A 112560-nucleotide genomic window follows, 5' to 3' on the forward strand; every position below is an offset into this window, starting at 1 on the left:
GCTCTCCTTCAGTGTGCTCCTGTTTCATTGTTCCATCACCATATCTCTGATGTTTTTTTCTTTTGAATCCTCCCTCTCTTTTCTCTCGCTCTTGTTCTCTGTTTTCCATCCATGTGTGTCAGTTTTCATGTTGTCTTTTTTTTTTTTTTTTGATACGCTGCTCTCTCCTCTTGGCTAAAACCCTCATATTTTTAGCCATGCTAGCAACATGGCTCCCACGGATGGCAATCTCAGTCTGTCCCTTGGTTGGTTGGTTGGTTTACCCCTTTGGCCAGACTGAAATTTCTCAACACTTATTATATGGATTGATAATGAAATTCTGTGTAGACTTTCATGACCCGCAGAGAATGAATCCTACCGATTTTGGTCATCCCTTGACTTTTCGTCTGGCGCCATCAGTCGGATGACATTATTGGTTTTTAGTGGTATGTCTCAACAACTATGGGATGGATTGCCATTAAGTTTGGTCCAGATATCTATGGCGCTCAGAGGATGAATCTGAATGGCTTGTGATCCACTGACTTTTCCTATAGTGCTCACAGCAATTCAAAATTTTCACTTGTGCGATGGAGTCGCACAAATTCATGGTTCCCAGATGGAGTATTTCACTGACTTTGATGATTCTCTGACTTTTCCTCAAACGCTACCATTAACATTTTGTGGTTTGCACTGAAATCTCTTGATGGATTGCTCCGAAATTCGATTGAATCTTTAAGATCAGTTGTAATAACTTCAGCGCCAGAACCTCGTCCAATTCTTTGGTTTATGACCACATGCCTGTCAGTAATAAGTGAGAATAGGAGAGAGGATGGGGAATACAGTGCATATGGACAGCGCAGGAAACAAGGGTCCAGTTTCCAGTGTCACAAATTTCCGGCAGACCTTTGCGGACACGGGCAGATGAAAAATTGATGCCACATAGACCTTCGGTGCAAAATTAATTGGCCTTTAGATATTTTAGCATTTAGTTCCCAGGACCACTTTGCCTAAGTACAGCATATCAGAGCAACGAGCTACGGCTTTTTCCCACTTCTTCTCCGAGTCTCTCTTTCACATGTCTTTTCTCTCTCTAATCACACCTCTCTTACCTCACTGCTTCCCCCTTTGTCCTCATCCCTCTCCTTCCTCCTTGGCTTTCCCTATCTTTCATTACTCAGCACTATGCAAAAACGGATTGTTCACTTCCATTTCTTATCATATCTACTGTAGGTAGCTCTGTCTGGTTGGTCAGCTTTCTGACAACCTTGCTGCTCTCTCCCTCTCCGTCTTCCTCTCTGGGCCCTAGTCCCTTTCATTCATCAATCCCCTCCAACAATTCGGTTTCCAGCCACCTTCTCCTCCCCCGTCAGCTCTTCTCTCTCTCTGTTTGGTCTCTCAGGCTTGCTCTAATTTCTTGGGTTTTCTTTCGTTCCTCCAGCACTGCTCTAAATGGTCAGAAATAGCTTTTTATAGGAGGCCTCAATAATTTTCATTTACATTTCAGGGAGGCTTTTTAACCTTTTCCAAAGCTTTAAAAATGCAATAGCTGGAGTGACTTTACAACAAGAGGCCAGTTAATACTCATTTACTCAAATGCTGTAATTTAGTATATTTTTAAGTACTTAAATTTTATGCAAGTTTATTCTTGACCACTACATTTATCTGATGGCTGCAGTTACTATTTAATACGGTGGACATAAAGATTTTACATGCGAAACACAGGATGAGATCATAAAATAATCATTAAATAATCTATGGATGTGGATTTATCAACCCAAGAGTACATCTAAAATTAATACGGATATTTAAAATGCTATTTACACATGAATGCAGTTATAATGATGAAATAAAAAGTTATAATAATGATTAATTTACCATTTGTCACTGGGTTTAAAGTGTTACAAGTCTGACCTTCTTGTCTACATTAGTGGGTGATTCAGTCTGGATGCTGTGCCTGTTAAACTGATGCTGTGCCTCACACTCAGAAAATTCTTTTTCCAGTTTAACAAGTCATTAAACCTCATATTCAAATGACATTAAAACTGTGTCTATGTTAGATAGAGTGAAGGACTGCAGCAAGAACTCCAATTTTCTGCAAAGCAGTTTCATTTATTTCGTGTATTGCCTCCAAAGGTGTAAAGGTGCAATAATCTCCACTTACTGCTACGTTTTTATTTTTGAAACCGAATAAGATTTGAAGACTTAGTACCAGCCTAAATAGCATGCTAAAATAGATATTCTTTGCCATCCGCTAGCTCCTGTTTTGCACCCTCCCTTCCCTTTTCTTTTTCATTTTGTTGTGGCACTTCTTCATTTTTTATTCTCCCTTCTCTTTTCTGGAAAGCTGGTAGTTTTAGCTCTCGCTCAATGTCCCATGAGGAAAGCCTTGATATCATATGTCTGACACACATTTTTTACCTCACAACAAGGCTCTGATTCCCTGATGTCTCTCAGCTGCCTCAGCACAGACAAATAAGCGCAAGCACACGCACACTACCAAGTCCGTTTTCAATTTAAAGTCACCTCATTATTCTGCAATTGATATTCACTCGAAGTGAAACCAAAAACAAACGGCAACTTCATGTTGCTTTTTGTTTTCTAGATGGCAATTTCTAGATGTGAAACTTTCATTTAAAGTTCAATTTTGTACAGTTTTGTTTTTGCATCATTTTCAGATCAGTGGTGCAGGAGATATTAAGACCTGTATGTAAAATCTGCAGAGTAAGTAGTTACCACAGCTGTAAAATAAATGTAATGAAGTAAAATGTAGAAGATTTCCGTGTGAAATGTAGCGGACTAGAAGTATAAAGTAGCAAGTAAAGTAGAATTACCTGAAAAATTGTACTTATGTGGGTTATGTGAACAAATGTATGTTAAATTACTTTAAGATTAGATGTTTCCTTGGTGTTTCTACAGTTCGCTGTTGACTGGTCAATTTTATTTAATCCTTTATTTGAGCAGTCTCACTGAGATTGTGACCTCTTTTTCAAGAGAGACCTGTGTGCAAGAATATACACATACAGTTGAAATATGGACAGACACAGAAAAATCACACACACACACACACACACGCGTTAGAGCAGATTTACATTAAGTAAAGCAATTACAAGTGAAATTGCAATTACTTGAGCATAGTCTTTTGAGATCCTCCAGTGAAATGAGAGTTTTCACTCTGCTCCATACAAATGGAATAAGCAGCAGAGTAGCTGAACACAGTTGTCCCAAGCTCAGTTAGTACATGTGGTACAGCTATACTGTGACCTGATATTGTAAGTATTGTGTTTATATGAGGCCAGAGAGCAGAATGAATGAGGCAGTTTCTGAAGTAGAGCCTATATACGTATGTATATATATCTGCACTCTCTTTCTCTCTCTCTCTCTATTTATATATATATATATATATAGAGAGAGAGAGAGTACCTATATATATGTGCCAAAAGCCAATTTTGACCTTCAGTTTGCTTGTCAGCTGTTCCTCGTGGGACTTGAAAGTGAGTCTAGTCAATCCCCCTGTCAATTTGAGCATCGTCCCTCTCGCCGTTTGTTTCGTTCTGTGTGGAGCTGTCCAGAATGTAGTGGTGCTGAAAATCCTGAAACAGCACACAAAGCCAACCAGGAGCCACCAGGGGCAGATCTGTTATCTTGCTCGGCTTGTACTTGAATACAGCGCTGCATCACTGATGCTCTGAAGTGGCTTCTCTTGGCTCTCACGGGTGATGGCAAGAGCAGAAGAGTGTATAATTTATCATATGAAGGGTTGTTGTCCATTGACGGTGTCTATATTGCAGATGTGCGCTCATAACTGGTCTGCATTTAGGGTTTGACTTATAGATCAGTTTCAAGAACAGCTTCAAGGGGCTGAATTAAACCGACGTTTAACATCATCCTGCCTTAAGGAACTGCAGTAACAAAATCATTTCATAATTTGTATTTCAATTGATTTTTTTTAACACTGTTATATTTAAATGGTTCAAGCATATTGATTGAATATCAGTTCTTTGCAGTTTTAGCAAAACAACACTTAAAGTCTTCGTAGCGTTGCATCAAGGCTGCCTTGTTTAGAATAACTGACAATTTTAAAGTTCTGCGCATAACAAGCAGTGCAATGTTTTTTTGTTTTGGTTTTTTTTTTTCATTTTTAGAGCCTTAGCAGTAGAGATGCTAAAGTTGTCCTGACAAAAGTGCTAGAATGGAAATATGGAGTCACTGAAGTCGAAAGATATATCCTTCAGGGAGCATGAATTTGTTGGGCAAATTTCATGACGATCTGCTTGTTAGAGTGCAAGATTATGTCCCTAAGCTATAATTTTGGATGAAGATGTCACTAAGAACTTGTTCACAGTGTCCAAAATGTTCAATCGTTCAATGATCAATGTTGTCCATGGAAATCCTTGCCCAACAGATTTTGATATTTTTTGTGTTAAACGGTGTCATTTTTGCCTGATGGTTGTGCTAAGCTAAAGGTCAGGAAATCCCCAACTACACAAGGATTCATTCTCTGGAGACTTTGAATAAACATGCCAAGTTTCACGAAAAAAAAAAACTGCATCGGAGTTGTCCAAAATTTTGGACATACAAATGAGAAGATGGACAGAAAGACCAGTTGATATCGTCATCTTTAGGTCCCTCTGCTACAAAAATTGTCACAGTAGTGCTTTCCTTAAGAGCATACTCCATTATAGTATAATACTACCTGCCATAGTACGGTTTATATGAGTCAAGTACGGATATGTTTCACATGTCTGAGGGTTCAGTCATCTTAGGGCAAATCTCGAGTTAAATAGCAGGTCTGAAGTCTGGCGAGAGTGTGGAAGCTGAAAATTAATGGCACCAGTGGGTTTGTTTATACATGAGGTGTGATTAGTATGTCATCATGCAGTGAGAGTTGGAAGTACGGCATGTCTGGAGCTGAAGCAGTCTGTTCCCATAGAGATCAGAGTTTGTTAGAGCGTGATAAGAATCCCTGGACACTTCCAAGGAAGGAACTTACTACTTACAAACTTCTTCTTCCGTAGTTTTTCTCTGTCTCTGTTTTGATCATGTCTTCTCCTCCTTCCTCCCCCCATGCAGTGTCTCTCTGGGAATGATGATGTTGACACTGGTGCCCCCCTCTCTGTCGCCATGACGATGCCGTTCAGCCCCCTGTCCAGCGACGAGGAGCAACAAAGGATGCTGGGAAACAATCGACATCTCTATCCAGGGGCAGAGGACGAGGAGGAGGAGGAGGAAGAAGAGGAGGAGGAAATGGAAGAAGATGAGCGTGATGAGGACGGGGAGGAGGAGGAGAACGGGGAGCTGGAGGGGGAGGAGGAAGATGATGAAGAGGAGATGGTGGAGGAGGTCAGGCGAGGAGGCCTGTTAAGGGGGGGCAGAGGTGAAGGACACAGACAGTCAGGTAAGCTGGCTGCACGACCCAGCGGGGACAGACAGATCCGGCCAGGGAACCCGGGACACGCGGCTAACCCCTATTCATCCAACCCTGGACCCACACACCAACAGCCAGCCAATCAGATACAGCAGCAGCAGCAGAGGAGGCTGAAGGAGCGCAGCGCCAGCTCGGTGCCATCTGAGGACGCCCACATCGCCATGATGGTGTTTCGCATCGGGATCCCGGACATAAAGCAAACGGTCAGTGCTGTCTCTGCACACACCCACAGAATCTGACAACGTCATGGCAACAAACCCAGAAAGGTTAAGTGCCCAAACACAAAGGGTCCTAATCCATCCAGATCTTGCCCCGTTAGTTTGAACACCTCAGCTTTTCTGCTGACACAGATATAACCAGCTCGACCAGTTGGAGGTATTAATTCCACCATTTAAAGAATGAAACTTCTTTGTGTGTCATATAGGTGCCTGCTTCCTGTACACTCTTAAAATTAGGTCATTTATACAAAGCCCTGTCCAATATTTGCTGCTTTTCAAAATATTGCCTGTATGCATCAATTTAATTACTTGCATCAGTCAGTGTTGTGCTTAAAAAAAATAGTTTGACATTTTGGTAAATACGCTTCTTCATTTATGGCGGAGAGAAAGTCGAGAATATCATACGTCCAAAGTCAGCATCTGGTTAGCTTAGCTTAGCATAAAGACTGGAAACAGGGGGAAACAGCTAGCCTGGATTGGATATTGTTTGTTTAATCCCACCCAGATCTTGCTGGTGGCCAAAGAAAGGCTAACTGTTTCCCCCTGTTTCCCCCATGTTTCCAGTCTATGTGCTAAGCTAAGCTCGTCTAACTCTTGGTGAGAAAGTGAATTAAAACATTTCCCAAAATGTCAAATTGTCCCTTTAACATACAATGTGTTCTGGTACTCGCAGATCATTTTTGTTACCCTGTAGAAGATTAGCTGGTGTAGAACATGAGTTGGTGGGTACATTTCTTGTTAGAGCGTCAAATGCCTTAGTCCAAAGTACATCTGAAACACTGAAGGAGAAACTTTAATCTTCACTTTAAAGATGTCCCAGCAAGAGAGCCATCGTGACACCTTCCCCTCAGGTTTTCTGTAAAACATTTATTCCTCCACCATGACACAATATAATGTGAGCCCTAGGACTCTGAAGAGTGTTATTAGGTGGGAGGGAGCCATGTTTGGCGGCTATGCCCCTGGGCCCATCCATCGTGTAAGGCAGCATGTGTGGTCAGTTCAGTCAAAACCTGAAAAGTGCCGTGCTCCAGAAACACCACAAACCTCCTTGGGTTGGGCGTATGATGTCGATTAGATTCTCTCTCTCTCTTCTTCGCTGCATCACCAGCGGAAAACTGAGCGGAGCGCAAATGCGTGTCAGCAGAGTGGCTGATCCGAGAGGGCGAGCGGGACTTTCAAGGTGACCCGGCTCCGGAGAGAAAGGGAGAGACAGCGAGAGACGGAGCCAAATTGCATACAAGAGCAATCACGATGAGGGTATATGGGCAAGAATTTGATTTAAAAAAAGAAACACTACAAGCAGGAAAGGATTTAGAGGGAGGGAAGTTAAAGTGAAGAGGAGGGGGTAAAAAAGGGGGAAGAGCCGCCTCTGGCGTAATGTTGCAAAAGAGCTTTTAAATGGTGCGATAAAGCATGCCATGAAAAGCCCTTTGCGGTGTGACTGGTTTTAAGAGGGCTGTCCAGAATCACGATAGACCGATCCGCCATCGCTCTCCATTTCCCTGATGCGGTCTTACATCACATCAGCGCAAAGCTTCCATCAGAAGGGTGTCGAAATTGGCTTCTCGGGCCGGAGATGGAGCTGCCTCCATGTACAGTCGCCGTTCTCCCACACTTAAAAGAAAATGAGGCAGTTGCCAGACGCCCAGGCAGTGGTAGTTTCTCTCTCTCTCTGTTTTCCAATTTGTGTTTTTCTGATGAGTGATAATGTTGAAGAGAATCACGACCATAAACTCAATTGTACTGATAATTGAATTATGAAGAGCAGAGAATCAGGGCAACACGGGAGAAGAAAAGAGGGAGAAGAGAGTGTGCATCATTGCCAGATTAAAGCATTTGTGTTCGACAATCAGAAGGCAGAGCTCCTCAGATATTAGCTGTCTGTCCTCTTTATTCCTTTCTATTAAGCGATCGAGGCCTCTGTGATGTGTCGGCTTTATAAATCATCAGCAGGAATAAAACTGCAAATGAAATAAATGTATTTGTGAGTGCCTGTGTGTATGCGTGTCCATATTTTATATTTACCATCCCAGCGCACTATAAATGCCTCACTCGATGCTTCTTCCTCCCTCTTGCTGCCGTGTGATTTATTATTGATCTTTGCATGGGTGTTTTAAGCAGTGTGTGTGTGTGTGTGTGTTTGTGTTTGTGTGTGTGTGTGTGTGCATGTGTGTGCATGTGTGTGTGGATACACACACACTTGATTCAGTGCTTGATTCAGTGTGTTAAAATCCAATCATAAATGATTCACTGCTCCCTATTTATTCTAACAAATCGGCATCAAAGTTTAATTGTAAAAAGAGGGGAATGCTCACTCAAAGCCCTCGGGGTTAAAACCTCCGAAATTGCTCGATAGTACCATAAAACACGCAGCGGTAGAGTGTGGCACATGGAGATGAGTGCAGAAAAGAGACAGAAAAAGGTGACAGAGGTAGATGAAAGAAAGAAAGAAAATCGAGGTACAGGTAAATGAAGGCAGACAGAGATAGAAGTTGATCAAAGCAGATAGAAGGTAGCCGAGAAAGAGAGATTCAAAGATAAACAGTGGATGGCGGAGTTAGACGGAGACAGATCCAGATGGATGAGGGGAAGCAGACAGAAATAAATAAAAGCGGAATGAGACAGACAGGGTTCTGTTGCTGATTGAGAGTGGCTTTTTAAGTTGCCTGTAAGTTGTATTTCATGTTGATCTTCATTATATTTAGAATGTACCATGTTCACACCTCCTAAAAATTGTAAATATTGACTTTTTTTTTAACTTTTTAAACTAAATTTGAACCTTGCCAAGCGGAAGAAGTCCCGCAAAACAGCATTTACACTGTGAAACAATGAGAATCCCCATACGAAACCCACCAAGTGTCTCCTATGAAGTACGGTGCTCCACATGAACTGGAATAGTCAGCACAGTGTTAATTCCTCCTCATCACTTGAACTGCAGAAATCGAGACCCTCCTGGACTGTCCTGTGCCACGCCGAAAAAGAAATTCAGAGTTAAAAGAGAATTTGTTATTGTTGTGGTAGGACAAAATTCACCTCTCTCTCCGAGTCTTTTAACAGGGCAGCAAAGAGGTGAAAATTAAAAGATGAAGATATATATAATAATGTAATAATAATAATATAAAGAATATATGTCTTTAAAATACTTAGAGGCTGAGGTTTTTGCCTTACAAGCCAATATTTATTAACTATATTTGTATTCTTTTCACAGCTCAAACGTTTTTAATCTGAATGTTCTCAAGTACAGACCTTGTCCCAATGCCTCTATTTGTGGACTCAGGAGTGACAAGTGCTGTATAATCATATTCATTAGACTGGCTGACAGATGAGGACGACACTGACGGGCCGATATGCAATTTAAACTAAAACGTGCTATAATGATGGGACACATCCTTTAACTGTTGGGTATTTTCTTAATTTTCCTTCCTTGGTTGACATGTCTGAATTTATTAGCTAGATGAACTCACACACTCAACATTAATAATGAGAAAGATCTTCCAAACGTCTTGCCAAAATGTACTGACTGGTGCATATTGTCTTGCTCCCGAAGGTCATGAGAGTTATAACCCACCGTCCCTCCGACATTTACTGTCTCCCTCTCTCCCACTCTGTCCCGACTCAACCTCCTCAGGCCATTTTTTCGCTCACCGTCTCTCATTCGCACCCTGTTCTTTCAGAATAAAATCCCTTTGATCTTCCTCTTTTTCTCGGCTTCGTCTCCCGCCCTCTCTCGTCCCCCTCCCCTTCCTCACTGGTGTCGGGTAATATCCTTTTACACTCCCAGTACATTAGGTTTGTTCTACACGTCAGCTAATTCAGCTTCAATAAACTCTAATTGCTCGTTAATCGTGTTGTAATGAGATGAGGGAGTGACTGTAGCACGCAAATGCAAATGTTATGAATTGAGGGAGGAGGATTTTGAGTGACGAAGGAGCACCCACATGCAGGAATGTCACAAACACACACACAAACACTAGTAATTTGTATTGCTAGCTACCTTTTTTGACAGAAATTCTGCTCTGTAATGTTGGATATTCATCAATCAGTGTTGTGCATCTCTGGAATGATGCATTTGATGCCGTTTGATTGCAGATTTACCTACGCTAATTCACTGTGATACAGCAATTTATGTTATGTTTCCATTGGGATATAAGGTTGGATTTAAACCTCAGACAGAGTAAATGGCACCTGGTTATTAGAGCCTGAACTATATGTTTTAGTGCTGATACTAATATTTGAAAAAATTAAAGACAAAAGAAACTTGATAACGATATATCAGTTACATTTTTTTTGAACGTTAAAATGCATTTTTTTAAACTTTAAAGACATTTTATAACCAAACGTTTTTGGCAAAGGTTCATAGTTCATAGCATAGGTTCACAGTTTTTCAAGTGTGTCTTAAAACAATACTCAGGTTCCCATTTGAACAATGAAACAGGTTTAGCTCGCTGTAATCAGTTCCTCCTTTTCATAGTGGCCATTAAAAGACCCCCCGTCAGTGCACTTTCGAATTCAACAGTCCTGGTTTTGCGCGAAGATTAATTTAAAAGTTCATCTGAACCTAAAATGAGGCTTCTGCAGTCTGCGATAATCAAATCAAGTGGGTATCTTGGGTGGGTGTCTTTTTAGTACAAAATTCCCTCTTTGTCTTTCCCAGGACAAAGTTTCTTTGCTGAGCTGCAGTGGAAGAACAGTAAGAAAAACCGGGAACCTTCCACCAAAAAGTCACTTTTGAAGACATCCCCTTAATTTGAACTGGAGGCAGGATGAAACCTGTTTCAATGTTCATATGGGCACCCGACTACTGTTTTAAGACACACTTAAAAATGAATGACTCTATCTTTTAAGTAAGCGTTGGGATAAAGATCTGATCAGATGTGACGTGAAGATGTCTGACGCAGGACTTTTTTTGTCACAGAGAAAAAAAGAAGGGCACTCGTTGAAGTGAGGAAGCCTTCTCAATATGTGCACGATTACAGGCACGTCATGGCAGGTGGAAAACAGATTAACGCCTTGGACTGGCTGCTACTCTGGATTGCAACGCATATCGAGTCCAAGCCTTTTTCCGTGTTCCTCGTGCCATTAAGTGCCTTTATTAGGCAGATGGACTCACTTTTCTGCAATCCATTACTCTCTTTTGGGGATTACCGGATATTTTTTGGGTATGGCGGTTGCTAATTCCCTTGGACCTTTGTCAAGAGGTCTGTGTTTGTCGCTTTGTTACATTTACGCAGAGCACTCAGAGAAAACACGTGTTGATAGCCCTGCCTCCCCTCGCTGGGATTTACCTTTGCTGCTTTAAAACTACTGGGGAGCTCTCTCTAACGTCACTGTCAATCCAGGCTGCGATGCTGGTGCTCCGACGCTGACAGAAAGAGTGAGAGATCTGCGTGTACTATCAGTTTGTCACTGCCACTACGTTTGTCAGGAGGGGATTTTTGGCCATTGCTGCACGTAGACGAAATCTGGGCTTTAGTAATTAGTTGTTACAGGTCAAGGAGAGGCTTAGTTGGATGTATTCCATGGTCTCATGCTGGCCAGAGAGACAGATCAGGGCGCTGTGTTGAAAGCACCCTGATTTTTTTTTTTTTTGAAATGTAAGAATCGACGTCCTGTCCCATTTTATCTGCCAAAGTTTAAGGCACTTCAGGTCGAAGAAAACTTACTATACAACCCTCAGTGTCCCCACTAGGCATAATTTTGGTGATTTGCGGGTCAGATTTCTAGAAATGGGGCAACATCTGGTTGAAATGTTTTTTAGAGGTTCAAGGGACATACAGCTGTTCTTTCAACGACATTTGCACGACTACATAACGCTAGTGACCTGCTTCACATTGGGATATTGTCTTTGAAATGCTTTTAATGTAATGTACTCTTCAATATACTCTGTAAAAACCCCTTTTAGCTAAATGTAGCCCAGTTTTAACACAGATATCCAAACATCTTTTGACCTGCAAATCACAGACTCAGCGATTACTGGGTAGTGACACTCAGTGCTGGAAAGTAACTTAGTGCATTTACTCAAGAACTGTATTTAAGTACAATTTAGAGATACTTTACTTCAATATGTCCATTTTATGCTACTCCAGTAAGGGAAATGTTGTATGTTTTATTCCACTAACTTTATTTGACAGCTATAGTTACTAGTTACTTTGCTAATTATGATTTTACATACAAAAATTTTGCTGCATTGTTATGAATTAAACCACCCAGCAGAATGTAAAGTCATTAAAATTTGCTCCACCTTGACTATCCACATTACAATGCTGCTGACAAGTTAATGCAACAGTAATGATAATCCTTTGATATAATATATATGAACATTTATCATTCTGCACAATGAGTACTTTTAGTTTTGACAATTCAAGCACATCTTGCTGCCTATAATCTGTATCTCTACTCAGGTAAAATTTTGACTTTTACTTGCATCAGAGCATTTCACACTTTAGTGTTGCCATTCGTGCTTAAAAGAAGTATCTGAATACTGATGAGTGTGATTCCTGGGTTTATTTTGGTCGTGGACCTCGATGCTCTGCAATGATCCCTCCTCTAACACTGGTGGATGATGGAAAAGGCACCGGTCCATTAACTCACTTATGTGCTCAGCGACAGTCAGATCTGTGTATCACAGGTTGTTGATATGATCCTGTCGCAGCAGGAGGTCAAGGCAGTTTTGTTTGCAGGTTTATTACATTGTCGAACTCGTGCACATGCAGTCAAGTTAGCATTTGCCTGCCAGGCGCATTAAACAGCATGAAACAAATGAGTTTTATCTCTGCTGTTTGACTTGAGCTGAATTCTTGCAAACTCTGAAGTATAAGCAGCAGCCCCCGAGGCAGGATTTGGCCTCACAAAGACTCGCACGCTGAGACACACATGCACGCAAGGACACACAGTCTTATATTCCACTGCCTAGTCAGGGTACGTGAACTACTCAGGCTACAAGACACAGACAGAGTCCACCACAACGCTCTACAGCAGTGTTAATGAAAGGTGAACAGAGGGACTGACATAATAGAGAGGGGAGTATGGGAGAGAGAGAGAAAGATGACGGAGAAAATGGAGAAAGAGAGCACAAGGCAGAGACGGGATGACAGAAATGATTAAAAGAAATTAATTTGCTCTTCTTATGAACTAGTGAAGAGAGAAAGAAGGTGGCTGGAGCGGTTAAGAGCCAGTGATAGAGAAAGAAGAAGAGCGAGATATGGAGAAGAGAGAGAAGTGGGCTTAAATGACTACATGGCTGGCGTGTGTGTGTGTGTGTGTGTGTGTGTGTGTGTGTGTGTGTGTGTGTGTGTGTGTGTGTGTGTGTGTGTGTGTGTGTGTGTGTGTGTGTGTGTGTGTGTGTCTGTGTGTCTGTGTGTGTCTGTGTGTGTGTGTGTGTGCGTGTGCGTGTGTGTTTTTTTGGTGGGGGGTTATTTCCCCATAGATCTCATTAAAGGCTTCTAGTCCCCGTGCAGTTGGCCTGAAGAAAAAGGCCAGAGGGAAAGAGACAGCGAGAGCTAGCGACAGAGAGAGGAAAGAGAGAGAGAGACTCTTATTTCTGCATAGATAAGTGACGGAGCTGTTACAGAAAGATGGAGCGAGAGCGGGAAGGAGGAGGGAGAATAAGGTAGAGATAGGCAGGGGAAGATAAAGAGCAGCATGGACAGAGGGAGTGGGCGTATGTGAGTGGGAAAGTGTGATCACAGCTTTAGGAGGCAAGACAATTTTTGGTCTGCATAATGATAAAACCACAAGAGAAACAGAGTGGCTTAAATTTAATGTAAAAACTGAAAATCCTCTGAAAGCCACAAGTTACTTAAAGCTTTGACATTGACTGCATTTAGATGCTCTAGTATCTATGTTTCAGTATCATCGTTGCAGTATCCAGTGATGTGAGAAGTAAAAGTAGCAATAGCACAATGTAAAAATACCCTGTTACAAGGTAAATTCCTACACTCGAAAGCTTATTCAAGTAAAAGTAGGTAAGTATTATCAGCTAAATATACTTCGGGTATGAAAAGTATTTATCGTGCAGACAATGGCTGATGAAAAAAGTTTAAAGTCATATCCCAAATGCAATCAAAACCAGGATAAGACTCAGGCCAGCACGCTAACGTGCACGTACATGTGCTCATAGTGGCTTATATGATCGCAAGTTGTTCTGTGGGTTTGTTCTGTTTCCACTAAATGAAACTGGTGCGCTGGATGGATGCTTTCAGGAAAGTACCTCTGTGCACATTGAGTTAAACACCAGAAGACAAACAGCAGCGGGCACCACCTCTACCTGTCTGTTACCTAATGAATATTTTAGTCAGTGTGATTTCCAGTAGCAAGCTGTGGCAAAGACGGATAAATGCTTTGGCTGGGTGAAAGTGTTAATCCCGGTTTATCTTATTTCACCAAAAATACAGCAGCGGTGGAAAGTGCATTTGCTCAAGTACTGCGCACTCTTTTTGTTGTACTTGAATATTTCCATTTCTTTTCCTACTTTTTACCTCTTCTCCACTACATTTCAGAGGGAAATATTATACTTTTTATCTGACTGATACAAAAGTTACTTTTCATGTTAAATATATACATATATATTCATATAAGATTTTATAAATGTTGCATTGCTAAAGAAGAAACCACCAAAAGAAAGATTTCCCCTCCAGACATCTTTGATGGTTTTATTTAAATAACTGTTTGAGACCCAAAGAAACCACATTGTCCAATATTTCATATAAAAAGGAAAGATTAGAGAAAAGTAAACAGTGTCGCTTTCTCCTCTGATATACTGTATCACTGATAGGGGGCCTCTCTCTGCAGAGTACTTCTACTTTTGATACTTAAAGTACATTTAGCTGATAATACTTCTGTACTTTTGTTTAAGTAGGATTTCGAATGTAGCACTTTTAGTTGTAATGGAGTATTTTTACAATGCTACACTTCTACTTTTACTGAAGAAAGGTATCCGATGCTTTGTAAATTACCCAGACTGCACCAATGAGCCAGAGTGCTCGCATGGGCAAGCAATAATTCAAGAGGAAAAAAACATCTTGACGTTCATATCTTTATACCGTGGCACTGAAACAATATTGTCACCGAACATAGACATTATACAAGCCAAGAGTTGGCATTTATCCTCAACAATTCACACGCAAAGCGCACCACTGGAGGCTAAGTTGCAAGGCTGTCTGTGGCTATAATAGCTGTGATTTTAGTAAAGCACAGTGTACAGGCTGTACTGTTGAATTAGTAACAGTACAAAAATGTTAGTAATATGCGGTGAACTAGTGGGAAAACCATCTGTTCACAGAGCCAGGTTGCGTTTATTTCGAAGGGCAGATCAGGAGGATGAATCCGTGATGAGCCCTCAGTGGCTGGCCAGTTAGAAGCTGGAGGATCAGTCATATTCCTGGAGGTATATGGATCAATAAGCAGCATGGCTGCCTCAGTGAAATCTCCAACTCTCGAAAAGCACCTGAGGCCGTAAGCAAAGTTGTTACACAGATTTGAATCTCCGTTATTTTATAACAATTATTAGTCTTTTATAATGGTGCAGGTCGACGGTGGGAATATTGCTCCTGCGTGATAACTGGATCCTTAACCTTCATCCTCTCCTGCTGCGATTGTGATTCACTTCAGAGTGTTTGCTCGCATCGTTTGATGGGACTATAGGTGCAGTGTGTAGGCTTGTGTGTGCAACTGTGTGCGCGCGCGTGTGTGCGTGAAACCTAATCTAATAACAACAGACACACCTCTTCATCCTCTTTCACCCTCATACTCAGAATCTTAGACATTCCCCTCCCTTTTACTCTGCTCTCTTTAGCCACGCCACTGTAACACACATACACACACAAAAAACCCCATTCACACTGATGCAAACTCTCACACACGGGCACATGCGCACCCTCCTAGTACCCCATCTCCTAGGGAACACAGGGATGTCTCTATGGCAACAAGCAGCTTGCTCCACTAATGAACCGGTTGCCGTGGCGACCGGGTTGGCTGTGCGCGAATGGAGACAGTGAATAAAATAGAGGGAGAAAATGTTAGGTTACTCCTCTGCACAAAACCCCCGTGAAGGGTTTTATCTCTTTCTTTGTAGGACACACACACACACACACACACACACACACACACACACACACACACACACACACACACACACACACACACACACACACACACACACACACACACACAAACAGAAACACACAGAGAAATGTGTGTCTATGTGTCTGAAGAGATTAAGATGAGCGACAATGATTGAGTGAATTTTCTGGGTCAGAATAAGTGTTGGCTGGAGACAAGAGCCTGTGCAGTAATGCAGTAAGAGGCAGGGATCCCTGCAGCCGGCTCTACCCTGCAAGGGCCAGCCTCGCTGCTGCTGCCTCAAGGTCAGAGAACGACCCAACTCCACTTTGGGCAAGAAGAGGTAGAGAGAGGTAGAAAGAGAAAGACAGAGAGAGAGAGAGAGCAGTGCAAAAAACCTTACGTCAGCCATCTGCGTATGTTCCACTCTGCTGACTGAGCCCCTGAACCATAATACATTTGGCCATTCACGACCCCACCGGAAACACTTCAAGCTGCACTTACCTGCCATTCATATTCTGGCCGCTAACTGAGGCCGCCGGGAATCAACCCCTTTTTACTCCGGCGCTGTCTCCCCCTGCTGGCCCAGAGGGGGGGCAGCCTCCGCGTGCCTCCTTCAGCCAGTCCAGTGAGAGCACCCACTGCCGCAGGACTGTACTCTAGGACTCTCCAAGGGGTCCCAAGATAACTTTCAGGGGATACAAGAGGATTAATGGGAACGGAAATTAGAAAAAAATATTGTTCTGCTACACAAAAATTATAATCTCTTTTTTTTTTTCCCAACAGAAAAGGTCAGTATTGGTTGTAGTTTCACCCTTTCATGCATCTATCAATTATTCAAATGACAGTTAAATGACAAAAGTACCAATACAGCAATGTATAAATACTCAATTACAAGTAAATGTCCTGCGTCGAAAATAGTACTGGTTCTATAGAAAAATGGCTCCCGTCAATATGTATCAGTAACATTATTAGATTGCTAATACTGACACATTGATGCGTAAGCAGGAATTTAATGTTGTAGCTGGTTGAGTGGGAGCTAGTTTTAACTACTTAATTGTAAGGTATGTTAGTCCAGTGGTTCTCATACTAGGAGTCGGGCCCCTCGAAAGGGTCATAAAATAAATCTGAGGGCTCATTCGTTGATTAATGGGAGAGGAAAACAAAGAAGCAAAAAAGTAAATAAAAATAAAAAACTAAATTCTGTTACATGTGCTTGTATTCATATTTTGACTTTAATCTTTGTTTTTTATACAATATATGAATAATTTTACTTCTTTGGGACTTTTCGTTTTAATGAAACCATCTGAAAATTTAGTGGAGACATCAATCTTTGGTGGAACTATTGACAGCTCATAGGCATCTTAAACATGACCAGGGGCCAGAACAAGATACTGCTTTTTTGTGAGACGTCACAAGCCAAAAATGTTGGGAAACATTGGTTTAATCTTTAACAATGTCTTGTATTTTATAAACTTCTCATATGCGTTTCATCTGAAATCAAATGTGAAAAGTAACTATTAGCTGTAGCTGTAAAATAAGTGGAGTAAAACGTATGATATTTCCTTCTGAAATGTAGTAGAAATACTCCGGTAAAGTCACAGATGGTCTGGCCCCCCAAAAATATTACACATCATTTCACCCCATATGTGGCAGATTGAAGCTTCAGGCTCTGAGGCAGATCCCTGTTTAAAAGTTTAAGCATCTAGTTTAAGAATATTTGTGGGTTTTTCACAATTTATGCATTCATGAAAACAGCCCTTGCAGCTGTTTTCCAGCTGTTTATTTTCCTGTGATTCCTTTTGGCTATTTCTTAGTCTAGATTATATAAAAGTGACCAGTGTTTTTTCTACTGTCTAGATTCGTGTGTATGAGGAAGCGGCATCTTCATCATAACGTCAGCTCTGAAATCCCCGTTTTATGAACCTATTATTACTTATTACACGTCTTTGACATTACATTTGTTGCCTTTCTATTCCATTGCTTATGATGTCAATTTATTTCCCGTGAACCACAACTGTTTTTAAGGCTGTTCACATGTTAAGATGTTTATTAATTTAAGTTAAGGTCATTTTACTTCCTTGACATTTAGAGGTTCTCAGTTAATCAATAACAGTTGCTTTATGAACTGAAACTGAGCTAATGACTCCTCCTTCAATATCTCCTGCAGAAGTGTTTGCGGTTTAACCCCGACGCCACAGTGTGGAAGGCCAAGCAGCAGGTGCTGTGCTCCCTTACCGAATCACTGCGGGACGTCCTGAACTATGGTCTGTTCCAGCCGGCCACAGACGGCCACGATGCCAAGTTCTTGGAGGAGGAGAGGCTGCTCAGAGAGTACCCACAGTCCTTCGAGAAAGGGGTACCATATTTGGAGGTACTATTTCAGTCTTTCTTTGTCACGGTTGTAAGACACGGTACAATTTAGTCCGAACGTCCTCAAGATGTCACTGTTATTCATTCATGCACCGGTTAAAACAGGCTCAGATATGATGGCTTCTTCCTTGGAAGTTTAAAACATAAGTGTATTTTTAGGGTCGCCACAGAAGTTAAATTTTGCTGTTAAAATGACCTTAAAACATCAACCTTTTTGCCCTGCTGGGAAGTCATTTAAGTTAGACGAGGTAACAAAAGGCTCGGCTTATGAATGAAGTGTCATACACACTTCTTAGAGGAGCATAACAGAACTGTTCAGCTCCCCTGCTCTGTCTTTACGTGTTACACTCTCTAATCTCCTACCCAGTCTGTACGGTCACCTTCTTTTCATGCCACATTACGACCCGGCGGAGGCTCTGAACCATCTTTAAAATGCTGTAAAGCCAGACCGTTTCTTTCACACTTCTTGTCGTCAGTGAAGTAGAAGAGGATCTAGGCCAAAAGCTAAGAGAATTGAGGACAAAGGCCCTCTGTGTTAGGATTAACTCTTTGTTTCCTCGCTCTTTTTGTTTCTCTTAGTTTCGATACAAGACCAGGGTGTACAAACAGACCAATCTAGATGAGAAGCAACTGGCCAAACTGCACACTAAGGTATGAAACCCATCTTCCTGATATGGTGTGAGCCATGTGTGACGCGGCACAGTGTGAGTGAATGAAAACGGTGGTGTAGAGTATGCATGTTTGTGTAGGTGTATACATGAGTGTCTGCCACTAAGGATGCATTTATCTGTGCATATTCTCCATTCACTCTCAGTGGGCTTGGCTGTACTGCAGTGTATTATACTGTACTACGCTTCTGTACTATTGCTGAGCAGTTTGCTGCACTGTACTGTAATGTACTTGGTACAGTATTTCAGCTGTTTCCTGTAAAAAAGTTAGACGAACAAACCGACGATATAAAACAAACAACCAAACAAACAGTTCCACCTCGTATCTCAAAATAATATTTCACATTATGCCATTATGGACACACTTTTCGAGTTTTCTATAATTCACTGGGATTACAAGTCAGTAACCTGTATCGCAATTTGTTAGCCCACTGTCATTGTATGCATCCAATCCAAAGGCCAACACAAACACGAATGCGTTAACTATATATATAGTATATATATGTAAATTTGTTCCCTTCAGATGTAACATAAACCTAATCCACTTTGCTTCATAATTCTCCTTTTTCTTGGTTCTTGAGTTCAGTCTGTTCTCTTTAATGCAGCAGCACTCTTCTCTCCAAATGTAGGCCAGCCTAAAGAAGTTTATGGATTATATCCAAACCAGCGCCGTGGACAAGATGGCCAAGTTCTTAGACAAGGGCCTCGATCCCAACTACCAGGACGCTGACACCGGCGGTAAGGAGCGCCAAAGAACCTCCGTATTGCTGTTTAGGGTTTACCTCAGCGCCACTCACTTCCTACAAAGAGCCATCTTTCTGTCTGTCATCTCTCCATAATAATACTAGACTATACTTGTGTTGTCTTTATTTGACAGAGTAATTTACAAAGTGCCGTGCAAGTCAAAATGAGCGGGATAAACGAGTTCAAATGATTGAACAAAAAATAAGCAATTAAAACCTCATCTATACAGCATTACTTTACCAACAGTCAAAACGAAACTCTTTGGGCTTGTTTTCGCCAACGAGCAGCAGCCATGTTGACCAAAATTTCAATATGCTACAATAAAACAAGTTGGACCGAATGACAAAAGGTTTCGATTTTAAAACTGGCTCTCAGTTTGAGGAATCGGGACAGCGTAGCTTCTTTATCAAAAGAATTGCTCGCAAATGGCCAACAGATTGTTTAAAGTCTGCAAATGAGACACTGCATTTTGTGGAACCAAATTTAAAAAAAAAAAAAAAAATCTAAAGCCTCTTTAGAAGTTTTTGGTCTTTGACAGTAGTTAAGCTATTTAAATAAACAAATCATCATGTAAAAGTAAAATTATTTAGGAAATAGTCTGAAGTTGAGGTCTGGGTTGATAATGATTGAACTTCTCCATCCTTCCACGTACGGTGTAATGTACATACATCTATCTACTCATCTATAAAGTTTGGATGTCTTCCTCAATCTCTCCGTCAGTTCACTGAGTTGTCCTGTTTGACCATGATGCCATCTCAGATAATGACCCCTCACACATAGTCATACTGTAGCATCGGACATACAGTATAAATGTGTATTTGAGATTCGACATCCCCAGGTGGCTAAATTCGCACACCTGCGTCCAGCATCTATGTGATTTGCGGCTTCGCCGTATAAACTTGACCTTTAAACTCTCTGCAAACAAAAAAACCTCCCCCTCTGTTTTCTGCCCTCAGCTCTGCGGTATGTTGTTCTAACACTGTGTCAAGGATCTGAGCCAGCGCTGGTCGCAGTTTGGTGGCTTTTCTCAGATCCTGTTATTGCTTGGGGGGTGGGGGGGGCGCAGCAGACGGCTCATTTACAGTTTGAGTGTGCTGCTCTGTGTCAGTCCAGCCACTCTGGGAGCAATAGTCAAATCACAAAACAGCCTGTCATCACGGGTGTGAAACACACTTCCACTGCGGAGCGCCGGGGGGCAACAGAGAGCCCTAATGAGCCCCCCCCCCCTTCACTAACATCCTGCACTCACATCATATGGGGAGGAGCGCATACGAACCCTACTCCTGAAAATGATTACTGATTAGACAGGTTTTGATACTTTCTCTATTTCTGTACTAAGTTTTGATGTTATCAACAAACAGGTGTGGTAACATCTGTTAAATAGGTGTGAAAAAATACCCGATCATTTATATAAGGAGGGCAAAATTAATTTATTTCATTAGATGAGGGGTTTTCTAAGTCTGACACTGTCTTTTGCCCATATATATTTACATTTTGGCAAAATGGCAGCGTTAAAAGTGTGCTGAATTAGTTCTTACCAATCACTTTGGTACTGAAGAAAAAACTTAAAAACATGATGATTCTCAGGCAAGTTCTGCAGTTGTAATTAGTATCTTTTTTACTGATTTGTGGGTGTTTATTTCTGATGGAGATAATGGAAGAAAGTACCCCGATAAAGTCAACCCCCCCCCATTAACACATCTTAGGATCCGCGTGTTAAAAAGCTGTTTAGTATCACCCAAAAATCTCCAGAAAATGTCATCTATGGCTTCCTTATGGCCTCCGATGGTTTCCCCTGCTTTTTTTGAATCTGAGGGCGTATTAAGGTGCTCTGAGGGTTAGTCCATGAACCACAAATGCGTTAGGTCTGTGTGGGCAGGGTGAAGAGGTGATCTTTGGAAAAACATTCTGTTCTGTGGTCTTAGGACTGAGATATCCCCACCATTGTTTACACTTTCTACTTACACCCGACCTGTCCGTCTCTCTAAAAACTCTCTCTCTCTCTCTCCATGCTTTGCAGAGGGCTCACACTAAGTGCCTTTGATGAGACATGAAATAATTCTGCCACATTCGGCGTGGCTCCTGTTGGGAGGGGCTCACTTCCATCTCTGCCAAAGGAACCTCTAAATTTGTTTTGCCTGACATTCTGGCAGAAATTAATCAGAGATTAATCAAGATGTCTCTTTTTAAGCCTAAAAGAGTGATTGACCTGGAAGACAAACTCTTTCAAATTAGATGAATAATTTATTATTTTTTGTGGAGCTTAATATGATGGATTTCTGTCTCATCTGGAAGGAGAAGGCTGCTTTTCTGCAGGGATGCAAATTAGGTGCAAACAACCCAGCTGCGACTTTGAAACGCCTACTCCAGAACAATCCCTCCGACCGTTAAAAAACTCTTATCTGAAACTCTGTGTGTGTGTCCTCCAGAGACTCCTCTGTCCCTGGCGGTGCAGTGTGAGCCGGGTGGGGGTGAGGCCATCCGGGTCCTTGTGGAGGGAGGGGCTCATATTGACTTCCGCGCCAAAGACGGGCTCACACCGCTCCACAAGGCTGTTCGAGGCCACCGCCATACAGCCCTGCTGGTAAGCATTCACACACGTCGTTGTCCTTTTATAGAAATGCTGTTATCTAACCATGACAAGTAATGAGTTTCCACTGTCATGCCATAAAAGGAGAAAAACCAACCTACACCAGAGAATATGTATCTGCAAGATGGATATGTGCCATGGAACTGATACAGTATTATCCTCATTTGTGTTACCGTGTAAGTAAACAAGCTGAAGACAGAATGAACAGACCCTCCCACTCAGCAATCTACACCAACCCACACACAAAATGCGCTAGGACAAAAAATCTATTCTTCTATTCAAGCAGAGAGAAATAAAGATATTCAAATTCAGATAACCTGGTTTTAAAGGCGTGCGGTAAATTTACATTTTAGGCATCTGTCCAGATTTTCAGCTCCCAAGAATACAGGTACCTGTGGAGAGGAAAGTCATTCAGGGGGGGAGATAATTGCATGTGTTACTTTGGCGGAGCCCATGTTTTTCACAAAGGAAAGAAACAGCTGCGAAACTGCATAAAGATTTACAGCGGACTCTGATTGAACACGTAATTCTCTCTAGCCCGGGGTGTTGCATGACCCCTCTGAACCCCTGGCTACGTGTTCCCATCCTGATTTAAAATTCCATGAATATTCCTCGACTCGGTGTCGGAAACCACCTTAAGATATTTTTCCCTCCTGTTTTTCTATTGTTGTGTTTTTGGCTCACAAAAATCATCATTCATTTACTGCATTGCAATGGTTGCATAGTCTATCAAACTCCCTAAATGTTATCATCACTACTAGTTTTTGAAAAAGGACCCATACATGAGGTCTGCCTTTTCCTCTGTGCCGTCCTGCAGGTCCTGCTGTCTCTGGGTGCGTCTCCAGACTATAAGGACCGGAGAGGGCTGACGCCTCTCTACCACACTGTGCTGACAGGGGGCGACACCTCCTGCTGCGAAACACTGCTTTACCACCACGCCAAGCTGGGCATCAGGGATGAGAACGGCTGGGACGAGACACATCAGGTACGTTTGTGTATGTGCGTGTCTAGAGTTTGATTCCCTTCAGACCTGAATGGAATCCTCATAGGGTCTGTAAAAGGATTTTTCATAGATTACGCATAAAAAATAAGAAAATATTACAGTACAATTTGTACAGTTCACAATAAATTAATGCAAATGACGATCACAGTTGTATTTTTTTTTACTGTCTCCCATGTGCCCTGTGTGCAGTTAATTCAACACTAAATCAACAGCAAAGCTTTCTCTTAGAGGATGCTTTCAAACTAAAGGGGTCAGTGGCCCAGTTTGTGTCTATTTCGGGGTTGTGATATGAAAGCGCCGGCAAAAAGTCCTGCCTTGGGGTGTCTGGGGTTTGTAGTCTCTGCTGTTTGTCTTGTTTGTATTGCACCAGTGTACTCTGTGTTCCAGTGTCTGCGTGTGTACAGCGTCTGTCCCTACGTCAAAAAACCACTCATGCCATGAAACACTACACCTGTCATCCTTTATCTCGGACACCTTTCACCCTTCATCCCACCCATCCTGCTTCCGTGGCCTCATATTCCAGCGGTGAAGTGGATAGGTGAGGCCGGGAGAAATAAAAATAAAGGTATCAGCCTCTTCATCTCAGTGTGATCACCCACACTTCATCAGTATCTTTCTCTTCAGCTCTCCTAGCCACTCTTGGCCTCTATCTTATACTGTCTGTGTGAGTGTGTTGAGTTTAACACTGATATTGAGATTTTGGTGCTTTGATTCACCAAAGCCTATATTTTACACTTTTATAATACACAATATATATAAAATATATATATATATATATATATTCTCATGCAAAACATTCCCGCCAAAAACTCCCCCTACTAAAATTCATACAAATGAAATTCCTTTTGATCGGCGGTCAGCCAGATTTCTTTATTGCATTTAAGCCCTGAAATGAAAGCCAGCTGAACAGGATTGAAGAGTTTTTTCAGTTTCATATGCACATACTGTAATACTGATGCAACCAGCTAAGCCCAGTTAGGTGAACACTGTCTGCACTATACCACGACACTTTGGAGTTTCTCATCACACTTACACCATGACTGCGTATCAAAGGATAAAAAGGGAGGCCTGTGCTGAAATCATTTTCCTCCCCTTGAAAATGTGTTTGTGGTCCACCAGTGGCTTACCTGATAGTGTAGCGTGAAACAGAAGTATTTTTGCCATAATTACTCGCAGTCTGATATACCTTACACACTGATTTAGGTCACTTGTTAAGCTGTTGGTCTGAAATATATTTGAGCTGTGCCAATGTGTGATTTTAATGGACAACGGCCAGCCAATCAGAGATGAGGGTTTAGTGTGGCCATAGTATAACTCATAATCTAATTAGATTAAAAGATAAAACACCTATGAAAAGCAAGAAAACTGTAACGTGTGTATAGTTTTGATAACCAGCGTGTGAAGTTACCAAATGTGCCTGTGTGTGTGTGTGTGTGTGTCCATACGACGATTATAATTGTTCTAACTGTTATTATTGTTATCAGTGGCTCTCACTTGTGTTCTCTCACTGTTTTCTGGCCCTCTGAGTTTGGAGGTGGTGTTAATTAAACGTGGTGTCACTTTATAACTGTCACCTTGTTCCTCTCTCCGTGACACTGTCTCTTCTTCATCCTTGTTTGCTTCTCCGCCTCTCCGTGCTCTTTATTAAACAACCTCATAAATCCTTCCACCTCTACTCCTCTGTACACCCTGTTCTTTTCACCTCAATCTCTTTTTCCTTTGTTGGTAAATGTTTTGCCTTTTCCACATCCTCCTGCCCCCTCTCTCTCTATTCCCGTTTCTTCTTCATGATCATCAGGCCTGTCAGAATGGTAACTCACAGCATCTGGAGCACCTCCTCTTCTATGGGGCGGATTCCTCCTCCCAGAATGCCTCTGGAAACACTGCCTTGCACATCTGTGCTCTATACAACAAGGTACACACTTTTTGTAGAGATAAAACATCAGCTTCCATAGATTGGAGCAACTTGAATCACCTCATGTCTTTGAATATACAGTATAAGAAGGTAAAACCCACAAAATTCCATATATAACGTCCCAACCAACCCCAGCCCCAGCTTCTTCCCCCCCTTACCACCCTGAGTATCAAAACCTCCTCTGCTGGGCCTCGCAAAGCTTCTCTGCTCAAGCTGTGAGGAGACGCAACTGAACAACTTGAACATGAATGATGTTTACCATGTTGAATAATTTACCCATGAATTCAGGTTCCGCATCCTGCACCTTAAAACGCTCTTCCTCCTAAAGTCCTGTCAAAATGTATGTACCTTCTTAGTGAGACAGATAAACTGTAGAGCAGTTTCAAAGGGTTGCTTTGAATCAGAATCTAAATCTACATGTTTACCTGAAGCTGAAGTATTAATAATAGCATATGATTTTAACTTGCTACCAAGACAACAAGAAGCAGAACTGGGCTAAATAGTTTGAGAAAATAAAGCATTTTTCATGGAAAATATTTGATTAGCATTAGTTAGCATATTTTCAATAATATTGTAGCACAAGGAATATGTCAAAAGAAGGAACAGAGTTTTACACTCTCTAAAGCCAATGCATACATTTGAACAAATTACATGCATTACTATTACTTTACAATTACTACAATAAGCAGTAATTATGGGATTTATATTTTACGATAAATGTACATTAATCAACGTTGTTTGTTGCAGGAAAGCTGTGCACGAATTCTGCTCTACAGGGGAGCAAATAAAGACACAAAGAATAACAGTGGGCAGACCCCCTTTCAGGTAATGGCTGAGTGCCTGGCTAGGTAATTATGTGAGTTGGGTGGTTGTATGGTTCAGTGTTTTATTAAGTTAACGTAGCAGAAAGTGCCAGGGTCTAATTTCACTTTAAACCATTATTGCGCTGCGATGCACACACAGGTCCCAGGTGGCAGGAGTGCGTGTGACCCCTTAATCTGGATACATTAACTCTGTCAGTGCAGAAAAAGCCAGCTGGGACAATCTGTTGTGTGCGTTTGTTTGTGTATAAGAGAGAGAACACAAGAGAGGAGATGACAGGGGAAAAGCATTCAAATTTGCTATGATGTGCACTGACCTGCATCATTTTTTTCTTAAAAAAGCATTTGTGCAGAAAGAATGCTAAAACATATTTTCATGTGAGAGAACTCGCACGTTTTTGTTGGATTATTCTGTTTCAAGGAAACTGCAAATCCGTTTGCCTTTGACTTCGTAGTTCTTAATACCCTTTAACCTGGATGACTGAGAATCTCCAAAGACTGGAATATTATACTTGCATCAAGGGAATGATCTGTCGTTTTTTTTTTTTAATTAATTTAAATGTAAACAGGCCAAAGCCATAAAGCTCATTTCTTTGCAAGTTTATATCCTACAAAACTGTGTATTCTTCATGAATGTGATTTAAAATATAAGGAGGCATAATGCTTCAGTAACAGCTACTTAATTACAACAGAAATATGAACCTATTTCTGCCACCCTTGCATTTTGTGCATTCATTTGCCATATTGCTGTATCGAAAATGTATGTGTGTGTGTGTGTGTGTGTATCTGTGTGTTTTTATCAGGTGGCTGTCATGTCTGGCCACTTTGAGCTGGGGGAAATTATCAAAAACCACCGGGATACAGATGTGGGTAAGTGGCTGAGGTGTGGTCTGAATTTTTCACACCAGTTTGGACGTGTGTAATGTTCTGTAATGTTCCTACATACTCTAGCAGCGTGTTAGAAAAAGTTTGGAGGGAAAACATAAAGAAATGCAGATTAAAACATGCTGGAAGATGTGTAAAATAAGAGCAGTGACACAAAGACAAACTGTCACAAAGAAAATCTGCTTTCACACTCACTGTTCCCCCTCTGTCTGTCCCATCTCTCCTCACCCCCCAGTTCCTTTTGTGGAGTCTCCAAAGTACGCTCCCCAGAGGCGGGAGAGCGGCCGGACGCTAACAATACCCCACCCTCATCCCTTCCTGCGGGCAAACAGTGACAGCAGCATGAACCTGCCAGACTGGATGGCAGTGCCCAACGCCCCGGGGACCAATATCGTCTCTGTGCAGGTGTGTGTGTGTGTAAGCGAAAGATGAGGTTCCGAGTTTAAATCGTTGACTGTGGGAACATCTGTTGACTAAAACAATCTCACCTCCAAGTCCAATTAGTAGCTGTTCTGGGGCTTTCATGTGGATCACACGGTCCCCATCAGCAGACTGAGTTTGTGCCATGGAACTTTAGATGTGAAAGGTTTTCATGATCTATGATTTCTCTTTCATGCTGACTCCCAAGTTTGGGTTGAAAGTTAAGGGCTGAAATTGGAAACAGCCGTCGACAAAACAACATCGCCTCGAGGTCCATTAAGTAACTGTCCTGGAGCTTATCCTGGTTTAGCCTTACTGGGAAGTTTTACCCACTTAGTATTAGTCCACTAAATATTCTATTTGCATGGCCAGAAAATTGTGTATGATGTTCGGTGCTTCCAAACTTAGATGTGACTTGGATTTCTGTTGAGTTGCCTGTTTGATTCTGCATTTGATTTGTTTCTTGGAACGACAGAAAAGCTCCGGCTAGAGTCATCATTTTACTACAAACCTGACAGGTTGGGGAAATAGTTAGTTGCCCGGACAATGAATATTTCCACTGCACAGGTGGAGCCTTGAGCAGGGGCATCCCAACAATTCCTACACAAATGATAAAATTTGATGGGACATAATACAGTATAATGGATGACCTTTATCAACCTCTAGTGGTGAACACTACTTATTGCACCAACTTATTTCTTGCTTTTTCACACAAGACGCCCAGATGTATTTTAGTTATTATGTGCAGTGGGGATAAAATAAATCATGGAAGTCAGAGGCTTCTTGTTATTGTCTTCTTTACAGTGGTTTAAGTGATCATGATGAGTGATAGATAAAATTCATTATTCATGAGGCATTTGTACATGCATTCAGTTATATTAATCACGTTTTATGAATGTTGGTTTTGTCATCTGTAATCATTACGTGCTCGGAAGGGCGCAGTCAGTAAGAGGAGCTTTCTAATTAATTAAAGCCGTGGAAGTCAGAGAAAGTTAAGTTGGCACAGCCGCAGGGAAGAAGAGACTTATTATATTAATAAAATAGATATTGTCTATAAACAAATAGAAAAATAGAAAAAAAAATACTAAAGTTACTATAACTAATAAACAAATTGAATGTATTTAAATTAGGTTAGAAAGTTAAAAAAAAACAAAAAACATCACAACATTGCAGGTTAATGTAGCAGGATATGTAATGTGGACGAATCATGGTTGAAAAGATCTACAAAAATGCGTTGATGGTGCAAGTGCGGCTACTTTCTTTGTGAAGACGTGTGCCGGTACCTTGTACAATAGTGGCAATGCTATATCATTCACAGAATAGTTAATGTAGCTTTAATGATCTGAAAACCTCATGTGCATGGATGTAAACTAGAATCTCTCTAATAAGGCACATGACAGTAACATAGTTTGCACTGACTTATTGTAACGTAAAAATATCTCTCCCTCTCTTTCTCCCCCAGGGCTATAAGCATACTGGTACCCTGCGGAGCTCCAGCAGTCCCAGAGGGGCGAGGACACGTTCCCCGTCCAGAGGGAGGATCGGAGACAAGGAAGACCGTAGCAGGCAGAGTCGGAGACAGGGGTGAGTGGTGGAGGCTGAGAATAAGATGCTGCCGAACAACAACCTCACTATTGCTCTTCTAACAGGTGCAAAATACTGTACCCTCATACAGGCCGGTTAAAGTGCTTTTTACTGAATCTCTACACGTCCTTAAAACTTTTTTCATGTATCTCATCTAAGTCGAGGCCTTAAAGGGCTGTAAAAGTGGTTAAACGGTGTTTTTCAGTCTTCAGTGTTGGGTCTTTGAATGTTGTTTGTGATGAATGACCTCACTTTAATGTGTGCAATACCTGATTTTGTGCAGTTATGCCAGTCAGATTTGTAATAACTCAATAACTCTTTACTGAAGAAAACTAGAATATAAATCAAAATATTGGATTCCAGTGTGGTTTCGTTTCCTTTTCCCTCTCAAAAAAAGTAAGTTATGCATTTGGTACTTTAGTCACCTGTACCTTGAGGGAGTTGCGGGTTTTAAACTGTCTTGAAGCATCCCCCTGTGGTGTAAAGTAACTAAGTACATTTATCCGTTTCCAATTCCATCACATTTTAGATGGAACTTTTTACCCTACTACATTTGTGTGGCAGCTATGTTTTCTTGTTACTTTGCAGATTTCATGTTCAAAACACTGGATCAGTTAATAAAATATACACAACCCAACAGGATATAGAGTAGTTCAAAATAGCTCCACCTCAACCAGTTTTGGTAATATATACTAAAATAGTCTGAAATGGGCCTTAACAAGTACTTTTACTTTTGATATTTTGAAGATCTGTCTTCTGGCTTTTGGTTTGGCATTGCTACTTTTACTTAGGTATAGCATTTTAATACTTTTTTTTTTTTTTTTTTTTTATCGCTGTGTGTCCCACCTCGTGCTCCATCCCACCCAGGCCCGCCCCTATCAACACCACCACACAAACTGCGGGGCAGCGCAGACGCCTCTACAGCGCCGTCCCGGGACGAGTCTTTGTAGCCACTCGAGCACACTCTGCACAGGGAGAGCGAGAAATCAGCTTCAACAAGGGAGACAGGGTCAAAGGTGAGTATATGTGCATTTTCACACCACGATGATCTGCGTGTGTATGCGTGCGCGTGCGCGTGCTTGAGCATGACACGGCACCTTGTCTTCCACAGGAGTTAGAAGTGTCTCTCTGGATGGAAGTCAGTGTTTGACTCCATGACTGGGTTGTAATGAAATTGCAGTGAAGCTCTGCTCTCTCAAAAAAAAACCCCAGAGGTGTGTGGAAGGGCATTTGCCCCTTTAACAAGAATGTGTAAATGAAATGAATCTCTACATGGATCAGACAGGCAGTTTTGACAAGCACACACTTGTAGAAACTAATTGAGGGCACATTCAGAGACATGCGAAGCAACATACAGACACCTTAAAAATATTTAATGTAACATGAGCTTACATGTTCAGTAGCTTGTCTCTTTTTTGGGGCTTTGGCATAGACCAAACTGTCCCTTAAAATATGTAATCTGCTGACTGGAGGGGTTTAACTGTTTCAGAGGTGAGATTTAATTAACAGCTTTTAAGCTAACACCATTTAGCTAACTGATAAAGTATTCCGCACACAAAGCCAGATGCCTTATCCCAAGAACATTTAATTAACTACTTAACATTAGCTAATACTAATGGCAAATATCCAGTGACCACAACACCATAGCTAATGCCACGTGAGCATTGACGTTTTATTCAAGGCCACCTGACTAATGTAAATCCAGTATTCTGTCTTATTTTGGATCTGGTACAGCTTTTCTGTGTTTGTTTTCCTCCTACAAGTTACATGGGCATGCCACTGATGACAGTTTTGAGATTCAACCGTTCGGGCCATGTTCAGACCAGAAGGCCTAAACAAGCCTGGAGATGCTTAGCATTCCCAGTAAGACTACAGATGGATAGACTTATAGCCTACAAAGCTTAACGCAATACACTTTGCTGCTGATAGTTAGGTGAGAAGATCAATAGTACTCTCATATCTCTCCGGGTTTTGTATGAATTAAGCAATCATGATATAACATGTTGTTTAGTTAGCTTTAGAGGTGGTGGTAGATCGATTTTGTTGCCTTTGGACAGAGCCAGGCTAGCTGTTTTCACCGGCTTTTAGTTGTTGTGCTAAGCTAAGCTAACCGGTTGCTGGCTGTAGCTTTATAGATAACAGACAACACGAGTGGTATCAGTGTTCTTATGTCACTCCCAGCAAAACAAGCAAATAAGCCTGTTTCCCAAACTATTGCTTTAAGCATCAGTTGAATAAACAGTGAGTCGACGACCATTGATTACGACAAGAAAAATATTACCTTAAAAATACAAAATTATTAAAGCCTGAAGGCAACACCAGTATATAAAGGTCGTGTGCTTGGAGTCTTCCGGTCTCAGAGACAGATCTGTACCCAGGCCAGAAGAAGGGTCTTCAGCTGAGTTTGTAAAATGGCCATTTCCTAACATGAGTGTAAGGTCTTTATATATGTTTGTATTCAATGTCTGCAGGTATGAATATGTGTGTGTTTGTGAGTGAGTCTAAGGTGTCGCCAGGTATGTATGTTTTGGTGAGTAGGATGTTTGCATGTCCGTGTGTGTGTCTACATTATTTCTTTGCTGTCTGTACAATGTTGTCTTTTCGTGTATGTTCATTTCTAATTGGGATTTGTGTGTGTGTTGGCGTGTGTTGGGTTGCCTTTAATCCTGACATGCTGGTCTTTCCTGCCCCCCCCACACCCCCCCAAACCCCTCCCTCTAGTGCTGAGTGTTGGCGAGGGCGGCTACTGGGAGGGGACGGTAAGGGGTCGCACAGGCTGGTTCCCCTCCGACTGTGTGGAGGAAGTGATGCTTCGAAGCCAAGACAACAGATCAGGTGATCACCACCAGTCGCACACACACACACACACACACACACACACACAGATAAACACACACACACAAACGCAAACACACAGCAGGGCTATCCTGAAAATCAGCCAGGAAGTTTCACATTTCCATTCCCCTGAATATTCAGCTAGTTTAGCTTCTTGCGTAAGGTTGAGTTAAGATGTTAGTTTTAGTATCATGTGACCATGTAGATTAAAGTCAATAAACTGCTAAATTTCACAGTAGTTGTGTTGCTAATCTAGCAGCATAAGCATTAGGTCTGAATCTAATAGTATTATTTTAATTATAAATTGATATACCAGTTGTTATTTTAATGGATTTTTCTGACAGCAAAATGTCAAAAATAATTAAACAAGACTAAGAGTCTATAGTCATTCAAGCAGCTCCGTGAGGCTGTAGGTAAATGCTTGGAGGTAAATGCTAACATCAGAATGTCAACATGCTCACAATGTCAAAATGAACATGATGATGTTTAGTAGATATAATGTTTACCACGTTCACAATCTAAGTTAGAGGTGACAGCCTGCTAACTTTTGCTTATTAGCAGTAAATACAAAGTAGAGCTGAGGTTCCAGTTTTGCAGGTATTTAAACCAAAGTACTAGACTCACTCAAATTTTGACCATAATTTCAGTCTGGACCAAAGTGTTGGACATTACCATCCCTACATCTTTATGAGCATGACTAAAACAGGCTCTGCACAACTTCTCTGAGCTCAAAGTAATGTTTTGTTTTTATCAAACCAAAAGTCTAAAACCTGAAGCTATTCAAGTAACAGTGGCATAAATCAAAGGAAAACAGCTAATCATCACATTTGAGAAGCTAGTATTTGGATTTTTTTTTTTTTACTCATTAGCAAAACTGTTGATTATTTTATGCCAAGTAAATGATTAATGTTTCCTGTACTTGAATGCGTATTTGTAACAACCTTAGTTAGTTTTAGGTTGCAGGTCTCGTGACCTAGGAGAAAAGTCACTTTTAGAAGAGAGATGCTCCTATAATAGATATTTACAGTGATAGTAGTAAAGTGATTGACCAACACCTGTATAATAAGCTTTGTAAATAGATTAAACAAAGTTACAATCATGCTGACGTCCCTGTGATTTGCAGAGAGCCGTGGAGAGCGAGCCAAAAGGCTGTTCCGCCATTACACGGTGGGATCCTACGACAGCTTCGACGCTCCCAGGTAAGAGTTGCCTCGCCGCCAGCCACGACTGATGCACAGTGAACCGAACAACCACCACTGTGATGCAGAGGAGCAGTGGTGAAGACGAAGCAGATTCTCTAGGAAATCGTTGATGAATAAGGGGCACTGCTTCCGCTCACATGGCTAGTGGTAGGGTTCGTTTAGGGAAAGGTCGTACCATTGTGGTACTTCACCTACCTGAGGGGCATTTGAGCTTAACACAAGGGCACTCTGGGGCACTTACATGCTCCAGTGCCTGTTCGGTGGGACATTAAGACCAGAATGAAGTATGAAAATGTCCCATCAGGACACTAATATATCATGGTTAAGAGAAGGGCGGTTTGACATTCAGAGTATTGCTTCAACTGAGAATTGGACATGACCATGACTGTCTGCTGCTGTTAGCCATTGAGCAACTCTAAGTGAGGAGACAAGGGGTTAAATACGTAGCTAAAGATCGTGATGTAACTCATCCATCCACCTACTGGGTACTGGAATTCAAACTGACAACCTTTTCATTAAGACCCTACTGCTTCACTGTTTAGACATATAGCACATGCTGGCAGGGGATTTGTTTGTATGGTAACATACCGTACACATCTATCTAGATAAGATGATTCATGTAGTGATTCATAAGTTTGAGTGGGTAGTTTGATGTGTGTGATGTGGTGTGTTGTGGGTGATCCCTGCGGCAGGATGACAATGTGTGACGGTTCACCGCCTCAGGTCTACAGGCTGATCAGCTTGCTTTCATACTGGAGTCATTCCCGCTGCAGAGATTTACCAACCGTGTTTTGACTAGTTGGTTTTGCTGAATTTAACTTGGGCAGACAGGCAGATTTTTGTCGTATCAGGATTTTAGAGTAAGTTCCTTCCTTTGTATGTCTGCCTTTTGGCTTTGAGTTGCGGAGCCGTGTTGCCGGGTTGCAGTTTTTAGATGGGCTGTGATTTGTCGCTGATGGTGAAGGTGCCTCCAGACCAAGTCGGAAATGTCTTTGTGTTGACCAATGTTATGACATGACCAGATGAGCACAACTGCCCTTGACTATCACACCATCTGAACTAATGCATATGAAGTGACTGTGCCGTGGGACTAGCCACAAATAATCTTAGAATAGCAGCTGAGATCTTTAACTTTTAACAGAAGATCATTATGCTTTTTGTGTTAATACCGATTGGTCATAAACCAATGTGGCTTAATCAGCATCTGGACTTACACAGCTGTTCATGCTTGACATTTTATTGTTGACAACAGACTACAGATAAGTAGATCTGGGAAACAATATCTGAAAATGTTCATGTTCAGCTTTTCCAAACACAGAGGCAGAAACCAACACTTTGATCTGTTGATTCACAAGAGCAGAAAACTCCCCTGTATTGACTTTCGGCGTGTGACTTCTTCTCATTAAGTCAGACTAATATAATGTCGTTCCCTTCAATGCCTTGCATCTGCATCATGACGAGCACGGTGTCGCTTTGAGGCAAACTCATTTCAGGGTCCAGGACTTGGACGGAGCAAAGAGGGAATTATTTACATAGAAATAAAGCCATTATCAATCACATGTATTATTTACGTGAAATCTCTGCCATTTCCCTCCCTCTTTCCCTCTTTTATCACTCATCATCATTCTTCGTGATTCCTCAGCTTTCTCTTTAAGGCCTGCGTTTTTTTTCTTTTCATGTTTTATTTTGTCTTCACGCCTCCCTCTAACAGTATTTCTCTCTCGGCCATGCACACAGAATCATTTATTATTAACATGCTTTTCATCAACGGTGACATTTCATGCGAGCGACGCGCTCAGCCATGCAAACTCACACACGGCAGCATAGACGGAGCCCGAGACTGTTTGTTTGGCCAAGCAGGCAGGAAAGCAGGCATAGCTGACTCAGAGCCGCCCTCACATGGGCCTACTTTTGCAGCCTTTATCTCTACATGTAATATCTCACCTATCCCTCCTTTCATCCCTCTATATTTGGCCGCATCTCCTGACCATCTCTGCATCCCTCCCTCGCTTTCTATTCATCACTGTATTGCTAACCCCCCTGTACTTTTTAATTTTCTTTGTATCACCCTCTCTCCCCTGTGGTGCCTCCATCTGGAGGTCAGACAGTGAAGGGCACTCTAAAGGGAGAGGAGGGTTGGAGAGTGGGATGAAGAGCTTGGGCGAAGGAAGAAAGGCATCCCTTGTTTACAAATGGGTGAAAAGAGACACATGTATTGTTTTTTTTTTTCTTCAAGCATCAGGGGACCAAAGCGGGCTAGAAAAAGCTGGGAAGAAAGATGCCCTCTGCCACGTTTTAACTTATTTCGTTCTGTCTGTGAAGACCAAAGCAAGGCCGAGAGGAATTTTCAAGGCTCATATGATTCTGATTATTTTCTATTCGGTATGGCAATGTCAGTCAGTTGGTCCGCTGCTTGATCCACCACTTTGGTCCAGACTGAAATATATTAAAAATTATTTGATGGATTGCCTTTGCCAAATTTTGTGCAGACATTTATGCTTCCCAGACACTGAATCCTAATAATGTTGGTGACTTCGCATCTAGCGCCATTAGGTAAAAAATTGTATTTCTCCAATACTTAGGTTCATGACTAATTACTTGCAAAACTAATATTCAGCCTTAGCTGTACTTTGTTGCTAGTGCTCATTAGCAACTGTTAGCACGCTAACATGCTAAACTAAGATGGTGAACATGTTAAACACTGTACCTGCTAAACATCAGCATGTTACCATTGTAACTGTGTGCATGTTGACAGGTTAACATTAGCATTTAGCTCAAAGCATAACTGTGCCTAAGTATAGCCTCACATAGCTGCTAGTATGACTCTTATTCATCTTTATTTACTTTTTTAGATAAAATTGTCATTGGCCAATATCGGTTATCGGTATCTTTTATTTAGACCATGTCCTGCTTCCCAATTGTTTCTCCCAGCACTGTTTTTTTAAGAGAGGAAAGGCCTCTGAAACAGTATTTAGGTCACAGAAAAACACATTTTTCTGTTGAAGAACACACAAAATTTTTTTCTTCTTAACAAAGAAACCACAATCATCCATGTGACCCTGGCAGATCGCCGACATGCCTACTCTTTGCTCCATGCTACTGCATAAGCATTTGATTGTGTGAAGCACACTCTGAGATCTGATGATACTGATTCTTTTCTCACACAACAGATGACTCCCTCAGAAACAGACTTGATAGTTTTTTAATCTCATAATCAAAAACTCCAGATTTTGGTGGGGTTCTGCTCATGGATCGTAGCTACTGTATAGAGGTCTCTTTCCTTGCTAAACCTTAGTTGTGATCTAATTAACAACACAACTGAAAACCTACAAAATATCGTCGGCTGTCATCCGCGTTCTATGTCAAATTGACGTTGGCATTAGACGTTGTCCTGGCATTGAATTTTGGTCACCTGATGTCACATTCTACATTCAAGCAAATATCAATGTCCAACAGTGTTGGTGGCCAGCTGGATGCCTGCTGGGAAACTATTGGCCATACCAGATTTGCATTAAGCAACAGTGCATTTTAGAGCCTATGAATTCAGCTTTTTATTTGTAAGAGGAGGAATGTGATTTCTTATTTCAAAAGTCACACAGTCTCCTTTTAAGGCAGGTTGAGCCACATTTTGTTAAAGGTTTTGCAGGCTGCAATGGCTGTAAAAGACTGATGGGTTGATATCTACTTCCTTGATAAATGCCTCACATTAGCCCAACATATTGGTTAATCTCTAATGTACAGAGTCATCCTCTCTGCCACTCATTGATCCTCACCTCCTGTTCAACCCACTGCCTGTTATCGACAGCTGGATATATTTTGTAGCCTGATCTTTTTCAGCACAGGACAAGCCATGACAGTAAAACCAGGCGTGACTACTGAAACCCGGCAGTCAGCAAGATGAACCGCTTTAACTTGATAATGTGGTGTGGTGATTACATTAACAAGAACACAAGGACTGAGGGATATGATAACTTGGGAATCAGTTCTGACAAATGACAATTTTCTGTACGTCTGTCAAGCCCCTAAACCTCAGATGTCTTTTTAATCAACCCCCGTTTGTCCTCAACCTACTTTACATCTTTGCTCCCTTCTGCTCCTCCTCTTCCTCCTATCACAGCTTTTTTTTTTCTCCTTGAGTGGCTGTATTTATACAATTTATATTCCCCACCTTTTTTACCATGTACAAATTCAGGTCAGTCAGTTGGGGTGAGACATGCTCTAAATATTTGGGCGCTATCAAACTACTGTCACAATTTGGTGAAACTATTTTCTACAAATCAAGTCTGTTCTGTAGTGAGTAGCATTCGGTTAATGAAAGGAGGAAAATGTTGACTGGCAGTGACAATTTAGCTATTACTCTTTAAAATTATAGACGTACAACTCCAACCACAATGACCTCCTTTTGTGAAAGAAGGTCATCACTCATTACTTACGGTGGCCAAGAGAGCTCAATGCACTGCAGCGTAAGAAAACACATGCAAACAGAAAAAATACATCTTCCCCTCTTTGGCAACATTTAGAAAGTATTTAGAAAAAGTCAGCTGCAAATAATTAAAACAATACATACAAAAAATGAGCTAACAATTATGCCAATAATTATGTTTGTTTCATATTTTCACAAATATTGCTGTACACCTAGTAGCATTAACCTGTTACTAGTGTCAGTGTTGTATACCCTTGCAGTGTTTCTCTATTGACTTGTGATTTCCTCATTGCAGAGTGTTTCTTTATGCTGCGTATATTTTGTCAATTTGGTTAAGATGTTTTTAATTTGTTTGGGTTTTGTTTATTTTCTTTTTTTTTCCTTAAAGGTGCTATATGTAAGTCTTTGCTACCGCTACATAGCCGACGTTAGCAATAACAGCTGTAATCTTACCAGTCTTGAAGAAACGTCACGAATTCAGCATCAAACTTGATTCCTTTATGTGCTACTTCTTCATCCTCTCATGTTGGACTGAGGGCAGCCTGGACGCTACAGTGACTCACTATGGCGAAGGGGTATTACGAGACAGGATGGGCTGGTGCTAGCTGGTTAGCATGCTAGCTTCACTAGAAGAAAAGGATTGATAGAAATAGAAGCTAGGCAATGCTTAACATTGCTGTTGCTCTCCACCGTTGGCGAGAAAAGGAATGAAGTTTGAGGCTGGTAGGTCAACAGCTGTTAAGGATAACGTTGGCTATGTAGTGATGGCAAGAACTTAAATGTAGCACCTTTAAGGTGTAGTCTTTTGCCTAAAGTCACAAAAAAATAAAAGCAAAATACATTTAAATAATTTTTATTTGAGTAAGAAATTACCTCATCTATTTATTCACATAATCTTCTGGGGTCAAAAACATATGTTATGTATAGCTGAATCTCCTGATAAACACAAGAGCATATTCTGACATACTGTATGTTATTGAACTAACTATATGTACATTGAAACATATAACTATTATTTCAGAGTGTTTGATTCTACCGTTGCTTTTTTAGCCGCATCTGCTTGAAGTTTAGCTTTGAACTAGCTTGTAAAACACTATCACTGTTTTTGTCAATAAAAGAGACGAAAGCTATAAACTGATAGTTAATCTGCTCTCTGTGTCCGTGCCACAGATGCACTGAGCAACTCCACACAACCTATACATGCTGCTGCTCCTCTGCCAGCCCACATGAGACCATTTTCGGGGCAGAAGTGGGTCAAATAAGGACGAGCAGGCGAGCATGCCGTTCGGACGAGAGAGGCAGAGCACTCTGCTAAACGCTGCTGTGGTGGTTTGTTGTTGCTTGTAAGACACATGCATTGTCTCTTGCTTGTGCATATGCAACATAACAGTTGGTTGACATGGTTTTTCATATTTGACAAACTTGTACGACTAAACCATACTTGACTTTTTGCCTGAAATTTGCAACAACAGATAGAAAACAGCATCAAAGAGTGTGTGCTTAGATTTGGCCATAGTACGACAGGTGCGCAAATGCACACACACACGCGCACAGACACACACATACAGTTAAACAGGACACATTAGGCAGACATGCACATAAACACACAATCATGTGGACATTCTGTATGTTTGCTCTCCTGCCCCCCCCTTCTCCCTCTATCTCTCTCACTTCCATGCCCTCTCTCTCTCATCACACATGCATGCACACACAAACGTAGATACTGTAAACACAGAATCACAGCGGTATAGCCTGACATGCAGGGAGAGAAACAAAAAGGCAGAGATGAGAGAGGAGAGAGGGCAAGAGCTGTGATCGTTCTCAAATGCAGGAAGGAGGCAAGAGGGAGAGAAAGACAGAGAGACATAGAGAGGGAAGGAGGGAGGGAGGGAGGGCAAGTCGACGGAGGACAGCTTCGACATACGTGGAAGGAGGCTCTGACTAAGAGATGATGTGAGTGCCTATTTGAGAGAATCTGTGCCTCTCCTCTCTCTTTCTCTCTCCTCCTCCTCCTCTTCCTCTTTCAGCCACTCATCCACCAGCTGTGTCTCTGTCCTCTCTCCTCTTCCTGTCTGCGCCGATGCGTTCCCCCTACCCCCCCTTTCCCTTCTCTAGCCTCTCATTCATGCTTTGTTTATAGCTAATGTGAAGAAGGTGTGTGTGTGTGTGTGTGTGTATGTGTATGTGCATGTTAGAGGCTGGAAAGAAGAGAGGAAAAAAAAGGGCGGGTGAGGTGGGGGTTAGTTAAGTGTGATTTAAAGGCACGTGAGGTCAATGAAAGCAGGAGAAAGGAGAGCAGAAGAGGCTCCAGAAGGATCTGATGTATTCATTTACAAATAAGGGCAAATCAGCCTCTGTAAGCTTTTTTCTGTGTAATATTACATAATTCTAATTTGACTTGTCTTTCATCATTATGTCATGTGATGATGATCATACCTTTTCAGTCATTTAAACTTCGAGAGCCTCCTATCATCCCCCTTTTGAAGGAATTATGCCAGATAGGACTGTACTGTATAGCAAAGGCTTGTCTCAGTGGCTTCGGTTTTTATGAATGGGATATCATAACGGTGATAGAGAGACAGAGTGAATACTATACATATAAACTATAGGAAGAGGGGGAGTTAAGAGAGATGGGTGAAGGGGAAAAGGAGGATGGAGAAAGGGGAGTGTATGGGGTTTTGGTGAGTGTGTGTGAGTTGACTGCATGAAAGCATGCATGTTTGGACTGCATGTGTGTGTGTATTTATGTGTGTGTTTGTGCATGAAGCCCCCTGTGAAGAAACCCAATCACCTCTCACTCTCTCTCTCTAAATTACCTCATTTCTCGCTCTCCTTTTTTAAGCCACCTTATTCCCCCCTCCCTCTCCCCCTGCTCCTCTTCTCTCTCCCTCTCTTTCTCTCCCTCTCTCTCTGTGTCGCAGTCGCAGCAAACCATCTCCATCTCTCTCTCTCTCTCTCTCTCCCATTCCTCCTCTCTCGTCTTAAGTATGAAGGGGCTGGGAGAGCTCGGCCCTCTCCCTCTCCCTTTCCCTTCTACCATCTCTCTCTCCTCCTCTTCCTCCTCTCCTCCTCCTCCTCCTCTCTCGCGGCTCGCGCTTGCTGCTGTCTCGCTGGAAGACGAGAAGGAGAAGGAGCAGGAGAAGGAGGAGGAGGAGAGGGAGGGGAGGAAATGGCGATGGGGGCATGCGGCGAGGAGGATCTCTCCCTCTCCCTCTCCCTCTCTTCTTCCTGGCCGTCGCTCGGCCCTGTGAATAGGAGCGTCTGGTTCATTTACAGGTACCTGCCATGGCTTTTTATACCCCCCATCCCCTCCCCTCCCTCTCTCTCTCTCTCTCTCTCTCTCTCTCTCTCTCTCTCCCTCTAGTTGCCGGGGGAGATGGGGGGGTCGGATGGAGGGATGGATGCATGTGGATATCATGGATAGCAGGGAAGGATTGATTAGATAGATTGACAGATGTTGCAACGCATGCTTGCAGGTTGATGTGTATGATTCAGTGTGTCTGAATGCGTGTGTGTGTGTGTGTGTGTGTGTGTGTGTGTGTGTGTGTGTGTGCATGCGTGTGTGATGTATGTGTGTGAAGACGGACGAGAGCTACTGCTGCACAGCCTGGTGTATGAGCAGTGCAGCCGTTCTGTGTTTCGCTGTATGAACATGTGTGTGTGGCATTTTCTTTCTCTCTGCTTTGAATCACTCTCTGAACAAATGTCCTCTAGCAATACTGCACCGGCAGAAGTGATGCTCGCTGCTGTTACCGATGTGCAGATTGATTACATTTTTGTCTGCGTGCATGCATGCCTGAGATTGTGTGTGTGTGCTGTGTGCATGGATGGTGTGTTTGCAGTTGTTGATAGAAACACAAAGGTATGGCAGGCAAATTCCTTCTCTACTGGCTGATTGATGGCATGTGTTCTTGTGTCCAGGGTGATGTGTAGTGTGTTTCTGTATGTTTACTTGTGTGTGTGTGTGTGTGTGTGTGTGTGTGTGTGTGTGTGTGTGTGTGTGTGTGTGTGTGTGAGAGAGAGAGAGAGGGAGGGAGAGAGAGAGAGACAGAGACTGCCGACAGAATAGAAACAGCGGATGGTGAGGGAGTTTTAACGATGCAGCGTGCATGACAAGTTACAGCTTCTTTCTGACACCTCCTTGGAAGCCCTGCTTGACCAAACCTGGTTAATGCCTTGGCTTCCTACATACGTAGTATGAGACACACTGTACGCTGGGCTGGATTGTCCAGCTGAGGAAGCAACACTGAGTGACACTATCACCGTGTCCCAGTTCAGTGGCTCCCCTGAAGGATGCAGTCCACAAAGGTGGACCTGAGTGGCTGAGCCTGCTCTTCCTCTGAGACGGTAGAGCCTCACAGAGACCAAAACTAATCGTGTATACATATGTCAACTTGTAAAGAAAACAAGTTTGTCAAAAGGAAATTGCTCTCAAACTCTCAAAAAAGTGGAAACACAAGTGATAAGCTGTGTTAAGTTTAATGATACCCAAAGTTGCATTACAAGTTTAACAAGCACATTGTGGACACCTAGCAGTGTTAACCAGGCTGCTAACAAGAGTAATGGGTTTATGTCTGGCTTCCATAATTTACACCCTGCACTGAATTCCCTATGTCTAGTTCATGACTATCTGTATACAAATACCTGCTACTATGACCACATCATGGGACATTCCCTGAGTTTACATGTTGAAGACGATCACCTGAATGCTCTATTAAACAATTAACCAGCTCACACTGGATTGGGGGACACCGGGGGCCTCCGAGGATACACTGGTTGCGAGCAAAACTTGGCTGTGCTTCTTCTCGGCCTCATGTTGAGGAGCTTTTGAACTGGGACAGGCCTCGTTGGCCCTTGTAGCCATGCATTCGGTCTCGAAATGTGGACTTCAGAGGACCCAGCCACTGAACTGGGACACAGCTAATGTCACTTAAAGGTGATGACATCCTTTAAGACGGCAGCGCCCGAGCTAGTCGTTGGCGCTGATTGGATGGGATGCAGCCCCTCACACAAGCACAAGCAAAAACAAACAGGCACCCTGAGTGAGTATGAGATGAGGAGTACAACATACAGTACATTTGACAGTTACGTCACATCTTCCAATGAGCAGCTCTCCATAAAAAAAACACTTTGTAGAACAGTTGCCGTAATTATTTGGTCACACTGCGAATGACTTGGCTTGGTGAATGTCTCTTTGTCCTCACTGATTGTTGGCTGTGCAACCGGCTCGGAGTGCATCTACGCAGTGGTCCTCAGAGTTTTGAGCATGCAAATCCCGCATTTTCTGCTGCTTTGCCGTCTCGTTTTTTTAATGTTACATGATGCCGATGGGCTGCGGCACCATTTGTTTAAAATAACCAAAAAAGTCAAGCCTGTTACTTCAGAGCTTATTATTTTCCCTCGTGATGGATGTTACAGTTCTTGAAGGGTAATTTTCTAGACATTTTTTTTGAAGCAGTCCCTCATATAAAAGTTGCATAGAACGAGGAGACTTCCTACTGTGTGTGCAGAATTACTGATCATAAAACTGAACAGAAATGTACGACTGCAAAAGTATGATTTGTTGTTGGTGTTAAGTTTCCTGAGCTGATATTTGTTACCTGCACACGAGCTGAATTTCCATGGCTCTTCAGCTCAATAAATGAATGAATTCCGGTGACCTGTTGCTTGTGTTGCCTGCAGGTACAGAGCAGGCCTACGGGCTGAATTTGATGTGTGTGTGCCAGTACCTGATTTCACTAAATGTATGAATGCAGGTTATTGTCAGCTGCTACCAGCACAGAATGTTTGATTTAAACATCTTAAACATCTAAATCCATAACAGCTTCCAGGAAACAAAACTACAGTGTTTATCTATCAAGATTGTTTTGTCAGTACTCTATATTCATCACTCGCCCATACCATAATATTTGTGTGATTGCGATTTTATGTACAGTGTACTGTATGTTCATGCATTCACTCGGCTCCTCAGAGCATTTGAGATCTGGGCTGGGCAGCAGAAATGGACAGAAGAGGACGAGAATAACAAAGAGACGAAGCCCTGGCAGAGACAGAGAGGCTCTCGCAGCCTATGGAGAGCCTGATGCACTCAGTAGACTGAATGAAAAAGATCATGAGGGGGAAATGCGATTAGATAAAAAATGAGTGAATGATTAGAAGTTTGGAGAACGGGAGAGGAGAGCCAATATAGATAGAAGTATGGAGCAGTTGGGGCCATGAGGATGGAAAAATGCAAAAAGAATAAAAGCCAGTGAAGAGAGAAAGAGAGAGGGATGAACAGATGGAGTGGGCTGGACTATTTTGGTGCACGATGGGATTATCAGCATGTGGTTACAGTATGTTACAGCTGACACGACATATATATATATATATATACCTGTGTGATTCACTCACTGACTGACTGAATGGCTGTTTCAATTCATAACAAGACAAGTGTCCCTGATCCCTTAGAGGCGGTGCTGATCCTTACCCAAGTGGACCAAAGTGCTTTAAACTAAAGTGGCCAAGCATCCATGAATGTGACGGGCTGGACCTCTCATGTTAATAGGACTATGAATGTATTACGGAACAGTCCTGCTGGGCAAAGGCCCAGGAGCCCAAGGGGTCAGGGGGGACCGTGGGCTGGAGCCTGTGTTTGACATGACTGTTAAGGTTTCGGGACTATAAAGAGACTCAGAACGACAACAAAGAGAAAGAAAACGAGTATAAAGACACACAAAATGACCACAAATGACCACAAAAATACACAAGGCAACAACAAAAAGATGCAAAAATGACCACAAAGAGATGTAAACTGACAGCAAAGGGAAAGCAAAATGAGGAAAAAGATGTCTCTTTGAATCTGTGGCTGTCGCTCTTATGTAGGAGGGGTGGGGGGCCATTCACATGTCTGTGCTCAGGGGCCTGCAGTCTCATAATCTGTCCATGAGTAGGACAACTAAAGCCTTTTATCGTTGAAAAATGCTACACAACTGATTGTCCTTAAATCTAGTCTGCCTTACTTGTCTTTTGCAATTGCATACAATGGTGGAAGAAGTACTCAGATGCTTACATATACAACGATTTCAAAATACTCCATTACAAGTTTAAGTCTTGAATTTAAAATCAAACTTCAGTACAAGTACAGAAGTGTTATCAGCAGTTATCAAAACTAAAAGCACTCATTCCGCACATCATTCTGTGACTGATATTATTAAATTAAACATTATTAGACTACTGCTACCGAAGCAGTGCTACATTTTATTGCTGTAGCTGGTGGAGGTGGAACAAGTTTTACCTGCTTTATATGAAGTTCTGTAGTTTAATCCAGTGGTCCTCGGCCTAGGGATCTGGCCCCTCCAAAGGGTCACAAGGGTCACATCTGAGCTGGTGTGAGATGATTAATGTGAGAGAAAACTTTTCTCTAATCTTTGCTTCTGTGTGAATCATTGGATAGGTTTGCCTCTTTGGGCCTTGACCAGTTACTTAAATAAACCCATCTCAGAGACATCTGAAACGTGAAATTGACATTGCGAGATTGGCCCTTCTAGTTGTCCGAGTAAATCTATCGAGTACAAATACAAGTAACTCAAAATTGCACTTGAAGAACAGGACTTGAGTGAATGTACTTTTCCACTTTGCACCACTCTTTGCATATTTCCCATCTGTTTGTGCCACAGGACAGAGCAGAACGTATACTATACCGTACGGGCTCCACCTGTGAGCATACAGTGCCTGCTTTCTGCTGCCAGTGACTAATAGCGTGCCATTACATGGCTTGGCCCTGGTGTGGACCTACCCCAGCAAGTTTTGCCTGTGTCCAGTTCTACCTGTTGCTGAGGCAACAAGCAGCGTTGTCACACTGTATATAGCATCTCTTACCGAGGTTCTGGTAGAAACGGCTCTGGGCTCGCTGTCGGAAACATACAACAAAGTGACGCATAGCAAAACACTGTTTTATGTCACTGCTGTACTGTAAGGGTTGTGGTATATACTACAATTTAATAACGGTTAGGGTTTGACTGATAGCATTCGACTTGAAGTGAAGCTGCAATACTTTTTAAGATCAGTGTTGAGTTTTTACATTTGACCACTCTGAGGTCTTTATTGTCTGCATTTCAGAAATGTATTGTCATTGAATCAGAAAGGCTTTAAACACTATTTAGAACATGGGACACTTTACATTGTTACTACTACTTCTAATAATATTGAAGGTACATAAAATGTCAGTCAAATCAGGCTTTCCACAGACATACTATAACCTTAACCCATTGTTATATCTACACTAAAAATATAAGTCAAACAAAGTGCATCATCTCCATTTTGTCTTGTATTTTTCTTAAAAACTCAAGTATAACAAGCAAGTTCTTAATACCTGCAGCAATTAACACTTCCTCCATTTCAGTTATAATTAGTACCAAATTGCGTAGGCCTTTGTTGGAAACACCCCAGGAATTTACAGCTAAATACCAGCTAATTTTTAAGGAAATTATGAGGAAGGTTTCCAGGAAATTAGCTGGAAAATATGGGACCTGTAAAATAAAGCCTTACCGATTTTAACAACTCTAAAATAATAAAAAGGAAAGGGCAACATTGGAGCTCTCATCAATCAAACACGATAAAAAACATGAATAAGAACAGGAGGTGATGATGTGTGATAATCAGGATAAGTAATCCGCAAACAAAGCTAAAAAAAATCAGTAGGAACATAATAAGCACAAACGCGTATAATAGTAAGTATACGCGTGCAAATACATACATAAATTCTGATATATATGCAGGCATTGGGGTCAGAGTTTCAATCCAACATACTGATGAATGAGTTTCTGCCTTGTATTGGTGGTGATTTCAACAGAGTGGGACACAGGAAGTGGGGGGCAGACAGCAGAGGAGATGAGTGATGTGGTTGGGGAAGGAAAAAGTTCCACCAGCGAGACAGATGTTGGGATTTATTGATTATGAAACTTGACTTTCCACCCATCATCTCCAATGATTAAGGCACAGGGGGAAATGAAGACGCCCAGGGATGTACAGTGCATCCTTGTCTTCCGTCTTTCATTTCTTGTCCGTTTGTGTCATTTCCAACTCTCTCCGTGTGTCTTTCCTCCGTCTCCTCTCTGCTAGTGACTACATAATCAAGGAGAAGACAGTGCTTCTGCAGAAAAAAGACAGCGAGGGATTCGGCTTTGTGCTGAGAGGGGCCAAAGGTAAGAAAATATCAAATAAACATCCTGCCTTGCAATCACACTCATTGATTTAGTTCTGATCATATATGACATACTGTATTATGTGCAGTGCTAATGCATCCCCTGCCATGTTTTCATGGTGTCCCCAGCTCAGACTCCTATCGAGGAGTTTACTCCCACCCCGGCCTTCCCTGCCCTGCAGTACCTGGAGTCAGTGGACGAGGGAGGTGTGGCCTGGAGAGCCGGTCTCAGGATGGGGGATTTCCTGATAGAGGTACTGCCATGATTTACCACTGCATACCAAGTACTGGGAAGTTTCCTATGGCGGTTGCTGAACATATGCAGATCATGAAAGTAATCGGAGTACCAGCCTCCTCACAGTCTTCTAAATGTGAGATTTTTTTTTAAAAATGTTTAATCTGCATCTGGATCCAAATCCCATCGAAATTTTCTGTTCAAAACGCTCATTGTCTCACTTTCCACCGGATTTTACTGAAAGGTTATGAATTTCTTTACCATTTTTTTTTTTTGCAAATTGCAAAATAACCAAAAAAAGCAAAAAACCAACCTCTACACTAAACTTAAAATGTATTATTATCCTGAAGAAAATTTGATTTGCAAGCAGGCATTAAACATACAAGTCACAGGAACACTTTGATGATAGTGAGGAGCAGCAATCTGCAGTCAGTGATGAAAAAATATATTATAAAAAATAAATAAAAACAAAAATTTCAAAAATAAACATACCTAGTGAAAATACTTTTTTTTAAAAACAACAAAGATAGAAACATTTCTACCAGCCTGTAAAAGCTACTGCACATAAAGGCATATATTTTGTGTATTGTGGTACTTGTTAAATAAAATGTCTAGAAACCCTAAACTACAAATAATCACTTGTCTCTCTCTTCTTCCGTCAGCCTGTCTGTTAGTTTTCCCTTCCATCTTCTTTGTTGACACAATCGTTAGATGATGCTTAAGAATATAAATGCAACTGAGAAAAGGTAGTAAAAAATACCACCACCACCCGGTAAAAAAACACACAGTACTGAGGTCACTCCTTGTGTCTCTCCCCCAGGTCAATGGTCAGAATGTGGTGAAAGTTGGACACCGACAGGTCGTCAACATGATCCGGCAAGGTGGCAACAGCCTCATGGTCAAGGTTGTCATGGTAACCCGCAACCCCGACATGGATGACGGTTCGAGGAAGAAAAGTAGGTCTATCCAAGATAAGTAACTTTATCTAAGTTAGGCTTAGATTAACTGCACCATGGGGTGGTGCTGTTGGTGAACGCTGGTGGTAACTGAGCCTTGATCTTGATCTTTAACAGCTTGGCTGACCATCGCTGCCCTTTCTCTGTTCCCTCCCCTCCAGTTCCCCAGCAGAGTAAGAGGCTGAGCACTCCGGCTATCGCCCTGCGATCCAAATCCATGACTTCAGAGCTGGAGGAGATGGGTAAGAAACAGGCTTTAATAAACTTTTGGGGGGCGTGAAAAGCGATGGATGGCTAAGATTCAAGGAACAGACCGCTAGGGAGATGTAGACAAAGAAGGAGAGTGCTTTAAGGCTGAAGAGGAGAAAAAAAGCTAGTGGGTAGAAATAGATTGAGGTGATGAGGAATGATAGAAGCAGTGTGAAACCAGAGCGTTAGGGGTTGTTAAAGATGTTGAAAGGGAGAAGGGGAGTTGGGCTAGGGCTAAATTTAGACAGCAAGAACGAAGAGAGGGAGATAGCGTACTTACTCAGAGACAGAAAAGAAAGAAGAAGATTGGCTACCGCCATGGATGACGGTCTCAATGCATTTCACTGTTCTTTCAGAGGTTCCACACTGTCACTTCCAGCACCCCCACTACAGGTAACCCCACCCAGAAAAAGTGTCGCTATCTACCTTGTGATCCCTCTCTCACATCCCGCCTCTCTTACCTCTTACCCCCCTGCACTCCCCCCCCCACTGCTCCCTGGCCCAGCCACAGCTTTAACTCCAGTACCCACAGAGCAGCCTACCTCTGCTCAACACACACACACACACACACACACACACACACGCACACGCACGCACACGCACGCACGCGCGCGCACACACACGCTGACAAGTATTTGTTGCCAAGGTAACACTGCAGGGGAATGAGAAGAGTTTCCGGGTGACCCAAACATCATAGCAAAGTGTCTGGTCTTAATGTATCAGTGAGCAGGTTGAAAATGATGTCCCTCTTTTGTTCATATCTTGTTTGTAAATGTCTTTGATTCATTTGGAAGAAATCACACCCAAATTCAAATTATTGAGATGAGTAATTTTTGAGGAAAAAAAAACAAACTTTGTTCTAGGTGTGTTGCTATGGTAACAGCATAATATGTGGCTATGCTTATGTCATCTCTATTTGAGGCAAAATAGTGGGAGGAGAGTGCATAGTGAGGGTCAACGCCCCCATTTGCGGACCAGAACGTTGGCCGGTGTTTAATTGGTGACTGGGTTTCATCTTCTAAACATTTATGATGCTTGCCGTCACCGCAGCTGTCGCTGCTGTCTGGTTCTGAGCATGCCCAGTGAGCGTTTGGTGATGTATGAAAAAACCGACGACACGCGGAGCTGCTGAAGAATGAATCTGCAGGGCTTCGTCACCTCGCCTCAGACTTAGTTTCAGTAGTTTCTCTCACACCAAAACAAGGATAGCCACTCGGCCAACCCTGTAAGCAACAGCAACTGCCGCTGTAAGTCGGGATCTGACTAAAGTTGATCGTGAGTGTAGAGATGAGCCCTTTGCTTCACCCCACCCCAATCTCCTTCCCTCACCTGCCTTATCTCTGTGGTGTGACCTCACCTGACCAGCACAAAGCATGAGCACGCAGTCTGAAACTCGGGTACCTGTTTCCCGAACCCCCCGACCCACCTCCCTACTGAAACACATAATCCAGTGCTCACTACATACTCTATGATCTTACTATAAGCACCGCATGTATGCAGTGATATTGTACAGGCAAAACTGTATCTGAATACGTACGGTATCACACCCAAACAAACTCAAAGGTGCTGAAGTTAGTACATAACATAACATAACCACAATTTCCACATTAATTTCTTTGACATGGATATAATTACTGAGAACAAGTGTAATCACTTGCATTTTATAATTTGCAACACCAGGACAAAAACATGGGCAGGAACGTCTGCTGTGTTGCTTTAAGGAAAGAAAAAAAAAAAAAACATGAAGGTGCTCCTCTGCGAGCAAGGTCGAGTGTGTTTAGAGAAAATTTGGAGGAAAAAATAGCAGTAACCATGTTTTCGGTTTAAAACTGTGTAGACTGGTTGTCTCATCATCACCATGCCACTGAAAAAAAAATTGGCCAGGGTGATGTTAGCTTATAGCAGATATGTCAGTATCTGTTTATGTGTCAGCCGATAAGTAACAAGAAATTGCAGTACAAAAACTAGCTTTCTGTAACTTAGAAGCAAAGCTCTGACGTATTGATGCAAAAGAAAAATGCAAAAGTTAGTATTTTTCAAAAAACAAAACAAATCCAAGGGATCCATTTCACCTATTCGCCAATATATTATCAGATTTTTTAAAATCCCAAATATCACTATCAGTATTTGCCTCAAAAATCCAGAATCAATTGAGCCTTACACATCACATAATGCTAAACTTTTTAATGAAGGAGTCCGTTTGACTTAATATAAAGGGCATTTATCAACGAATATCCCGAGTTCATTGAGATGGGATGGCTTAATTTGGAGTCGGGCACCTTATAACTTCGATCCTCGTTGCTTGTGCCTCCTCCTGGATCAAGGTGAGGGGAGAACAGTGTGTGATGAAGCTGTGTCAGCCCCCGCCATATGCTTATTCAGATGCATTAGAATTCATTTAGCTGTGACGCCCATTAAACTATCTCACCCCTGTGATTGGCGCAGTGTCCCAGTTCACCTAGAAGTCATGCTGCAAGATAACAAGGACATTAAAATGGAAAGGCCTGTGCAGTGCACTTTAGCCCACAAACTGTTGTTTTCACAACCCCAATTTCACTCTTACTGTTTTTTTTTTTTAAAAGATTTGTGCAGTATACATGTAGGTAAGAGATGAAATAAACACAAGTTCAGAGCCCTTTCGTGAACGGTTCAACTATCGGACATCGAAATTTGACTTCTGTTCACTTAAGCTCAATAAGCTACACATAGTGAAATACAGTGGCCTCGAGTATGAGTATGGCAGACAACCCTATCCCTATTCAGTCCACACACACAAACTCACTCACACCAGTGGATGCAAACACTAAAGCGTCACCTTTAATTACTCCTCTTTACTCCCTTATGGACTTGTGCACTGGTTTAACCACTAACTCTGTCTTTTCTCTGTCTCCTTTTGTCCACACTCCACCGCTGACGGGATCTTAACCATTTAACAGTGGAGAGAGGTGGGAGTCAGCTTCAGACTAATTCCACGTTTGTGTGTGCGTGTGTGCTTTCAAGTAGCAGCAGGCAGCACACTGTATACGTGTGCAGCGTATTTTCTGCATACGTGCGCACGTTTCAGCTGTCTTAAAGCGTGGTTGTGATGTCCATTGTTTTATGTCGAAGATCGCCAGGCCTGGTGAGGTGACTCAGTTTGTCAAGCTCCGGGGAAAATGATTAGTATTCACTGTATCAACGCTATCGCGCTTTCACTCCTGCCAAAACTTAAGTCTCCTTTTGTCCTCTTTCCAGCTGCTACCCCTTGGAAAAAAAAATCAGGTATGCTCCGGTACACTTGCTTAAGACACGGTATTTATGTGTGTACAGAGTGACTTGGCACTCACCGCTCGGCCACTTAGTGAGCTTATTCTGTGTTTCTGGTCTTTCAGAATTCGAATCTTCACAAGTTACAGAGAAGAAGAGGACAGTCTATCAGATGGCTTTGAGTAAGGCAGCTCATGTTTGTCAGTGGATGTTTCCTGAATCTCTTCCTTCTCTTTCTCATCCACCTTCATCGAGTGTGTCCTCCCCTTTCCACACATTGTTTCCTTCATTTTGTTGCTGTCCATTTTTCTGTTTCATTGCTGTGTGTCCCTTTCTCTCTCTCTCTCTCTTTCTGTCTGTCTCTTTCTCTCCTTTTTTTTCTCTCAGATAAACTAGATGAAATTCTTGCAGCAGCTCAGCAGACAATCAGCACCAACGATGCGCCGGGGACACGGGGACAGGGGCCAAAAAGAGAAAGAGGGCGAAGTTTCTATGGCAATGAGGTGTGTATGGTGACTGACACTGCAATATACTTACATGTGTCCTGAGAAATGTGTTGACTGGGTCCGTCACCAGGTTGAGAAGACTGCTTGTCTTTGAAATTGAGTTTTAGTAAAAGACAGCATAAAATATGGAGTATAGATTTAAAAAAATACAAAAGAAAGAAATAGATTTCTGTTCATTCCTAAATCAAAAAATTATTAGAAAGTTCGAGATCCCCTTCGACTAAGACCCATGGTTTTACACTATTTGACCTAAGTCAGGTATTATCACCTGGCCTGTTATTTACAACATGTAACAGTGTAAAGACCACACAATGAGCATTTTTCAGGTTCGTGTGGAGAAGAATGTGTAGTTACATGATGCTAATGTTTGCAGCAACATCTTACGTTTCATTTAATTGCTTAAAACTTGTAAAAAGTGAAGAACTGCTGCACCGCTGAATACGTCGGTTCTTGTGTAAACAAACAGGCACAAATATTTTAAGTCTTTTATTCTTGACTTACTTGAACCTGCATCCAGTGGTATTTTTTGGCATTAACACTGAATCAACAACAATTAACACCAAACTCTGCCACTCTACACAACTTTTAGCCCCTTTTAGCTTATTATTTTAGTTCTCCCACCCACACGTTTGGATGAGGCTCAATAGCATTTCATTGAGTCTGAATCCAATTCTGAATTAGCTTATCAAATCCGAATCCTTTAGAATAACTCATTGATTCATTTTAAGTGGTTTGGTGGGGGATTAAGAGATCTGTTAGTTGGAGTGATGACCCTCCTGCAAACATTTGGAACATTTAAGCTGGTCCGCCATGTTTGTTTTTAACAGCAGTGTTGCTGAGTTATCAGTCTTTTTTTTTTCCCCATTTGCTAATGACTGTAGTGTCAGAGAGAGAGAATGGGAATAAAAGATTTGATAAGGAATTCACTGGCCCTGGAGCTCAACAAATCCAGGGTATTTTACCAACTTGGAACTGGATCCAAAATGGATCCAGCTACCGGAAACCATCCCTACCCACACGGGTACTGTGTTATTGAGTCCCGTAGCTCTCACTACAGTGTGTTTTACTTTCTTTCAAGGGCTCTTCGTTTTTACCATTTCAGCCAAATTACGGGGATCAGTCCGGGATGGGGATGATGTCATCAGGGTTGAGCCTTGGCTATGACCGTGGACAGCACACCTCAGGTCACGCCCCACAGCACGGTATGCTGCGGCAGAAGTCCATCGGTGAGGCTGTCTGTTTTTTTTCCGTCTGCCCCTCCGTCCACCTGTCTGTCTGTCCTCTGGACAAGTAGAGGTCTACACTGTGCTGACCTGTTTGTCTGTGGCCAACAATGTCTTGTCTGTGGCACAAAATGTGCGCACTTTGCACTGTATCTGTAGCTGATTGTATGTGTATTATACCTGTACTGTACTGTAAAAATAAGATGTTTGTCCGTCTTACACTCACTCTACTACTATTTGCTGTATACAGAGGTGCCACTAATCTCCTTCTGGTGTGACGCTTACTAAGGCTTTGCTAACTCCCCCCGAAATAGTTGTGTGCTCTGTGGTGACCAATAAAGCAAATGCTGCTGTGTAATGCTGTCCAGTTGCTACTTGTTTGTAGAATATATAGCACTAACTGATTTACATACTAACAGACATAAGAACTGAGGACAGACTCGCTGGCAGGTAGATGGGCAGGCCGATTTAGACAGACACTCTCATAGATTACCCTCCGCTTTCCTTTTTTCTGGCTCAATTTCCTCTGCACTCTTATTTCCTTGCTCATCAGCCTCTTACTCTCACTCTTCTCCGTCTGTGCCATCTGTACTTGGATGTGTGTTTCATCCCTATTTGTTTTTTCTCCATTTGTGAATGCTGTACTGCAGGGGTGCCTGAGGAGGAGAAGCAGTTCCTGCATCCTCCAACCATGAAGTTTGCCCGCAGTCTGTCGGTGCCTGGCCCAGACGACATCCCCCCTCCTCCCACCACTGCCCCACCAGACCCTCCATTCTCCTCTGCTCCGCCACTAGGTTGGAGAGCTAAGTCATCTCAGCAGCCCTCTGTCTCCGTGTCCCAGTCCACATCCACCTCTGCACACTACCAGCCCTACTCCCAGTCAGTGCACTTCACCCATGGGGGCAGGGAGAGGGCAGGTGGTCCAACCACTGGCCCCAGTGGTGGAGCGGCAGACCACACAACCTCGTATGCACATGCAGCTGCCCACACTGCTCAAAGCAGGACTGCTTCGCGGAAGGTCGCCTATACTGGGGAGCCTGTTGGAGCTGGCATCGGAGCTGGTGGAGGGGCTAAGGCAGCCGGTCTCAGGAGGGGCTACAGTACCGCCGTCCCCCCATCCAGCATTGCCACTGTAATGCCCCAGCAACAACAGACTACCCAGAGTCAACCCCAGCGAGTAGACCGCAGTGCAGCCGGGGCTGGAGCAGGGGGTCCTAAAGGAGGTGCCCGGAGAGGTAAGGGCCCCCTGGTGAAGCAATCCAAGGTAGAGGACCTGCGCATGGGCCAAGGTACACTGGGGGGCAAGGGCTCAGTGGAGAAAAGCTCCATCCCCATCCCCACCATAATTGTCAAGGCTCCTTCAACCAGCAGCAGTGGACGCAGCAGCCAGGGCAGCAGTGTAGAGGCTGATGCTCCTGCATCAGGGGACACAGATGAAGCCAAAACTCCCCACGGTCCTCCTCCCTCCACTCCTGCTCCACAGCCTCCTGCCCCGCCTTCCATCCCAGCACCGCCACCTCCCTCCTTGCCTTCTATCCGAGCCCAGGATAACCTGGACTTTACCAGCCAGTTTGGGGCTGCCATTGTTGGCGCAGCTCGCAGGGACAGGGAACGGTTTCATGAAGCCCGCAAAAAGAGTGCCTCCTTGTTTATGTCTGCTGAGGAGGACGTGAGTCTTGATGGATTAGTAGGAGTAACAAGGACTCAGGTGTCACAGCAACAGCTTAACACACAGGCTGAAAGTTCATCAACACGGCTGCGCCCGTCCAAATCTATTGACGAGGGCATGTTCTCTGGGGATACCTTTATCCATCACACCCGCAGTATGCCTCCAGCCTTTGGTCTACCTGAGTACTCTTCACCTGCCCTGGACTACCAGCCTAAGTCTGTCCCTACTGACTTGTACACAGCAGCAGGCAGGCAGCCAGCACCCTCCACTACCACCACCTTTATTCACCCTCTGACAGGAAAGGCTCTTGACCCCACATCGCCACTAGGCCTCGCACTGGCTGCCAGAGAGCGTGCTCTGAGGGATGATAGCAGGTTAAGGAGGGGAACAGAGCACCACTTCAGCCGCCAGATGTCGAGTGTGGTGTTTCCTTCATCTACAGTCACCTCTCAGCCGGTGTCATCTGCTGCTCAGTCCTCCAGCTCTTCCTACCTGGTCACCTCATCTTCTCTGGCTGCCACTACACCCACTGTTGGTCGCCCACCCTCACCAAGAATCCTCAGAGGAGTTGGCAGTGTGTGGGGTGAGGAAGGCGGTGGAGGAGAGAGGGAGCGGGAAGGAGGAGGGGCTCGCGAGGGGCTAAGAGTTCGCTTCTCAGAAGACAAAACGGTCCACACGCACCACTACCAGTCTCAGCCAACCTACAAGGAGAGGGAGCGGGAGAGATCGAGGGAACGGGAGAGAGAGCTGTCGAGAGAAAGAGAAAGAGACAAAGAGAGAGAAGGTTACATGAGGAGGGCAGAGCAGGCTGCTGCAAATGCAGCGGCTGCTGATAGCTCTGCTCAGCAGGCGTCCCAGTCTCAGCCGCCTCGTAGGCCCTCTTTTCTCAGGATGGAAAGTCAAGCTGATGCCTATATCTTGTCCCTCACCCCTCCGTCTCCTCCAGCTACCAGTTCTCAGCAGACAGTGAACACTACTGGGAGCACTGGGACTGGCCTGATGGTTCTTCCTCCCCCCGCCCCCTCAGTTGATGCAGACGATGAGTTTGTCTACGCAGACCCACTCCCACCTCCATTGGAGTTTGCCAACAGCTTCGACAGGGGAATAGGGGGAATATCAGGGTACACACAACACGGGATGCTCCCTAACAGCCTGACCTCCCGCCAAAAGCAGGTACCACCCCCTCCCCCTCCTCCCCCTCCTCCCCCACCACCACCCCCTCCACCTCCCCAAAAAGAACCATTTATAAGCGGGTTTCCTGCTCATACACCCCTGCCCTCACCTCAGGCAGGGGACTCCACCGCCTCCAGCCTCACTTCTTACGACAGTGAGGTGGCCAATCTGACTCAATCCGCTCCTTCCCCCTCCCAAACGTCACCCAACCCCCCGCCCCCTTCCTCACCCTCTACCCTGCAGCCCACCTCAATAGCGGGACCTCCTCCTCCCCCGTCAGTCTCACCACCGCCTCCTCCCGGATCCTACCACAGACCCTTCTCAATGTCCCACCCCCACCACCTTTACAACAGCACTCACACTCCCGGGCGCTCTTCTCCCACACCTCCCCTGCACACAGTCGCGCCTCCCCCGGCCTACCGCGGTGGTCCCACAGTGCCCTCCTCCACTGCTGCCACCTCTGCTCCACTTAGGGGCACTGCCTCCCATGCCACGACCACTAGCTGTGCCGCTATAACCACCGCTGCTGCAACCACAACAAGCACCTCCACTCAGCTCTACCAGGAGCGAACACATACCACACATACATCATCCTCCACCCCCATCACGGGCAGTCGTAGGACAGGGGAGCACCACCGTCCTCCCCCTGCTACCAAGAAAGGAGAGTCCCAGGAGACAGTGGTGGACTCTGGGATTGAAGAGCTGGACAGCCGCAGCAGCAGTGACCACCACCTGGACAGCATCCTAGCTCTAAGCGGAGCTGGTGTCCGAGGTGACAGGCTTGACCGAGGGGAGAGAGGAGTTGGAGCTGGTGGGCGTATCGGAGGGGGAGGCGGAACAGGGGAATCAGAAAGGGGAGGAGATTTTCTGGAGTCTTACATGAGCTACCTGGATGGACAAACTTTTGAGATGCAGAATGCCACAGCAGCAGCCTCCACCTACCCAAAAACCAACAGGTTTAGAGAGGGAGGTCGCGTCGGGGAGCTACACAGACAGACTAGTACGGCCCCTGCCTCCTTCCACTCCCACAGACAAAGAGACGAGCAGGAAGACGACGAGGTCGAGGAGGGAGTGGCAGAGGATGAGAGTGGCCAGGATGGGTATGGGGTGAGGGAGATACAGAATTTGGGACGTCCCACTTCACCATACTTTGATCGGCCACGCACTCCTGAGATGAAGCCTCTCTGGGGCGAGGGGCAAATGGCCGGTGATGGAGGCAGCCAGTCTGGGACACTTTTAGAGGGGAAGAAGATTTACCCACCGGCATCCAGTATGAAGCCCAGCATCATTAATGAGCTGAGCAGCAAACTGCAGCAAAGAAGCAAGGACAGCTGGAGCAGCCAGAGACCCCTGGGCAGACACAGGTACACATCAGTGAAAACTTTAGTTTCATGTTTTTCAGTGTCACAGCATGAACTGCATTTTTTGTTGTTTCACCTGTGTGAATACATCGTTGTGCCACCTGTGACTTCTTCACAGCCGTCTGTGAAACACTGCGTACTGACTGTTTACGTCTTGTGTAAGTGTTGTGTCTATACTGTGTAAACCTCTTTTTTATTTCTCTGGCTTTTTCCATGTGTTTCTCTCAGAAGCAGAAACAGGTAATAGAGCCACTACTTTTCTTTTCTTTCTGGAAGAACATAAAACTTTGACACTTGCTTGAATTTACAGCCTGATGTGAGACTGTAAGAAAGTGGATTGACAATATAAAACAATTTGAATCCAGAGGTTCCTAAAATAGTTGGACAGTGCTTCCCTTAGTGTGTGTGCATACTTTTCCTCTCACTGCTTTCGGCTTTTCTTCTGTAACAACTTCTCTCTCTCTGCTCACAGATTTTCAGAAGACTCAGCCTCAGCTCTGAGCCCCCCCTCAGCTCGATCCCAGTCCCCGTCTCCAATCTCGTTGTCACAGCCATCACTGTCCCCATCCCCCACACCTGCCTCCCAGTACCCCAACTGGGGACGATCCCCGTCTCCTCAGCCTCAAGCAGCCTCTCAGCCTCCACGTTCACATTCCCCGCTGTCCCCGTCATCTTATTCCCCTTACCCCACCTCCCCCAAACACAGACCTGTCTACCGGACCAAAGCCCTAGAATTCCAGTTCATCCCTAGTCGCGAGTCCCGTAAAGCAGAATCACACATACTCCAGCGTAGGCGAGCACCCAGCCCCCTCATTTCCCCGTCAGAGAGGCCCAAAGTGGGCCCACCACGTCCATCGTCCCTTCCGCTCCTCCCCACCACACCCCTATACAGCGCCATCTACGACCTACGAGGTTCAATAACACCGCCGTCACCTGGGAACCCTCTTGGTGATCCTTACTTCTCGCCCTCTCCTCCCCTGTTTGCCCCCTCTGGTGCCCCTCCTCCTCCAAATTCCACTTTAGTTGTGTCACGATCCCTCTCTCCAACACACTTCCTGTCTGGGACCTCTTCTCCACCCCTGCATCCTCTCCCTCCACCTCCCTGCCTGAGTTACCCCCACCTACCGCCCCCTTCTCCTACGAAGCCGTTTGCCTCCAAGCCGCTGCCCTACTGGACCAAGTACGACGTTGCGGACTGGCTAGGATACCTGAACCTGGGTGAGCACCGAGAGCGTTTCCTGGACAACGAGATTGACGGCAGCCACCTGCCCTCTCTAACCAAGGAAGATTATCTGGACTTGGGTGTGACACGCGTGGGCCACCGCATGAACATAGAACGGGCCCTGAGGAGTGTAATGGACAGGTATGGTCGCACAGTTGACCACTACAACTAATTTCCTAAATTGGAAGAGTCGCAACAGACAGTCAGCACAGATGATCCTTAAATGTGTTTTGGCAGGACGATCTCAACTATTTCAGTTCAACACAACAGTTAACTCATGTCTAAAATGCACTAATGCAACCGAAGCACTTGGCTCAACTCTGGTACCATAACCCTGACAACATTTGTTTCCCAACAAGAAAACTTTGTCACTCAACACGGTTCATTTCATGTACTATATATATTCACTATACGTGTCCTATGTTTCTTTCTTCTGTCCTCAGGCTGTCCAGCAGCCCATTTCCCATTTCTGTTCTCTCGCCTCGGGAAGGACAGACTGAGAGGAGGAGGGACGACGGGAGTCGGAGCTGAGGTTGCAAAGGCAGAGACAGAAAGAGAGAGAGAGAGAGAGACAGAGAGAGACAGAGAGAGAGAGAGAAGGAAGGAGGGGTTGGAGTCAATGAGGGAAAAAGACACAACTGCTGCTGTCCATGGTGGATTCACACAACAAATGAGGGGGGAACAGATTTCACACAGCGAAAGAAAAAGGGAGTATGATCCCAAAGGGAGATGGAAACACAGGGATGGAAAAAGGGCTGACAATCCATAAAGACAACGGCTGGCACTCCCCAGTTGTGGCAGGGTGATTTACGCAAAGTACACTCCCAACACGCATGCACGGTCACACCAATCAACAAACACAAACACCCTCTCATCCAAAATGCATATGAAGACACTGTGGCTGCAGCAGATATTACGAGTGAGGACTAGAGATGGAGCCGAACCAAATACTTGGGAGGAACAATCAAACACCCGTTAGATTTTCACAAAGAATCGAGCAAGTTGACTTGGCGAGCCGGAGAAGATAAAGGTGTCCTTTATTGCGCGGCCATCTTGTTGAATTGTCCTCTTACCCCACAGCCAGCTTGTTAATTCTGTTCACGTTTAAAAGTGGAACCCACAAAGAATATTTAGAGTGCAATCAATGACAGCCCCTCTCTGCGTGAGTGGATGCTAGTTTTAAAATGGGTCTGAAAATCACGGAGGATGATGAGTATTTGAGCGTAAACGGGCACGAACGTCTGCAGCAATGACGCTATGTCTGTCTGCATGGTGAACGTAGGAGCGTAGGACGCAGGGCGGCATATCATGACAGCTTCCATGTCTTTCAGAGGTGACGGGGGCCCAGACAGTCAACTCGCGTCCTTGGTTCAGGCCAAGGTGGCTCGCTGTGTGCTCGGCTATGATTGGTTAGGTCTTGTTTTTACCTCACCACTGGCAGGGTTCTGTCCTCACTGCAGGTCCTGTCATCGGGAACTTGCGTGTTTCGCTATAGCTCTTTATCATCTTCAGTCTTATAATGACATATATACAGACTGGTCACTGTATCACAAATTTGTAGCAAAAATAAGTGCCCAGACCAACAACATAAAAAAAAAAAAAAAAAAAAAAAAGAAACATACCGATGCGCACACACAGGCACCCAAGTTACTACAATACATGCCTGCATGCATACACCAACATGTAGACACACACATTCACACAAGCACTTACCTGTGTTTGTGTTAGAGTTTATGGGACACCTTATATATAGACACACACTAGATGTTTGGATCCAAGATGTACTTACACAAAAGGAGGCAGACTGTGCTTTCGGCTGTTAGACGGGATACGTGACAATGTGAATCGAAATCTCCCCGAGGATTTTATTTACCGGGAAAGACTTCCTCAGCGTCGAGGCAACTGCTGTACACCCATTCAGACCCCCCGTCCGAGGGAGACTGGAAAGGAGAGGGGAGGGGAAGAGGAAAAACTGCCATTTTCTTGCTCTTTCCCACCCAATCCCCCGTGCTCCTTCCAGGAGTTGCCCCCTCTCTCTCGACTAAATCCAGGAGGAAACGAGCGTGCACCCGGCCGACGGGGAGCTAAGAGTAACGCTTATATCGAATTTTAATACTATGATTGTTCTTACGATTTTTAAACTTTAAATGGAAATACTGGAATACTGATACTGACATGAAGAGATTTATTGTTACTATTTATCATTACTATCATCGTCCTTACTGTTATTATAGCTTCAGAGAGTTCCCGGCTTCTGCCTTCGGAGGCTGCGATGGCGCTCTTGAGCAGTCAGAGCACTTTCTGACTGTGTGGTGAAGATAATCGTTTTGGTTATATATTTAAACATATATGTATATGTAGGTATTTTTGAACTGAAAGAAGAATATCATTTGGTGCACTGTACCCTCAACATTGCTTCTGTGTGACAAGAAGCATTGCAACTTAATGTGAAGCACATTTTCAACACTTCTTTTTCTCCTCACTGTTGTCAGTCCGTGAAGCTGTAATCAAAATAACACGTCGACCTTTAAGGCCTCAAATTATGATTTTCTCACTCTTATTAAGTGGCAACGAACTTAATGTTATGCAGATGCTGAAAATGTAGCAACTGTTACTCTGGGGGTGCCCACAATACACCGGGTGAAAATTGGGCGTCACTTTATTTAAACACTTCCTATAAATGATTCTTTTTTTTGGTTCTGGACAACAGCCACCCCCCTCTTGATTGATCACATACACAAATTTCTTTCCTTTTCTTCGGCCCCGTACCCTTTCATTATTTTCCCCCATCAGCTTTCATGGCACACTTACATCTCATCATAACCTCAGTCCTGCTCTTCTCACTGTTGCTGAGATCAAATATAAGGGCTCTCTCATGACCTCTCTACCTTGAACAACACTTCACCTCTCCTGCTGCTTTCGAGTCCTCGAACACATATCAAACGTGCATTTTACATCGGGGCGTCGACGGGGAGTTTACTCTCCTCCTGGCCCCGCTATCCTCGGTCTATTTTTGCAAAGAGATGAATGGAGTTTTCATAGATCACGTCGCTCGAAGTGCACATACACACCAGGTATAAATGTCGATGAGCAAAGGTCATTAAAGGGGATTTGTTTCTATAGTTACTCTGCGCTGGGGGTCAAAGGAAAGATTATATTAGAATGCAAGGGAAATAGCAATAAGGACGATGAAAATAATGGTCATCTAATTATGGTTTAAGATGTAAAAAAAAAAAAAAGTCTCAAAAGTTCTAAAGAATCTCTGTCTTCCAAATAATGTTTAACATGAAAAGGTACAATGTATTTATTTAACTGTTCTGCTTTCTATACAGTTGGACCTGTTCTCTACATCTGCCCCCTTCCACTGTTACAGACCTGACAGTATTAGGAGCTCCACTCTGTTTCCGCTCAGTTGCATCTTCTTGTTTGTATAAAGCACCTTCTGCAGTGGCTGACGTGTGCCAGTATGCTCACAGCTCATTGTTTATTACCAGCATATTATGCAATGACCCTATTTCCATTAGCAACTGTGACTATTTTGCCTTTCCCTTTGGAGGTTTTGGAGCCAAAAAGGGGATGTTTCTGAAAGGGTAAACAAGCAGAATGTGGCCTCCTGTCCAAACTCAATCCACAGCCAGGTTCTGCTTGTTTCTATCAGGTATCTTAAACAGTTTGCTACTGAAAATAGGGCCAATTAAGAACTTTGGATAAGAAATTTAGAAAACATCTCTTGCTGGTACAATGATGTTCTTGTTAAGTGACTGGTGAGAAACTGTTTTTGGAGAATTGTTTTTAATCCTTTCTTTGCATTTAGTAGTTATGATCAAGAGTGATGGCTCATCGCTGCTGTCAGGAGAAAAAGTTCAGATCCGAGGGAATCGGTCTGACTCTATAGAAAGCATTTCTTTTCCTTTAAGAGATCTTTTAAAAAAGAATATGAACTGAAGAAAGGTAACTTACAGAATATATATGTATATGTGATATGCATATACACACATTCATATAATCCTATATGAATTTCAAATGTTTTAAGAGATAATAAATTGTTAGAATTATAATAAAGATACAGAAACAAAGTTCTAACTTATGTTTGGTGATTTCTTGAGTGAGACAATGGTTTCTCAACATTTTCTACTTAATAGGTCCCAAATTTGTCATCACCCCAGCAAATAGTTGTCTAATTGTCATGTGAATTTGGCTTTGGCATAAAACTGTACCGTGTTAAATAAAACTGAGGCAGATCAAATGGATTATAGAGTTAATTTCAAATCTAATTTTACGTAAGAAATACAACGTGCACCACTTGTAGGTTCTATAAATCGTCTGCAACCTCATCTGCACACGATTCTACCCCAGGGCGGGAAGTGTTGCGGTAATGCTTAAGATCACAGCCTGCAGAGTACAGCGTACACGGGGTACTGGTGAAATACCTACTAGGTATCTATTGGTAGGTGCAAGGCAAGAAGTACAGGAAATAAGGGTTTAATGATTTTGTGTTTAAGAAGGACTTGGAAATGAATGATACCCTCAGTAATTATTTAATTAACCAGTAAATATTCACAGGATGCAGACAGTACAGTAAGGCACCAGTCTATGTGAGAAACTTTCATTTGGAAAAAAACAAAACTTTATATAAAGTTGACTTTTTTTTTCTCTGGTAAAAAACAGTAAAATTTCTAGGTTTCTCAGAGAACATATGTATTTTTGATCTGACCATATGACAGGACATAAAAAGTTTTCAAATTTAATTAAAAAAAAATGCAAAATACAGATTGCATTGCAATAAACGCCATAACCTTGTTTTCACCATTTTATCCGTATCCTGTAATCATTCAATTGGTATTTAGTATTTGCAGAATAGTTACTGTATATTTAGTTTCATCCCTTATTTCCCCCCAACTTGTCGAATTACTTTATATTTCCGTAGTTGTTTTGGTACAGATAGCCCCTATACAGTAAACACACTGATTTGTAGGCTATGATCTAGAGTGTGGCCATTGTTGCTCACGTATGCCAAAATTAGTTTACCTTGAAACACACCTTGTGTTAATGACTTTGGGTTTTGTCATTTAATTTACACCTAATAAACAAACCAACTAACAGAGTGGTCCACAAGTTATTTCCTCATTTCAACAATGCACTGTTCCTTACTCATAATATATTTAGAAAAGAATAAGAAACAAATGAAGATGCTGAGTTTTATTTGATTAGTCAGAGCAAATACAGGATAAAATTGAGTTTAGAAAAAAAAAAAAGGATTGCACCAAAAACATAGGAAAATGACATTACAACATGGCTATAAGGCAGATGATGTCTGTGGGAGGACCAGTACCTGAAAAAACAGGAAAAGAGCTGTCAGGCAAACAACTCAAATGCATAATCATAATCCTACAAGGTTTAAACAAATGTTTTTAGCCATCATCATCATCATCATCATCATCTCAGACTCTGCCTTGTCAGGGGCAGAGCTGCACTTCTATCACCACTGATTTTCTGAGCCCAGTGCAATACATCACAGAGATGAGCATTTACAGAGTGTCTGCTATTAAAAGGCCAAGAGGTGTGACATTATGACACAAACCTGATTTAAGTCCAGTCTCGGAGTGGCTCCACTTTTTTAAAAGACCTGTAAAGACAAAAGCAAGTGTTAATGTGTTGTTAAAATGGTCTCGTTCGACCCTCATTGGTTTATTTTCTCCTCAGAAACTCTGGCTTGTCAGGGCCAAAGATGCACATCGTCTCCATATGGTCTCAGAGCCCAGTGCTAGTCATCAGGGGAGAGGGACAGCTTGAATCCACGCAACTCAAAGCAAATCAAAGTTTCTGAGTTTAGACAACGTGCAGAAATGAATAATCCATGCACGTAATGGAAAAGCACTGGCTTGCAGTAGCTTATATGTAAAGCACAGCTAGTTTCACTACAATACTCTCCTACACATCTTAGTAAAGCAAAAAAACTTCACTTTTAGTATACAATAAGACGGTTAGGTCCCTTTTCGACGGCGATGTTGCACTCGAAGCAGACTACTTGAAACAGTATTGACTTCTAACGAAGACGCATTGTGGCAGGACGCATCGATTCTTGCTTCTTCACACGAAAAGTCCCATAACCGCCGGCCACGATGAACAAGGGCCCTTTAAGTCTGCTTCGAGTGCAACATCCCTACGTCTCTAGTCACAGCACCCTAGCTATTCTTCTGCCCAATTTACCCAATTAAAAGTTCCGTCTGTGGTGATCCACGGAGGTGTTAGTACACCGTCATATCTGACTTGACTCTCATGGAGTTCATGGTTGTCAGCGGCGTGTTCATAGCCCCCTGGTGGCCACACCTCATTACAGCACCTTTGTTCACCAGAAGATGTTTTTTTTTTTTTTTTTAAATGTGGCTGCCTCCACAGTTGTTAGAGCTGATGGTTGCCATGACAGCATTTATAAATATGAGGATTTTTTTTTTTTAAACATACCTTTCTGAGCCCAAGCCGAGTCCAGTCTAGAGGCAAAGTTGACGGTGACCTGAAAGGACAAAAAACACGCGTCAGTCCTGTGTTTCCGTGACCGGAGCTTTCGACCGACAGTACAGAATTGTCTCCTCAGAAACTCTGGCTTGTCAGGGCCAAAGATGCACATCGTCTCCATGCGGACTCAGAGCCCAGTGCTAGTCATCAGGGGAGAGGGACAGCTGGAATCCACTTGCTGTTTTAGATAATATTAGGTCTGCGACTAGAATGATTATTTGCGCCATCGATCAGTCTGCGCGTGATTTTCTTAGTTAAATGCATTAGTTCAAATCTTTTTGTACGATTAACAGTCCCTAACTCTAAAATGCTAATTTTACCATTACATAAATTGGAGAAAGAATTTTTCACAGTGGAGGAGCAGGAACAAGGAAAATTCTGGCATTTCAGCTTTATATAAAAGACTTCAATCCAATGCTTAAATCAATTATGGAAAACTTGCCTCTTAGTTTTCTGTCAATCAACTAATCGCTTCAGCTCTAGATAGTATACGTGATTTAAGTCATTGTTTAAGTGTTATAAAATGCAATAATTCATGTTTGTTTTCTGCTCCTTATCTTATAGTGAGTGACTTTCTGTAGAAAATCACGCTTTTAGCTATCATGCTAACAGCGCCTGAAAGGCTTCCCACGTGGAGGTAGGCCCGCAGTGTCGCCGCTTGTCCGGCTATACGCTCATGTATGTTCATATATGCTCATATATGCTCAGGTGTGCTTGGACAAACGTCAATAAATGGCGACCACCAAACCCAATTCAGAAATGTGTCATTTACAAGTTGCCATGTTCAATACCAGACACGACGAGTCCTACATGTGACCAAAGGCTTCGAGTGGTAGCCGCATGTCACCGTGTCAAATTCGGCAAACTATTTATCCAACACAACCGGCTTATATTTACATTATCCGCTCAGGTTTGACAAACTGCTCCTGCTATTTATTGTTGCTGGAGTTGAACCAACTGAATTAAGTTTTAACGTACATTCTAAATATGCAGCAATTCGCAGCAGTGAATGTTAACGTTGTCCGTTCACGTAACAGAAAGGCGGCAGTTTGTGTGTAACCAGCTTTTACTACAATACCCATCTAAATACATCTCCTTACGAAAATAAACGGCACATTTAGTTAAATTTACGACGTTAACTTACAAGTTTCACCAGCTCTGGCCGAGGAAGACCGTGATCAAGGGGGACTGCTGCTGCTGCTGCTGCTGCCGACTGCCGGAGCTGCTTCTTCCTCTTCTGGATCTCGGCGGTTGGGAGCCAGCAAATGTGTATAACCGTGTTACCGCCACCTACTGGACCGGAGTGGAGCGTGGAGGAGCAAAAAAAAAAAAAAAGGTCAAAATTCTTCTTTGCCTTCTTTAAAACTGCCTTGATAAATGACCGTACATTTGTATTTGCAATATAAATTTACATGCTGTGTGTGCAGCACGGCCTAAAAATACCTCTGAAATTGAAGTGATCTGCAGGAAGAGTGCGTGAAAATTAATGAATCCAGAACAGCAAGACTCTTGGCTGGCTGCAAAAAGCATTCGTAAGCTGTGACATCTGCCAAAGGAAGGTTACTAAGTACCGACTTAGTAGGGTTTAGGATGCCCAAACGTTTGCACATGCCACAATTAGTGTTAATTTTTGTTCTCTTTTTTTGTTTTTAACTAAATGTGATAAAAAGTAACAGCCCATTAACATTTGATGAAAGTTTAATTTTTAAGGTCTGTTTTCTGCAGAGGGTGTATTTAATTTTTTTTTTTAATTTCAGTATAGATAGATAGATACTGAATATCTCTGTGGCCACCTTCCATTTGAAGGTGTTCAGTGGTGTGGGCTCCAGGAACTGCTACGTGCAAGGCAATGGCCACGCACAGAGAGAGCCGAAATTACTTATATCCACTTTATTTATCAGTCCCATACAATTCACAACAAATAAATGCAAATAGTTAATAGTTTTACCTCTTGCATTCACACACAGATAGGATACATTAGTGATTTGTTGGAAATGATCATCATTAGACAATGCCCCCTGGTGGTTGCAGTGTGTCACTACACTGTAAATTTTTTGTTAACCAGAAGTACTAAGATGTCATCGCATTTTCCATGTCTACACTGTCAGATCTAAGATCGGGTGAAAGAAAGGAGGACTGCAGCAGGTTTAAGAAAACTTCAGGCATTTTCCTCTCTGCATTAGAGTAACTTGAAAGAGTGTGTACCTAGCCACTCATTACCTTCCTATACAATACACCCGCTTCAGTACAAAGTAGCCAGTCCGTGTGCGTTTATAGTCATGAGTATTTCTGCCTTCCGGCGGCCACAGTGTATCGGTGCAGTGGTATTAACTAGAGGTAGTGCCATGCTTGCTGCCTCTGACTAGATGTTAGTGGAGTGCAGTTGCAGACACTCACTGTTACCACTAGAGGGCAGAAATACTCAAGATTACAAACACAAGCATGTTGACCTTGTCATGAAAAACCGAAGCAAAAGAAAAGAGAGTATGTAGATTAACGCCCTTTACGACATTTTCCCATTTGGTATGAAAATTTTACCAATTTTCTAATGTCAAAGGGCAGTTTTATTGTGCCCTCTAGTGGTCACCATGCATAACTATGTATGTATACTAAAAAAGTTGCAGTTATTCCCCGTGGCCACTAGAGGGCACATCATAAATGCATATATTCATTTTGTTAATTGTTCGCTTTTTCCACTGACCTTTGACCCGTCGGCAGTCTTTTCAACCTGTCTGTATATTGATGAGTGTTTCTGCCCTATAGCGGGCCACACTGAGTACGCAGTCGCATTGAAATATTTTAGCTCGAGACCTGAAAAACAAAGGTTTTACAATGCGACCAGCAGAGGGCAGTGTATTACTAAAATTATAAACACTCTGATTTGACGAGGTTGCAGCTTTCGTCCTGAGCGCCTGAGTCAGCGATTGTGGTCTGGAGTCAATAAGAGGTTTCAAAGCTGATGTGTCGCAGCGAGATGAATCAGTACCTCACATAAACACCAAACACAGCCGCGTCACAACAGCAAAAGGGTGTGGTCCTCACACCTGCCTCCCACCTGTCAAGAATGTTTGCTGCTGGCTTTAAATATTGGCCGAAAGATCTGCCAAAATATTTGAAGCTAGAGATGCAAACTCAGTTTCAAAATGATCGGTTGATATAATTAGAGCTACAGCGATTGAAAATTGACATTCGAAAAAAGAAACTAATCAACAACTATTTTGATAATCTTAAAATATTTGCTAGTTCCAGCTTCTCAAATGTCAGGATTTTACACTTTTCTTTGTCATATACTATGATAGTAAACTGAACACTTTTGGATTCTGGACTGATGATCGAATAAAACAAGCGAAATCGAAATTGATTACCTTGGGCTTTGGGGATTTTAACCGGCCTTTTTACACTATTTTCCGACATTTTGTGCACAAAACAATCAACTGTTTAATCAGCAGACTAATCAAGATTGAAAGTACTTGTCAGTTGCAGCCCTAGATTTAATAGGACCTTAACTGAACAAAATATAGGATGGCAACAGTGAGTTCACTTACATACATTTTAGACTCACCGTTTCCAGGGTCTTGCATTGAATCCGTCTTTACAGCTGGAGGACCAAGGTGTGGCCGGAGGATTTCGCCATTTTGAACGTCAGATGCTCCAAAACTATTCATTATTTTAAACACACCTACATGCGCTTCACTGTTTGGTAGAGCTTTCCCCCTAAACAACATTCAGGTGGGAGAATGAGAGCTGGCCAGCTAAGGTGACACCTTACGGGTGGCCCAAGATACCTTTGCCCTTTCAAAAAACCTGACGAAGCCTGGTTTGATTCAGTCTTTTCTGCATGGATCCGTTGGTCAAAACTGATATTTCATTCACATCACAGGCTGTGGGAAAGCGCAGTTTGTTTAGAAAAGAGCGCTGTATGAACGTGTGTGTGAGTGGTTGAATGTGGCATTGGGGTAAAGCGCTTTGAGTGGTTGATAAGACTAGATAAGTGCAGTCCATTTACCATTTACCATCACTGTAATCAAGATTAATGTACTCGCTTGCACTTGGCAAAAACATTTTTAATCAACACTATTTTCAAGTGTACTGTCCACTTTTTTACTTTACTTGGTAGGATATGAATAATTGGCGCTTTTAAAGTGAATAAAATCAGAATTTATTTATAGGAGCAACAACATTCCTTTGTAATGAGACAGTATTTTCTTCAGCTGAATTTTAAAGACGAATTTACATCAATATATTTTAACAAAGTCAACATGTGCCTTCTTTAATCAAACATTTCAGGGGTATTTGTTTGATAAATAATCGTAACTCTGACGTGGAGAGATTTACAGTCTTCCAAGGCTTGTTATTTTTAACATCACTTAATGGGGACCTTATTCCACTTGTTGACATTTTCTTTCTCCTATAGCTATTATCATTTTAATTACAGGATCTGTCAGTGTCGTCATGATATCCGTCTACTATACTTCCAGATTTGATTATAGGACTACTAACGTAGGATTAGTATTTCATAAGAGCAGGTCACACTTGGGCGTAAGCACTGAAACCTATACAAACTGTCTAGTTATTTACATGGCATGTTCTGGCATGACAGAGTTTCACAAGTTTGGCATAGCATGAAGCGATATGTCACCGAGACCGGGATACAGTACGCGAGTGTGAACAATTCTTCTTCAGGGGCCCCTGACTTCAAAGTAGCCCTGACTTAAACACAAACACACACACACACACACACACACACACACACACACACACACACACACACACACGTGCATACACACAGACACACACACACACACACACACACACACACACACACACACACACACCGGATGTATTCTCCAGCTGTGGAGGCAGGCCAACCAAACGATCCCAAGGGAATGTTGTGGGGAGGGAAAAGGGGTTCTGAAGACAAGAGGGATAAAGTTTCCCTTATCTGGTCATGCTGCTTTGTGTTTCTATGTAAAATAGTAACACATCGTTAATGGGCCTATTAACACACACACGTGGGTGACTCGACCATTGTCTGACTCACCTAGACATGCACACACACACACACACACACACACACAAACAAACACCAACAAAATTGGCACACTTTATTAACACTGCCCTGAGGGAGGTAAAGCGAGAGGCGATCCCCAACAAGTGGTGAAATACAAAGAACAAGAGTTTCCTGCAGCTGTTCTGGAGAGAGAGAAGAAGAGAGAGAGAGAGAGTTGGACGGAGGGAGGGAGGGTGTGAGGGAGGAGAAGGAAAAAAAGAAGCCAACTCATCTGACACAAACAGTGGGCCAAAGAAAGGGGAAGAGCTGGAGCAGCACTATCCAGAACGAGTGGAAAATCCAACTTGGAGAGGGTGAGGAAGAGTGTAAAGAAGACAAGTCAGGAGGAAAAAAGAGCCTGAGAGTCTGCACAAAGGTTGGATAGAAAGAAAAAAAAAGTTTAAACCGGCCAAACAAAAGGAGGAAAAAGGGGGCAGAAGCAGAGAGGGCCCCCACTTTCAGAGAGGTAAGGAACTTATTAGCCTGCCATAAGATGAACGGCTGCCTTTCAGAGAGATCTGAAGCAGTGATCGAGCTCCTATTTCTGCTCTGTGTGTTCATTTGTTACTATATATTTCCTCTATGCAATGTGTGTGTGTGTGTGTTGAGTTATGTGTGACAGATGAAACGGGGACAGGGGGAGGAGTGAGTGAGTGTGCCAGAGTCCGTGCAGGAGACAGGGGTGAAAGAGTTTGGTTGGTTGGAAAGCTCCAGATGGGCTCTTATAACCCAAACGAGCTTCAGGTTTAGTTGGTTTTTGTGAAGTTTTTTCATGCGGGAATTTAGAGTTTTAGATACTGGAAAGTCTGGACCAGGTCACTAGCAGGCTTCATAAGGAGACCTTTGAAAACTGGGGGAACAAATATCCTGTCTGACCTACCAGGAGATTATAAAAAGTCTGGAGGACCCATGGTGGAATCAGATCTGTGCTCATAGGTGGTAAGTTATACAGAATATACTCTCTGCTGCACTTAGAGGACGGCGAAGTAGTATGCAAAGGGATGAACGTGATACATACTGTATTTTAACACCTACTTTCAGTTTTTTGTAGGTCAATGAAAGTCAGGAATATAGTTAGGAATGCGGGGGTATGCCTCACACACATCTGAGGGGACTCAGGGAGCCATTTCCAAACTGCAGTCGGGCAACTAAACTTTGTTTAACGGATATAGTTTTTAAAACTTCAGACTTAAGTAGGAAACCTGGGTCAATCCCACCCTCTTAGAGGACATTTAAATTGATTATAAACGCCCACAAAACATACTTCAAAGGCCTGTGTGGCCATCAAATCGACTCCAGTAGATAAAGAGCTGTACACCGCACTTTCTCTTGCACATAGACCAAAGCATAATACCTATAGAGAGTATGAAATCATATTTGAGAGGCATGCAAGTTGATCACAGCTTTGCTAGAAGGTTAAAGTTTACATGTATCTTTAAAGTGTAAATCTTGGAGGTTGGAGACTGCTCAGCAAAACTTGCGGGAATGCATCACATTACGTGATATTAGGCAGAGACAGCAGAGCTCCCCCACCCCCACCTTCCTCCGAAAACTCCGACACAGTCATACCCCGGGGAAAGCCAATCGGCGAGGGGGACAGGAAGTCCAGGTCAAGGGTTAAAAGGGTGGCGATTTTTTTTTTATTTTTGCGACCTCCTGCAGATCTTGGAGGCCGTGTCACCGTTGGGACCTCAGCGGCAGAGATACGACAGCGGAAGGCGGAGGAAGATCCCGGCAGGGAGAGGCAGGGCATTATGCTCTTAGAGGCTCATGTGATGCCCCGTGAACAGCACGATGTTGAGGAAAATCATCGAATCTAATTGTGCGTCTAACAGAGCCACGAGGAGAGATGGCTGAGGGGAGGAAAAACATGCGAGACATGAGGGCTATGTCTGGGTGGAGTTCAGCTTTGGGTGCATCGAGGGGTTTGGAAAACACCAGAAGGCGAAACTGCTGTGCGTTGAATATTTCATTGGAAAAGTTTGTTTTTCAGAACTGGAGCCAAATGAGCATAAAGTAACCTTCGTCACATATCCTGTATCCAGATCACTTAATTTTGAGTGAGACAGAACTCGCGAGCTTTTGACTGTTGGCTGGCTTAAGAGCACACGAGCAAGTGTGCAGGTGTATCTTTTTACAACAATAAAAAAAAAAAAAACAGACAGGGCCACCAGCATGGCAAGAAAGTGGGTGCGAAGGATTGGATGAGCGCTGACCTTTAGCCCCCGTTTATTTTAGGCTAGCTCATGTTTCAAAGCCGGAAACGATGGGAGAGGGCAGTCCTTCCTCGCCTCCATTCACTGTACGCCTCCCGGTTCAAATTTACTGTACGCGTCAACTTCCACCTATTTAATACAACTCAGTCACTGACACATGTTACATCTGCTGCATGTCTTCGCACTAGTCCTGACAAGAGTGTGAGTGACAAGCCACTGGATGAAGTGGAAATTGCGGATTTGATTTTAAAAACACGACGGCATAGTGTCAAGTCATGGTGTAACAACTCGAACACTACAACACCACAGAGCGCCTGAAAAGCACTTGGCAAGTGAGCAAAGCAGCAAAGAGAAACGGTGAGCTAAAAAGGAACGGATAAAAGGTTTAAGTAGGTAACTAAAATTAATGGATAAAGGTGGAGGAAATGGTTGGTCTAGAGTGATGGATGAATGACGAAAGAGTTTGCTAAACGTAACCCGGGAAATGATTCAGCCAAAGCGACCTAAACATTCATTGTTCAATTGTATGAAAAAATACTGTAACAGCCACTTTTATGTCCACTTGTTCAATCACTTAGTTGATGTATTGGTTCTTGGGTTCATATGACAAGGGTGTAGGGTATGTCTGACACTGGACATTTCCTCCTAGCGCTGGATTAGAGGAAATGACTTCCTAATAGATGTGTGGTTCTTCGCTGACTCCCATTTGGAGGATTTGTGGTGGCGGTTTAGTTCTGAATTTGATGATTGTCCACAAAGTAGTTGGAGAGATAATAAAATCTGTAATCAGTGTAGTTCTTATACATTCTCTGACTTGAGTAACTTCCGATTGACTGACATTAAAGTAGGTTTAAAATGGTTGAGAACCTCCCTCAAGGAAGGTTTCTTTTTTCATTTTTTTTGTTCATATTGTAGCTACAAAGCCCCCAAACCCTCATAACCTACGTGTGGAAGCTGATTACAGAAAGGTCAGTGTGCAGATTAGAGGGCCCCAGAGTGATACCACGGTCTGAACTGATCATATATTCTTTACTCTCTCAGAGAACAGGATGTCGACGCTGCCATCAGAAAACAGCCCTGAAGATGCCAACAATCGCAGCTTCTGGATGGTAAGAGCGTGTGTGTGTGTGTGTGTGTGTGTGTGTGTGTGAGGCTGTGTCTTTGTCTGTTTGCCTGTTTAAATTCCGATGGGACAGGGGAGATACACAAGATAGCTGTTCCCTTGCTCTCTCCAGTCTCAGTGACCTTCCAGTCAAAATAGACTCAACCGTTTTCTCATTCAGGCTAAGTATCAGTGTAAACAAGGCTGTGCTTTCATTTTTAAATCTGAATAGTAGCCATTGTACACTTTGAACTGCCTTGCTTGGGTCTAACTGTGCTCAGGGAAGGTTTTTTTTTTTTGGTTATAGTCTCCGGCTCATTAGGTATTTGATTGTCTGTGTTTTTGCTTGACAAAGTAGTCTGCTCGGAGGTCACGTCTCTGGGGATCCGGGATGTGTTTTTTTTTCCATTCTCAGCACTCTCCGCAACATCAGTGTTCTGCTACAGAACTACTGCTTGATATTTTTATTTGTGGTGTCTTCTGCTGGATAAGGGAGAGTTTCAATAACGGTCGGGTTTTCACTTCCTACACTGAGACCTTTTGCATTTTTTAAACGTTACATTAATCTGGCAGATGGATTCGTCCAAAATGATTTAAAAGAATAGTTTGAAATTTTTGGGAAATACGCTTTCTTGCAGAGAGTTAGATGAGAAGATTGAAACCATTCTCATGTCTGCTAAATTAAAACGTTGTATCTTGTTTGTATAATCTGCACAAAAACCGCAGCTTAAACGACATGTTACAGTTTTAGAGGAGGTAATGTGGTGGACTATTTCTTGGCCAAGACAAGACCCCAGTGTTATTTGGTGAGCTTTAGAGGTGCTGGCCGCTGGAATTTGTAACCATTGAACGGAGCCGGGCTAGCTGTTTCCAGGCTTTGCGCTAAGCTAAGCTAACTGGCAGCTGGCTGCAGCTTCCTACTTAAAGGGGCAACGTGTAAGAATTGGCCCATCGTCGAATTCATACTCCAAACACTAGGGGGCAGTGTTAGCTTGAATAAATCTAACCTCAGCGTAGAGCAGTTGTTGACATGTTGCCAAACATGCCAACATTAGATCTTAACCATCATGTCGCATAAAATGATTTAGTGAACTATACTTGGAGAACAACGACTGATAAATTCAAAACCAGGACCAAGTTCAGACCCTGAGTGCAACATGTTTTTGACAGGATACTGATAACACAAGAGGTGATGGCACACTATTTCATAGCTCTAACCTAGAGGGAATAAAGAACAAAGATAGAAAGAATAATGAATTATATCAAATAAATAACACATTTATCACTTTTCACAAATAAACGGTAATGAACGGTAAATGCTGCGGTGAAGCTTTAGATCGTCCCATCTTCAGCACACTTCACCATCTCATTGAGAATAATTCAAGGGACGTGATAACCCATGATGAAATACACTGACGGCAAAAGCTAAACTGATTTTCGGCTTAATCTCAGAATAAATTCTAAGAAATGTCTGTGACCTTTTTAAAATGTTATTCCCAATGACTGTTCCTGTTCTAATCAGGCCAGATTTGAACCACTCCAGCTCAGCAGCAACAACAAACATCATCCTCATGGACTAGAACGGCGCACTGCGCTCCGAGACGCAGCTCTGTTTTGCTACCGTGCAAACACTTCCAACATTCAGAGTGCCTGACTATCTAATTTGAGTGTGCTACAGCTTTAATTTTGGCTTTGTCTCCCGTTGGCCGCAGCGAGCTGCCCCACTTTCATCTCTCCCCTCCTGTAATTTTGGCAGCCTCCTGTTGCGTTGGATGTGTTTCCAGGCCCGTTCCTGGAAACACCTGCCGTCTTCCTGCCGTCACGCTCAAGGGCTGTCTGTCATTACACTGCAAAGTCAAACTCTTCTGTTTTGTATTTGCAAAGTCAGTCAAGAGGAAACTCAGTTCCAGGTCCCATATTACACCATCCCCTTTGCCCTGTGATCACCATCAAGGCACGGCATGGTCGGGCTCTCATGTTGTGCAGCAGACCTGTAAAGTCAATGCTGGACTGGACTGATCTATTTATCTTATGAGGATAAAGATTTCTGTCAGGGGATCTTTTTCTCTGTCGTCCAGTGCTGTGCACTGGCTCATAAAGCGGGCATGTTTTGTTAAAGACACTTAGGATGGAGATTAATATAAAATTTGGCATATAAATTGTTTACTTCTGCTACTGCTATCAATACTACAGCTGCTGCTGACATAACTACTGCTGATTCTGCTACAACATGTACTGTTTTGAACTATCACTGTTACTATTCTGTGACAGTAACAGAATAGTTACTGGTAGCACACATACTACTACTGCTGCTGCTGCTGCTGCTAGTACTACTACGACTCTTTTACTGTGAGCATTAGTAGCTGTAACATCCTTATATAAAATCCTTAGTACATCCAGCTGTCATCGTCCCATCCACGATTAGCGCAAAGATCAACCACCAGTTATTACAGAAAACTGATCCTCAGCTGACTCATCGTGAGAATTTGACAGTTTAATGGCACGAGAGACAAAAAAAAGTGACTTTCTACACTTTACAGTCTGGATATGATCAGTGGTACTTCTCAAATGTGATTTTTTTTTCAGCAGGGGGGCCGAGGCCATTTTCCTCAGTGCTGCGTTTTGTTGCTTGGTCAGATTCTCTAGTAGTGGACTTGTATCTGCCCCAGAGATTGGCCAGCTGAGTCTTTGCAGCATTGCCGCTGGCCTCAAACTGGATTCCTCAGCTGTTTCTGTTTAATTCTCAGAGGAATGAGGAGATTTAGTGCAAACCAAAACAGAGGCAGAGAGAAGGAAAGTAAGGCAGGAGATGAGAGAGAGAGAGAAACAGCGGGGGGGGGGGCACTGATGAGAAGGACCCTCATTTGATTGTGGTAAAACTACAGTGTGAGACTACAGTATTTCATTAAAACCACATTGAGTGCTGTGATTGCTTTCTTCCAAGGCTGTCAGTGTAAATATAAATCACTTTTACAGTCCGGGTGCACGTTTTTGTACAGGCTGCATTCTAATTTATAACCTCCTTAAAATATGTGTTGACCAGGTGACACTCGAAGCCTGTGGAATAACGAAACAAAATGTGTCCTTGGAAGTGTGAAAGCACAAGAACAGGAACAATCATTTATATGGGAAATGCATATGTCGCATACCTTAAACGATGCAGTGACAATATGGCAAAGTGCTACCAAGAGCTACAATTGGGAAAACATAAGAATGTCTATAAGTGAATTAAGTACAACTTTATTTTCTGTTGGCGATGTCCTAGATCTTGATTGATCTAACTACCTAATTGTAGCAGAAAACATACTGCACATTTGTTTTACAATTGCTGCCAGCGCCACCAATATGTTTTAACATATAAAGACTTAACCGACTGACCTTTCCTAAGCACTTACATTTAATTAACCACTAATTGAGAGCCCCGGTACAATCGAAGAGCTTTCAATTAGTGGTAAAATACAAAGATTTAGGTCTATGGTAAGATACTCTGACAAACACAGAGTCATTGTGGGAAGCAAAGGTCTGCTCACAATTGAGAACGGGCAGTTGTTACTCTGGAGAAGTCGCCAAAAAGAAAAAAAGAGAAAAAAGAAAAGAAAAGAAAAGTGAGAGCATTGTAGCTCGCAGAATCAAAAGGCATCAAGAAAATGAGGAAAGCTGTGCACTGGGTACCGTGTGTAATGTATTTAGTGTGTATGAAAAGCACGCAGACAGTGATAGTATCAGGTAAAAGGCAGACATACAATATGCTGGTGCGGGTGTAACAAATAACATTGATGATGGCGTTTAGCTTTCCTGCGGAGCCGTGTCAGGGAGCCAGCATGCGCAACCCCGGTCACTGGGAGCTCCGCTGCTGATGCGGTCGATAAGCGAAAGCGTCAGCCGCGAGACAGCCCTGCCTCATTTTGTGATTTTATGGTATTTGCGTGTGTCGCCGCAGATGATTAAGCGCGACAATGACATCATATATCGTGTGCAGAAACTGTCAACCAGCTGTCTAACTGTGTCGGTGACTAACAGCTAGAGTCTGACAGAAAGTGAAAAAAGAGTGTAGGAGTGAGCGCTGAGTAGGAGCTGACGGCGGCTGCCAGGAAAATCGCGGAGAGATTTCCAAATTCCACATCCACAAACAACACACTTGCTTCAGATATGTTATTACGCTCGGGGCCTTGCCTCTGCTGCCCTCCTGTCCCCCTTCTCCTCCCTCTCCGTCTGGCTTTTTATGGCCAGGCCTCGTCCCCATGTCCAGCGACCACACCCCACGCCGCCGTCGGCATTACCGCTTACCGCAGGACGACTTAATGCCAGTAAAGTGTCACTTGTAGCATGTGTGTGTGTGTGGGGGGGGGGCTTAGACGGCTGGAGCAGTGTCACAGCTTTGAAAGGAGACGAGGGCGCGAGCTGGACCTTGTTCCGACTAACTGACCTGGGAATGTGATACCGAGCAGTAGTGACTGTTCAATGTCGTTGTCAAACACAGGTGTAACTAATAACATTTAAGAATGGCTACATCCCACGTAGCGGCTCCTGTTCCAGTTTTGGTTCCAGTTTTGGTTTTGTGCATGCCGGCTAACTGGCACAACTTACTGGGATGTCTAAATGGAACAGAGCGGTCATTAAAGGAAAAGGTCAACATTTTTGGAACTACACTTTTCGCTTCCTTAATGACGAATATGTAGCCGGAGACAGGAGCCCGTTAGCTTAGCTTAGCATAAAGACTTGAGAGAGAAAAAACAAAGGGGATATAACATTTTACTGGGTGAGTTTTCGAGGTGCTGGCGAGCAGATTTTGTTACCTTTGGACAGGGCCAGGTCTAGCCGTTTCCCCCTGTTTCCAGTCCTTACGCTAAGCTAAGCTGACCAGCCGCTGACTGTGGCTTGATATTTAGTGTACAGATGTGAGAGTGGCATCGATCTTCACGTCTAACGCTCTGCACGAAAGCAAATCGGACTATACCTTCCATGTCATCAGTCCCACTGCTTTCCCTGCTTTTGACAGTATAGTCAAATATCAGCTGTGAGAAAAGGTCTATTGTCGGAGTATTAGTGGTTGCAGTCGTAGTAGTTAGTAAGTGACAGGTAGTCCTAGTACTTATAGTAGCAGTTGTAGTACTGTAGAGGTATTTCCAAGATGAAACTAAGATTGAAAACTAAGGGTGATACTTTTACTGTTGTAGTACCTGAATTATCAAAATTACAGGGAAGCCAAATCAGTAAAACGTCCTAAAAATCACTTGTTTTCATGGGCACTTATATACAATAATAACTGTTTTTATGTTCCATGTTGTCTTTCTGTTTTTTTGTTGCGCTTTGTAAAGCACACCATTGTTTTGAAAAGTGCTACATAAATAAAGTGTAATCACTAGAAAGAGCAGGAGTACTATACATAGTACCAGTATTGTGGTTGTACTGTTGTAACATTGGAGGTTGTAGTTTTAATATGTCTATTATAACATTATTAGTATTAGAGGTACTATTCATAGTAACGGTAGTAGTAGAAAAATTAATGATAACAGTATAAGTAATAGTACTAGTAGTAGTAGAACCATTTTAATGTTCAGGTTTACTTTTTAAATTAGATTTGTCTAATTCAGTTTATGATCTACATGCTGTTTCCACTCTGCCAGGAATAAACTGTGAGCAGATGTATTTTGTATTCTCTAGCAGTGAAATGGTGAAACTGAAAAGAAAGGAAACCAGAAGACTGTAATAAAAACTGACGAAAAAAAAAAAAAAGTCCACTTTCGGCTTTTTCAGTACAGAAAAAAAATGGTTATTGGGTATTAGTATGAGGGTGTAAAGCACAAAGTTCACTGAACCTCGCTCCTTATTTATCTGGTGTGAACAGTAGATCTTCCCCTCTCTTTGTGTCCTGGCAGCCTGGGAACTATCAGCGCACTGTGAAGCGAACAGAAGATGCCTTCCAGGCCTGTAATGACATAGTGGCATGTTTCCAAGAGCGAGCTCGGGTGGAGAGGCAGTACGCCCAGCAGCTCAGTGAATGGAGCAACAAGTGGAAGCCAGTAGTGGACTCCAGTAAGTACAGTGACTGCCACCCCAGCTAATTTGGTCTACGACACGATGAACGTGTAAACAACTGATTTTCATTTGCTGTTCCATCTAAATGGAGGCTGGCCCTCGGTACTATTTCTGAAGAAAGAAAAATGTAAGAATTTTTCATGTTCTGGTCCTCCACGTCCTCCTCCTCCCTCAGGTCCTCTTTATGGATCTCTTCTGAAGGCTTGGCAGTGTTTTCTGTCCTCTGCTGACCAGCTAGCCTCCTTACACGCCTCCATCTGTCGCTCCCTGGTGTCGGAGGACGGAGACCGGGTCAGGACCTGGCAGAAGGACACCTTCCACAAGAAGTTATTTGGAGGCTTCAAGGAGTCCCAGGACATTGAGACGGGCTTTGCACGTGCTCAGAAGCCTTGGGCCAAACGACTCAAAAAGGTCTGATTTTTCAGATTCAAAAGTCTGTGTTTTTCTTTTCTTTTGTTTTGTTCCGTTTTCAATGGAAGAATGTTATTACATTTAATGCAATTATTCTTTGATTCACAGATCTTTGTGACTCTTTTGCTATATTTTAATTTTTTCTTGGTTGTTTCCAGTTCCACGATTTCCCCGCAGTGATCCTTGAATTTCATTTTCTCTGTTTAGATACTGTTGAAGAACTAAACTACAGGTTGGAAATAATTATTAATTGGTTAAGTCAAGTTTTTTCCGACCTTTATTAATAAAAAAAATATTTCATGGTTAGAGACTTAAGATGGTTATTATTCGTTCATCCTTTTAAAAAACGGTCCTGAATCTGGTCCCTTCGGAAAGGTGACTCTTTAGAGTTTGCTATCAAAAAGACAGACTTGGTCCAAGGGATACTGTCACAAATTCTCCTCTCAATTATTTTTTTTTATTTCATTGCTCTGTTTTGTATGAACTCCTCTTACAAAATAAACAATTGTGATACTGGGATCTTAAAACGGTTTACACAGATAGAATTGTGAGGCTTTGTGCCTTCAAACAATGCGTAGTTTGTTGAGCTTTAGTGAGGATTAAACTGGATGCCACCTGAAATAAGGTACCCCCCCCCGACACACACACACACACCCATATTTAGGCTGCTGCTTGTTTTCAAGTTAACTAAACATCAAGCCCTTTTTTCCACAACTCCCCAGCTGAGATTCATTCATTCCACATACCCACCCAGTACATCCACACTCTCCTGCTGTGGTCATGGCATTTCGTTGTTTGTTTTTTTGGAGCCTTTCTCTGTCACATTCCCAACCCACATTTTCCCATGCAGCCCAGAACTTCAGGTACCTGAAAAGAGACCTTTAATTTAAGTAAATGGCCTCAATTCAAGGTCTATATTTATACCGCGGAGAGAGATAATGCATTGCTATTTAGGAATGAGTTTATTCTGGGTATCAGTAAGATGCTTTTCAAGTCGGGTTAGCTTTAAGTTGAAGTGCTTTTGCGTGGGTTGTTGGTGTCATGTCAAGTCCTTCCTTCGTAAACTACTTCTCCAGCATTTCCCTACTATATCCACTGCTGTGTACATTTACTAGGTAGTAAAGGTATGTTTTGGTTCGTCCACAGCTGGATAAAGCCAGGAGGGCGTACCATAAGGTGAGCCGTAAGGAGCAGGTAGCCAGGGAGCGAGAGGCACATGCTCAGGGAAACCCGGACGTTGCCATTGACAAACAAAAGAAGATCCAGGAGGAGAGAGAGCTGGCTCAACAGGAGGCCGAGAAGGTTCGGAACACGCTCGTTATTCTCTATTTATTGGGGTTTGACTGGAAGTGTGGACTGGTTTCCATCTGTTTCATCAGCTTAACTTGAAATAAGCTCGGTGATTAAAGGTATCCTGTGGCGTTTCTGACCACTGCTTGAGCGGTGAAGCAGTGCTGTGTGAATGGGACCCCAAACAGTTTTCCTGCTGCCTAGCAATGACAACAAAAGGCAGGGAAGAACAAGAGTCCATCTTGCGATGGGATCACACCAGCAACGACACCCATCAACATGTTGACGTGCCGACCCCTGAGTACTCAGTAGTCATTACTACATCATTACACGAGTACTCAGTACTCATGGGCTGGATCACACCCATCTTCAAACTCGGCCTTCATTTCGATCTCGACTACACACCTATAAGGTTTCGTGACTGTATCGTGCACGGTGATGACGCTATCGCCGCGGTGACTAAATCTGTCCGCAGACAGACAGAAAGACAGACAGATGGACGGACAGACACACAACTGCCAAAGTCCTCAAAACTGACTCTGTGGCAGGTCTCCCTACAGAAGGTGTCTCCAGGACCACACACACACACACACACACACACACACACACACACACACACACACACACAGACACAGACGTACACACACACACAGACTCACACAGTGGAAACCATACCAGCCACGCCGTCACGGCTGGTAACAAGACTGCTAACTAGCTCACACGACTGTGACCCGTGCAGGTTTCAAAATACTATGAAAACTGGCTTTGCAAATATTTTACGGGGGGAAAAAAGTACATTCAAGTCATTTTACTCAAATCAAGTGTAGTGGAAGGAAAGCGTAGTTTGTGTGGATATTTAATTCATGTTTGAAGTGGATGAAGTGAGGAGAATCAGGGGCTCCACACCGAGTATTACATCAAAATAAAAAACTTTTAACAAAATATGAGCAGTTTTATTTCATCTTTGGTCTTTTAGTTATAATACGCACTCAGTGTCCACTTTATTAGGTACGTCTGTGCAGTCTAATGCAGTCCAATTCTAGTGTTCTGCCATAAAGTCTACTTTTACGATGCTTATAATGTTCAGTTTTGTTTTATACCGTCGTAAAGGTGCTGGTGTCATAATGGACTGCATTATTACCTTCGCCAAGGAGGTTATGTTTTCACCCATGTCTGTTTGTTGGTTTGTTTTGGGGGGGGGGGCTATTAAATTCTGGTTAAAGGGGCAGATCCAGGAATTTTTTATCACTTTCATAAACATTTTTCCATATTCCTGTCAATATTTGGCCTTGGCGGAGCTATGCGCTCTACTGAGAGCCGTTCTCGTATTCAGAGGTGTTTCTTATATTCTGTAATAGACATACAACTGAATTTGCACATTTTCAGCGGTTTCACCAAAACCCAAACACTATCGGCTTTGTAAAGACGGATGTTACGGCAGGGCTACTGCATTGGACTGGGTTAGATTGTACTGGTGTACCTAATAAAGTGGCCACCGAGTGTAAAGCTTTTGTTCTGATTTTTCAAACATTTTTAACCTTTAATAGTCATTCTAGTTTCAGTTCTACCTTTAGGGTTAGGGTTGGGGTATGGTAACCTTAAATACTTTTGTGATTGTGTATTAATGTCTTTAAATATAATGAGAGCCAATGAGCGGTGTGTGTGAAAGTTTGACTATATTCACATGAATGTTTACAGGTTCGTGCCCGCTATGAGAAAGTCCTGGAGGAGGTGAACCGCTACGCCCCTCGCTACATGGAGGAGATGGAGTCCATCTTTGACCAATCGCAGGACGAGGAGCGGAAGAGGATTGTCTTCCTCAAACAGGCCTTCCTCTCCATCCACAAACATCTGGACATTACCAACAATGAGAGGTGAACCACAGTGCTTTGTGTGTTGGTTGTAGAAAATTTTCTTTAAACACCTAAGATGGTTTCTTCCGCTTGCGCCTGGCTAGGCATTTAGAGCAAAGTGTCTTAAAATTCAGTAAGTCGATTTCATTTAACCATAATTAAAAGCCGTTCCACCACATATTAGCATGTTAGTGTTTCTCAGTGACTAACTTCTACTCTAATAAAGGAAAAATTAGCTAAGACAGCAACTTAATTACTTTATAAAATCTGCAGGAGGCACAGGGGGATATTGGGTAGATGAGAGAAATTATATACTCTATTAATCTGCTCAATCTTTGGGTCACACTCAACTCAAAATGCTCTGGATGGCAGTGCAAGCAAATTATGTGCCAATTATTAAGTTTAAATAAGCTTTTATTAGAGTATAACCATCAGAGAGACGTCAGTTAGCAACGGCTAATGGATTAAAACCTAACCCTGGTTTCTCCTATTTTATTCGCCGCTTATCGTTTAGCGTGAGAGCCGTGTACAATGAGCTCCACAACACACTGATGGCCATCGACGAGCAAGAGGACCTTCGCTGGTGGAAAAACACCCACGGGCCCGGCATGCCCACCGACTGGCCTCACTTCCAGGTGTTTGTCCACCGTTTCTACAGTACAAATTGATGTGAAGTTTGATTCTTTACCGTCGGTTTATTGGTGTGCAGTTAATACATTAGCAATTTCTTCCAATGGGTTTTTTTTAGGAATGGACACCTGAAAAGAAAGCCAAAAAAGGGAAGAAAGACATGGAAAAGACAGGAACAATAGAGAGGAGGTGACTATAGACTCTAATGTAGATTTATCCCAAAGGAAGTTGTTATGCAGGGGTTTATGTTTTTACGCTAATTTGATGCTGTGTAGCTGTTGTGTTTTGCTGATCAAACGTCCATCTGTCTCTCTGTCTCCTCTTTTTTCTCTCTGACGCTTTTTCTCCCTCTAGTGTGATGATTGGAGGAGTGAGAGTTAGAGCTCTGTATGATTACGTTGGCCAGGAGACAGATGAGCTGTCCTTTAAAGCAGGTACAGACGCAACCTCAAACGTACAAAACCTACTGAGCTGCACTTCTGTGTACAGCATTAATTACAAACAGCATGCAGCATTATGTATATTATTGTATGAAATTATTGTAATTTGGAGTACTGTTTATAGATTTAAATTGTCTGATCATTGTCTCTTATGTTTTCAGAACTCGATTAGTTGCTTGACACAGTTTTATCTGCAACTGTTTTGCTAAAACCAATTAGTGATTGAAGTCATTTTTAAAGAGGTGCCAACAATTCGCGGGTCCCGACTCCTCAAATTGTCATTGATAATAAATTGAATATCTTTGAGTTTTGGACTGCTGGTTGGATAAAAAGACCAATTTGAAGATGTCAGTCGGGGCACTGGGAAATTTTGTGATGATTTGTCATTTTTCACTATTTTCTAAATTTTTATAGACAAATCAAGGAATCAATTAATTGGGAAAATAATCTGCTGTATAGTAGATAGGGAAAATAATAGTTAGTTGCAACCCTAATTTTTAATAAAAACGTCTTGAATTTTAATCATAGGAATAACGAAATGTCTGTTTCTCCCTGCAGGTGAGGAGTTTTTGAAGATAGAGGATGAGGATGATCAGGGCTGGTGTCGGGGGATGAAGGACGGAGGTTGGGAGGGGCTTTACCCGGCCAACTACGTGGAGGTGGTGTAGTTATCACACGCGGACTGAGAATGAAAGATCTCGTCACATCACATGCTTCGTTTCACTCCGGAGGTCGCAGCCCGGTTACATGTCAGAGAGTAAAAACCAATGAAGAGCAAAACCAAGTAGCTGTTAGCCAAAGATGTGGTCTGCATGAGAGGGCGATCGCCCTTAGAAGGATATTTGAGCATATAGAGATTTTTTTTAAAACTGCCCAGGTTGTGTAACCTCTTGAGGGATTTTCAAAAATGTTTTAATATACAACATGCAGTATGCATAGACCACTTGTATTGTATTGATAGGCTAGAAAAGAGCTATATAAGTGCAGTCCATTTGTATTGAAGCCGTATGATAAGCAATGCTTTAGTGCAAAGGAAAAAAAAGATACATTTGCTGGACTCTAAAGGTACATTCTATAACTAACCACCTGGTGCTGAAATTGCTTTACAAGACTGCTATTTTCTTTGAGCTGTTTTATGTTTTGCTTTTTTGCACCTCAAGCCATTGCTATCAAAATGCTCAAAAAGCCTCACAACATATGAGGAAAGTGATGCTAGTACTGTGATTATAGTTAATCTGAAGCTGCCGTAAAAGTGGAGCCAGCTTGATGGATGTAGTTAGCCATATGACCTGTATTTCTCTTTTGTTTTTTTGTTTTTTTGTGGTTTAAAGAAACAGGCTGAAATTTCGAGGAATGTGGTTGTTTGCTGTCTAACCCTCAGTTAGATAAAAAGATCAGATTTATCTCTGTGTGTCAAGTACTGCTAGCCTAGAAGCATCAACACACATTCCAGGGACTCCAATGCTCTCTTAGTTTGTATTTTGTTTACTTAAAGCGGCTGTGATCAGTATTTTATAATAAAAATGCATCACTCGATTACCTGTACGTGTTAGGGGTGAAAGGGGTTGATCGTAGTGGCAAACCCAGAGAGAATTATCACCCAACTCTGCAGTTCCTTTCAGCTCTATGGCGCTTAATAGGATAATTCAGGTCGCTGTTTTGGTTTTCTGCCCTGCAGCTATTGTTTTGTTTCACTCTCGCTGCTCTCATCGCCTCGATTTCGGCTGCAGCAGGCAGCTGTTTTCATCAGGGGAGCTCAACCCACTGTGCTCTACCTGCTGAGCACCGAGCAGCAGACAGGCAAACCAGGGAGCAAACCAGAGCTAAAAAAGAGAGTAAATGTTGGACTTACATTTATCAGGTGGCCAGCAACATGAATCCAAATGAATGCTCACGTTGCTCCAGGTCTGTTTGATGTGTAAAGATATGGTGGCTCCTAAGGACAAAACACATACAAAAGCAGAAGCACAAATATTAAGGAAATACACTCCAAATCCAAAAATGCTACAAATTGTGTAACACATAAACCAAAAACACAAAAAGACATATTACCTCCAAATTAAAAAAAAAAGATTATATTTTTAATTATATAATAAATATATTCTCTTTTTACTGCATCTTTTTCATTTCTGTGTTTAGCTATTTGCAGCTGTTCTTTGTTTTGGAGCATATTTCCCTTAATGTTTGTGTTTTTGCTTTTTTAATGGGCTTTGCCATTTGTAGAATATATCTTAATTATTTTGTACTTTTGCTTTTGTACGTGTTTTGTCCCTTGGGGCCACCCCAGTAAACAGGCAAATGTTTGTTTAGATATCAACCTTAAAGGTGATAATAAATCAGTCTTCCGTTCGCAGCATGTTTGCGCTGCTCCCAAGTGGCCAAAAAAAAAAATCAGTTGCTGCAGGTTTAACCAATCCAGGGTGTACTGCACCTTTGCCGTCATGGTAACAATGATAAAGATGCGGTAAAGGTTGTGGAGCGGTCGTGGATAAAAGAAGCAACGCCAATCGTTGGTTTCACACAGGAAATGAACAGCAGTCTCCTGTGTGAAGGTCCTGTGTTTCGTTGGCCCGTCCATCCACCCCAACCTCTTCCAAACACAGAGTTTGTTGCTTTATATACTACGTCACCTGACGTCCTTTTTTTGCCATTGTCATAATGACCACGGCCGCTAGAGTACACCTAACAATAAAACCTAAGTACGGGTCGCAATAAGCTGCCTGCGCAGACGACTGCAGACGACTGCAGACGACTTATGGGCTTGTGTTTTTTTCACAGGACAGTCCTGGTGTAAAAAAATATAGAAATAGAAATTGAAAAAACAAAGCATTTTGGTTTAAGAAATGATTTATGAGAAGTTATTTCTTTACCAGTATTTGCCAAACTGAACCAGTGACTGCATGCAGCGTGTCAAACGCCTTGTGCTCATAGTAGGGATGCTAGTAGGGTTTGAGCTCTGTTCAGACTCTGAGGTCAGGACATAATTCAGGTGACCCTCGAATGCGTTGGTGATGAGTTTGCTAGCTAAAAAGATACACAGAGGATACACAGGTGCCTTTTTAAAGTCATATATCGGAAGACCCCTATAGGCCAGCAGGTATTATATTAACTACAGGTAACAACATTCATTTTTTTATACCACAATACACACATTACCAATGGCGAGAGACTGAAAAACTCGCTCCTTAAGCGGCCATTGTATAATCGCAATAATGCACTCTGAGGTACTGATATAGAGATTAATGGACTTGGCAGAGGAAACAGTGCCCCACTTTAAGTCTCAGCCTTCTTTGCCTCCACTCAGTTAATTATTTCTTGTACTGGGACACCTTGTTGTGCATTATCACTTACATAATGTGTAAATAAGACAGCTTTGGAGTTCTTGGAAGGCATATTTAGGAGTGGCTGAGGCTTTGGAGGGAGAGCGGGCTGTCCATTAATTGCAGGGCTGGTGGTTCGAGCCTTGGCTCCCTCTGTCCACACTGAACCACAAGCATGCTCCTGATGGCCAGACCAGTGCCTTGCATGACAGCTCTGCCACCATCAAGGTGTGAGAATGGGTGAATGAGACACAAAAGTGCCGTCCATTTATCCATTTTTCAATTTTGATGAAGTGAGCCTTGGAGTCTGTCCCGGCTTCCAGCTTTTTAAGGCAGGACCGGTGTCCACAAGCATCTTAAGGCCTAGATGAGTTTCATGTTGGGGCTAAGATCATCTTAGCGTCAAGATGCTTTTAGGACAGTAGTCTCACGTCTGATCCTGTCCTAGATGTAACACTATCTCTGTACCGAATGCTTAGCGATGAAACCGATCACTCTTTTTCATCCGATTCTCAGTTTGATGCCAAACATATATTTCAAACACATATTTCTTAGCATGTCAGACTGTTCCTTTAGAGATAAGTACTGGGGAACAAATAGTTTTCCTGTCTGTCTGTAATATCTAATCATCTGTTGCTGTACTATATGTATGACACTTATCATGGAGAGCGTCTTTACCAAAGTAAGAAACAGCTGGGTTTGCCTTGCCCTTGTCTTTAGCCTTCTTCAGCATCTGTTTATGTGCCACGTCATGTAAAAACTATGCAAACTGCCTGTCTTTTGGAATTAAAATTTTTAAACTGTTACACAAAAAAAGTAAGTGTTATTGAATTTGTGATGGGAGGAATTAAAAGTGCACGTTTGTGTGTGTTTGAAAGAGACAAAGAGGGAGTTGTTGCGTATGTGCGTGTTGCGCTTGTGAATCACCATGCCATCATCCTCTGGCATCCCGGGGTCCTGCCTGTGGACGTTATTACATGCACGGAGCTGTCAGCTGTCACACACACACACACACACACACACACACACACACACACACACACACACACACACACACACACACACACACACACACACACACACACACACACACATACATTCATACAACAGTCACATCTAGGTCTTGTGTTCGTTTTAAGAGAACTGCGTCCGGGTCAAACGCTGCTCTTTATCTCGATGATGCCACCACAGAGTCAGATGTAGCCTGGCATCAACACTGCTAAACCGCCCCACAGCAGTGTTTATGTTTGAGCCCGCCAATAACGAGGAGTGCAGTGATAAATCTTGGTATATTGTTACACTCTGCACACACACACGTACTCAACACACACGGGCGCAGTGTTGTCGTAAATGCAAACAGACAGGAGGGTGCAGGAATATCTGTTTCCACAGCAGTAATGGAGATAATGATGTCAGCCGGGAAGGAATTTCCTCACCTGATGACAGTTTTCTTGCTTGAAGCAGACTTAGACTTATCTGTAATCACAGACGGTCTCAGCTGAGCTCTGACATCCTTCCCTGTGATGCATATATTTCGGTCAAAATACAGGAAAATATTCAAAAGATGGAAACCACAAATTACACTGAAAACTAATGCTTCAACCTATTTCATCGAGGATTTTGACCGTCACAGAGACTAGACCATATTTTGGTTAGAGTAGCTTAATGGTCAGTTCCAGTGGTGTAATTACTCAGAGGGAGCAGTGAAAATAAGCTGTGAACACATCATTGACATAAGTTGATATGTTGATGCTTGTGAGAAAACACTTACAGAGCAACATCATCGGTCATTTGGAGTCGTGTTTGTGTCCAGCTGATGGATGTAAGTCTGATAGTCCCTCTCTTTTAGCTCTGTTTTTGGTCTCCACCAGCTCCTGAGGGAAATAGCTGGCCCTTCAGCTGCTAAATGCCCCACTGTGGTCACCAGCCAGCAGGTGAACAGGAAGTGTGCAGTGGGTTTTTTAAGTTTTTTCACTGAAAAACCGCCACCTGCTGTGGCCAAAAACGATGTATATTGATTACGAATTGTTTTACCCCTTTAAATAAACTAAAAATACATGTATCATACCAGTAAAATATCATTATCAAAAGTAAAAGTAGCCACTGTGCAGAATGTCCCCTTTAAAAGTGTTCTGTTCGATTATTCTTACTGCTATATTAATGTATGAGTAGTGTTTTCATGTTGTAAAAGAAGTAGTAATTTTCACTACAGAATAAGATTCTTAGGATCCCCGGCTGTAAGACATGCTTAAAAAAATCAGATTTTCATACGCTCTATGTGTTTGGTGTTTTACAGTACTTTTATTAGCACTGTCCTTTTTTTTGTAATTATATTTTCCCAACAAAAATAACTATATATTTGTTCATCCATAGCCAGTATAACATATATAAATCACGTAATATTTCCTTATTTTCCTTTGTTTTAATAACAGTGTTTCTTGGTCGTTTCCTGTATTTTGTCACCTTCATTAAACCTGCAGACATTTGTGTCAAAGGAAAGGGTCACAACATCGATACTATTATACATACTGGGTTTTAGTGAGGTGAAGGTGAAGAAAAGAAAATATATATTTGAAGGAAAAAAATGGATTCATGGATTGACTTTTCAATTATTATTGTTTTTTACATGAACAAAAGTTTGATCTGTATGTAAATCTTAATCTCCTTTTTTTTCAAATAAGATAAAAAAACGCATGAAAAAAAGGTGGGAGGATGACAAAATTTTAGTTGCTGTCCACCACTGGTCAGTTTATCAACTGAAAGAAAAGAACAGACACCATGTCCCTTATAGATCATCCCTGGTACCCCAATGTTTCACTTTACCATACACCGACTGCGCTGAGTGATAGTTCCACATTGGAATAAAGAGGCAGTTTCATCCACAACAATCCGTCAAAAATAGGTTCACCAATGAATAAAGCCCTCATGACACCTAAAAATGCCCCTTAGTGGGAGAAGTGGCACAAAGGCCACAGGCCGTGGTTGACAAGTAGGAAAAAGTCACTTTGTCATGAGTCATCCTTCATCTTGTTTTCAACAAGAGGAAGAGTACATTTATGAGGAATGACAAACTGAGTCCATGACCTGAGTGCTTGTTTCCCGCAGTGGTGTCCTGCCAGCTCTGTTACGGTGTGGACTGTATTTTGTCTTGGCTTTTGTCCACAGAACCCTTTAAAGAAAAAGACTTTTACCAGTAAATACAGTACGCTGCCATCCAGAGTGATCACGCTAATCTTCAGAGAATCATTTCTTTGCATTTGGGAGTTGAGCCTTTCAGGACGAAACTGATCCTCATTCATACTTTGAGCAACGTTTAAAAAAAATTATGCGAGCAAAATAATGTGAAAGCCATGAGCTCCCACGGGACTTTCCTTGTTTGGCAGCCTCATCCGTGGGCCATGTCAGACGCAACACAGAAGGTTTTAATTGGTGGTGCAGAAACTTGATCTGCGTCCAGGGCTGAGTGACTTTTTCTGTCACATTAGAGGAAGAGCTGAAGGGGAGCAAGTTGTTTTAATGCCTCGGGTCTTGGGAACAATGACAGGGTGGGAGCAATGCTGAAGGAAAGAGACTTCATCGTATACCCAGCTTCCTTTAGTCCTGGCTGTCTCTACTAACATCCATTTTGACTTTGACTCCGCCAGTCACGGAGCAAAATGGCCACCCCTCACCAAGCCTCACTCTGAACTCTACTCGTTTAAATTCATTAGCTCAGGCTCACGTCATTCTGTAGGTGCAATATAAACACAAGCCTATTAACAGAGGCGTGTTTGTCACAGCAATAAAGACTGGAAGCAGCTCATTTGCATGCTAATGGCGTCATTACATTCACTCCGATGCCACCGAGCTGTCAAAATACGAAATGCTCAACATGGTCAGCTATTGATCTCAGTGAGGTCAACGTGTGGACACCCACTCTCAGTGCAAGACCACTTAGACCCAGCCTTAATTACCACGTTGGACTTCTGTGTTCGTGAACCCAGACATGCTTCTCCTAATGCCCGACGTTGCTCACTCGTCAGCGGCTGCTCTGCTGGGGTCAGTGGTTACCGCTCATCGACAAGTCCACATCGTCCGCATCCTGACACACAGGACCACGGGCTCGGTGTTTCTGTTCCCCAGCAGAGGGAGCTAAAGGATCAGCGGCGCAAGACCCCAGCAGGCCTGTCTCGAAGGAGAAATACATGTGCGCAGTGGAGTGGCAGCACAATTGGGAAAATGTCCATGATTCCCTCATCTCTCATGTCACGACAGGCAGAACTTTAGGTTGCCATGGAGAGCGTGGCTGAAACGGGGCCATAATTAACGGAGCCACAGAACTTGGTTCAATGACTCATTACATTTGGAGAAGTTAATGAGGAAATCACACAGCTCCTCCGAGGCAAATGACTCCGTATGTGTATAATGTGTGCATATGATAAATGTTTGAAGTAACATCATGAGGTGACTATTACTGCACACTGCTGCAGCCGCTTCTGCAGGGCTAATGATGAGCATGTGATCTGCCCCCGTGCAGTCTACTCCAGAGCTGGATGTGTGTGTGTGTGTGTGTGTGTGTGTATACTGTGTGTGTGTTTGCATGCTTGTGTGAGTGTATCAGTATGTGTGTGTACGTGTGTTTGAGTGTGTGTGTGTGTGAGAATGACTCACCTCCTTGTCTGGGAGACACAAAACATATGAAGATTTTCACAGGCTGTCTCGCGCACTCACGCACACACACACACACACACACACACACACACACACACACACCCACACATACACAACACACACGCTCCCCAGCTCCTTGCTCCGGCATTTCTCTCTCTCGCCCTTAAATCCTCCCTCTCTCTTTATATCAGTCTCTTTCCCCCTTGCTCTCCATAAGCTCAGGCTACCCTGGGGAGGCTCCTGTCACAACTGAGGGCCAACAGCTGGCCTGTTCAGGGGTTTGCAGAGTGGCCAAGAACACAGGAAAAGCCACCCAACCACCTGTAGACCTGCCAAGAGCACTTAGGCACAAACCGTCTCTTATAATTTGTCTCAAGGTCTGGAAAATCCCACTTGCCTCTCTTGCTTGAACAACACTAAGGCCAATGGCGGGGGGGGGGTTGCTCCCCCTGGAAATGCAGAGGCAAGGTAGCAGCTAGAATGCCAGCGTTGCATTGGAGTCACAGGAGCAGAGCAGGGCACAGCGAGCAGGCAGACTTTAGGCCACGCCGCGGACAACAACAGGGTCATCCAAGGAGAGAGGTGAGCCCGCCTCGCTTGGCCTCTGCACGTATAAGCATGCTTTTCCTTCTAAACTGCCCAAAAATAATGAGCAATCAAGAAAATGGTTATTCTCGCATTTCAATTAGCCTAATTAAAGAAAGGGCAGCAGGCTACTCAGTAGAATGACAAGCACTCCAGTACAGTTTATTTTTGTAGGTGTGTGTGTGTGTGTGTGAGAGAGAGAGGGACTCTCCAAGGGGTTCAGCTGGAACACTGCATCAGCAGTCAGAATGAGAAATTAACCATTTGCTTTCTTATCTCCACAGCCTGAAGCAGACACACAATCTGGTCAGTGTACTGGCTGCCGGAGAAGATTCAGTGTCACACAGCGTCTCCATCACTGTATCATTAATAATTTATATTTCTCTGATTCGGTGGTCGGCAGTGTTCATTTATCCGGTTTGTATTATACAACTGGCTGAGGACGTGCTTATCTCGAACTGTCCTCAGTGAGACAAGTGTGACATCCGTCCACGTGTCTTTTCTTATGCCAGGGATGTGAAGGAGATGCTGGCAGCGAGAGAGTTAACCGTAAGTTCAGCATCAAGTCTGACAGTGAGAGCCAGATGGTCATGTAGAGCACTTACAGTGACATGGGCCTGCACAGCTCCCCCTGCTGGAACACACACGCACACACACACACACACACACACACACACACACGCGCGCGCGCACACGCACACACACACACACACACAAAATCATATCAGCACCCGCACACACAACTCATTTGCACGCAAACGCACACATGAACATCTCTTGCAGATAACAGTCCTTGTGATTCCCAAGTCATTTACTCAAGCTTCCCCCCCAGCTCTTTTCCCTTCTCTCACTTCCTTGTTCCTCCTCTTTTCATTTCCCTCCGTCTCAGTCTGATGGCCAGAGTTAATTGGCTGCTGTATAAGTGCTGCTCATTAACTTGAGTAACCAAACATGTGAGACGTGGCAAACAAAACCTTCCTCCGGCTCTCACTCGGCTCTGCGCTGCGTTCCTGTAATTCCCACTCCAAGTCGTCCCCATCCCCGCCTCTAATGGCATTCTGCGCACTAACCTGCTTTCGTTTGTCGCTTCGTCTTTCAGGTCGCCGCTCCACTCACCTTGGACTGGAAAACACCTGAAGGGCAGAGGTGAGTAAGTTCAATGCCAAAGCAAATAAGCACAAAATAATGATATGATGGCATAGTAAAAAAGTGGGTTAAAACGGCCTTGAAACTCAACAAATATTCCTCTTTATGCTGTTTTTTTACACTGTATTGTCATGTTTCAGTTACTGTAAATCCCTTTTACCTCTGTACATCTCCATCATTACTCTGCTGTTCAAGTACTGTCATTTTACGGTGGACCCAATTTACACTTTTCATTCAGTTTATCTCTCGTTTAATTTACTGTTCAATTACCGTTAATCTATTTTGCACTTTTCAGTTTTTGTGCTTTTGTCAAAACTGCAATCCTACCTCGCACGACTTTTTGCAGATTTGCATTTGTACAGTTTTTTGTCCTATTACTGTTTTATAGTAGTTTTTACTCTTTTCCTTTTTTGCTAACTGTGCGCTGAGCAACTGTAACAAAGCAGTTTCCCTGTGAGGATCACTAAAGTTTTTCTGATTTGGATTCTGATCGATGTCAAAATCTTTGCTGTGTAATCTTCTGCCACATGTATAACGTGCACACAAGCTCAAAGACGCACACACACACACACACGCACGCACACACACACACATAGGAACAGGCATATATGTTGTTTTACACACATCCTAGAAATCCTCATGATGCATGTAAACACCCACCCACATGTACAGACACACACATCAGAAAGGCCGGCCTCCTCGCCCACACCCTGTTGGCATTTGGCAGGTTTTCTATATTTGGGTAATGCCCCTCCCAGGAGCCCAGCCTTCTCAGCTCCCTTCCCTATTTAATCTATCTTAGAAAAACCTCAGGGGTTTAATTCTTCTCTCGAGGCAAAGTGCTTTGCTGGCATGGCAGCCAAATCCATACACAAGGAGTGCATCAAGCTTTAAAGTGGGCATCTCAACAGCGGAGCAGTTTAGTCAGAGTGACATGAAATGTAGACCATAGTGTGTCACCGAAGAACAAGAAGAAAGGAACAAAAATTGGTCTGGGGCTGCCTCTGTCCTCAGGGAGTGTGGAGGACTGTGGTGAGAAACTCGAAAGAGCGAGGTGGAATACACAACGCTCAGCGTAGCACACGCATACGCAGACAGACACACACACATCCACCCACTCATGCCCACTCACAAACCTTGTGAAATGCCAAGAAAATTATTTACTACTCAAGAGCAGGGCCTAAATGATTAGATTAGTCTCCTGGCTCCGTGGCTCCTTTAGCGCCAAGAGACAGGATGGGAGAAGACATCACTAATGTTAGAGATACAGCACAGGAAATGACAGAACGGTAAAATGATCAGTAAGAGAGGACGAAACACCGAAAGAAACAAGCGTACATCTCAAAATAGCACCAGAATCAACTTTACCAGCCCCCAACATAGCCTATAGTGAGTCAAACCTTTTTCTCCCTCCACACATACTGACGTTTGCAGTCCCCAAATATTCATAACTGAGATAAAATCATGCGCTAAGACAAAAATATAAATCGTCCAGTCACAGGATAAGAGGTACCCAGAGACCTCTCCTTGCTCCGGCGGGTCAGCTAAACTAATCATCAATTAAATTAAGTACAAGAGGAGCTTTCCTTATGTTTCGTGCAGTTCAAGTGGTTCGCAAGTAAATTCCAACAGAAGGGAAGCTGAGCACGCAGAGTTTAAAGCAGTTATAATCAGTGTTTTTATAACAACAATGTGTCGAAAGACTGAAAACAATGTAAAAGGGGTCCCCATGCTGATGAACCTACAGAGAGTAATCACCTGAGTCTGCAGCTCCCCTCAGCTTTATGGAGCTTTACAGTTTAGTTGCTTGGCCCACGGCTTCTAACCACCCGTATGGTGCCATTTTCAACCGCGGCGTGGAAACTGTCGGTGAAAAAAGCTCGTAAAATCCACCGTACCCTACCTGCTCAGCACCAAACAGCAGTCAGGCACAGTCAAGCAGACCAGCTGGCGAACATAGTGGAACAATAAACAGCTGAAGAGACAGATATTTCCCCCGAGATGAAATGGGGACCAAAAACACAGATAGAAGAAAGTGAATATTGAACTTACATTCGTCGGGTGGCCAGAAACCAGGACTCCAGGTGAATGATATGTTGCTCCACATCTGCTGGATGTGTAAAAAAAGCTACTGTTTCTTGACAAGTTCACCATATCCACTTAAAAGGCAATGTTGTGTTCACACGTTCAGATATTGCAGGTTTAAGACAAATCTAATTCAGCAGATGCTCACAATGTCAAAAGACAGATGTTTAAACTTGCATGAACCGATTCCTTAGACGCTGGGGGGCAGCGAAACAAACGTACTGAAAAAACGGGCTCATTTACACATCCAGCAGATCCAGAGCAACATTAGCATTCATTTGAAATCGTTTCTCTGGCCACCTGGTAAATGTAAGAGCAATATTCAGTCTCCGTTTAACTCTGATTTTCTCTCCACCAACTGCTGTAGGAGATATCTGGCTCCTTAGCTGCTAGATGCTCCACTATGTTCAGCAGCTAGTTGCTAACTCTGTCTTTCTGCCGTGCAGCTGGGGTTTTTTTTAGCTTTTCCATTGGACTGGAAAGGACACTGGGCCCTTGACCCAAAGCAATAATCTGACAGTCAAAGCTCTAGGTGAGGGGAACTGCAAAGTCGGTGATAATTCTTTGTGGGTCGGTCACTACAAGCGGCCCCTTTTTTTAATACACACGGCCATGTGAACTATTGATAATATGCAAAGATTGATTATAGCCGCTTTAAGGTGAAATACTGAAAGAAATGGAAATTCTTGACAAATGGGGGTACAAAATACAAAAACAAGTTTATCATAAATGAGTCAACAAATTATAGTAATGCTCAGATTGCCAGGATAAAGAGGTACATTATGAGTTTTTGGTCTCTTCAGATCCCTTTTGAGCTGTTCCAGCAGTTTTATGGGCACAGATACTCAGTGCTGCCTCACGAAATGTTCTTCTTTTAAATGTGCAGCTTGGACACGCAATTCAAGGATGCAAGTCTGCCTCTGTAGACTCAGGACACCCAGTGCTCAAAAATCACACAGTGAAAATACACGGGCAACCGATTTTGACAGTTCTCGGAAAGAGCATGCTGCCCCAGTACCAGCCATGCCAGGAAACAGTTGGTTGCCAAAGCTCCATGCACTTTCCTTCGCACTCCAGCCCCCCTTAGACCTGCCGACTATATTTAGTATGTTAAGGAAAAACCCAACCAGATTTTTTTTTTCTGTTAGATGTGGAAACACAAAAATTCCTTTGGAAAACTTTGATTTTCTTTTAAAAACGCAAAAAAAAAAATAAAAATAAAATAATGATGCCAAGCATTTTTTATAACTCTTTGTAGTTTTTGAGATACAGCCATCTCTGTATCATACTATATTTAGTCGTTTGTCACAAGGGGTTACTCAGTTTATCAGATTTCACAAAAACTAGTTTAAATACAGATTCCTGTGATCACATGTTCAAAATAATGTGTGCACTTAATGACCAGAGAGCCTCAAGGAAGAATTGATTATAAAAAAGATTTTCCACTGAACTTTCAAGGAGAAACAACGTGAACTGTAGCTCCATGACCATGAGTTTCTCTGCATTTCTCTGGGGTTTATGGGTATACCTTCCTTTTTGAGGTGTCTCTCTCACACACACACACACACACACACACACACACACACACACACACAAACACGCACACACAATTCTTTGCTTTGTAACAGCTCCATATGTGGGGGTTGAAGCCTCTCTTGCCTTTCGTCACGACAGCAAAGACTCGTTGAGCACTGTTATGGATGATAAATTACATTGCTATACAACTGTGTCATTAAAGTTTTGGAGTTAAATATTCCTCATAAATCCTCATACATTTGCATGATTCGCTGTATGTGACGCACTGGTTGGGAACTCTGCTGAATTGTAAAAAAATCTTACGCATTTAATCTCGTTGCTTTTGAATTTCAAAGTCAGATGTTTTGAAAATCGGTTGAATATAAGCTACCTTTTCTACAGGCTTCAAGGTGATCATATAATAGAATAACGAGCAGAATAGCTGGGAGTGTGTGTGTGTGTGTGTGTGAGTGAGTGCGTGCGTGCGTCTCTGCGTCTGTGTGTGCGTGTGTGTGAATGTGCGTTTGTCATTGGTTGAGACAACTCAAAAAGAAGGTCATTAGTTAATCAGAATACAGCTATACCCATACACCCCATAGAAATGCAGGGAAACTCATGGCCATGAAGCTACATCTCTCATCGTTTCTCCCTAAAAGGGCATTGAAAAATCTTTTTCATGATTAATTTGTGCTTGAGCCGGTAAGTGCATACATTTCTTTGAACATGTGATCATGGGAACCTGTATTTACACTAGCGTTTTTGCGAAAAGTGATAAAATGAGTAGCCCTGTGTGACTAACGACTAAATAAAGGATGTTAAGAAAACTTGCAGTGGCCTCGTACTTTGGCCGATTTGAAAAAAATTCAGTGCTTAGCTCAGCTAGTATTCAAGTGCTGTAAAGGATATTATAAAATTCCACTTTGGACACTGATGGGTTAAAACCTCAGCCACTAGTTCCTGCCACATGGATTCACCAGAGGACTTTGAGGTTCGCCCCTAACACATTTTGCATACGGGGCCTGTGCAGACTGCTCCAGGCTAAGGGCGGAGAGGTTGGAAAAAACCCCCAAAGAGCCTTTCTGAGAGACTGGACTGACCTCGCTGAGTTTGCTGGCGGGATCCTCTGCCGGATGCTGTGACTGTGCTGACCGGTGATGCCACAGCACGGAAAGGCTACGGAGTTTTTACTCCACCGAAGCTATCTGACGAAAGAGAGGACCAACGACAGAAAGGAAAAAAATGAATAAATTAGGTAAAAGGAGCAAATGTAATCTTCTGATGAGAAATTAATGTGGGGGATGGCAGCGGATGATGAGTGAGGGGGAACCAGAAAGAAAATGAAGAGCAATGGAAGAAAGAGAGAGAGACGGCTAGTGAAAACGAGAAAGAGGGAAAGAGAGAGAGGTGGGCGATTGGTCGTATGAGAGAGTTGTCATGGTAACGAGTGATCATGATGAGGTTGAAAATGATGAGAGAAGACTTTTGGAAAGAAAGTGCAAATGCATGGGCCCACAGATGATACATAAGCGCATTCGACATGAAATGCCAGTGGTGGACAGGGTCAGGTGAGAGTGGGCTACATGTGATGGAAACTAGTTCAAAAGTTTACAGCTTTGCAGCTAAGTTTCAAACTTTAGATTGAACAAACAACCACTTAATTTACTCAGGATTTCGCTGACGTACTTCGAATCAACTCTCAGGACTAATATTGTTTCATTAAACAATCAAAGGTAGCTTCAAAAATTAAGCGGCTTGTTTGTACTAGTCTTTATTGTCAGAGTCACATATGGCTGCATTTGCAACGCTTTGTTGTATCTTTTTTTTTTAACCCTGATCTTAAAGGCCCAAACCCAATTCACGTGACCTCACGTGTGCACAAGCTTGGCCTCTTCCATTCACAACAAAATTCGCAACGACAACTGGGCGAGATGGATTGAAGATCCTGGCCAAGTCCCCAGCAGCAGCACGTTTCGACAGTGGCCCCAGGCCAAGTTGCGTGAAATGCCCTGTGGGACCCATGACAGACTTTGTGCCATATGTGCAGTATATCCCTGACAAACTTACAGAATCTCTGACCATGCCACAATTTAAAAATGTACCCTGTCAATTGTCACACTCTTAACCATTTGATCCAATATATATTAAAAGCTTTAAGTTATGATCATTTCCCCTGTTTGCCAATGCAGACGGTCCCTCAAGAAAAACGACCAGATCAGTTGTTTTGGCAAATGCCCAGAAGTTTTTGTTTACATTCCACTGAGGAAGCCCTCCGGTCGTAGTAATTATTACTCTTGACCACTGAGTGCAAAGGAGGGAGTCGGGTGACCTTATGGGAACTTTAACATGGGAGGCTGATGTTTGTTTCCTGTTTCCTACTGCCAGTCAACATTGTTTTTGTTTTGTTTTTTTAAATGGAGACCACGATCGTTCCCTGACATTAATCAAGTGGTGATCACTGTAGCCATGATGACGAAGGGCCCTCAACCTTAATCCTAACCAGCGCTGAGCAACAATGCGTTACTTAGTAACGCGTTACATTAATGCGATTAGTTTATTCAGTAATGAGTAGCGTAAGGAGTCACAATTCAAATTCAGCTATTACAATACAGTCACTAATCCCAGAAATGGTCTGTTATTTTGAAATTTCGGGGTCGGCCCGGTCATTGTCTTACCGGGCGAAGTTGTCTTATTTAAATTCTGTGTGTGTCTTGGTTGGCCGACGTGGCAAATGTTAACCACCGGTTCCCCGTACATTCAGGAGTCGCCACTTTTTTAGAGTCGGAGGGTGTGTAACCAAGCTCCTGAGGTCGGGACTTCTGGAGCACTGTGTGCAGTCACCAAGGCTAAGCGAGCCGCAGGATCGTCAGTAAATCCCTCCCAAGTGAAGGGCTGCCTATTCGTCAAAACTGCAACGTCTTCTTTTCTATTTCTACATTTGTTGAAGACAAAAGATGCAACATGTGGTGTGGAAGATTTGGAGTTTTTTTAAAGGCACCTGTGACAGAGCTGACAGCTGAGTAACGCGAGTAACAAGTTCTGTAACGCACTGCATTTGCTGCTGAGTAATTAGTAAAGTAATGTAATTACTTTTTCAATGAGTAATGTTGAATGGAGCAATTGATTACAGTTTTCAGGTAACTTGGCCAACATTGATCCTAACAGAGTCTAGTAAATTTAAACCAAATGAAGATCTTTTCTTAGCCCTAACCAAGTTGTTGCCGGACATGTTGCAGTGCAATTTGTTTATATTTGGCAACCGCTGACATGATTTTTTAACTGTGTTCCTCTTGACACATGAAATAAATCAGCATGTTTTGCGACCCCATGCATTTGCAGTTTGGGCACCAACAATAGCTGTTCCACTCTCACATAACTAGTTTTAGATGGCCCCTAATGAGGCAAATCCTCCACATGAACCTGCAAAAGGAGGGGGAGCAGCTGGGACAAGGGCGTAGACGCCTGCCACAACCAAAGACAGTCAGTGCTAATTTGGCTGAACAGTCAGCTTGTTTACAACTTATATTACTGTTGTTTTTCTTGGCCTTTTTGGACCTTTTTGTTTTTCAGATGTCGCCTGGCTTGGAGATCTAAGCAATTACTTCGGCTAGAATAAAACCAATAGAATCAATGGCCAGAGTTACGAAAATAAAATAAAGCAGTAATAAAACAAATTTTCCTTTAACTCTTTGTTGGACGGCAGCCTGTTCTTTGGTTTTTCCACAGGAATTTGTGTGGCAGAAGTTAAATCCAACCGATGTTCTGTTTTGTTTATGCTGCTGAGAAAGTAAGGCTTAGTGAGCCAGGGCAACTTTGGATGTCTGTCCCCTTTGGCAAGACAAGACAGAGCGTACAGACAAACACACTACTTTGAAAACGATGGCTGCGTCGGTCTCCTCTGTCTTGCCTCGCCAAGAGGGACAACCCCCCCCCTCTTCTTCTGGTGAGAGTCATGAGTCCTCAGTTTGGGAACATGGCTGATTTAAAGGTAAGAACTAATGCTGCAGAAAAGTATGGAAATCTACCCAACCAGTGTAGGCAACAGATTGACTGTCTTGTACTCAACCTCAACAGGCCTAGTGATAACGGCGGAACACATTAGCAGCCCCAGATGACAGAGCTGAGGCCTTGGATGCCGCCACAGTCGGAGAATAGTGTGAAGGTCAGTGATTTTTCAGTTGCTAGTTACTGAAGTGCAAGCGTGTCTCAATGTGCGGGAAGCTTCCAGGATCTACCGAGTTATAAAAGCGAAGATCCTGACTCGTGTTGGGTTGACATGGTGGTAGATGCTCAAAATGTGAGGACCTTGGAGAACTTATGAGGTATAACTACACCGACTGGAGCTCAGATGAAAGACATTCCTCAGTTTTCCGGTTATCCCCATATTATACAATTGGTGGTTGCGGATCCCTGCGCAGAATCTACTGTCTCTGTTATATGTAGGTCAGTGTTTTTTTTTTACCGTTTAACTGCTAAACCGTGGCGACGAACTTACAAATGCAATTAGGAAGAAAGTAGAGGAAGTAGAAAATAAGTCCACAGCCCTCCAACAGATTCAGTGCACACAGTCCTTTGAAAAAAAAGCTCAATATTCTGCAAAGTTTGCCTGGCAGTGCCACCTAACAGAGCCTTTTCCCCACTGGCTCGCTGAGGTGGGAAAGTGGGGAAATAAACAACAGTCAGTCCCTGGGCTGATGTCACCCAATACATATGATGTGTGTGAATGTTCATTTGAGTAGCCCTGGATGTAGGGGAGTTAGCTCATCTCAACCTTCGTCAACCAGGATGCACTAGTCATCATAATTCTACGGCTGTACAATAACAACAGGCATCAAATTGAGCAGTCAAGATCTGTCTGTTGAGAAAAACAAGCGCTACCTTGAGGATAAACTAGGGAAACAAAAGTCCCCTCTCTTGACATTGATCCTGAAATGGACAGTCTCAAGCTGGAGGAAGAAGCCTCTCTTGAAGAATATGGATGTTGACAACATTATACCAAAGGTTGCAGCACCGCAGGGGTTCACCAATGTTGGTACCACGATGAATCTCAACAAGCAACCTGGTCCGTCCGCTGTGTTTTGATCCACCTTGGCTACGTGCAACAGAGGTGAAAAGTTCAGGACTCTAACAGTGACACCCTGAGTCCTACGATCCCCCTCCAGGACTTGCATGAGATCCTTACTCGATGTCAGCATGAAGTCTACACTGTGACAATGGCAATTAAGCACACAAGAAAATATCTAATATCATTTGCCACCAGAAATTGCTGAACCTGGTTTTATCAACAAAATGACTCAAGACTCATGAAAATATATTATTATGTGGTCAGCGGACAATAGGAAACATTGGCCCCGAAAGCTCCCTTGGGTGGTATTTTTACTTTTAGGTTTTTACAGATAATCTTTTTGTACAATTCTGTGACTTTTGTTTTTCCCGGTACTCTAAAAGCATTGCACTAAAATTTGGACTGAGACAATTTTGCCTTATCGAGTTGGCACCCATGGTCGTAGTCCCTCTTAATCTCTCTCTCACTCTCTGGGCTCTTCTCCCCGCCAGCAATCTCTTGTTCTACTTTCTTTAATATATCGGTACATGTGTGATGTTTAGATGCATGTGCTCTCGGTGCCTCATAGCACGCGTGTGTCCAAACAAGTGTCTGAGTGCGTTTGGTGTGCACTTGTCAGAGTGGATAACTTGCCCCATATAAGCGAGATATCGTCACGCTAGAGCCTGTTTTAGAGGAGACAAGGTCTCTGGGCTGACAGTAGCTGCTGCCCCCGACTGAGCTTTTAGTTTCTCTTCTTTCAATCCCATTTGTTTAACTTTCCCTCTCTCCCCTCCTCTCGTCTCGTCTCGTCTCCTGTCCTTTTCTCTGTCTGTATCCGAGTTTTCTTCACTATGCATCCCTGTCCTCCTCTGTTGGGTGTTTCAGCCTCTCTCTGTGCTCTGCTGTGACAGCGAACAGAGGTCACTGTTTACTCTCATTTATCAGTCAATCATCGCCCGCTGCGGGGTTCCAAACACAGCCATTTTTCCATCCTTCTTTTGCCATCACTGTTTCCAGAACAATGACAAAGACAGTGACATATAAATATGGAGTATTACTTCATTTAACTGCGTAGGACATGTTTTTGCTATTTTATGTCATTTCCCACCACAAGCCCATTCCTGCTTAATCTCTCAGGGAAATATGCGACGGCTGACAAGATATTACCGTCTTTGTCAGTGTGGCAAGTTTTTCGGTAATGGGGCAGGGAATATATTATTGTGTGGTCAGGATAATAAATCATTAGACAAAGGGACTCTCGAGATATTATTTTGTCCATTTGGTAAGTTGTTAGATATCAAGAGAGACAAGATTTTTTATTTTGTCAGGGTGATAAAATCTTTGATGTAGGTCACTAAATGCTCAGCAGGAACATTAGTCTTGAATGCTCCCTTAATGTGATCCTTTTTAGATACGGATTCCCAACATTTTTCTGAATCTTTGCCTAGATCTTTGCTCTCCATTAAAAAGCACAGGATCAAATTTGGATTCACTCAGCTAAGTTAATTCGAGTGCCCACCGAAACCCCAACTCCCACCCACAATCTCCTCTTGCCAAACTCATCTGATTAGTGTAATTATAATTTTCATGAATAAAAAACAATTTGATCAGAGCTATTTTTTAAAGCGTGCATTTATTACAGTTTTTGAGCCAAATGCATGTCAAATTTCCATAGCAAAGATTTAATAAGGTCTGGATGTTCTCTGTGTTGTGTGGCCCATTAGGTATTTGGGCACAGTCTGGGAGAATGATTAATTCATCAGCGTGCTGTCTTTAAATATGAAGCCGCGCGCCTCTGTCTCGACATCAAAACTCACAGTTGGAGGACTTTCTATATGACAAAAATGAACAATGCGCAAGCTTCCTGTTTTAACGCAAAACATGACCTGTGACTAATTTTTCTGTGCAGTGGAACAACAGGACATGAAGTCATTTTAAGGAGAAAGATCTGCGGTGACGGTAAGAAATGAGAGAATGCCACCAATGATTGGTGATCTTGAAAAGCTCGGCTATACATCACACGGAAAACAAGAATCAAAAGCACACACTGTTCCCCATGTTAATTTATCATGGCAGCGGGCCCATATGCAATGAAACTCTTGAGGGGCAGAGGGATGACTTGCCTTACATAACTGCTAAAGCTGGCACCGTCTCCGCAGCAATCAGAGTAGAAACCTTGATGCAGGGGGTTCGCACACGTTTTCCACTCATTAACCCGGAGGATTACATCCCCATTAGGCCAAAGACCATCTGATTATTTTGTCTGATAGATCTGCTGGGATTTTTGTTGATGGATGTGATGTGATTCAGAATTTGACATCCGGATATCAAAGCTGGACACTACTTTAAAACACAGCCAAACCTAAACCTCTTCCTTATGCTGCTGGTTATGTTACCATAAAACAGAGGAAAACATTTTTATGTGCCCCCTCTCGCCTCATATGACGCCAGCAGGAATATCATAATCTAATCCCGGCTCCAATAAGATTGTGTCTCATTCTAACTAGATCATGGCCTCTGTATACCTCAGCTGCTTTTCTCATTCAGTTTTCCATGTAGCACACACACACAGACACACACACACAAACACAAACACACACACACACGCCATCATCAGCACACATACAGGCCAAGACGCACGTCCTGTTTTCTGGCCCAGAGCTGAAACACACTGCTGGCCCTCCATTCCATCTCTGCTCTCCACAGCCTGACATCCAAGCAACACCTCCTCCTCACGCTCACCCCATCCCCACCTCCACTTCGACTGCCTCCTCCTCTCACCCCTGGGATGCTGCCATAAAAAGGAGTAACATTTGATGCCCCCCCCCCCCCAACAGCACCACCACCACCACCCCTCCAGGAGCTGCAGGAGTATTATTATCCAATCACAGCTCTAATAAGACCAAACAAAATCCTGGGCCGTTCTAACCCACCCATCTACCCTCAGAGTGGCCATTACCCTCCACACCATCCCCGGAGCTCCCTCCACCCCTGGTTCCCAGTAACACACAGAAGCATAGGTGCACACACACACACACACACACACACACACACACACACACACACACACACACACACACCACCTCTCCCTCTCTCTCCTCCTCCCTCTACACGCCCCACATACATCAGTATGTCTTTAGCACTGGCCGGGCTGTAGAGGCAGTGAGAGGAGAGACAGAGTATTAGTATTCAGAGCACAGGGAGGAAAACTGGAAGAGGGAGCGAGCGAGAAACCGAGAGAGAGAGAGAGGGAGGGAGGGAGGGGATAGTGAAATAGAGAGGAGGAAAAAACACAAGGAGGGGGAAAAAATATAAGAGAAGAACAGAGGAAACGGGAGGGAAAGGAGAGGAGGTGAGAGATATCATATTGTTCATTTCTCCCTCTCAGTCTGCCATCCCGGTTGCGGGGCTTATTGCTCGGTGCGTCTTGGAGAGAGAGAGAGAGGGAGAGAGGGGGGGTGTGGACTGAGCGAAAGAGGGCGGAATGCCCCTTTACAAGCGTCGCATCTGCCTAAAACAGCGGAGCAGCCCGTGCATCGGAAATCGGAGAGAGCGAGAACCGGCGGTTCCTGCGACGCCGAGGTAGGGGGACATTTCCTTTGTTACTCCCGCAGCCAGCATGCATTCGGCCCGGGCGACGTCTGCGGCGTGGGAGCCTCAGTCGCAGCGCGTCTCCTTTGATCCTGCGTCCCGCACTGGGCTCTGCCGAACGTTGCCCCAAATCCAGCGGCGTGTGTCTTGTTTTCCATGAATATTTGATGTGTGTTATTCGCGCATCGCCCTGGCTCCCTCGCGTCGCGCTCGGCCGCTGGTAGGTGTACGTTTCGAGCACACAGTGGGATGGATGTTGCGAGGAGGCGGTCTGTGAGGACATGTAGGCTGTACTAGCCTATGTAACAGATAACGGGCTCGCGTCTGCAACGCAAGTGTATCAATGGCAGCTATCCTCACTGAGGATGCTGATTTAACTTTTCTTTTCTTTTTTTTTCCTTCCGCGCAAATGCTGTTGGGTATAAGACGAACAGACAGTGGGGGTGCGCGCACGAGCACGCAAAAAAAAAAAAAAAAAACACACACACACACACACACACACACACACACACACACACACACAGAAGACAGGTTGAAGTGCGTAAGACGTGCGTAATTCCCCCTCCACCCACACCCACACCCCCTCCACCCCACCCCACCCCACTCCCCGGTACCATCAAAGGCACAGTTGCACCGGCTTCCCACCACGGAGAACCATATTTATGCAAATGGGCATTAGAGGGGAAAAAAAAAAACAAAAAAAAACTGAAACACATTGAGTCACCGACTCTGACATAGCGGTAGGTGAAAAATGGAAGTGAGGGCGGCCCGTTGTCTGTGTGTGTGTCTCTGTGTGTGTGTGATTACACTCCCCGTCTGTAAATAGGTCCCGCTCTGCAGCTCCACTGGCTGTGCAGGAGGCAGGAAGAGCAGCACCAATATCCCAGGGTTCCTGGCTGGCCACTTGCTCCCTATTTCCTGTCTCTCATGTTATAGATCATTTAGACGCCGGCGGCTCCAACGGGCCCAGGGTGGTGGGAAGCCGCGAAAGCCTGAAAAAGCAACCTTTGATATGTGTGAATGTGGGACAGAAATTGGTGGAGATAAAAGGATTCTGCTTGGATGTGAGAGGGCGCTTGATTACATGTTTATAGAGATGTATGGTCTTAAACAGATATTAAGGCCAACTCTCTCCCACCGCGTGTTATTTATTTGCTGAAAGGGCGTCCAGGAGCTATTACAGGACAGGCTCAATTGGAACAACCTCCAGGCTGAGGCTCAGCAAAGCTATTACCTCTAGTCAATAGACATTAATATCCCCAGGCTCAAACTTAGCCTCATACGGCGCCGGCTCTGTCCCAGCGAAACACTGCTCCCCTGGAGTCACCAAAAAGGTGCGTTTCAGGAGCCCTCTCTGTTTACCTCTGCACATCAGTCCGTCACAGCCGAATGAGTCGGGAGGAGGGATGATAGCATTGTCTCATGCAGACATCGCCGTGGCCTCGAAAGGAAGTGATGCACGACAAAAAGGAGGACGTGCCGGCGCCGCTGAGCGAGGTCATGACCTCTATGAATCGGGGAGAGTCCTGGCAAATGGCGAATGATCTAAGGGTACACGAGCACATTGATTCGAGGCGGTACACAACATGGTACGGCCCAGCAGGGTACGGCAGAGCAGAACAGCATCAAAGTCGGGAACAGAGAGGAGCGGGTCGCAGGGCCAAGTCGCCGGTCTGTGGAGCACGGCAGATTGGAGATGACGTGCTTCTAAAGGGAATGCTGTTAACCCGAAAACTGTCATGAAAGCGCAGGCATGGGAAGTGTGAAATCTGCTTAAACACTCGGACAAATTTTCAGACTTTAAAACGAAAAACAACAAAAGCATTCGGGGCGAGGATGAGAGGTTCAATTAAAGATGACTTCCAGGTACAAATGAAAACAAAAGACAGAGCGAGGCAACAGATGGGAGGACTTGAAAGCAGGTTCAGTGAGATCCGCCTGAAACATCCTATTAGGTATATCCAATGGATTAGTCTCTTTTGTCTATAGAAGCATTCGGTTCTCACACAAAAAAAACGGTCCGACTGTTCTCTGTTAAATTTTGAAATTATGAAGGTGTTCAGTTTCTGCCCTTAAAAACAGTTTGACATTTTAGTAAAAAAAACATGAATTCCTGTTAGTCCAAGTTAATAAAGAGAGAAGGGGGGTGGATAGGAGGAGAAGAAGAAAGAGGCTTTTATGAAACCGAGTACGGATATGATCTTAAACCTTCCTGATTGTGAGGTTAACTCTAAAATTAAATTCTGAAAAAATCTCAAGGTAATGCCGCTACTACTGCTTCCACTGCCACAACTTGTAATTTTGATCCGGTTGCAGAGTTCGGATCCAGTGATGTATTTTATTCAACATAAAGGAAAATGTACAGTTCTCCCTAGAAAACGAAACGCCAGATGATGGTACGGGGTTGCGGCCGATCACAGGTTTGAGGTAAGCATCTGAATGTCTCCCTCTGCCTCCTATTCAGCAGTCGGTGGCGCTTCAGATGCCTTATCACTGTAATTCCCAAACCCAGCTGAGGTGTGTGATTCATCCCTCAGAGACAGATTCCACACACAGATTTCAGATTTCAGTCACGCTTTCTAACATGATCCCTGTTCCTGAAAAAAAAAAAACCTGCCCCCTGGGTTTTTATCAAATTCGCGCTCGCTCCGCTCGAGGATTTTTTGCTTTTGTTTGTCGGCGGCTGTTTTTTCGCCGGAATTTCTGAGCGAGGGAGAAAACCACTGGAATTCTGCTATGAGGAGTGCTGAGCCAAAAAAAAAAAAAAAAAAAGAAGAGAAAGAAATCCAATACAACCACTCAAAAAAGAGTGAGGGAGTGCATTCAATATTAGATACATATTTATTGGTGTATTCCCTGGCAAGAAGAAAAATGAGTAATGTGTTAAGCTGTCTTTTTTTTCACCCTCACATTTTGTATGCGCTTCCTTACTCTAATTTGTATTGGATTTTTTTTTTCTTTCTTTTTTTCCTTTTTTTGTCACTGCTCTCCTTGCACCCGAGGGCGGCTCCAAATCCGTCCGTCCTGTGCAATTACGAGTATGATCCCTTCATTATAAGGGGATACAAACACAAAAGCCTCATCTTACTTTATCGCCTCTAAGCTAGATTGAGGACGTAACGGCTGGACAGAGCCGTTAAAAACGAGGCCTTCAGCCGATGCTCTTATCCTAAGGGACTAACAGGAGGGGGCCAACCGGGGGGCTCAGTGTCTTGCTCAAAGACACCCATGTAGGGTTAAACTCGCAGCCTCTTACTGAATGGTATACCCTTGAATGTGAGTTTATATCCAGTGGGTGTCTGTTGCTTGTTTCTGGTGCAAACTGCCCCCCCCCCAGATTTGGGTCCTGATCTGACTGGCCAGCTTCTTTCATCATTGAGCACAGACTTTTCCTCCTTTTCTTCTGCTGTGGGATTGGGCAGGACATGCATATACTGATTCTCCTTTCTTTTCCCAGCGTGTTTAGACTGTGACCTTGCATGCCACGTCCTGTCTCATCTGCCCAATCGGACGGTGACTTTACTGGTCGACTGGTGTGTGTTGCTGCGTATTCAATCCCTGACAGTATCGATCCCTGGCAGAACAGCAGTCAATGGAGCATCTGTGGGAGGTTTAGTGTTGCTTTCTACACTACAGTTGGAATGTGCGTTTCTGGGCATGACGCTATCTGAGCGGAGTGATTCGTCAACATGTTTTTGAAGGCATATTTATCTGAGAATAAGAAGCCTCTGTAAATATTTCTCTTCTAGTAAATTGCATCCTCAAACCCTTGATTACCATTGTTGCTGTGTCACCCTCGCGGCCAGCTTCCTATGTTTTTTTTTCTGCCCTTCTGTGCTCCAATTTTTTCCCTCCCTCTTTATCTGTCTCGCCTCCAATTTAATGTCAGCATCTTTCTTATCCCTCTCTCTCCGTCTCCCTCTTCCTCTGTCTCTTGCCACACAATCGTTCTTTCTGTCTGTTTGTCTCCTCCATTTCTTCTTTTGCCTCTCCCTCCCTTCTGATGCTCTCTCTGGCATTTGAGGCGGCCGGTTTTGTGCCAGACAGCCATTCTTCAGATTGAGACATCCTGGGTTTTAAAGTCACTCAGACAGATTTACTATCTTAATGGGAGAGGATGGAGGGATGGGGGTGGGGGGGCAAAAGGAGGGCAAGTGCAGAATGTTGGGTCTGGATGGCGCTTTGATTCGCTAATTTCGGACTCATTTCTGGAAAAAAAGGCTGTGCTGTGATTATGGGCAGATAAATAGACTGCATTATCTGACTTCCCTTTAGACTGACACACCATCCCAATGTGACAATCAGCTTCTCAAAAGAGACGAAGGACGAGCAAGAGAGAAACAGTGTGTTTCTGTCTTCAAGGGGAGAGACAGAAAGCTAGAAAGGGAGTGGAAGCATTTCTCGTTTCGGATCTTGTTCAGAGTGAAATATGTCTTTGACTAATGTTGTGATTGATTGATGGCCGGGAGACAGATGGACACATAAGGAGCACTTTGCTAGGGAGGTGCCAGTCAATTGCACAAAGACTGACGCTGACATTTCACAGAACAACACACATCAAGTGATCAATAGTCCTTCCCCTGTCCGACGAGGCACCTTGCCTGAGAAATAGGTCCACGGCTTCACAAGGACAAAACGTCTCAATGGAAAAGTGAGCTGACCTCTCACCGTGAGCATTGTTTTGCCAGTGATATATTTTCCAACCAGACCAGGGCTCGTGCAAGATTTTTTGCCACGCAAATATATTACCAGGGTTTTTGCAGCGGATCAGTATTATTAGACACAACTTTGAATGCGTTCTCCTCTGTCAGGGTCCCCGGAGACTCACAGACTGAAAAACTGGAGTTTGGGCATTGACCTGCTTTTATTTAGACAGAATGAGTTCAAAAATAAAGACAATTTGCTCAAGACGTCTAGTTTATCTTGGATGAAAGGACAAGGAGCCCACACATGAGGCAGTCAGACTTAGTACAGCTAATTATACCTCAGTCTGATGTTTTATGAGATTTTGTAGCCCAAAAATTTATGTTTATCGGTGGTCTCGCTGTTGTTTACATCTGCTGCACTTGTCTTTGTGTATCTAATTCTTTTTTTTTTTTTTCAGGTGACGTTGGAGAGCTTCAAAAAAAGAGTCTCCGCGAATCTGACAGTGACTTCCTATCCGTGTCGGTGTGTTGGAGAGACCACAGAAACCAACGCTCTCCACCGTTCTGGTCTTGGAAACATTAGGAAAATAACAAGCTAAAGGTTATGCATGCACTGCAGGCATAATTCTGCATCGCTCTGCCAAATCTATTTGCAAAGAAAACTTTATATGTAGAGTGTGTCTGCTCCGGCTTGCAAATTCACCATGGCCCAGAACCTTGAGAGTCAAGTTCAATAAAGGTAAAACACACAAACCATGTCTTTATTACATTATTAAAGTGAATAGATTCAGTACAATGGATGTATGTAGCAAAATGTGAAGCTAAATCTAAGGTAGCTGCTGGCTCTTTCAGCCAAGGCACTTCTTCTTCTTATTCTGTTCTTGGCATCTGTGGATCTTGTTGCCCATTTGAAAAAAAATCAACCATTAGAGAGGTAGAAAAAAAAGCAGCTAGTCTCCCTCACTCAAAGTGTTTGTGGTTCCTTTAACATATTTGTGTTTTAGTTGCTCAACACAAGAGAGCTCGTAATTATCTAAATTACTCTGTAATTATAGTAAAGATGTTTTTGCTTTGAAATATTGCATGAGGTTTCAGGATGACTGACCCATTGTTCAGTTTTTAGTCACCAAAATCCTCACCGTATCCCCAGGAGATCACCGACTGTAGGTCTCCGTGCAATCAAGTTTACACCACATCGAGTGAGTACCGAATCCTGTGGCATTATTCAAAGTAAGAAGACTGCCATTTGAGTAATAGAAAGTGAAAACGAGGCTTTTGCTATCACTATAGTCTTCCCATTTACAAGTTACCCATCATTTACTATCCTTCACTTTCCAAAGTAGTATTTAATTGTATGGTGTACAGCCTTGCATTTGAAAAATGTGTTAATTTTAGAGAATAAAGTGATACTTGTGATTAAATCTCTGTAATGTGAAAAGGTTGCTCATAGAACTGAAGCGACTAAGAATCAACACCCAACTCTGCACAACTGTGCAGCGTCACACAGCTCTCAGCTACTTTTACATTCAGTTCAATGAGAATACTTTATTTGTACCTCAAGGGGTAATTTAAGGCTCATTAACTCATTGGCTTGGTTCTTCCAGCCACACAAAGACTGTATGGGGCCTTTATTTGCCCAAGAGTCTTCCGCTGACACCCCTGTGAATGGAGGTAAATGGAAATTCATTTGTGGTTTGAAAAAATGCAGAAGCAACGTACCCTGCCTGAAGTAATGCCCTGTTATTCAAGATAATCCACAGACCTCACTGTCAACAGTTTTTACCGGGAAGTATTTTCCACCAGATCTTAAAATATGCATTTTTAAATTATCGACAGTAAGATTTGTGGTGGTGACAGGGGGCTCACTGCTGTGAGTAGCGGCCGGATAATTTGGGTGAACTGAACCTTAACGGTGAATTTGACCAATCTCACCGAACGTCTGACAGACTTTCTCACACACCACGATACTTAGCTTTAAGATGTGCCTGCAACGAGTCTCTGCCAGTCTCTTCTCCTTCTCACCCGCAAGTTCTCACTTCCTACTTGATGCCGCTTGCCTAATATAGCTCTTCGTAGCGTATGCTAAAGAGATATTATGAAGCCCTGGATCCAACGATCTATGAGAGACACTCTGATGGTTTTGGCATCAGTGTTCACACTTAATGGGAAAGGTGACCAATCTGTCAAAAACCTGATTTGTCCACTTTTATGTCCTTACGCTCATGCTGCCAGTTTCTCTCCCTCTTATGTCTTTCAGGGAAAG

The 112560-nt window shown here is 43.2% G+C and overlaps 2 protein-coding genes, 1 long non-coding RNA gene and 3 other non-coding genes across 9 annotated transcripts; 2 read left to right on the forward strand and 4 right to left on the reverse strand.

Annotated features, from left to right (window-relative positions):
* Positions 1 to 5100: 5100 nt before the first annotated feature.
* shank1 (SH3 and multiple ankyrin repeat domains 1) lies at positions 5101 to 59654 on the forward strand. The gene is made up of 26 exons (XM_040154960.1): positions 5101 to 5607; positions 17852 to 18055; positions 18634 to 18705; positions 19352 to 19460; positions 21896 to 22050; positions 22874 to 23041; positions 24858 to 24974; positions 25722 to 25799; positions 26599 to 26665; positions 26916 to 27085; positions 28563 to 28684; positions 29552 to 29700; positions 31406 to 31519; positions 32643 to 32718; positions 46247 to 46329; positions 46458 to 46582; positions 47384 to 47519; positions 47681 to 47761; positions 50705 to 50713; positions 51003 to 51029; positions 51140 to 51196; positions 51402 to 51517; positions 52623 to 52746; positions 53394 to 56949; positions 57419 to 58309; positions 58612 to 59654. Exons 1-26 carry the CDS (start codon positions 5101 to 5103, stop codon positions 58697 to 58699), a joined length of 7401 nt encoding a protein of 2466 aa, XP_040010894.1. The 3' UTR covers positions 58700 to 59654.
* Positions 59655 to 63365: 3711 nt separating this feature from the next.
* Positions 63366 to 65921, reverse strand: LOC120787917. The gene is made up of 4 exons (XR_005707112.1): positions 65829 to 65921; positions 64634 to 64682; positions 63750 to 63794; positions 63366 to 63500 (listed from the first exon to the last, which is right to left on the reverse strand). It is a non-coding gene; the product is annotated as an uncharacterized LOC120787917 (long non-coding RNA).
* Positions 63602 to 63692, reverse strand: LOC120788517. Its single transcript, XR_005707256.1, has one exon. It is a non-coding gene; the product is annotated as a small nucleolar RNA SNORD88 (small nucleolar RNA).
* Positions 63861 to 63951, reverse strand: LOC120788516. The gene has a single exon (XR_005707255.1). It is a non-coding gene; the product is annotated as a small nucleolar RNA SNORD88 (small nucleolar RNA).
* On the reverse strand, positions 64753 to 64843 carry LOC120788515. The gene has a single exon (XR_005707254.1). It is a non-coding gene; the product is annotated as a small nucleolar RNA SNORD88 (small nucleolar RNA).
* Positions 65922 to 69955: 4034 nt separating the features above from the next.
* si:ch211-51c14.1 (protein kinase C and casein kinase substrate in neurons protein 3) lies at positions 69956 to 84468 on the forward strand. 4 transcript variants are annotated; one of them, XM_040124143.1, is made up of 11 exons: positions 69956 to 70200; positions 71397 to 71689; positions 72992 to 73059; positions 78932 to 79088; positions 79267 to 79502; positions 80649 to 80804; positions 82491 to 82666; positions 83160 to 83280; positions 83394 to 83464; positions 83630 to 83709; positions 84274 to 84468. In XM_040124143.1, exons 3-11 carry the CDS (start codon positions 73000 to 73002, stop codon positions 84381 to 84383), a joined length of 1167 nt encoding a protein of 388 aa, XP_039980077.1. In that variant the 5' UTR covers positions 69956 to 70200; positions 71397 to 71689; positions 72992 to 72999; the 3' UTR covers positions 84384 to 84468. The 4 variants fall into 4 exon arrangements, with proteins under 4 accessions (XP_039980077.1, XP_039980074.1, XP_039980078.1 ...); XM_040124144.1 differs by lacking the exon at positions 69956 to 70200 and adding an exon at positions 70247 to 70673; XM_040124140.1 differs by lacking the exon at positions 71397 to 71689.
* Positions 84469 to 112560: the final 28092 nt, after the last annotated feature.

Source organism: Xiphias gladius, chromosome 3 (assembly GCF_016859285.1).
Source record: "Xiphias gladius isolate SHS-SW01 ecotype Sanya breed wild chromosome 3, ASM1685928v1, whole genome shotgun sequence".
Taxonomy (NCBI): Eukaryota; Metazoa; Chordata; class Actinopteri; order Istiophoriformes; family Xiphiidae; genus Xiphias; species Xiphias gladius.

Coding starts and splice junctions, on each gene's coding strand:
- shank1 (XM_040154960.1), top strand. CDS start 5,101: ATGACGATGCCGTTCAGCCCCCTGTCCAGCGACGAGGAGCAACAAAGG. Junction 18,056..18,633: donor AAGGGGTACCATATTTGGAG/GTACTATTTCAG, acceptor TGTTTCTCTTAG/TTTCGATACAAGACCAGGGT. Junction 56,950..57,418: donor AGACCCCTGGGCAGACACAG/GTACACATCAGT, acceptor CTCTGCTCACAG/ATTTTCAGAAGACTCAGCCT.
- si:ch211-51c14.1 (XM_040124143.1), top strand. CDS start 73,000: ATGTCGACGCTGCCATCAGAAAACAGCCCTGAAGATGCCAACAATCGC. Junction 79,089..79,266: donor GAAGCCAGTAGTGGACTCCA/GTAAGTACAGTG, acceptor CTCCTCCCTCAG/GTCCTCTTTATGGATCTCTT. Junction 83,710..84,273: donor TGAGCTGTCCTTTAAAGCAG/GTACAGACGCAA, acceptor TTCTCCCTGCAG/GTGAGGAGTTTTTGAAGATA.